The sequence below is a fragment of the Ascaphus truei genome, chromosome 5, assembly GCF_040206685.1.
Source record: "Ascaphus truei isolate aAscTru1 chromosome 5, aAscTru1.hap1, whole genome shotgun sequence".
In the NCBI taxonomy this organism is placed as follows: domain Eukaryota; kingdom Metazoa; phylum Chordata; class Amphibia; order Anura; family Ascaphidae; genus Ascaphus; species Ascaphus truei.
Window position 1 is genome coordinate 98,216,575 of NC_134487.1, and position 144,179 is coordinate 98,360,753.

At 42.6% G+C, this 144,179-nt stretch overlaps 1 protein-coding gene and 2 long non-coding RNA genes across 5 annotated transcripts in view; 1 reads left to right on the forward strand and 2 right to left on the reverse strand.

The window, feature by feature from the left end:
• Positions 1-12,557: 12,557 nt before the first annotated feature.
• Positions 12,558-27,297, forward strand: LOC142495172 (uncharacterized). Of its 2 annotated transcripts, XR_012801674.1 has the most exons (4): positions 12,558-12,948; positions 14,505-14,583; positions 24,072-24,227; positions 26,878-27,297. It is a non-coding gene; the product is annotated as an uncharacterized LOC142495172 (long non-coding RNA). The 2 variants fall into 2 exon arrangements; XR_012801673.1 differs by lacking the exon at positions 26,878-27,297 and having other exon boundaries at positions 24,072-24,432.
• CPM (carboxypeptidase M) lies at positions 14,759-110,305 on the reverse strand. 2 transcript variants are annotated; one of them, XM_075600284.1, is made up of 9 exons: positions 110,100-110,305; positions 107,997-108,156; positions 37,707-37,804; positions 30,244-30,413; positions 26,983-27,167; positions 23,332-23,487; positions 16,834-16,986; positions 15,931-16,079; positions 14,759-15,288 (listed from the first exon to the last, which is right to left on the reverse strand). In XM_075600284.1, exons 2-9 carry the CDS (start codon positions 108,127-108,129, stop codon positions 15,061-15,063), a joined length of 1,272 nt encoding a protein of 423 aa, XP_075456399.1. In that variant the 5' UTR covers positions 108,130-108,156; positions 110,100-110,305; the 3' UTR covers positions 14,759-15,060. The 2 variants fall into 2 exon arrangements, with proteins under 2 accessions (XP_075456399.1, XP_075456398.1); XM_075600283.1 differs by having other exon boundaries at positions 109,997-110,305.
• A 31,785-nt stretch (positions 110,306-142,090) lies between these two features.
• LOC142494410 (uncharacterized) overlaps positions 142,091-144,179 on the reverse strand; it is an 84,810-nt gene continuing 82,721 nt past the window's right edge. Inside the window, exon 3 of the long non-coding RNA XR_012801423.1 lies at positions 142,091-142,172. This is a non-coding gene — a long non-coding RNA (uncharacterized LOC142494410). The remainder of the gene's footprint in view (positions 142,173-144,179) is intronic.

Consider the following 144,179-nt stretch of genomic DNA (forward strand, 5'->3'; position numbering starts at 1 on the left):
AATTTAAATGCTTTTGGGAAGAGTGTGTGGCCATTGTAAATACCGACCCCACCCCCAGTTTGCATACTGTTTCATTTAGAACTGGAAGACCCCCAAAACAGACCACCAGAGACATTAATATGAAACTGGGCAAGCATAAACCAGCAAGGGATGGGTTAAAGTTTGAATGCTGAATAGGGTTAGTTTGAAGGTCAGCAAGATTATCTTAAGCTAAATACAAATACAACTGCAGGGAACTATGAATAATTGAATAAGGTCTATAGACCAGTGTCCTTCCCTGAAGATAAGATGTGCAACATGTTTACCATGACTAACCCAAGTCTGTTAAAACACATGAAAGACCCATCCCCTATACCAAGGGTCGGCAAACTGTGGCTCTTGTCCTACTTGCGGCTCTGCAGGTTGCCGGCCTCTAGCTGCTGCCTCCCTCACTGGCCTGCCAGTGGCTGCGGGCGGGGGGCAGGGGAAAGCTGGTCGGCCTCTAGTTGCTGACAGGCCCGATGTCTCCTAGACTGCTTGCCTGCCTACTGCCTTATAAGCCTGCAAGCCACGTAGAGGCATAACCTGGTTCAATTCCTGGTGTTGGCGCCTTGTGACCTTGGGCAAGTCACTTTATCTCCCTGTGCCCCAGGCACCAAAAACATAGATTGTAAGCTCCATGGGGCAGGGGCCTGTGTCTGAAAAAATGTCTCTGTAAAGCGCTACGTAAAACTAGCAGCACTATACAAGAACATGCTATTCATGAGATTACTAATTTTTATTTTAGCCTAATTGGTAGGAGCGCAAGAATCGTTCTTTTTGTGTATATGTAAGGCTTATATTTTTACCAGCAGCAAACTTCTATAGAGAGGAGCGCGTTAATACGTAGTCTCACAAATATTAGGCCAATCATTTTCCTTGCTGCATACTCCATGCGGAAATTTTAATATAGTATCACTGAATCGTCGTAGGGATAGGTTTATTGGCTCATCTGCTTTACATAGCAGTTACTGAGCTCCTACCAATTTTCCAATTAGTGCAGGTATAATACACCCCAGTGTCAGTCTGCACATCACCCTCCATTGAAGAGTAGGTGAATGTATAAGGCTGACAGAAACAAATATCTTTTGAGTACCAGTGATGTCGCAGTGCCCCTGCCCTTTGTGATCACTTTACCGTTCCTCGAACGTGATCGCAGCGTCGCTGGTGACGGAACGGAAAAGGAGTCCTCTAACTGTCTCTGATCACATTCAACGCGCCACAAGTGCAGAACATGGTTTCAACTAGAAAAACGAGCAAATAGAAGATGAAAGTAGCTATTACGTCATGGGCCCCTGCAGTGCCAAACCCAATGACGTATTGGCTATGTCAAGGGGTACCGAAAGGGTTAAATAAAAAATAGCATTGCTTACTACCTTAAACATCTATATCATATCATTTATATATACTTATAGATTAGCATAGGTCTGGATTGCAATACTAAAATATTGCAAGAAAGGAATCGTCTATGTAACCTGCTGTGTTATGCCTGACAACAATATTATGTAAAATGCAGCAAATTACTATGATCTCTGCCACTTGTGCAGGTGAGTACTGTAGCACACCTTAATTGACTTTGTAGCAGTCCAAATGTCTGTTTTGTAATAGATTGTGTGCCTCGTATTGATGTTCTGCTGACACGAGCAGCCATGGTTGGCTTCCATATACATGCCTTCCCTACATCAGCTAAAATTCGTACTGTTTGGGTGTGTTTTAATAATAATAATAGCATGTTCTTGTATAGCTCTTTAGAGACATTTTGCAGGCACAGGTCCCTGCCCCGTGGAGCTTACAATATGTTTTTGGTGCCTGAGGCACAGGGTGATAAAGTGACTTGCCCAAGGTCACAAGGAGCCGACACCGGGAATTTAACCAGGTTCCCCTGCTTCAAAGTCAGTGCCAGTCAGTGTCTTTACTCACTGAGCCACTCCTCCCTGTACCCAGCCTTCCACCTGACATGCCAGCCTAGAAATTACCAAAGATTTAATGATGGAGGCAGGACATGCAAGTCACGGTAGGACCCTGGGAACATTCAAAATGTGCATGTGTGCATCACAAACTATGTTGTACATTCAGGAAATGGTTGCTCTTTTGGTTCAGAAATAGTACCTCCTCTGTTCCACTATGTGGTGCTAGCGTAATATTTTTGCATTCTATTTCACCCATCACGTCAGGTAGCCTACTGATGGTCTAAAAACTACTTGAGATCATACTATTGTACATAACCTGCATCTTTGAATAACCTCCTCTTGGGGAGGCCTTAATTCATTAAAGCTGCAGTTCAAGCAATATCCTACATGTGTATTTTTTATTTTTTTTAATCGGTTCTGTACTATGAAAAAATACTTGTAGCATTTAAAATAAAAAAATTAAAATGCTAAAGACATTTTTAATGTATTCTAATGTAACAGGCATTTTTCCCCTATAGTACCATATTCAAAGTCACATCCCCTTCTGAAACAGCACCACCTTTTTGAGCCCTGCCCTCTCTAGCAGTAAACCAATTGAATATAGTGCCTGCCGGGTCACATGATCTTCCTCACAGAACTTTGGCTGTCAGTGCAGAAGAACAGGACCCAAGATGCATTTAGTGAACTCAGAGCCTAATCTTCAGCTATCGATTACAGGAGAACGAATCAATCAGCAACTTGGCTAATCACTTGTCAGTGTGTAGATTGTATTCATGCACATATTGAATGGGGGGAAAAAATAAAAAAACGCCAGCTTGAACTGCAGCTTTAAGACATGGCATGAAAAGCCAGGCTTTCTAATTATTCTCCTCGCATGTTACTGCCCATGTGCCGGGTCTCTCCGTCGGTGTACAGATGCGGCTCTATCTGTGTGTCTCCACTAGTGTTGCCTCAGCAGGTTCAGGTGCAAACACCTGCATATGTAATTAGCTGTGATTTCTTTAATTGCCTGCCCCTTTGCGATAACGCCAAATGTACCACAATTAGGTTATGCATACTCATTTGCAGAATTACATCGAATCCACACATTTATGTCTTTGATCAAATGGTTAATATTGCAGCGTTACATCTTCAGTGAATATGCCGTTACATTTAACATTTTCTTTCTGGGGGAGATGATCGCACAGAGATATTTATATTGACCTATAGGGAATCCAGCCCTTTGTTTTTTCTATTTATGACTTTATTTGATTTTTTTATATGTATCACTAATTCACGCTTTCTGTGGCACCGTTTTGAAGATAAGCATTTTATCATTAATATAAATATACAACACTTATTGCTACAGTTTGTCACTGTTGTTTCAGGGGAGTTTCTCTTAATGTACCATTTCCTCTTGGCAACGTATGTTGGGCCTGCACAAACAGTGAGTTGGGCAATAGTTTTGGCAAATGTAAGTATGTGTATCTTTATATAGCAGCATCCATGTACCTAGCGCTTTACAGCCGTAACACGTGTCAAAATAGGAATAAGTGCTTCATGCATAAAAGTAACATTAGAAAATGGGGCCCCTGCCCCGAAGAGCTTACAATCTATACAGAAATTATGGTCAGTGCATATGAGATGTATAGTATCAGCCAACAGAGCAAACCAAACGCTTAATTAAAGGTGTGTATTAAGATGGGTCTTAAAGGTGGAGAGATAGGGGCATTCCAGAGGTGTAGGCCAGAGAGGGCTTTAGATAGAAAAGGGTTATGTAGACTCACCCTCTCTAGAAGAAGCTCACGCGAAACGCGCGTCAGAGGGAGGAGCTACCACATTACACTCTGAGCGCCAGCTCTGCATCCACCGGACGGAGGTCCCTGCACTGCCAGACGGAGCCGCACTGACTCATAGCGCAGCCCATTGTGGATTCACCCCCACCCGCAGGGACAGGACAGATAAGTGCACAGGGCCCTCGTTCCCTCTGTCTGTCTCTACTTCCCTCCCCTTTCCCCCCTTTGTGCGTAGGGGTATGTTTTTGAGGGATAGGGGGTGCGGGTGTGGGTGTTCCTTATACTAGATAGTGTGCACCACTATTCACTTTAGCAGTACCAGCACAGGTTTTAGCACCAGGGACCTGTACTTTCTGTCCCCTCCCCTGTGTGTAGGTTTCGAAGGATTACACTGCTACATTCTAGTATATTTGCTCCTATGTGACTATCCTTCAGAGACCGTGTTTAGGGTAATTCACCCATCTGTTTATTTATAACAGGTCACGTATCTATCTCTGAAGACAATATGCATCTCAGCCAAGAGTATACTTTTGGGTATTAACCCACCAATGTCTATCACTGGTTATATACATAACTCTTGGACAAGAGCATATCTGCTATAGGCGGTCATTTTTGCTAATATTCATTAGCATTTTTAGATTTACTCACTCTGTTGTGGTCCAATCTATTTTAAAGCATATCAATAAATGGAAGCTTTAATTGAATCCATACACATTACATTTGGGACCTTTTACAGCCACTCTATGCCTACACCTACATATAGTGCCTCCCATACACAAACAGTCTGTGCGTGCAATATGGGCCTTATCTGTTGACAGTGCCTTGCTGTCACAGTATTCTCTTTTGCTTTTGTTATATAGAAGCCATCCTTGAGCAGAATGGAAGAGTGGGACAGGTGTGTAGCGAGAAATTAGGGCTGAGATGTTAGGAGGGGCAGAAGAGGAGAATTTTGAAAGTGATCCCATGATTATTGAGCCATTCTTCTTTATACGTTTTAGCCTTTTTCTGGCAATTTGCAATTTGTTTTGTCCCTGATTAATGGTCTTGCTATACGCTTGAAAAGAAAAAGACCTATATGGGAAATTTGAAACTAATAGAGGACTAAGACGGCTCTTTTGGGAGTTATCATTAACCACTTGGTATCTTAATATAATTGCCTGTGTGTATATGTAGGATCACAAGTGGGTTACTTATCTATTGCTAACAGCAAGGTTTGCTGCATTAAGGGAAGTGTATTTATAAATGACATGTCTGTGTATTATGGCCAATTCTGACCAAACAGCTGTATTCCTTTTTCCAGCTCCTTCCACCAGGGTCATGTATACCAAGTTTGGTATGAATATATGTTATTGTTATACAGATATTAGTGTGGGTGATACTTGATGCACCTATCAAATATCAAAGGATTTTTGGACGACCCTATTTACTATGTAAACACTATAACATCTGCTATTTAGACCTGAAGGTTATGTACATCAGTGCTACTTTATATGCCAAGGTGTAGCACATTGTATCTATACCAGTTCCTGTATTGATACAACTGACTCCAACAAGGTCATAGCACTACAGTTGCACAGCTAACCCAGTATACCTAATTATAGGTTCACTTCCTTTTTATAGCGAGGTACTGTCATAACAATATTAACCCATTGAGGGATATCCCTCATCCCTTTTGCATCAGCAATTGTGGGTATTGGGCTCCTTGGTCCAGCTCCTGCACCGCCATCTTGTTTCAGTTGACTTTTATATATATATATATATATATATATATATATATATATATATATACCCTCACATCCATTCACTTCCTATATTTGATGTAATAACGTTTAATTTTAAGAGTGTTGCCGAATGATTCAATATGAATGGTCTATGAGGGGTTAATAAGATCCCGGGTTATGCATTTCCCACTTTATTTGTATTTGTAGAGAGAAAGCACTGACTGGCACTGAGTTTGAAGCAGGTGAACCTGATTCAATTCCCGGTGTCGGCTCCTTGTGACCTTGGGCAAGTCACTTTATCTCCCTATGCCTCAGACACCAAAAATATAGATTGTAAGCTCCACAGGGCAGGGACTGTGTCTGCAAAAAACGCCTCTGTATGTGACGATGGGGAGGATTTGGCCCGGGATTAAAGGGGTTACACCCCAATTGGCCACCCTCTACCCTCACCTGGGAAGCAAGGGGTTAACTGGACTGAGGTCCAGTAATGTGTTTTTAACTCGTTTCAATATCCAAATGCTTATTCCCCTGTGTAACTGTATTGTGTTATCCTAGTGTCTGCACCACACACACACTGGGGCTTAAGGGGTTAATGAGCTACAGTTTAAGAAAATACAAATGTGGTGTGTCTTTTCACAAATATCTGGGCTTCAAAAGTCTTGATTGAAGTTTGGGTGTGAAAAGGTTCAGAGGGGGTTTGGTGTATGTTAACATATATTGCTGGGAGACAGCTAGGAAAGGAGGTCTGGGGCATTGGGTGTGAAATCTAACACCAGGTGACAAATGTCCACTACCCAGAGGTCCCTGCTTCAAAGGATGTATTGATGGGGGCCAGGGGTGCCGTTACGCAAGGAGATATCAGAATGAGTGACCGTATTAAATATAAGAATATTATGAGATGTCCTCGGCTGAACGTGCTAAGAGTTACATATGTGTATTCGTGGGACTGACTCGCACATAAGGAATACAAACACCTGATGTTTAGCCGGTCCTAACAGACAGATACTAATATCTCTCTTAATTTTAATATTACACTGTAATATTTAGTCTCGTTGGGAGCGTCATGCATGCCGGAATGTATTAATATGTCTCGAGTGCCGGTAGGTACTACTGAACTGAAGTTATGAAGTTATTTAGATAGGAAAAGCAGTTTGTAAACGTCCTTGGGTGGGAGGAGTTTTACTCTGAGGAAAACTGTCAACTTCACCGCTGATTTATGAGAGGGGCTGGGTTTAGGTTGTGTTCAATGGGAAATAATTGTATAAGAACCAGGCTCAGCCTATGACTATTGTCTTTTCATGTCTTTCGTGTCTTGATGATTATGAAGATTGCTGTATGAACTGCCAGTCCAGATGGGACTGTTTCATCATTCCATTTTAAGTAAGTGTCCATATTTTGCCTGTTATTTGTATATCTTGTGTGTTCACCTTTATCAAGGAATAAATTATATTTTATCATATCTAAGTCTCGTACCAGTTCAACCCAGTTATATATATTTGGTGTGTATTATTAATAGCCTGTCACAAAGCTCCCGTCACACTGTAAAGCATTATGTAAAAACTAGCAGCGCTATACAAGAACATGCTATTATTATTATTTATTATTATTATCCTCCATGAGTGCAAACTATAAGGGATTCTGTTTGACTAATATTTCTTTATCAGTCATATTTGTACAGATAAACTCTTCCCTTTATGCACCTGGCTGACATTGTTTGTTACATTTTGGATATTTGTGTCTGAGCGGCAGGTATATTTTTGTATATCCTGATTAGAGTGGGAGCAAGCAGTTTCAGAAGATGGGAGGGAATAGGGCAAGGCTGGTGGTAGTGTGAGGAGATCAGCACCAACACTTCCTGTGACAGAGGAAAAAGGGTCAAGAAAGGCAGGAGGAGGGGTAGGAAGAGGAGGGGTAGAATATGAGGAGGATACAGAGGCCTTGTGGAATGGAATCCACCTTTGTCTTGAAATAGTCGTCTAAGTACTGAGGTGAAATGGAGGAATAAAAACCATTAACAGATGGTGGTGTGAGAAAAGCGTCGGCATTGATTAGACTTGAGTGTTGATTAGGGAAGAAAAGTAGGTTTCTTTAGCCTGGGAGAGGGCAAAGTTGAAACAAGATACAATTGTAGTGAACGAAGTGTGTGTGAATGTATGTATATCTTTATTTAAATAGCGCCATTAATGTACATGGTGCTTCACAGCAGTAATACACGTGCTAATCATATAAATAACACATGCATAATGGGAAGAAGTGCTTTTGGACATGAAAGTGACATTTAGGAAAAGGAGTCCCTGCCCCGAAGAGCTTACAATAAAATTGGTAAGTAGGAAGAACGTACAGAGACAGTGGGTAGGTGTTCTGGTAAGTGCGTAAAAATATGGAACGCGTCTCAAATTTGTGTTCCTCCAGAAGTGTTCAGAGGCGCGAGTGCAGGAGCAGGCGTGTGGGGCAGGTTAGCCAGGGTGTGGGGTTGGAAGGGCAAGGGCACCAGTAAAGATTAAGAAAGGAAGATAGGGCAGAGCAGAGGGAGGAGCGCAAAATGGAGTTAAGAACCAGTAGATTAATGGAACGCAGGTCCCTGCAGAAATGAGGTGTAAATGGAAGTGGATTAGAGAAGAACTGAGAGAAAATGAGATGGGGGGGGGGGGGAGGATATACAACACTTGAAAAATGAGACAGAAAATAATCCCCTTGAAGTTGGAGCACTCCTTTTCAAACAATCGATGCTGCCGTTATTACTGGATCCACTAATTAAACAATATTTGGAGTTTACTCGTTATCAGCCAACCTCACGCAATATTGTTGTTCTGAGCAGATAGACCCTATCCCCAACCCTCAGCACCTCAGTCCTCCCACTAGATACAGGCATCTTGTTTGACTGATTTTTAGATTTAGTTTGTGTACAGTTTGTGTCTATTAAAAGTTTATTTTTAGGTTCAATACCACACACAATCACTCCGATTTCTTGCACGTGCTAGTTTATTTCTACCTCTGAGTGCATACAGTACCATCAATAGGTATCTTTGTGTTTGTGTGTTTCATAAATATGTATGGGACTCTTAAATGATGGAGAATAACTAATTGTGTGATAGAGCTAAGAAAGAAAATGGCGCTGCTGTTAAGCATTTACAGATATGCTAACAGCCTGATGCAATTACTGAGTCACAGAGGCTGTTGCAGTGACCAGATCCTATTAGAAGGCAAATGTGTCGCTCTAACATTGTAGGACAGTTGAAAATCACACATAACTGTCTATGAATCCCTGTATTGCAGAGAAGAGGATGCATTTCTAAATTGGCCAACCTGTGATCACCCAGAAACCGTCCTTTTCAATTACTGGCATGTAAATGTAAGATAAACAGAAAAGGTTAGATCCCAAATGGATCATTTTGTGCTGCTACGAGAGCAGTACAGTATATTTGTCGCTGAAAAGACCTACTCTTTTAAAGTAAATTAATCCGATGTTACACATTTTAGCTAGACGAAGAACAGCATAAAACTGTGGTTGTTATAAAGTGATGCAAATACTGAAGCTCTGTAACTAAATGCTGCAGTCTTGACACAATCTCGTTGGTGTGTTTGCCTGCTGCAGAGGGATGTTTGTGTGAGGCATCTTGAACAAATCCAATAGACTCTGCTGTGGTAAAACTCCGTCCTACACTTATTCTTTTGAGGCAAAAAAAATCTGTTGAAAAACTTTACTGCATGGACCAGCCGTGCTGGGGCGTGCGACGCTCCGCGCTGAGCCCCTGCATCCTCAATGAGGATGCCTTGAGAGGGGGCTCACGCGAGAGTCCGCAGGCGTGCTGACGAGATGGAGGTTTCAGCCAAGCGCCAAGCTGTTTTTCAGCGCGCTGTCGGCTGAAAACCTCCAATCACTGCACAGCAGCGTCAACGTCACGGCGCCGTGACATTGACGTCAGTGCGTCGCGGGCGATTGGCCCAGCGACGTCACTGCCCCGCCTCCAACCACCTCCCCCCGGCTCCCTTTGCGCACGCTGGCTTGCCTGCAAGTCCGTGCAATCGCGCTGACTGAAGCAGGCGAGCCTCAGCGTTAGCGCGCCTCCGCTCTCCCCACCCCTCTATGGCCCGGGCCTAAGGCTACGGCCCGCTGTCTGCGCTGCACATGCGACTGCCAGGCTGGCGGCGCATGCAGCCGAGTTCCCGGGCTGCAGGGGGAAAGACTGTGGAGTGACGGGAAGAGCGGCCATGACGTCACCCGGCAGGTTCACCCTTATTGGCTGTACCGCCGGGGGGCGTGGCCTAGCACTCCATCGCTAGTATTGATCACAATTTTCCTGTCTGCAGGAAAAATTGGCCACGCAGCACAGCGGCCACCCTTCGCAGTGGGGCCGGCCCCATTGTGGGGCGGCTCTTGTCCCCGCAGCGCCCGCCACAGCAGTTGCTGCAGCAGGCAGTGGGGACCCGGCCTTAGGCCACGTCCATAGTGTGAGCGACCGCGAACGGTGCGATTAACAGACTGCGCCTCTATGAGGCAGCGTTTTCAGCAGACAAAAGAATTTGTTTTTGTCGCGCGACGGTCGGGCGGTTCAGCCAATGAGGGCGAACCAGCTTCGTGACGTCACCGCCATGCCTCCCCGTCGCTGTGGAACTCAGTCCACAGATCACTCGGTCGACAGGCACACGCGACGCCATGCGCGCTCCCACTATATATGAGGCCTAACATTCACGTAAAAAATGAAGACATGCGTCTCATGTAACTTAAATGCACTGCACTATAGGCTCTAAGTAAGCTGTCTTATACCAGAAGAAGGGGCGGGCATATGTCATATCACAATGTCAGCACTTGTGACTTCATTGGACATCTTACTTTTCTTTATCTTGTGTCTCTTGCAGTTACTTGGTTATACATTTTGCAATATATTTGAGCAGATTAAGCAAAATAGAAAACTCAAGTGCTTAGTTACCTCATCTTTCTCTTAAGGCCGACAGTCAGTAAGTCAATCTCTCTTCTTCTTCTCTCTCTCCCCCCCCCCCCCCCACACCCCCTGTCTTCTGTTCTCTGTGTACTCTCTCTCTCTTCTTCCCCCTCTCTCTTCTTCTCTCTCTCTCTCTTCCCCCCACCCCCCACCCCCCCCACACCCCCTCTCTCTCTTTCTCCCTCCCTCTATCTCCCCCCCAAAGGGGGGTTAATAGATAAGACGAGGGGCCCAGCTAAAAAATGAAATTACATTTTCAGCATTAAGGAAAAGTTCGAAGGCAGAAACTTATTCTGCACACACAATTTCCTTTAACCCATAACGCAATGAAACACAGAGCATGACTCTTCATATAGCTACGGAAAACAAAAACCTGGTTATAGCTATACATGGAAATAATGTGAAAATATTCTTCTTCCATAACTCCAACACATCCCCTGCAGACAGAGCTAAGTTCAGAGTTTAAATAAACCACAGGAGTAAATAAAACTGGAGCGCTCTAACCAGATTAAATTGAATATATATTATTTGCAGATGGTGTCTGGCAGGAAAGTGAGAGCGCAGCGTCCTATGTGCCTTAGAATAGTGTGTCCTCTCTGTTGGACACAGCTCCAGAGACTGAATCACAGCCTAACCCAGTAATAACTACAGCATCTATGGTTTTAAAAGGAGTGCTCCAACTTTGAAGAGATGACTTTCTCTGTCTCTTATTGTTCAAGAGTTGTATATCATTATGTAGCACTCACATATAACTAACCAATTAATTGGGGGGGGGGGGGGCAGGTGAAGTTCTAGTCCTGGGCCCCGGGAAATCTGTTTGGCGGCCCTGCACAAGAGATCACTTGCAGAGTCTTATGACAGGGCCAGCCTTAGGGCAAGGTGAACGTCTTGGGCCCCGTGTCCTCGATGGGCCACGCGCTCCCTCCTCCTGTCGACACCGGGACACAATGTCCACCCAACAGGAGAGGGGGGAGCTGGGGAAGATCATGTGACCAGGTCGTCACTACATGCAATTGGTGCGCTGCTAGAGAGGGCAGGGCTTAAAAAGGGGTGTGCCAGAGTCTGTTTCAGAAGAGGAAGGGTATGTGACTTTGTAAATGGTTGCTATAGAAACACAAAATGCTAGTTACATTAAAAATGGCATTCAGTTGTTTTTTTTTTTTTATGCTACAAGTACAGAACTGATTAAAAAAATAAAATAAAAAAAAAAACACGTGTAGGATATTGCTTGGTGTTCGGCTTTAAATCAATCAGTTATAGTGTTTTATTTTCTTGCCCATGACAATATGAAGTAGTCTTAACATTTAGCATGCTCCACAAATTCTATAAATGCTTTATTTGTAGGTTTTGTTTCAACTTTACTGACAGTCCTCTTCGTTTTATAACCCTTTTACTGCTACAGGTGACTGCAAAACATTAGGCCTTGATTATACTGATTGCTCCGTCGTGACGTCACTAGGGTGATGTGCACGCCCGAAACCTGCACTGCAGGCAGGAGGCATCGGGAGGCGACAGGGAGGTGTGGCGGAGGCGCAGCGGTGAGCAGTTCACCCTCATTGGCTGAACCGCTCACGTGACGCGGCCGTCGCACAGGTAGAACAATTTTGGAAATATGTGCAAAAATCGCGCGCCTGGACGTGGCGTTCGCATGAGCACTGTGTGTGTGCGCGCCTTCATTACTCTCCATATGTTTGTTCCGGCATCGAGCACCACAATTATAAGCCATTCTAAGCACGGCCTTAAGCAATCTGTTGCAGACCCGGCAGCAAAACAGTAACATTGGAGGAATTACACATTATTAATGAAATAATAATAATAATATCTTTGTGTCTGAGCAACAAAATATGTTGAAATCTTGAATGTTCGGATGGGTTTCGCTCCATGCTGTTTGTGCTTTTCCCACTTCAAAGACCAGGGATTGTCTGTGTGGAAAACTATTTTAAAGACTAAATTATTTGCAACAAGCTGTGGTTAGAGAAGTGCTCATTCACAGATAAAAAGCCACTAGCTTAAAAACTATCCAAAAAGTAGCTGTTTCTATAAAATTGACTCAAAATGATTTGTCTCTGTCTCTCTGCACCTCTCTCTCCGGATTGGGGGGGGGGGGGGGGGGGGAAACATTCCCAAAAGAGCCCAGGCTCTGAAACAACTTCCCTTTTAACATCCGGAAGCTCCCACCTTCCAAGCTTGAAAGAATTCCTGTAGGACCCACCGGTTCTGTGACGCATTCAGAGCACTAGCCTCATGTGTTCACCATATTGGTCCGCACTGTGAACCCTTGGGTAGTGGTCGTGTGAAAAAAAAAAAGTGGATTGGATTCATAGTCCTGAAGGTTGTTCTCATTGCGTAAATGTAATAATGTAATCTAATAATTGCTGACATAAATCTGGCAATTGCCTGCTGGGCCTCTCAGATTTCCTAGTGCTGGGCCAGTTCTGTAGCTGCTGGAAGGAGAGGAGGAGCAGACCTGCTCTCACATGTCAGGCACAGCTGCTGCTGCTGCTGGAGCATTACAGTAGAATCCAGCACTTTGGAGGCACTTGTGAGCTCCCCTTGGTGGCCTCTGTTCTCTCTGCTTCAGGTCAGTAGGTATTTATGTTGGTCAGTATATGTGTGTGTTTGTGTGTGACTGTGTGACCAAATGCCCTAGGATAGGGGTCTGCAACGTCTCCAGGAAGAAGAGCCATTGTATAAACAATGTCTTTCTCCAAAATATTCCGAGAGCTGCAACAAATGCATGAATATTACAACCCCACAAACACATACTGTACACACACTAATAGGTATATACTGTATAAGCATTAACATAGGACAAAATATGGGCTAGAATAAAATGCATCTCACAATAATAAGTCCCTTTATTTATATATATATACACACACACCCCCCCCTCTCTCTCTCTCCCACTGTCCTGCTAGGGGGGGGGGGGGGCTCTGCAGGTTGCCGACTCCCAGCTTCTGCGCCTCTCCCTTACTATCCTGGCGGTGGCTGGGGCCTGTTCTGGCCTCTTGTTGCCATCGGACCCGTCTCCCCAGCTGCTGTCCTGCCTCTCTCCTGCACTGTCCCACACTGGGCTCTCATGCCTGTGCGTGCTAGAATATATATATTAGTGTAGGTAAGAGGGGGGGGAGGGTGAGCCAATAAAAGGGCACAATGTTTTTGGGTGGACCACTGTCCTACTGCCCTCCTCCCATACCCCCCCCCCTCCTCCCCACAGCAGCGGAGGGGACAGCAGCACCCTGTGAGGCACGGTCAGGGTAACCTACAGCTTTCCTGGTGCCCAAACTAGAGGTTTCACCTAGGGCCCCCCTGTGTTGGTGGCCCTGTGAGCCCCACCCTCTCTCTCCTCATCTATCACTCCCCTCCTCTCACGCTTTCCCATCTTGCTCTCCCCCTACCCTCTCTCACCCCTCCTTTCATTCACTTCCCTCCCTCCTCTCTCACTCAATTCCCCGACCTCCTGCTCACTCGCAATTTTCTCACTCACAATCCCCCCTTCTCGCAGTCCATTTTACCTTGGGAGTGAGGGGAGTCCTCCGTTCCCATTGTGCATGTATGTGGTGTGTGTATGCATGGTGCGTATATATGTGGTGCATGTATCTGGTGTTTTTTCATGGTGCATATATTTGTGTGTATGTATATGCTTTACGGGGGAGGGTTTTTTGTCACTTTTTTTACCCACCATAACTTAAATACTGTGTGTGTGTGTGTGTGTGTGTGTGTGTGTGTATGTATGTATGTATGTATGTATGTATGTATGTATGTATGTATGTATGTATGTACAGTATGTATATATATATATATATATATATATATATATATATAAATAAAATGTATCTAGGGTATGGTGCATGTATTTGCTTGATACTTGAATCTGATGTGTGTGTGTGTTTATGGTACATGTATCTAGTGTTTCTGAATGATGCATGTATGTATGGTGCATGTGTTTGTTGTGTGTTCATTATCTGCTACATTTCTTAAGTTGAAAAAGGTGCGTGATGTCTGGGCTACGGGGCCAAAAATGGACCAGCCAACCCCGATCTCTCTGTATGTGTCATTGCGGGAAACAGGGGATCTGCTCTGGCCTCTTGTGTGGTTGGTATTTACGAGACATGTTTTAATTGTTCGTTATTTTAGCAGCGGTGTCAGAAGGCATGTGAAACGTTGATCTCCGGCTGCCCCTGCGAGGGCCTCTCCTGGGTGACTTCTTCTTCAGGTAAACAGTTTAAGCAGCGTGGAATGTGCAGCTCGTACGTCGTTCGTAGTACTTCTACCATCAGCAACGACCAAAAAGGACATATGGATTTAAATCATTGGATTCTAGATGCATAATGCAAGAAGTATATTTTAGAAATAACCTAAACATCACGCGTATAAATATCAGACAGAAGATGGTCCCAAGGCATAGTTTTACTGACAACAATCCCTTATAATAAACAAAATTCATTCATATTAACAGTCTTGTTTAGAAAATAATTTCGTATAAACATTTGAGAGCTGAAAGATACCAACAATTTTATAACAATTCTATTAAAAAAATAAAAAAAAAACCCTATTTAAAAAAAACGTTGGTTATAAATGTTTAACATTTGCATTACAGGTTGAACTTGTTGGTTTGGTGGCAACATTGTCATCTTTCAATGCCACAAGCATTTGTTCTTTTGCAGTATCGGGTTTCACAGACGGTGCTGTTCTAGTGGAAAGTTAGTAATAATAATGCAGTACTTAGTAGGAACGGTAACATGAATGGCTTTAGCGCTTTGCCACTATTTTCAAAAAATTGCTTGGTGACGGGACTGCATGTTGACTCCGCTCTGCTGGTTAAGACTGTAAAGGAAAAGTCATATTTCATTGCAGAAAGGTTTGGATTTTCTGGGACGTAAAGAGACTTTATTATTGATGGAGCACCCGGCACAGTAACCTGAAAGGAGAGGTGGAAAAAAATAAGTAAATGTTAATGTTTCAGGTCGTTTCCTCTTAATAACAGTGACACTTTGTAACGTATTCATTTGGAAATATTGATATTCTTCTTAACCTTTTTTGTAACTTACAATCACTAAAGTATATCTTTACTTCGGTACTGTAATCCTACATTGTTCCACACTACTGCCTGAAAGAGGATGTGTGATCACATTGAGAGACCTGTTCCTAAAATCTGTTCAGCTTAGGCTGCGGATATAGTAGGCGCATGGCGTCACGTGCGTCTTAACGGCCGAGCTATCTGTGGCCTGTGATCCACAGCGACAGGGAGGCCTGGCCGTGATGTCACGTGAACGGCTCACCCTCATTGGCTGAACCGCCCACGTGACCCGGCAGTCTTGAGAAAAAACTGCCGTGCCGCCACGCTTCATCACACGCACGTTCACGGGCTCTATGCCTCATTAAGGTGTGGCCTTTTGTTCACCTTGCGCGCAGTATGGACGTGGCTTAAGACGTTTAGAGATGTGGGTATGCTTTACCTACCACAATAAATAAAAAAAAACAATGCATAACAAGAAGTACATGTTTTCTTTTAGATTGAAAGCCTGAATGGCTCACTTATGTGTGACGTGTTTATGCTTACATTAAAATGGTAGATTCCAGGCAGGAGGAGAAGATAATACTCTCCGTCTTTATTGGTCCTGTATGGACAGATGTGTGTCCTTCCTTGGACTTCCACTATTGCATTTGGGATGGGTGCTCCAAACATATCAAACACCTGACCTTTTATTCCTGTGGAGATATAAAAAATGATATAATACAGTTAAAAAGCGTAACTGCGTGTGAAACGTACCGCAAGAGATACCTCTGCGGAAATTGTCTGCAGTTAAGAAAACAACCCCCTGATTTTTAAAAAATGTATAATTTATTTATTTATTTTTAATCCTTGTCCGAACTAGGACTTCCCAAGGCACGACTTCCCCAGTCTTAATACTGGAAGTCTCACCCCCATTAGAACAATCCCAGTGTCACTATGATGCACGAAGGAGGTGGTCATGGTTTTAAGATTCTACCCCTGATTCAGTTACGTTCAAGATAGAAATAAAAAGACTTTAAGGGGAATCTTAAACCATATTTAAGATGAAAAAACAGAAATGGGAGATGCTTTCTACAAAATTAACCCCTCCTTTTTTTTTTTTTTTTTTTAGTTTAATAAAGAATATGCAATTGTAAGTGTGTAACTAACGTTCTACTGGTATTTCAATAAACCAATTGCACCGTCAGACTTCACTCTCTGGTTTCAACTTTGATTTCCCTGTTCATTAATTGGCTGCACTCCACAACTTCTATAGGCAATTTTCGGTTATGGAAGTGCAGAGCCAGACACTCATTTAAGAATACTAATCTGGTCCTTTTTCATTCACCATAACTCAATCTTCTTCTGTTTTCTAAAATACTTTTGTGCCAACTGTCAAACAGTCTTTCTAGTGCCTTAACATTGTCAAGTTGTGATGATCAGGAAAAGATTTAAGAAGAGTCCACATACCCAGGTGAACCTGCTTCATGTACTCAATCAGGGCAACTTTGTTATCGCTCCAAAACTGTGACAGTGTCTTCGCATCTGGATATTTACAGCATGAAATCTCAATAGTAGTTTCAAAACACTGGCCAAAGACATAATTATAATCTTGCATGCCACCTGAAATCACATGGGACATGTTAGTCATACTGTAACATCAAAACAGCACATTGTTAAAATGTTCGCTGGCAAAGGGTTGCAACACACACACACATCAAAACAGTTGCAGACATTTCAAGCACTTAAGTTCTTGAATTAAGTTGCTGAGCAACTAGAATTGCCTTTGCGAAGTACTGTACACATGCTGCTGTTCTGACTCAAGTAGCTAACAGATTCTGAAGACTGTGCCCAGAAACTTCAGGCTGTGGGACAAGCTAATTCATTTAGTAATTCTCCTTTTGGTCGGACTTCCAGTTAGTCGATGGCATTCAGCTGCCGTTTCCAGTTTCCTGGGGTTGTATTTATAGTGTCAGAATAGCAGTAATACTTATGTAGCATCATTGGGGGTATGACATGTTAATTAGACTCATGGTTCCTGCAGGGAGTTAACGGGTTAATCCTGGAAATCGGTCTTAGACAAATGTTGCAGTTAGTCTATGCATATTGAAACAAAATAAAAACAATACAAGTGCGCAACTATAATGGACCAACAATTGTGAAAAATAATATTAGTGAAATATCCACTAAATACCCAAGTGAGTAAAGATAACAATGTTACCAATTAAGTATAAGGAGCGTCTGCTGCTGTAATGAGGGTGGTCCAAGACCCTGAATCTAGACAAAACAAAACACAGCGCACAACGCTCATCGTGAAATATGAATAAATAATTCATATTTTAAAAATAATTCAAGGTTCTGCGTACATCAGAAAAAAGTAAATGGAGAATTTAACTGTAACAATGACAGTTGTTACCACTCAGACACCGGGACACACGGGAAAGCTGCAACGGATCGTCCGATTCCAGGATACTGTAGTCAGATAGCCTGCCGTGCTCTCATCTGCTGTGCAAATGCTCAATATCTTTATTCCCTGAAGTGGCCTTTATAGTGCTACGAAACGCGTTGGAATTATACCTTTATTGATCTGTTATAACCCGCAGTATATTATCAGTACTCTGGTTAAGTGTTAGCTCTTTCTGGCATTCTCCTGGCTGACGCTGTTATTGTGACGTCATCATTGCCCGCCGGCGTTCAGTGGGTTGCCGCGAGGGATAGAGCAGACACTGTCCTGTGAGATTGCTAATACATCAGCTACTCCTGATCAAAACGGAGCTCTGGACTCACTCACTTTGACGGTGTGGACGGCACTGAGGGACCCTCTGCCTATACAGCGCAGCAGATGAGAGCACGGCAGGCTATCTGACTACAGTATTCTGGAATCGGACGATCCGTTGCAGCTTTCCCGTGTGTCCCGGTGTCTGAGTGGTAACAACTATCATTGTTACAGTTAAATGCTCCATTTACTTTTTTCTGATGTACGCAGAACCTTGAATTATTTTTAAAATATAAATTGTTTATTCATATTTCACGATGAGCGTTGTGCGCTATTTTTTGTTTAGTCTATGCATATGTTGCAAAGTGAATAAGGCAGTTGTTTAGCCACTCTCACCTTCTAGAAGGTGCCTAGTATGTCAATACGTTGTAGAAAGTTAACCCTTCCCCTAGTAGTCATAGTGATTAGTGATGTCACTGTGGGATGTATAAACTGAGGATGGAAGATTCCAGATCAGATCTCAGTGGAACCAGAGTGAGGGGGTTTCTCATCAATGTAAGTCATGTCAGTCGGTAGCTATACATGTTCAGTGTTAGGATCACTTTGTTGTTTTCCTGCTAGGGAAGTACCACTCCAAAAGATAGGGCCCATCTATATGCCTCTGAGCGTGTTCCACCCACAAGAGGGAATAGACAGGTACTCCAAAGGAGGTTTCTTAAGTAAGGGCCTGGGAGTATCACTTTAGAATTATTAGGGCATTAGGTGGGATTAAGCCGGTTCGTGCAAACCTATTCGTAGGATTTCTGTGGTGGCGGAAGTTGGAGATGGTATGTGACAGCGGCGACAGATGGTATGTGGCGGCATGAGATGGTATGCGGCGGCGGGCTTAAAGTATTAGCTGTTAGTAGAATCACTTGAGTGAGAGGCGGAGCAGGACTGCAGGGGAAGTGCGCCATCTAGTAGTCTGAATCGGAATTTCCGGTGTCTGCTGCTATAGAGCACTCCTCACCTCGTGCTGCTCCTGCTCTGACTCAAGAGAATCTACTACTGGCTAATTCTGTTAGCCAGGGGAGTCCTTCCCATGCCTGTGTCCACCCAGGTAGGCATGGAGGGGGGGGGGAGGAACTGGAAGAGATGTGAGGAGGGCTGGGAGAGATGGGGTGGTGATGATGATGGGGGGGCTGGGAGAGATGTGTTGATGATGAGGGGGACTGGGGGAGATGTGATGATGATGATGGGGAAGACTGGGGGAGATCTGATGAGAGGTAGAAGCTGATGATGATGATGATAAGGGAGAGAGCTGATGATGGTGATTTTTCACTATGAAAGGGCGGTAAGGTAAGAGAGAATTGGTTGCTAAAATTTCTGAATCCCACCACTGGGTAAGAGACTCCTTTGTTCTGTCAGAGGTGATAGGGTACCCTCTGCCATGTAACCTTACACCGTATCTAGGGATTCCAGTGAGTTGAGAACAGCCACCATTCAAGTAATGTAGTGTAACTTTACTACACTACAAAGTGCAAGATGTGTACCTCTTTTGCGAAATGCTGTCTGAGCACCCCTAACGAAGAAGCGTTATATTTATATGTATTCCTGCAAATAAAGTAATAGTAATAATCAGTGGTTGACAAATCACCAAAAAATCTACTCGCCACACAAAAAAATCTACTCGCCACCTAGTACCAAACGTGTGCTGCTTGGGCCAATATTTACTCGCCCGGGGGTTAAATCCACTCGCCCGGGGCGAGCAAATGTATAGGTTTGTCGAACACTGGTAATAATAGCATGTTCTTGTACAGCGCAGCTAATTGTACGCAGCGCTTTACAGAGACATTTTGCAGGCACAAGTCCCTGCCCCGTGGAGCTCACAATCTATGTTTTTGGTGCCTGATCCACAGGGAGATAAAGTGACTTGCTCAAGGTCACAAGAAGCCGACACCAGGAATTGAACCAGGTTCCCCAGCTTCAAACTCTCAGTGCCAGTCAGTGTCTTTACTCACTGAGCCGCTCCTTCTCCCTAACAGAAAACCATAAACCATAAACCATAAACCATAAACCATAAACCATAAACCATAAACAAGCCCTGCATGGGTCATCAGCCCCCTGAGAATAAGGTAAAAGAACTGCTAAGCATCATCTACACCAGGGGTGTACAAACTGGGGGGTGCACCCCGTGTGATTTTTTTTTTGGGGGGGGCGTGCTGCTTACAAGGGCGTTGTGCTCTTCCTCAAAGCATTGAAATGAAATGCCTGGGGATCGCGCAAGGCCTTTGTAAGTTCCCTTCCCTCAGATGGCTTCGGGTGATGCGTCACCATGGCAACGCGGGGTCACATGATATCACATGAAACGCGGCATCATTTGATGCTTGAGTGAAGCTAAGAGGGGGCGCGAGCAGGGGGGAGAGCAGGCAGGGGGGTGCAGAGCAAAAAGTTTGCGCACCCCATATCTACACCACTATAGAGACACCAGGACGTTTTGGCGTGGCTCCTCTTCTATTAGCCGAGGGAAGAGGTGTTTCACTTGATTGGCAATTTCATTTAAATATGGAATAATTGACATTACAGCAGAATCCTTTTAGACTTCAGAATACATGGAACAACTCGATCAGTGAAATCCCATTTAAACCAATTAATCTAAAACCTCCCGCAATGTCTTCAGTGCTGCACGATGCGCTCTGTATCAGGAATATAACATTTCACGAATGCACCTTTCACTGAATTCTCATTGTATAGGTCAGCATATTCTGTTAACTAATGTGCGCTTTGGAGAGAATTCAAATGTGGTATATAGTGTAAGGATTGAGATATTATTTGATTCATTGAAAAGGATTCCATAAGCCTCTGCAGATAACTTGGACATCATAGACATTAACCAACACACAAATACCCAGTAAGCTCATAAAAGCCCCAAAAGTTACCACAATATATATATATGTATATCAATGTCAAAAAGGAGTGCTACTGGGCATGGCAATATATACTACAACCAAACACAAACAGAGCCCAGTGCTACATCCAATGGCAAACATACACAGTGAAATACCTATATATCTCTTGAATAAAAGGGTCATTTAGTTTAACACTGTGGCCAAAGCATTGTACGCCTGTGAGCCCCTCCAAGGCATGACCATAATTTATAGGTCCTAACACTGATTAAAATTCTTAATAACCTGTACAATACTAGGAAGAATACCCCTATATATGCACTCTAAACCAAACGTGTGTATGTTTCTATGGCCATAAGGTGAAACATCCCTATACCAGAAACTGAAAGCGAAAACGGCGCAAAAAAACAAAAAAGTTTTAATACAAATATATAAATATATAATTACACTCAAAAGATAAAATATGGGCGTGAACATAACCCCTTGGGGGAGCAATATAGAGTCAAGATGGGGATATGATTAGAATAGGATATCTCATGAGTAACTGGTATCAGAGATTAACCCCATCAGTTCCTGCGCTTAATTTAAACATGTGATGCCCATAATTGAAACACATTACCTATGTATATTCAGTGGCCTGCAGCAGGCAATAGAATAGTAGCAGTGTTTATAACATTATGGTACACAGTGTGATCAGCATTACATCAAATTCAGTATAGTGCTTGTCACACTGTGTTGAATACATAGGGTGTAGAGGGTCTATGCTAAAACAAAATATCAACTCTTACTAAAGGTATCCCTTTTAATAATGTAATCCCTTCCCTCATATAAATATGCATACACGAGCTGTAAACAATGTAGCAAGCCTGTGATTAAAGATTGCTGTGTAGTAGCAACATCCCAATGCCTCATTATTCCCAATGAAATTGGGAGTGGTGGGTTTGTCTCATTCACTCTCAGTTTTCAGGGAGCTCTGGTTATATTTGGCTGTGGACCTACTCACTTGTATATTGAATACACCTACCTATGCTCTGGGACTTATTACCTTTTCATGCAAGCTAGGTATTTGAGCATTTTGACAAACACTTTCTACCTTATGGCAGAAAGCTGGTCAGTAAACATGGCCTATAATGTCAGAACCAATGCAGTTATAATAATCTGCATGTGAACCTCCTCCATCCACAATTCTGTCCTCCCATCCGTTAGCTTTCTGTACCTCCCCTCTACACCTTCACTGCCTGTGTATCCAGGACAAATAAAACGATACTGACCATAACTTTCATGAAAGGACCTGTATTATTTTTTTTGTTCTGGATACATAGTAGGAAGTGAGGGTGCAGGGGACACCCTCTCACACTCTATCTTTATGATCGAGTACATTTGCCCCAGGAAATGCTGCTTGGAAAATTAAAAGTTGAACAAACAATGGTACGAACATGACTATATACAGTATTTAAGTTGTTTTGTATCCTATACAACTGTCCGTGTTTCTGCTCACCTAATTATGCAAGAAGAGAACATACGAGATTAACCCAATCAAGTGATGCACAAGGTCAAATCACTTATTTATTTTTTTTAGCATTTGAATGAGACAACATATTTGTAAAGAATATCCTGGTCTCATACCACGCGGGAAGTCACATAGCTTTCTGCTAGAAACATTTTCTTTGGTCTCTATAAAAAATGGACACCATTTTGATTTTCTAAAAATTGCTTAATAACTCAACAATTAGGAATTTTACTGCGTTTTTTCCGCACGCACAGCTTGTAACCAGTGCTTAACAAAAGCCATGTGTATTGTGTAATCTGGGATATGTCCCACTGAGCATTCCACTTAGTTTTTATGGCCTAAATTAGCAAAATTACTGAATTTCTCTCAAATGATGACAAAATATTAAACATGGTAGAGAATGTGTTTTAATGAAGGGCTTTTAATTGATTGCAATTTATGTATATGGCGCTATATGTCTGCCCTTTTGATAAAGGATTAAAAACTGTACATAACTTTTCAGTCCGAGCCCCCCTGCCTGCTCTCCCCCCCCCCCCCTGCTCGTGCCCCACTTCTTACCTTGTCTCCGGTGTCAAATGACGCAGTGGGGTCACGTTGCCATGGCGACGTGTTGCCCGTAGCTGCCGGAGGTAAGGGAAGTTACAGAGGCCTCGTGCGATCCCCTGCCAATTAATTTAAATGCCTTGGGGAAGAGAGCAGGGCCTCTGTAAGCACTGTGCACCCCCTGATCCCCCCCCCCCCACCTGTTTGCACACCCCTGGTCTACACCATAAATGTCTTACTGTGCACACCTATGCCTGTCTGTTTAAAAAAAAAATAATAATAGTGACGCTGGATTATCATTTCAAAATGCTTACCTTGCACTGGGTACCATTTATACCCATTGGTCATGCCAAGTGGAAAACTATTTGCATTATCACATGCAATGCCTTTGTACATGTTGGCGTGGTTCATAGAGTACGTCTTTGAAAGATAAATAAAAACATCTTCGTCTGGGGATTTTCCATCTGTAGCTGCATAAAAAAAAAAATCGTTACAATCTCAGGCGATTTGAAACAGATGACAGATTAAAGAAGAGGGTACAATATGTTTTCAGTGTGCTATGCCGGCGTCACACAGCGCTGGAGGAGCCTGCTACGCATGGAAAACATTGGGGTTCAGTCTCTGGGGAAATGTTACCAATTCTATACAAAATTAGGTTTTATATTTACTCCACATATATAGGAAAACAAGGATTGTCAAATATATATTTTTTAATTCCTATAGGTTATAATATTGTGTTTATCTGATATACTACTTCTCTACTTTATCTGAAGGGTAAGGTATTTCAGTACGTCAGAATCTGACCACAGATGGAATCATGTTATCTGCGATGCAGTGACATTCTGATTTTACTCATTTAGAACGCATTTTAGGCTGATAGCCCAATAGGTGAAATCCACATAGGGATTCTTATAGCCGTTCCTGTTAGACATTGGGTGGGAGCAGAACAGGGAAAACTTCCTAACGGAGGTCCCCGCACCTGGGAGAGTGTGTGTTTGTGTCAGACAGTTGTGGATAACATTTTCCAATAAATTATTTTTTATTAACTCTGCAGTTCTGTCTGGTGAATTGGTCCCTGGTGTGTTTGTCCTGGTCTCCCGTGACAGTTGGAAGTTACAGAGAACGGCTGAGCTCTGAGTGCCTACGTGGAAGGCTGATCAGAGGAGCAGGAGAACGGTGCCGACTACAAACATCGCGAGCATCGCGAGATGTAAGGGTCTACATGGGCAGGCCACACACCAGTCTGGTAGCGTTTGGCAGCAGCAAGGAATCGCATTCTGGCAGGGTGGTCTCAAACCCCTGAAACCGCCATGAGAGCTCACAGCCATTAAACATACCAATACTGTTGTAGCAGGAGTAACTCCTGGGTAACATCATGTTATTTGACTTTTTAGTGAATACAGTATTATGATTAAGTGATATTAGATTAATGTAACTTTGGGGGGCGGTGGGTGGGAGAGGGGGTAGGGGGGGCAGTAGGTGGGAGGGGGGAAGTGGGGCAGCATCACTCTCCCCCTGGCGCAGCATCACACTCTCCCCCTGGCGCAGCATCACACTCTCCCCCTGGTGCCCTGATCCCCAGGAGGCAGCATCACACTCTCCCTCTGGCGCCCTGATCCCCAGGAGGCAGCATCACACTCTCCCCCTGGCGCCCTGATCCCCAGGAGGCAGCATCACTCTCCCCCTGGCGCCTTGATCCCCACGTGGCAGCATCACACTCTCCCCCTGGTGCCCTGATCCCCAGGAGGCAGCATCACACTCTCCCCCTGGCGCCCTGATCCCCACGTGGCAGCATCACACTCTCCCCCTGGCGCCCTGATCCCCAGGAGGCAGCATCACACTCTCCCCCTGGCGCCCTGATCCCCAGGAGGCAGCATCACACTCTCCCCCTGGCGCCTTGATCCCCACGTGGCAGCATCACACTCTCCCCCTGGTGCCCTGATCCCCAGGAGGCAGCATCACACTCTCCCCCTGGCGCCCTGATCCCCACGTGGCAGCATCACACTCTCCCCCTGGCGCCCTGATCCCCAGGAGGCAGCATCACACTCTCCCCCTGGCGCCCTGATCCCGAGGAGGTGGAGCCACGCGGGAGACCCTCGCGGCCGCCTCCCGTGCCGCTTGCAGCCCTCGGTGTGGGTGGCGGGAGGCAGCGCCACGCGGGAGTGTGGTACCTGTCCTCCTGCGCTATGCACCCGCGCGGCCGGCTCCTGTGCCGCTATCTGCCTCCAGCTCGTAACCGATCACACTTTCTTTCCGGCGCCATGCCGCCATGTGGGGGGCGGAAGGTGGCGCCTCCTCATGCCCCGCTCCTCCAGCGTATACTCTCCCCCTGAAGCCCTACCCCCTGCGGGGTCTCCGGTCAAAGGAGGAAGGTGCGACATGGGCGGGGAGCAGGAGGAAAGTGCAGCAGGGGCTCCGGTCAAGGAGCAGGACGAAGGTGTAGCGGGGGCTCCGGTAACAGGAGCAGGAGGAAGCGGGAGCGGCGGTCAGAGGAGCATGAGGAAGGTGCAGCGGGGGCTCCGGTCAGAGGAGCAGGAGGAAGGTGCAGCGGGGGCTCCGGTCAGAGGAGCAGGAGGAAGGTGCAGCGGGGGCTACGGTCAGAGGAGCAGGAGGAAGGTGCAGCGGGGGCGGCGGTCAGAGGAGCAGGAGGAAGGTGCAGCGGGGGCGGCGGTCACAGGAGCAGGAGGAAGGTGCAGCGGGGGCGGCGATCAGAGGAGCAGGACTAAGGTGCAGCCGGGGTGGCGGTAAGCGGAGGGATGGCGCAACAGCACGGTTTAACTTACTTTGGTCTGTGTGGTGGTGAGCGTCTTCTGGGGTGTCAGCGTGTACAGGGGAAGGTAGGCTCAGGCAGTATGAGAAAGCACAGGGGTGTATGAGTGTGGTGTGTGAGTGTAACAGTGGATTAGAGCGCACCGGCCAATGAGAGCCGTGGGGGGGTGAGACACACCGGCCAATGAGAGCCGCGGGCGGACCGACGGACCAATGAAATTGTCTACAGACACTCACAACCAAAATTTTCAGTTATATATATATATATATATACACACACATCACCTTGAGAAAGGTCCCGTGTGTAGGACCGAAACGTTGGATATGATGTCTCACTAAATACAAATCTTTTTTGACTACCTCGTGGAGTGCTGCCTCTGATATTCGCTCATCCGGTATCGTATTGCCTATATATATATATATATATATATATACTGTCATTAAGGTTATGGTGGGTAAAAAAAGTGACAAAAACCCTCCACAGTAAAGCATAAAGCAACTGTAAATATTACTGTATGTTCATTTGCATGTCTTAGACAGGTCTGCAACCCTGTCTTTCCCCATTGTCAACGAAGCGCTGTATGCTGGGTGACAATGGGGAAAGACAGGGTTGCAGACCTGTCTAAGACATGCAAATGAACATACAGTAATATTTACAGTTGCTTTATATATATATATATATATATATATATATATATATATATATATATATATATAGATAGATGTTATATATTATATATTTACAATATATATATATATATATATATATATATATATATAGATAGATGTTATATATTATATATTTACAGACCAAAGCAGTATTAAAACAGCAGTTTGCGATACTCAGATTGTTCTTTGTGTATGTTCCTTGTTGTGCTCCTTGACCTGGCAAGGCTGGGAGGATTAGATGATTTCTGGCGAACCAATGGATAAGAAGAATGCTGCAGTGATATGTGATGTCCTTGAATTGGCTGATGAACTATTATACTGCATTGACACATACAGTCACTATCAGCTGAACCTCCGGTAATATTGTAGCCTTGTGCTCCATTTTGATGTTTTAACAGGAATTTTTATTTTTTATTTTGCAGGGAGAGGGACTGCACATTTAGAGTGGAAATAAACCCCAACCTGCATGTGGCTGCTGTTTGTACTAACTACAGTACATAGAGCAAATCCTGGTTTTAGAGTCTTACCTGGATCGCTGTTATCGTACGGGTAGCTGACAACTAGTGCTCCACCGTGAAAGTTGGCAGAGAGAACAAAAGTCTCGCTCTTAATCCACGTCATCACCGCCAGGGTCTCCGGCTGCATGTCTGCTGTGTTCGTTGTAAAAGCATCAGGGAAATTTCTATTCAGATCATAGTTATTTTTATTGAACCTTGGAAAATAAATGAATAAACAAATACACTTACTTGTGTGAACAAAAGCATTTTTTCTTTACACATGAAAAACAGGTATGGGGACATAGGCACACAATGTGCAAACTGCAGGCATCTTGTGGAAATAAATCCGACCACTTCCTAAATGGGAGGCAGCTATATTTTCAAGTATTTTAAACCTTAAAATAATGTCATTCTTGTACACGTGCCTGTCCATATGGTATATATCACCGCTTCTCAAGCTTTCCTTTATTGCTTATTGCTTCTCAAGCTTTCCTTTCACCAAAGGTTTAATAACTGTGTCAAACGCCATACAAATGTGTGTGTATTAATCACTTTATATTAACCACAATATATTAATCACTTGCAATGCATTGTTATGTTCGTTGCTTTGCAATGTGTTGCAGGCACCTCTGACAGCAAGTACACAATATATATATATATATACACACTGTATATAGCAACGTTAATACACCATAGTTCTTTTTCTATGGAGTAAAATAACTAGAAATTTGGAAGATGTATTTTCATTCGAAGAGGAGACTATCATTACATTGACAGCTCAGACGCGGTAGGGTCTAGTGCTGAAAAGACTGGGAGCGCTGAGCCGTATTTGAGGCAGAACTGTCAATCTTAGTTTCTATGCAATGTAACTTTTAGACTCGCTAGATCCTCCTTAGTCTGTCATGTCGATTGTTTTTTGGTGTTGATCCGCTTTGAGGTAGAGCTGTCAATTTGCCTTCAGCACAGATCTGCTGACTGCGATAGAAAGAGGCATAAGGGATAATTCATTCAAGTGCGATTAGTGCATTACTGCATGGCAACTCCCATTGGATTCAATAATAGTGGTAGTGCCCGACCAGCACTGTTGCACTTTAATGAATAACCCACACAAGCTTAAAAAAAAAAGAGGTGTCTGAAATTAATTTCACAATGAATCAAAGTAATCTGGAACCATTGGGGGTCCTGGGATCATAGTTAGAAAAACAGGGGTGTAGACAAAGGAAACAATTTTTTTTTTTTTTTTATATATTAAGTACACCCTCTTTGAATTCCATGGTTTTACATATCAGGACATAATAACAATCACCTGTTCCTTAGCAGGTCTAAAAATTAGGTAAATACAATCTCAGATGAACAACAACACGACATATTACACTGTGTCATGATTTATTTAACAAAAATAAAGCGAAAATGGACAAGCTATGTGTGAAAAACTAAGTACAGGCATACCCCGCATTAACGTGCGCAATGGGACCGGAGCATGTATGTAAAGCGAAAATGTACTTAAAGTGAAGCACTCCCTTTCCCCCACTTATTGATGCGTGTACTGTACTGCAATCGTAATATACGTGCATAACTGATGCGTTATTTACATTTGTAACAGGCTCTCTAGTCGCCCCGCTTGCGCACAGCTTCGGTACAGGTAGGGAGCCGGTATTGCTGTTCAGGACTTGCTGACAGGAGCATGCGTGAGCTGCCGTTTGCCTATTGGGCAATATGTCCTCACTCGCGAGTGTACTTATAGTGAGTGTCCTTAAACCGTGGTATGCCTGTACACCCTTAGTGCTTCCATAGGAATTAAGATGCTAAGTAGCAGACAGGTGCTGCTAATCAAAGGCCCTTGATTAATTGATCATCAGCAAGTGTGACCACCTCTATAAAAGCAGAAATGTTAGCAGTTTGCTGGTCTGGAGCATTCAGGTGTGTGTTAACACAATGCCAAGGAGGAAAGACATCAGCAATGATCTTAGAGAAGCAATTGTTACTGCCCATCAATTTGGGAAGGGTTATAAGGCCATTTCCAAACAATTTAAAGTCCATTCTACAGTGAGAAACATTATTCAAAAGTGGAAAACATTCAAGACAGTTGCCAATCTTCCCAGGAGTGGACATCCCAGCAAATTCACCCCAAGGTCAGACCATGCTCAGAGAAATTGCAAAATACCCAAGAGTTACATCTCAGACTCTACAGGCCTCAGTTAGCATGTTAAATGTTAAAGTTCATGACAGTACAATTAGTAAAAGACTGAACAAGTATGGTTTGTTTGGAAGGGTTGCCAGGAGAAAGCCTCTTCTCTCTAAAAAGAACATGGCAGCACGGCTTAGGTTTGCAAAGTTGCATCTGAACAAACCACAAGACTTCTGGAACAATGTCCTTTGGACAGACAAGACCAAAGTGGAGAAGTTTGGCCATAATGCAGAGCGCCACGTTTGGCGAGAACCAAACACAGCATATCAGCACAAACACCTCATACCAACTGTCAAGCACGGTGGTGGAGGGGTGATAATTTGGGCTTGTTTTTGCAGCCACAGGACCAGGGAACCTTGCCGTCATTGAGTCGACCGTGAACTCCTCTGTATACCAAGTATTCTAGAGTCAAATGTGAGGCCATCTGTCCGACAGCTAAAGCTTGGCTGAAATTGGGTCATGCAACAGGACAATGATCCCAAGCACACTAGAAAATCTACAACAGAATGGCTGAAAAATAAAAGAATACAGGTGTTGCATTGGCCCAGTCAAAGTCCAGACCTCAACCCGATTGAAATGCTGTGGCTGGACCTTAAGAGAGCTGTGCATAAACAAATGCCCACAAACCTCAATGAACTGAAGCAACGTTGTAAAGAAGACTGGGCCAAAATTCTTCCACAACGATGTGAGAGATTGATAACGTCATACAGAAAACGATTACTTCAAGTTATTGCTGCTAAAGGTTGTTCTACAAGCTATTGAATCATAAGGTGTACTTAGTTTTTCACACATGGCTTCTCCATTTTGGCTTTATTTTTGATAAATAAATCATGACACGGTGTAATATGTCATGTGTTGTTGTTCTTCTGAGGTTGTATTTACCTAATTTTAAGACCTGCTAAGGAACAGATGATTGTTATTATGTCCTGATATGTAAAACCATGGAATTCAAAGAGGGTGTACTTTCTTTTTCACATGACTGTATATAACACCTGTACCACTGTACTACCACTCAAAACACAGTATAGCGTAGTGCTTAGGAGTCGGTTAATAAATGTCCCTTGCTCTGGTAAGAAGTAGAAGGGAAAAGTTATGTTCCTTACCTTCCATTTGAGAAAGTACAGTGTGGAGTGCTAGATTCAAATCCATCTGGGTTCATGGTAGGCATGATATGAATCCTAGCGTTGTTTACCATTTGTGTAATCACTGGATCGGTGTTATAATTTATTACCAGGTGCTCTACCAGTTGAAGTAGCATTTCCCTACACACCACCTGTAATTAAACAATGTGAGTAAATATACATGTTTCTTTTCCTAGGTTGCCAAAACCTTAATGATCAGTTTGATTTGGGTAAATGTATTTGTTTTACATTGGGGCTTATTCAATAAGCCCCAAAAACTCCCATTGATTTGCCGATCACAGCTTTGAAGCTTGCTGGATAAACCCAGTGAAAAATTATTATTGTTTATTTATGTACTGCACATATAAAGATCAATGGAAGATGACAGTGACATCAGAATAATTTACAGAAAAATTACAAATGAAACATATAATAGGTGTGAAGGTCTTCATCTTACATATCAGAAGATGGAATAATTTGGTGTAGGACCGTAGTCAATGTATCAACGAGAAACGCACACACACCAGCGCTTGTGTTCATACCGTTTTGTTACATTTGACTCAGACTGTTAGGCAGGGAAGCTTTACACCACCTTGAACTAGGTACAGTATATTTTTTTTTTTACAAAAGGTGAAAAAGTGACTTCTTGTAATGCAGAATTTGATGTATCCATTGTAATATGTGCACTGTAAAACACCTCCCTAATTCACCCCATTAGCACTCTTCAAATCGCTAGCTGATATACCTGGGGTAAAAATTGGAGCAAGTAGACACAAAATTATGCGTTTTGAGTAAATTTTGTCTTGTTGCATCATGTCCACATAATCTTCTAAGGTATCAACTGCCCCAAATTTAATGGGACAGCTTGCAATATGCAGGGGCTACCACAATGTAAGCTGCTTTGAATTTTGACAAAACTTTATATAATTTTGACTGACTAGCCCTTACGTTGCCAGAGAGCCCAGCAATGCACTGCATAATATAGCAATGTGTTTCACCAAAAGGATAAACAACAGACCGATTTGAAGTAGAAATGCACTGAAGGAGTGATGGAACAGCTCAGAGACTGCATGGCGCTGAGTGCAGGAAGAATGCAGCAGGCTCTTATCCAGTGGTGGAAATACCATAACATCCATGGACCACTATCTGTAGGGGCCCGTCCTCCATGCACCGGAACACTGCATCTGCACTTATTTTTTACAGCAGGAACCATGTTCTACCTTTCTAAAGGCCTCCCTCTCTTCAAACCCTCTTCCCAGGCCCTACTTATGGTACGGGTCCTTACGTGGCGGAGGGAGCCCACCCAGGTGGTATAACACGAAAAAGTTAGGCTCAACCGGAACTTGGGCTCAACTTCAACAATCGCAGTCTGGGTGGGCTCCCTCCACTGCCACCGCGTAAGGACCAGCTTCATATACACTGTAGGGCCCTTGGGGAAAGAGGGTGGCCTTTTTTTACCACCCATGGGCCCGCGGGACCTTTAAACAGCCATATTATTGCATGTCTAGCAGGAGCTACTAGGTGCAGTCCCTTCAGAGGTAAGTATCTCAGGAAACAGGGGTCCGGGAGCTGAAATGAATGTGGTTCGGCTCTGGAAACCCCCTTTAATATAACTATATAACTAATATAACTACAAACATTATTGTTGAATACATTCCATTGTGCAGCTAAGTATTTTTGGTCAACCTATAGGCGTTAATCATAAATTACGGTTGGATTAAAGCTGTGCAGAGTATAACCTAGGCCTTTGTAAAGGATTTGCACTGCTTTGATTTGCCTCATATAGGGTGCACGTAGTGTGACTCCAATCTGATATGACTGTCTGGTTTTTAATTGGGGTCTCTGGATCTGCCAATCAGAGTAGCAGTGTGGAGGGGTTAAGGCCTGGGGTGCCTGAGGTATGTAACCAGGGCAGCTATACCTTCTCTTATCTGGCAAGTATTTCTAACTTTTTTTTGCATCATTAGGACATTTTTAAGATGAAAATCCTGGCCCCTTTCAGCCAAGGGCACAAGAGGCTTACATTGGGTTTTGAACTGGCTTCACCCATCTCAAAGGCAGTATTGCTACCCTTGTGAAGAAGCCTAAATGATGTGGATAGTTGCTAAACGTGGTTATATATTTTTTTTAGTAAGAAAAAGGGCTGAATCAGGTAAAGGGGTAGAATTTCTGAACTAATCATTTTCATTAAATAAATGCATTTGATAGTTATTTATTATGTTTATTTGAGCATCCTATCATCATCTCCATAGTGCTGAGCAACCAATAAATGGGAAATAGTTATTAATACTGTAATAATTATTATTATTCCAGGGCTGACATACCTCAAAGGGCTGTGTGTATGTATATATGTGTGTATGTATATGTAGAGGTATCAGTACCATGTCAGCCGAGCTTTAATAATCAAAAATGAATAGACGATACTATATATATATAAATCTCGAAAGCTCGCACAAATAAAAGCATTTCGTTAGCCACAGAACGGTATCATCTATTTATTTTTTGATTATTGAAGCTCGGCTAACACGGTACTGATACCTCTACATGTATATATATATATATATATATATATATATATATATATATATATATAAAATATATATATATATATATATATATATATATATATATATATATATATATATATATATATATATATATATAAAATATATATATATATATATATATATATATATATATATATATATATATATAAAATATATATATATATATATATATATATATATATATATATATATATAGAACACACAAAAGGAGAAGTTGCTCAACACATAATATATAAGGTTAACTCAAGCCCTTTAATAAAACTAACTATAAGGGTAAAATAAAATATATACCCCAATTAAAGTCAGTATATAAATTAAATAGGACCTGATGGTGCTAGGGGATAGTGAAAACTATATAAGACACACAGATGAAAAGAACATAGACAATCCCCTTAGTAGCACTCTAAATTACACCTAAACTAATCTATAAGATAAAGATGGTTAAAAAGAAACAGATGCTCCGCCAATTCAGAAAAAATGAACAAGATTTTATTGATTAAATAACAAGACACACTAACTTAAAAACATAAAAATACTAAAGACAGCCTATGAAAATATATATGTATCAAAAATATAAAGAGAGGACTACTAATCAAACACTTTCAGTATTACAAAGAGAAAAAAACAAAAAACTAAAATGTGTCTAAATAAAGTTTAAATAATGACAACAAAGTAGTTTAGTCTAACATAATAGGCTATACAAAATATATTCCCACTGACATATGCATGAAAGAATAATAAATCATTGTGTTGGAAAAAGTATATAGTCAATGACCCAGTATATAGCCAGGAAAAATTAGTATGTATACCAAAAACAGAGGGGAAAAAAAGAGATAAAGCAACCAGGGAAAAATAATATAACAATAATAATAGTTATACCCTGAACAGCATTTCCCCAAAATGAAATCAATGAGAACTGATGCAGCAAATAAAGAAAAATATGACTAATAAAGACATATTAGCAAACAGAGTCATACATATTGAAAACACCACAAAGTGCAGCACTGCAAGGACAGGTAATGCCCAAACAGTAAGGAGGGTAATACTCAGCTGCAGCTAGATTGTGTAGAGTTTGTGTCCATATTGATTGTACAGGATGTGTTTCCAAAGTCTGCTTATAACAGGAACAAAAAATAAAGTCCAAAATGCTGCATCAGATCCATCATAAGTCCCTCAGAATAGAAGATTACATAAAGGCTGTAGTAAAGTAAACACTCAGAGTGTTATGTTAATGACAAGTGTGTGTCATTGGTTTGAGTCTTGTGAGGGACCCCTCCCACCCTGTCGGGATCCCTCCCAGGTGGAGGCGTTGCACCACGAGATAGAGTTAAATATATGTACCCCAGGCTCCCCGAGCGGAGGCTTAGGCTCCTGAGGGCCATACAGGTGATATACAGTATCAGTAGCGTCTGTATTCACAGGGAATACCCGTTACATATATATATATATATATATATATATATATATATATATATATATATAAATAAACACACACACACACACACACATATATATATTTATAAATAAGAAGAGCAAATTTGCACCTCCTGTGTTTCATTCTTTGCTCCCATAAAGTAAATCACTTGTTGAACACGTTTTTTACATTTAATGGGAGCAGACATTGGTGATGTGTGACAAATCTAATCCCTACTTAGTCTACGTTTAATATCAGAAAGAAATGTTAGAGATGACGATCTGCGAATACAATATTTATTTCCCCAGACTGATAGTACTGGGGAAAAGTGAAGGAAGGGACGAGAAGAAGAACATTTTGACATGGTTAATTCAGAGTTATATACAAGATAGAAGAGAAATATATATGGGCAAATTCAAGGATAGAAGACCATAGCATCAATAATGTATCTTCTACTTCACCTATACGTACAACATTGAAACAAATGAGATGATTTTTGATTTCCTTCAAAGATATGAACTATGTATACAAGGCACTTGTCACGAACGCCACACCTGTGTGCATGTGGCTTGTGTACAGAATGTGAAAGGGCTCAATAACATCCAGCTATCTAGCTGACGCCCATCTCCCTGCAGGGGAATGAAGAATATCTCCCCCCAAACCATCACACTACACATTAATTACTGTATGCTGCTGCCACCACCAGGTCAGAATAGTTTAAGGTCTTACCCTTAGGAGTCCCGTTTACTGGAAATATATAATTAACACATAGTAGCAAAACGTATCCGAAGATTTGGTTAATCTCTTCTAAAGGTACTATGTTCAATCAGGGCCCAAAGACAGTAGTTATTACATTTTAGATTTAATATACGAAAAGGGTACAGGGCTTGCCGGACGAAAACCAGGACATTGGTATAGATTGCGGGACACCGGGACAGAGGACCAAAATCTGGTCACCCTAACAATAGGATGCTTATGAGATATGATGTTTTGAACTGCTGCATATTGATCAGGACTATCTTTGTAAAAAAAACAATCAAATACATCTACATCAGAGTGCCTTATACTGTACGGTATATCTGATGATTATGGACTATTTCTCTGCAGACCCTGATTTCACTTTTTTTTTCTTCTATTATATCACTCTGTGTTTATGTTGCACTACAGATGCACTTTTTTGGACGCTGCTTCACTGACCCACAACTTGGTTTTATTTTTCAGATATTTTTTCACCTGCACCTTATTGTTGATCCTCAGCTTTTGAGATAGCTTTTTTATATAGATTGTGGAGTTTTTAAGACTTATTTAGGGCAAGTAATAACCCTACAAATAAAAACTTGTTGAGTGCTCCATTCCACTGCTGCAAAAAATATAATATATTTGCACACCATTTCATAAAATAATAAAAACAGAATTCTTAATACGTTACCCCATATTAGACTCCTCAAGAAGTCGTGAGATTGAAATATGAGAACTCCCTGGTAATTGGTATAACACCCGTCTAAGATGAATTCTAATTTCTGTACTTAAAATCATTGTTTTTTTGCTCAAACCCTTGCCCCTGTGACAAGGACAGACCAACCTTTTTTTGGTGTATCTTATCTCCCTCTCATCAGTCTTTCATGATATTAATGGTTGGGAGAGAGAGAATGATTTTAAACCTAAATGAATCTGAGAATATAACATACCCCATAACTGTGTCCCTATAACCCCTAGAATAATGCTACCCTCAACATTGCATTCGTATGATTTTGCAGAAGGTGTATATATTATTTTTGCTAACACAAATTTTAGTTTTTAATGAGGAAAAAAAAGGTGTTATTAAAATGAGAGTTAGCACCGTGGTTGCTGAATTTGTTCACACATCATAACATATGTTTGTAGCGTGACAGTCCTCATCTCTCCTCATATTGTATTTAGACTTCAAAGGCTCACAAACCTACCATCCTGTCTGCAGGACACAAAGATCACACGCATCTCACATCTTTCCCATGGAGACATTTAGTGCTATTTATCAAAAACTCACACACAAAACTGGGGCACTATTGGTTTGAACAACAGCACGAGATCTACAGATCCCAGTAGTTTTTCTTTGATAAACTTCATACTTGATTTTTTTGTTTTGCAGCTGGAAGACTTGATAAATAACCCCACTAGAGGTTGGGAAGATCTCCCCCCCCTCCTCATGAACATAAGGAAGGCATACCTCTTTACTCACTGTCTCAGACATATCGCACACGCACCCAGACTTCCCATGGAAACACTGAACACAATAAACACCTCCTCCCCCAGGGGACATTACAGGCACATAACTGTCACTCTACACCTCAGAACACTTTGTCCCCTTGAAGTGTAATGAGAGGCACAGCTTCCAGCTCTTCATTACACAAGATGACCCATTTGACTGCAAATGTCTAGAACTGTGTCTCATCTATAGACTAATACTAATGCAGTATTTGTTCACAATGCAGGACACTTCATTTAATACACGTGTGAACAAATGCACAGCCCTAAAATATACTCCACAGCCCAGTTAGTGCTATGCACCTTTAGATAATTACCTGAGTGCCTATACACATTACCAGGAGGAGAATGCCATTTTATCCCCTTTAGTTAACTAGCACTAATGTTGTCAAACCAGTTTTTTTTTTACAGGGTTTTTCTCTCTCTAAGAAAATCTCTAATTAGAAAAATAAAAAGTAGATCTGACTAATTGGTCAGTTAAATAATTTAGAGCCTTATTGTCCTTAAGTTTCCCCCCATAAACATATTGGCATGTTTACTAATCGGTGCTATAGCACAATACATATCCTGGCCCCGGAAGAGACCTTGCAGTCTAGTAACTTGATTACCACAGCTTAGTACTGTAAATGTGCCCTACATTCAGTGGCATATATCCTTTAGAAAAAAAGGCAACATAAATAAGTGACATCATTTAAAGCAGCACACTTTTTTTTTTATACGTATATATTTTTTCAAATGACCTGGAAGGATTTCCGGGATATAACTTAGTTTCTCACAAAATGGCCTCCGGGGTCAGCCCAGCTCCAGCGGGCAATAGAAAGCCGTAACATCATTGGGAGTAGATGTCTCGACTTTCTTTTGGCCATATTTGTTCGAGGGGACGGGGATGGAGAGGATTTGGTGTCAAACACGACACAAAAAACTTCAATTATCTCGGAAATATGTGGTCTATGAAGATCCGAGGACTGAGTCTACTAAGCGACGGTTTTTGTGGAGTAGCTGCTTCTTCACAGCTTTAGTTCTCATTTGTTATTTTGGCTATCATCATCGGCCATAGAGAATACTGAAAGCCCCATGAAAACACAGCATTTCGGTGTGATGATTTACATGTAAGACTTGGTCAGACCGAGTTGGTTTGCCACATATTACAGAGTATTGTACAACCATGCACAGAAAGGACTTTAAAAACACCTGCAGACATTACAATAAATGGTACATACCTCATCGCCATGCATGTTGCCAATATACTTAAATTCTGGAATGCCAACCGTATGCTTTGTTGGAAATTTGCCCAGAACAATAACCCAAAGGTCTCTACCTTGAAGAAAAAAAGAGAAGAGATGAAAATGTTAAAAAAAAAAAAAAAAAAAATCCTTTATTTTTTGGTTTTGTTTTGCTTCTTTCTTCTGAAATTAACTAATCAATAGATGTGAATAAATTTTGGGGGAAAGTTTCCCCTGATCCGTAGCAGTTGACAGACCCGGATCCTGTCATTTACTTTTCCCTATAATAGACACCAATGAGATATTTATATATATATTTTTAACCCAGTCTTTCATTGGACTACAAAAATAACCAAGGTTCAAGAATTCAGATACTGTATTCCATATTATTAGTCCATGTTTTAATTGGTACGAGATGTTTTAAAAGATCAGTTTCCCCTAAATAAAAATAAAAAAATCTTACCCCTCCTTTTTTTGTTTTGTTAACATGTATAGGAAGCGGGGGTTCTCCAGAGCTGATCCTCTTTAATTTTGCCTTCACAAACTCCCTGCTTCATTGAATACTTATTGGGGAAAGTGCTGCCGATTCTTCCCCTCCAGGGGAAACAAAATGGAGGTGTAAATCTCCTGTGCTAATAGGAAGACGCAGCATCATTCGTCGTGGCCTCCTTCTGGTCCGCGTGACGCACGGGATTTAAACCTCCATAAAGTACCTGCTTCCCACCCATGCTGACAATAATGGGGACATTTCACTTGAAATTCTCTTTTAATATCAACATTGCGCTCTCCATCTCTATCCAACACTTACAATACAGATATACACTTTGTAACTGTCCATATAAAAACAGACTCAAGATTTACCTCTTTACCCATTAATGAGTCAACCCCAACTCATCCGACATCCAATACTTACAGTATCATTCCTTTCTATAATCTGTTCATCCTATATAGCTCAACCCTGTTATAACGCGATCCGTTACAACGTGTATCCGCTTATAACGCGATGCAAGCGTGGCTCCCAATTTTCACATTTATGAATACTTTACAACACGATTATTGGTGTCTTAAATACTTTATTGTACAATGCATACAATTGTACATTATTTCTAACGCGATCCGCTTATAACGCGATGTGATTCTTTGGACCCCAAGCACAGCGTTATAAGGGGGTTAAGCTGTATTTTAACTTTTGTTTTTTAATCTTGTGTTTGGTTTCTGTTATAGCTTTAAAAGTGTTTCTTTTAGTGTTTGTAACTGTTAGCTTTACAATGCGTGAAGTGTTTTGAGTCTCGTTGGGAGAAAAACACAATACAAGTTGTCATTGTTATACTAGATAAGAAGTCACCTACTGAGTTAAGCTGGCAACATGCTATGGAATTGCAATCTAAACAAGAGCTGCACAGCATTCTCATACAGGGGATCAGGTCAACTCTATGGCCCAGACTCACTAACCTCTGTAAGGTCATTTAACACACATCATGGGGTGTTTTAAATACCTTTAAGTATACATTAAAATAAAAAGATAATGACAAAAACTTGCATAGTCCACATCTTATAAAGCATGTCTGAGGGGGCTGTGCTTCTTCCGGGTTCTGTTCCAACCCGCTTCTTTAGCTAGGAATCCCACTCAGTCACGGTGCCTGAACCGGGGCTCCTCTTCTGCTCTGAACAGTGCGTACACACACACACACACACACACACACACACACACACACACACACACACACACACACACACGACCAGGGATGTATCTTTAAAAAGTCCATAAATGTCCCAAAGGTGGCAGTATAGCTTTTATAATTGGTTCCTCGCACCATCTAGTGAAATCCCAATATCTAGAATAATAATGTATGATTAACTGTTGGTTAAACTTTACTCACTATTTGGATTAGAACTGAAAAAGGAAGATACAGAGATGAAAGGCATCGGGAGAACGTCGGACTTCACAGAGGAAGATGAATCTTTGTAGTCACCAAATATTTAAAACGTGCAAAAAAGTGGCACGTTTCGCAATATAATATTGTTGATAAAATGAAATGTCAGTGCAATGGCAGGTTGAGCCAGGAGTCGTTTTAATACACTTAAATAATGCCTGAGAGATAAGTGGCCCCGTCTGTCCTCATACAAGAAAACAATAGTAGAAAGACAGAAGAACATATAATCTTCTGAAATCATGTCATTGTTACTTGATGGCATTACATCCTATTTAACCAGTTTTTGCCTGTAAGAGCATGAGCATTAAACAATGCCTCTCATTTGCAATACAAAAGAAGTAATCCCTTCCATTTGTACATAAACAAGCATTGGGTTGAATCAGTGAAGACTTATCACATGAGCTCAACATCCCTTCCTGAACAGCAAGTCCTGCCAATTGCCTTTTGAGGGAAATGAGTGATAACAAATTCATTAGTTCAAATCAGTGTGGGTGACATAGATCAGTCAGACTTTAATCACATAGGACAAAAAAGGAATTGACTTGCACTCCCAGCTGAGACAATTTAAGATGTTTTTCATTGGTAAGACCTAGGTTTGCCAGGTGCCCAGTATCGAACTGGACTGTCCTGTATTTGGACACACTGTCCAGTAAAAAAAAAAAATAGAGGTAATACTGGACATGTATGTGTCCGGTATTACCTCTCTGGGCATAGTGTCCTGACCGGCTTGGAGAGCCGCAGGATTTCCTCGAGCAGGGAGAGAGCAGGGCTGTTGCTAGTGGGCTTAGTAGCTTCCTCCATCCTGATTGGCTGCATTACCAGGCAGCAGCAAGGAGGATGTGTCAGGAGCCCTGGGGGTGGGGCCAAGGAGAGGAGGAAACACCATGGAGGGGAGAGAGGTGTGTGTTTCTCGAGCATGTGTGTGTGTGTGTGTGTGTGTGTTGAGCTAGTCACACATTTCACCATTGTGTCCAGTTTTTTTGGAGAAGCTATCTGGCAACCCTATGTAAGAGTGCAAGAGCAATACATATCTGATGTGTATCACACCATAATAAATATACCCTCATGCTCCTGTGGGTGTTACACAAACAAAAAACTTGTTAAAATCATTGATATTACTTATTTAACTGGAGCAGACAGTGTGTACATGTCTTGTCATTAGGGCTCCTAGTGGTTTTATGAGAACTAGATAATTTAGTAAGCAGTATTAAAGAAAAACAATACATCACAAACTATACATGATGTGAAAGTGCAGAGCAACAGAGTTTGTTTGACAACCACAAATCCTTTAACTAAAACATAACCATGAAATAAGAATGACTGCATGGATGGGGCATAAACAGGAACTAATCACGGCAATTTGTGGAATGTGGATTATCATAAAAGCCTTCACATGACCTAATTGTTTTAAATGTTATTATTGGCACTGCAGGATGACACATTGTGCACATACCATAAAAGCAGAGCGTGCCGGTGGTTAGCCAGAAGTTGGTATGTGGCATTTTAAAGCTCCCACATCTATCAATTGTCATAACAGTGATCTAAACAATAAAGCACTGTGCACACGTGATCTGCGGCACATCTAGTGAAAATCTAAAGCTGTAGGGATGGGTGGAAGTTACACACACACAGTATTTATGCACTTACATTTATTCTATTCTTTACATAAGCATGCCACTTAATAGTCGTTACTTTCTATCTCTGCCAGTGATTATAGTTACATAGTTTCATAGTAAATGAGGTTGAAAAAAGATATCTGTCCATCGAGACCAACTTACGTTACATTTAGACAACATAAATACTCATTCTATATTTGTACTTACAGTATCTTGATCCAGAGGAAGGCAAACAAAAAAGCCAAGTGACACATTATCCCAATGATATCTCATAAGAGGAAAAATAAATTCCTTCCTGACTCCAAATGATGGCAATCAGATTTCTCCCTGGATCAACACACACACAATATATATATATATATATATATATATATATATATATATATATATAACTGTATACCCTTTCTTTCTAAAAAGATGTCCAACCTTTTTTTGAAGATATATATTGTATCTGCCATAAGTCTCCATGGGTCATGAATTCCACATTTTAACTGCCCTTACTGTAAAGGCCCATTTTTTTTGCTACTGGTGACTTTTATTTTCCTCCAATCTCAAGGGATGACCCCGTGCCTTTTGTACTGTCCTATGGATGAATAGTTCTCTTGACCTTGAATAGGTGTAGCTAATTATCATATCCCCCTTAGACGACTCTTTTATAATGTAAACAAATCTAATTTAGCTAGTCTTTCCTCATATGTCAGACTTTTCATTCCCTTTATTAATTTGGGTGCTATTCTTTGCACATTTGACACATACATAATGTATTTTTTTATGGAGTGGTAACCAAAACTGTACTCCGGTCTCATTGGGAGTTGGAAACCGAGGCAGTGCCACACATCTTCACCTCTCTTCATGTTGTTCACTAACCTCTTGTATGGCACCGTATTAAATATCTTTACAAACTCATAGAATAACTCAACTGCATTGTGCTTGTCTAAATTCTTCCGTACCTCCTCAAAGAAACGATAAAAGTTAGTTTGGCACGACCTATCCCTAAAAGCTATGCTGTCAGGCCTACAGATCTGCTATTCCCTGGTTGTGATATAGCTCTTTTTGTAAATATAGGCACCACGTCTGCTTTCCATCAACCTTTTGGTACTGAGCCTGGGGAAATTGAGTATTTGAATATTAAATATAAGTCTGGCTATTCCTAACTGCACCCTTGGGTTTATGCCATTGATGCCAGGTGCTTTATTTACCTTCATTTTATCAAGCAGCCTTTGTACTTCTTCCTCTGATAACCAAATGTTAGTTAATATGGAGGTTGTGACTCCTCTGTATATACAGAAGCAAATAAATGGTTTAATACTTCTGCCTTCTCCTTATCCCCAGACATTTTGCTGTCCATTTCACACTGAAAAGGTCCTGTTATCTTCGCTAATCTTTTTTGTTATTTATGTATGTGAAGAAGGGTTCTTTAGGGATGACCTTACTTTCCATTGCAAGTTTTTTTTATTTTTCGTTTGTAATTTTTGCTAATTTGATTGCCCTTTTACAACTTTTGTTACATTCCTTATAATTCTGATATGATGCCTCTGTCCCTTCTGATTTTAAGAATCTAAATGCCTTCCTCTTCCATTTCTCCCTCTACCTCTGTATTTAGCCACATTGGTTTAAACTTTTTTCTTTTGTACATATTACCAAATAGTATACACTGATAATTAGAGATGAGTGAACGTTTTGCTAAAATTCGAACCCGCCTCAAATTTGCATATTCGTTTCAGTTGGAAAAACCCATGAACCAGTCTCAGAAATGTACATTCGAAGTAAAATCCGTGTCGTTGAAAAATTTGTTGACACAATCGAAGTTCCAAAAATTCTCCTTCACCTCCAAATTTGCAGTAGGAAGGTTATAAATAGGGTTGCGGCCTCAGATTAATCCATTGTATTGTTGGGTTTGGCTCACGCTGGTTCTGCGGTTGGTAATAGTACTTAGATTGGGTAATGATAATTGGACTAATGTTGTATTAGTGCAAAGAAGTGCTAAAGGTGCTGACAAGTGCTAAAGGTGCCTTCAATTGCTAAGAGGTCCATGTCAAAATGGAATTGAAGCATAAGGTGACACTGTGTGCTCATTTACATGTCATTTCCCAGAATCCCTTGCTGCAGTGGAAGCAATGTTAGGATATAATGGTGAAAAGCAGGGATTGCAGAGCTGTCTGAGACATGCAAATGTGCTCATGTGATATTTTCCTTTGCTAAATGTGCTAACTAATAATAATTATAATTAATAACAACAACAAGTGCAGTGGTAGTGCTGCTGCAGCTGACACGTGTTGCATTCGCAAATCTTTTATTAATTTTTTTATATTATAAATTCCTACATAAAGCAATAGCATAACATTGTGATTCTACAGTGACTAGTGTTGTACTGGGTCCATTTAAAAAAAACAAAACGGGTACCCGGGCAAAATGAACCATTTTTCCCGGGCGGCACTTACCTGCAGGGACGGAAGACTGGTGAGGAAGACCGCAGTGACATCTGGAACCAGCAGCAGATGTACGGTGGCGGTGGCAGCAGCTGAAGGTCTTGTTCATCCAGGGGGAGGGAAGGAACAGAGCACACAGCTGATGCCTGTGTGAGCCCGGGGAAGAATGTGACCGGAGCAGGAGCGATCCTATTGGACAGCCGAGGAGGAGCCGGCTGCTGCCACCGCCACGAGGACTTCTGCTGCTGGTCTCAGATGTCGCCGTTGTCTTCCTCACCGGTCTTCCGTCACCGGCTGCAGCTAAGCAAGTGTTTAACTATTTTCAGCTGCCCTGAAGTTACCCGGTGCCGGTCCCGGTCCCAGCCCCCTTCTGCCGGGTCCAGGTAATTTCCAGGTAGCTGAAAAAGCGCCGGGTAAGCCAGATACCGGGTATTTTTGGGGGTAAACAGACATCACTAGCAGGGAACCCTGTCTGTGTCCACTCCCCTCCCGGGCTCAGTAGGGGTCACTTCCTGGCATGGGCTTGCCTCTACTGTAAAGTTGCTCTTTCTCACTCTGTCGTGCCTGCGTGCATCCGTATACTGCCTACTAGAAGTGACTGAGAGAATAGATCTCCATAGAACATTTTTCTTCTGTGTATAATTTATTAATTATTACTAGTTAATATTAGTTATATATGATTAGAGTTATATAGTTAGTGATAATACTGTGAAGTAACGGTCAGTTACGGTTCAAAATAATAAATATACCACCCAATGTCCACACTAAAAATGCCACCACCCACTACATACCTGTAATTAATAATAATTCTCACAGTAGTGTAATATATAGGTATATACTACTAACTACTGTACCGCTAGCGCTAGTATAACTTATGTAGCCAGGTACCCTCTGGCCTCCCTGCGCTCCCGTTTCCCCCTTCCTTACCCTCAGTGTGTATGCAGGGTAAATGGAGTTGCCGGTGGTTCTCGCCCCAGGGCGCCACCATGTTAGGTGTGCGCGTGCACGAGCGTAGAGTCGGGCATGCGCAGAAGCGGTGAAGGCCGGGAAGAGCCCTGGAAGGTTGCACATGAGCGGGCAAGGTTGCGGCGGCCATTAGAGTCGCGCAGGCGCAGTGTCCTATGCGCAGGTGGTCACAATGTTAATCAGGCAGCTCAGACACTACAACTCCCGTGATGCTTATGGAGAAAGCTGCCTGGTGACTCACGAGAGCCAATGGGATGGCTGGATTGCTTCTGAAGGAAGGAAGGACTACTGCCTGCTGGGAGAGGAAGTCAGGAGTGAAGCCCAGGAGCCTGAAGCTGCAGGTTGGTCCACGGAGCAGTGCTCCAGGGACTAGGCCAGAGGTGAATCCCCCAGGGCTCAATTAGTCCCTGAGCCACCGTAGATGTGTTTTGAGTGCTTGCTATAGGGAAGGCCTTAATGCCTTTCATAAAGCATTAGAGAGAGATATGCTGCAGGACATTGCCTGAATGCCAGTGCAGCCTGAGTGCTGAAAGAGTATCTGACTCCATAGCAGAGACAGTTTGCCAAGGATCATCCGGCTGGGGATCCCTCCCCTGGGGAGTCAGACGGTGGATTCATACCTGCCAGGAGCAGCGCAGTGCGGCGTGGGATCACTGTGCGGTGTTGCTGATTACCAAGGATTATCCTGATCAGGATCCGTAATCAGACAGGTAGTATATTAAGTGCACCAACGAGCCCCTACAAAGGTATGCGCTGTCCCTCACATTCACAAAAACTTCATAGCTGGTGGACACTGAGAGGCTAAGCGCCCTGGCACATTGGTACACCAAGGACTAAGGTGATACCAGGACTGACACTAAAGTGATAAAATCTTTTACATATGTGGGGTGATGTGATGCTGCGCATGCAGAGGAATGCCATGCTGTTTAGGTATTAAGGGTTATGCAAAGGTTATTATTATTATGCTTAGTAAATACTGTTTTATCCAATTGCGTGTGGTTATTGTATATGTTGGTTCTGATAAGGGAACACTCCCACCACGTTGGGATCCCTCATCAGTGGAGACGCTGCACTGAGTGTAAGTGCACCCCAGGATCCCAGTGGAGGAGGCTCAGGCTTCAGGTTAGCCTCACAGGTGACAGCAGCATCAGTAGTTATAGTACCCCAGGGGTACAAGGGCTACACTTAGAATAAAAGTTATTGAATAACAAGTTGCTTTGACTTGAGTAACTTACGTAATTACTACTTTATTTTAAATTATTACTTTAAATGCATCGCCTGCGTTAGATATATTATTAGTGGCTTACATCACTTACATACTACATTGTTTTGCTTTATCTCTAATATATATATAGCACAGTGCCCAGTCACTCCGATCCTCAGTCCCCACTCACCAGTGGAGAGGGAACAGGAGAACAGTGTACTTGTCACTAGTGCCACGCTGTAGCAATAGCAGCAGATCATCTGTGTCAGTCTGAACAACCTAGGCTATCAAGCATTGCATATAACAGGTTAACAACATGTCCAGTACCAGTTTTACCGGTTTTAAGAAATATTTTTGTTGCGGCAAGAAGAGCTGGACGTAGTTTTTGTCATGGTCGTTGTGGTGTTTGTGGATGGGATCATAATAAAATGAAATCTGTGAAACTAATGTAGGTGTTGCAGCTAGTGCCCCTAAGGCTAACACTAGGGCCAAGTCAAAGCAAGAATCAGCTGGAGGACAATCACACCGTATCCCATTCCCTCCTCTGCTGAGACAATGAAGCTCCAGTTTCAAAGAGATTTCAAGTTGAAACAGGACATGCAAGTCAGTCTATGTCTAGGACTAGTAGTACTACTGAAACGTCATTTGATATTGTGGAGAAGCAGATTGAGACAGTGAATGAACCAGTCAGTTCTTGGGAAAAATCAGCCGTAGCACTACCCCCCACCACTGCCACCAGTGCCAGCTCTGTTACTGCTGCCACCAAGTCACCTGCAAAAGGCGCATCATTCTTTTCACGGTCAAAAACATTAATGAACGCCAACCAAGCTCTGTCATTGATAGCACAAGACTCGGAAGAGGTTTTAAAACAGTCAGATTAAGAAGAGGAAGAGTCACAGGGACTTGACTGAGGAGCAGGGGTGGACTTGAATGCTGACTCATCCATTCAAATATCACTTGTTGTGAATGAGGATGTTGCTGATGTTGTGACAGACTGTGATTTAAGTAGTGACACTGGTGGTGATGAATGTGATAATGCTTTCGTTGCAAGTGATGATACTGTGATTGTGTCAATGCAAGCACTAGCATGCCTATATATCACCAAACCCACCATCCTCTCCATCAACAGCAGTGGCACGTACATTGATGTTACCTTCTTCATCCTCCTCCTCTATTACAGTCTATGCCAGTTCCACAGGCATCATCACTGGTATTATTGAGCATGTATGGTTCATCTTGTGATGAGTTTTCTCACGATCCAGGGGGAGCATGGGGGATATAAACACACAGAAAAGAAACAATCTAAGTGCAGATGTACAAAATAAAAGGGAATAATCCCTGGTGAATCTTGGCTCCTATATACAGCCTACTCACAGGAAGGTAACGGTTTTCAAGCAGAAATGACAGTGGGTGGACTGTGGGCATCAGTATTGCAGAACAACTTCTTCACTTGGGGAATACGACCTCAGAAAGAAGAAAGAGTACGCACATAGCACAGATCAGATAATTCAAACAATTTATAAAACTCGTAAAAATGCACACTTACAGTGTTGCCAAATTAAAACAGCATGTAGGCTACAAATAGCTTTATTGTGACCACTGGGAGATAAATGCCGCCTCTCACCGCACCAACTCCGACGGGAATTCGGCTGGACCCCACGTGGGTACGTTGGAGACGCCGCTTCGTCGCCGGTCCCCGGATGTTGACCTCACTTCCGGCTCGGCTGTTGCGGTGTATGCAGGGGCTTCTTCCTCCACAGTCACGTCACAGATGGGCGGTATCACTCTACGCGTTTCGCCAATCAGTGATTCGGCTTCCTCAGGAGTGTACCTCCCCTTTCCCCATTCAATGCTTATATGCTACAATCAATTAACTAAAATATGTAATCAGTGCTAAGTGCTAAAATTACACCTGAACTTGGGTATAAAGGAAGAATGAATACCATAACATAAGATAATGTATGCTCATATAATTACTACACGAATGAAATGGAAAACCATCTAGGTCTCCTCACATATGGGATATCAATTTAGGATGCAGATAAAATACTTAGAGCTGGTGATCTAATAATATACTAACAATAAACACGTCATACTAAATAGCATACATCTGATTAAAATCTCTACTAAAACAGTGACTTATACAGGGGCCAAAAAAAGTGACTTATATAGGGACCAAAAAAATGACCAAAAAAATGACTTATAGAGGGACCATAAAAAATAACGAACTGATTTAAAAATAGCAGGCTACAAACTGGTTTAAACAGTGGATGTAAACAGTGACCATAAAAAAACGACTGGCTATGAACTGGTTTAAGGAAACATATTACCCCTCAGTATCATGTTGTGATGACCCAACAGCACCAGCCGAAATGCAACGTCTAAGAACACAATCACAACACTTCATGAGAGATCTCTGGTGTTGTATGGCAAGTTATCCAAAATACTTGCTATAGACTTGTTGCCTTTTAAATTTGTAAAATGTCAGGAGTTTAGAGAGCTTGTGCAATGTGCCGAGCCCCGTTGAACTATCCCAAGCAGATCACATTTCTCTATCAAGGTGCTTCCCAAAATCTACAGGAAGGTTATTGCATTGGTGGCTGAGGCTTTTGCACGCTGAGGGCAGTAGAGTGTTCCTCACTACTGACATGTGGAGTAGTGGTCATGGAGGCGATGACTACCTGACCATTACATCCCATTGGGTGTGTTTTACACAATGTAGTAACAACACTGGTAAACAGCAAAAGGGGTAAGAAAAAAGTCAGCGGCAGCAGCAGCAGCGGCGGGAGCAGCAGCAGCAGCATGTTTCAGTACCAGTGATCATGGCAGAGATGTTGTCAACTATCAAAAACTAGTACCAGTGGCCACAGTGTGGAAATATGGTACTCATATTATTATTATTTTGTTCTTTGACTATCTAGTGTGGGACCAAACTAGCCTGCAGTGCACTCAAACTGCAGTTTTATGTCATTCCAGTCTAGCTGTGCATTACAGTAGCAACACTTGGCTGCACTGCATGCTGGCCACCAGCCAGCCTCCAATTTTGTTACATCCTGTTTGGCATTTTCTTTTTAATAATATAAATGCATGTCCTAAAGTTGTTACTGGTCCATCTCCAAGTAGCACACAGGAGGAAGGGTCCAAGCACACAGAGACATTCTCCTTTGCTTCTTCATTTTGATCACAATAATTATTACCTGTTAAACCTCATCACTCTTGAGTGTAATTATTTCTGAGCAAGTCTGGAGAAAAGTGGATAAATAACTCACACGTCAGTGCATCAGAGCAAAACTTGAAGTGAAGTCCAATACATCTTCAAAAAGATAATTCATCAATCAGGATTTGAATAAAGAATATATAAATCCTATCCTTCCCTAAATTAAAGTGGTGAGTAATATAGAATTTCCAAATGCATATATATCATATATTATCAGAAATAGCAACATAAAGCCAATGAGCACAGCATGAAACTAAGTAGCACAGCATATTGAGGGAATAGGGACATTATTCCCCAAACGGTGAACGCCGGAATAAGACGTTCCCGAGATCAGGTAAGTCCCCTCCTCCTCAGATAAGGGGCAAATGCAGAGTCAGATGAGTGTGCAGGCAGAAGGCTTGTACGGTGAGGCAATGAGAGAAAGTACTCACAGATTGTAATGGTTGTCCTCGTCATAAACCGGGACCGGACCGCGGGGCTGAGGTGGGGATGTGAATACACCGAACTTAGACCACGAAGTTGGTTCAGGATTGCGCAGTCCGTAGTCAATCGTAGCAGGGTCAGGGTTGGAGAAGCCAGGGTAATCCATAGACACGCCAGGGTCAGGGTTGGAGACAGTAGGATAGTCGATGTCTAGGCTGGAGTTCGGCAACAGGAAATCAGGTGCACACCACTTCAGCGTAGCATCTGAAGCGCGGGAATGGCCTCTGCGCAAAGAGCGGGAGCGGCCCATGATAAGGTCTCCGCAAGGGGAGAATGCAGGTCTCAGGATCAAGGCAAGGCTGGCACTGGGGATACAGCGTTTCAGCACAGGAACCAGGCAGACCTCTGCCTGGGGTGAATGCAGCAGGTCTCAGAAACAAGGCAGGACTAGCCCTGGGGATCCAGCGCTTCAGTAAAGGAACTAGGAGCAGACCTCTGCCTGGGGTGAATGCATCAGGTCTCAGGAACAAGGCAAGACAAGGCAAGGCTAAGGCAAGGTAGCTTGTGGCAAACACAGTTACAGCCAAACTTAATTCGGTTTTATGCTCAGCAATGAGGAAGTATGAGAACCCAGTATAAGAAGGGCAGGGAGCCAATCCATAGACAGGGGTGTGTGGGAATTCCTCCAATAACTAAGCACAGAGGCAGAGCTGCAGTGATTGCACGCACAGGTGATAGTGCTTGCAATTCCAAGGGAAGGTCTGTCTGAGAGCTCACCAATTCTGCAAGAGTGAGCTCCAGATTAACCCAGGAGTGGATTGAAGTCCATGGGGAGCTGAAATGCGTGAATCCAGAGGTGAAGAGGTCAGGAACAAAAATTGGAGTGAGCGGAGCACAGCAGCAAGATAAAGCAGCCAGACTGGACAAAAAATAAGTTGCAAATATAACTTTATTCGGCCAGTCTGGCTGCTTTTTCTTGCAGCTGTGCTCCGCTCACTCCAATTTTTGTTTCTGATTTCTGAGCGAGTCAATGCATTGCCCAGTGCCCACTGCCACTAGTGTACAGCAATGGTTTAGTGACTGCTCAAAATGTTGACATTCAGTACTACTGTGTTACACTATTTTGTGTTATTTTTCCTTCATATATCTTGTGAGAGCTGCACTCCTGATTTGCTCCCAACTGTGTTCTTGTGACCATAAAAAGTTCGTTTTGGAGCAGCACCTCAAAGCAAAAACGGGATGTATTTATTATAATTTGTATTATACATCACCCTATATTCACAATAGCCCTGGTTTATTCACTTTACACTTTAAATAAGTTTGCGCTGAAACACTTCATCCGCACTGGAATTGACACCTGACAGACACTGCGGGCCAGTCCTCTTACACTCCCAAAGAGGGAAAAACCAAATCAAGTACCTAGTCATGAGTTTCATCCCACCATATTTCAGTAATGCCTAGCATATCACATTGCTCTTGTCTGGCTAATTTTTCAAGCTCTCCCATTGTATCTGCCAGGCATCTTGCATTAGCAGTTATACACTAAAGATTGTTACCAGTCTGTGCTACCGTTAGCTTATCTGCTCCTGCCTTTCTCCTCCCATTGATTTTAGTCTCTAAGTTTACTAGTATTATCTGTATTTAACACGGGTGCTTCCCTGCTTGCTAAACTATCTTTCCCCTCCCCCCTACTCTACTTCCATAACAGATATTTCCCCATTCCTATCTGTTCTGTCTGGTCCACTACCTCTTGCTTGTCCCAACACCCCCCTCCTGCTAGTTTAAAATCTAAATTTCCCCAGCACAGAAGATCTCTCTTTCTTGAGGTGCAATCCATCCCTACTATAAATATAGAACCTCTTAGAGAACTGTCTCCCTGGGGTAGCACACGGCACTGGTAGGATTTCTGATAATACTACCTTGGAGGTCCTTGCCTTACGCTTGTGGCTTAGATCTCTAACTCTGTCATTGGTGTCAATGTGTTCCAAGACTGCCGGCTCATTCCCAGCCCCTCCCAACAATCTGTCTACCCTGTCTATATCAAAACAGAAAAGAAAATGTTTGAGTAAAGGGCCAGGGGGCCGTGAAACATTGCTTTTTTTCACCAGTGTGTCTGTCTGCATACTTGTATATTCTAGTTTTATTTTCGTACATTAAAGTGACTATTTTTTGCTGAATTTGCTAGGGGCTTGTGAGTTGTTCTTATTTATCTATTCCCTGAGTGCTGAGCCTATGGTATAATATACCCTGTCTATATCATCATTACCTATTCTCCATTATGATTAGTGTAAAATATATAATGATGATCTTTTAATAAGCTGTGTTGACATGAAGCATCAAGAACTGTTTAAAGCTGTCATTGAAAAAAATAAAATAAAAACTATGACGAGACGTGTCATATAAGCTTATATCTGCATCTGTCACTTTGCCTTGTTCCAGGAGTCGGGATGCCTTGCTGTTAATAAACAGCAGTATGGAGAATTAAACCTGCAACATGATGCTTGGGATCCACCCACTTCTTCAGAAAACGCTGACTAAATATGAGCTCATTCTGTTGTATTAAAATTTGACCAAATCACCCTTTTTATTGTCACATTCTGAGTGCAGAAAAAGACAAGCGCAACTTAAATTTGATTGTGGAACAAATGCAATACTTATACATTTTAAAATAGTGAGTACTGTGTACAATACTGAAGGAAGGAGTCTGTTCACTAGAGTCTAGTGCTGTCTTCCACTCGTGTGCAAATGATTGTTGTGATGGCTGTGTGATAGTCCAAAACACCCTACGCGTTTCACAGAGCTACATCTGGCCCTATGCCAGAGTGAAATGCATAGGGTGTTTTGGACTATCCCACAGCCATCACAGCAATCATTTGCACACGAGTGGAAGACAGCACTATTCCCCGGTGTAACATGTGAGTGGGATACATCCTATTTTTTCCTTTTTTTCTGAGGTTTTTTAAACCATCTGCTCTACAGTATATTGTGTTTTTTTATTTATTTTTTTTACTTCTTCTGGGAGCTTTCCGCATTGTCTTCTACCATTATTGTCACATTATGTCTGAAACTGTTGACGTTTTTACTTTAAATTTTGAAAAGAAAGTCCTCTATCCAAGCTAAAAATAGGAAATCAGCTCACCTTTGGAGAAATAAGATTCCATATGTGACACAAAGTTGTTGAAAAGAGTGAATATAAACAATAGCATTATGTCCCCCAGAACTGCTCCGTGGCTGGAGTTTGAAATGATCTTTGAGTACAGACGTGTGCTTTGCTGGTCTAAAACTGCCATCTGTAAATGTAAGTTTGCAAATAAGAGGGATATATAAATGGAGCATTTAATAAACAATTTATTTGGCAAATCCCTGGTTTCCTTGTGAGCAGAGATATAGCACAGTTAAATAGTTCAAAAGACGTCACCTGTGGACACAATAATAAATTGTTCACGATCTCCCATTTTTTTGATGGACTGCACAAATTACCTTACACACATTGCTTCAGATTAGCCTCCACATGCTTTTTTTCCTGCCCTCTTTCAACAACTCCGCGTGTGGCCATAACATGCTGACAGGTAGAGCTGTCTTTTCTCTGTCTGCCAGAGCTTTACAGCACCATTGCCTTGGCGGGAAGCATCATATACTTCTGATGTAAGTATCTAGAGAAGCAGGCGGTCCCCAGAGCTGTAAATAATGCAGTTCAGCTCCAGAGACCCACTGCTTCCCAACGGGTAATGCCCCTTTAAGTTGCAATAACCGCAGGTCCCTCATTCCTTAGGTCTCTGACAGCAGTGTAAGATTGGAGAAGGTAGAGGAGCTGAACAGACACAACTCCCCCAAACCCATGTATGTGAAAGTCACAGGAGGAGAATCAGCACAGACGGAAAATGACTGGGTGCGGGGCATGAGGTTTAGACATTTACATGAACATGGCAGAGGAGGGAACATGGTGGATATGAAAGTGATAGAGCAGGGCACATGATGACCACGAGGATAACAGTTTGGGCCATGATGAATGTTAGGGTGACTGAGGTGGCGACATTTATTTTTAATTGTTTTCTAATGCACTTCTCACCAAGAAACGCAGTACTAGAGTGCGTATAGTATGTTTGCCAGTGTAAAAAGGACTTGGAAGGCCTGAGATGTTCCAAAAGTATAGAAATCCTTTGATAAACATCCTATGGCCTCACAGACACATGTTCTTGAAGTTTAATCTGTTAGTATTACATTATAATGCACTTGTTGCCTTGAGCAACAAAAACTCTGGCCATTGCATGTGGGAGTCTTTGAATAAACATGAAAAATAGAAGTCTATTGTCACAGAGATCATTTACCAAAGGCTCACTGGAGTGGGGGCATGGGGGTGACAGGGAGAGGGACCTGCTGGAGATAATAGGGCATATGTGCAAGAGGGAGGCATCAAGTTGAGGCATTGACACAGAGCTAGAAAGAGAAAGCTGGCTAAACAAATGTGTAAAATATCTAAAGCGCTCGCTGATCAGTCCATTTTCGGCCAGAATACTGAATACCCCATATTTTATCCGAGATCGGACGCTTCTGACAATATAGAATTATTCCGATAGCAAAGGGATGTGGAAAAACAAGCACAGGTGGGATAAAGTGCGGAAGACAGATGTAGGCTGTTTGGGGTGATTGCAAAATATGTCAATTAAGTTGTGTTAGTAATAATGTGAGATAATTATGTGTTATTAGAGAAATCCTAAAAACCTAGTCTGTCCATTACTTTTGAGGACTAAACTTGGGCAACGCTGCTGCAAGGCTTAAGCCTTTAATAATGTTTAAACATTGTGGTGTTCCCTTTAATGGTAGGAGCGGTCTGAAGCGTATTACAGGGTAATGTGCATGTGTAACATACACACCGATTTATTATTTTAATCTCTTAATTTAAAGGTGCTGTATGTGCAGCATATTTTATGAACACATTTCTGCTGAGATCTGCAAATTATTAGCATGGAATTTTGGGTAAATCTCTTGGGAATTATTTATATTCATACTGTGGTCTCTATATATCAAATGCTTTCATGCCTGTGTTTTGTAACCATTCCCTATAGTCTAATGCAGGGGTGAGCAGCTTTTTATGCCGAGCCCCCCTTTTCATCAATGAAATTTCTCGCCTCCCCCTGCCTGATGTAATCAAAATCACATGAAAAAAAAAAAAAACTTTATTAAATGGTATACAATGTAAATACAAATATGTCTAAATACTTACATATTTCAACAGCTCGCGCTTGCAAAATTAGGCTGCGTCCACGCTGCCGCTGAGAGCAGTGACATCACCAACCATCCCAGTTTGCGCACCGCTGCATTCAATCACAACTCACACAGGCACAGCACGCATACTCAATCACTGCGCGCGCACACTCTGCAGACACTGCTGCAGACACTTGCGCACTGCTGCAGACACTCACACTCTCGCACTGCTGCAGACACTCGCACTGCTGCAGACACTCACACCGCTGCAGACACTCACCCTGTTGCAGACATTCACCCTGCTGCAGACACACCCTGCTGCAGACACTCACACTCATGCACTGCTGCAGACACTCACACTCTCGCACTGCTGCAGGCACTCGCACTGCTGCAGACACTCACACCCTCACACTGCTGCAGACACTCACACTCTCGCACTGCTGCAGGCACTCACTCTCGCACTGCTGCAGACACTCACACTCTCGCACTGCTGCAGACACACACTCTCGCACTGCTGCAGACACTCACACTCTTGCACTGCTGCAGACACTCACACTCTCGCACTGCTGCAGACACTCACACTCTTGCACTGCTGCAGACACTCACACTCTCGCACTGCTGCACACACTCACACTCTCGCACTGCTGCACACACTCACTCTCGCACTGCTGCACACACTCTCGCACTGCTGCACACACTCCCACACTGCTGCACACACACACACACACACTGCTGCACACACTCACACACTGCTGCACACACTCACACACTGCTGCACACACACTTTTACCTGGAGGGGTAGTACTCCGCATGCTCCGGTCCCCGTGTGGGGGAAACAGACAGGAGGAGGAGGGTCTGTCTGTGTGCAGGGAAGGCCCCACAGGAGCAGAGAAGCAGCAACGCCCCCACAGGAGCAGAGAAGCAGCAAAACACCGCCCCCACAGCAGAGAGCAGAGACACCGCAAGGCCCCGCCCCCACAGCAAGGCCCCGCAACAAACAGAGAGCAGAGAAGCAACACAGAGCTTGTTCAACCGCCCGTGCACAGCGTCTGCCATCACGCTGCCTGCGCCCCCCCCCCCCTTAATAATCCGGGGGCGCACCCCCCGGTTTGCGCACCGCTGGGCTAATGTATGAACGCTAATTCCTTAAAGCACTGCTTCATAGATAGCGCTATATAACTTACAATGGCTTTTTTTAAACTGCCTTGACATGGTATAAAGAACCGTTTAACCCTTTGTGTGCCAGAGGGATTGTAGTCAGGGCCGCCAACAGAAAACTTGGTGCCCCGGACAAATGAAGGAGGTATGGGGGAGGAGAAGGGGCTATGGGAGGAAATAGGAGCTATCTGGGGGCGGGGGGAAGTAGGAGCTATGTGGAGGGGGAGGAGAAGAAGCTATGTTGGGGGGGAGGAGAAGCAGCTATATGGGGGGAGGAGAAGGAGCTATGTGGGTGGGAAGAGGTAATGGAAGGGGGGAGTAGGTATGGGCCGGGAGAGTAGGTATGTGCCTAGTAGGGGGAGAGTAGGTATGGGCCTAGTAGGAGAGGGGATGGATATGAGGTACGTACCGTATGAGTAGATATGAGCCTGAGGGTTTGGGATTGAGAGTAGGTATGGGCCTGGAAGGGGGTGGGAGAGAGTAGGTATGCACCTAGTAGGGGGAGAGTAGGTATGGGCCTAGTAGGAGAGGGGATGGGTATGAGGTAGGTATGAGTAACTATGAGCCTGAGGGTTTGGGAGTGAGAGTAGGTGTGGGCCTGGAAGGGGGTGGGGGAGAGTAGGTATGGGCCTATGAGTGGGGGGCGGGGGGAGAATAGGGAAGGGCCTGTGAGCTGGGAGAGAGTATGTGCCGGGGAGGGGGGCCTAGAGTAGATATGGGCTTGGTAAGGGGGGGAGAGTAGGTATGAGCTTGGGGGGAGAGTAGGTATAGGCCTGGGAGGGAAGGGAAAGAGTAGATATGGGCCTGTAAGGGGGGAGAGTATGCATGGGCTTGGAAGGGGGGTGGAAGCAGGTATGGACCTGGGACGAGGGGAGACTAGGTATGGGCCTGGGAGGCAGGAGGAAATAGGTATGGGCTAGAGGGGAGCCGGGAGTTGATATAAGCCTTGAGGGGGCATTACAGCATTGCCTAGTCATAGGAGATTATTTACTACATTCTCCCATCTGCAAAACTTGAACATAATTCAAAAAACTACAACAGGTTTATAAAAAATGGCAACTGCTTTGAAAGAAAGGGTCCTTTTCTTTGATAAATAGGGAGCTGTTTTTTTTACCCAGTTTTGTAGCCATGAGAGTTTAGGGAATAGCACATTTAGTAAAGATAAAGGCTGTGCTCTTAATGCTCACATTTTAAGTCAATAATAAGCAATTTAATGAACAGTGACCTGCAAAAAAAAAAAAAAAAAAAAAAAAACCCTGGGGACCATGCACATAAAACACTAGCCCAATCTGAATGAGTTGCACTAATGAACATGCTGCCTATCCTTCAGCAGATGTCTACGCATACTGTATACAAATATTGCCACCCAGTCTAATTTCCATTATTTGTAGAATAACATCTAATATGACATGGTATAAATCCCCATTTCAAAATCTACGGCATTCCAACATGTCCTACATTCTTTCCATCTTAATGTCTGCTCTCTACTGTCTAAAGAAAGCTTCTCCACTGTTAATGTTAAGCTCCCAGATCTGACATTCTCTGCTGGTACTTTAACTCTCCCCCCCAGCACTTTTTACACTATACTTGTCTATCTATGGCTGAGCTGTGCACTTTAAACACCCTTGGGCGAATGCCATCAGAGTCAGATGTTTCATTTTTATTGACTACTAGCTGAGAGACCCGGCGTTGCCCGTGAGTGAAATTTCCCGCTAGGAAAAGGTGGGGGGAGGGACAATGGACAGGAGATGGGGTGGGGGGAGGGACAGTGGACAGGAGGAGGGGAGGGACGGGGACAGTGGACAGGAGGGGACAGTGGACAGGAGAGGGTGACAGTGGACAGGAGGGGGGGCAGTGGACATGTGTGGGGGGGCGGGGGACAGTGGACAGGAGGGGGACAGTGGACAGGAGGGGGGGACAGTGGACAGGAGGGGGGGACAGTGGACAGGAGGGGGGGACAGTGGACAGGAGGGGGGGACAGTGGACAGGAGGGGGGGACAGTGGACAGGAGGGGGGGACAGTGGACAGGAGGGGGGGACAGTGGACAGGAGGGGGTATAGTGGACAGGGGGGGGGATAGTGGACAGGGGGGGTGACAGTGGACAGGAGGGGGGGAGAGTGGACAGGAGGGGGGAGAGTGGACAGGAGGGGGGGAGAGTGGACAGGAGGGGGGGTGAGAGTGGACAGGAGGGGGGGTGAGAGTGGACAGGACGGGACAGTGGACAGGAGGGGACGGGACAGTGGACAGGAGGGGGACGACGACAGTGGACAGGAGGGGGACGACGACAGTGGACAGGAGGGGGACGACGACAGTGGACAGGAGGGGGACGACGACAGTGGACAGGAGGGGGGGACGACAGTGGACAGGAGGGGGACGACGACAGTGGACAGGAGGGGGACGACGACAGTGGACAGGAGGGGGACGACGACAGTGGACAGGAGGGGGACGACGACAGTGGACAGGAGGGGGACGACGACAGTGGACAGGAGGGGGACGACGACAGTGGACAGGAGGGGGACGCGGAGGCAGGGAGGGGGGGAGTGAAAGGCAGGGGGAGTGAGCGCCGGGGAGGGGAGGTGAATGAGCGCCGGGGAGGGAGGTGAGTGTGATGGGGGGGGGGTGTGGAGGGAGGTGAGTGTGATGGGGGGGGGTGTGTGAAGAGAGGTGTGTGCGTGTGTGTATACCCGGCGTTGGCCGGAGGCAGGGGGGGCGTCAAAGGCTGGGGGGCCTCAAAGGCAGGGGGAGGGGGGGCGTCAAAGGCAAGGGGGGGGCGCCGTCAAAGGCATGGTGGGTGCGTCAAGGGCATGGATTCCGCTCCTCGGGCTGCCACTGGTTGTCTCCCCCCTCGTGGCCTCCGCCGACTCCCAGTGGCACAAAGGAGGTATTAACTCCCTGCCGCCCTCCTCCTGCTCCTCGGGATGTTGAGCCTTAGAGAGCGTGCTGGGGGAGGTGGGTGAAGTGGGGGGGGGGGGGGTGAGGTGGGTGAAGCGGGGGGGGTGAGGTGGGTGAAGTGGGGGAGCGACACACACGCGACACCTACCTCTACTTACGGGTGACGCCATCTTCTCAATTGGATGGCGCGAGGGAGGAAGGGGGTCATGCCGGTGAAGGGAGGTGAGTGTGATGGGGGGGAGGAGGAGAGGTGTGTGTGTATACCCGGCGTTGGCCGGAGGCAGGGGGGGGCCTCAAAGGCAGGGGGGGTGCCTCAAAGGCAGGGGGGGTGCGTCAAAGGCAGGGGGGGGGCGTCAAAGGCAGGGGGGGTGTCAAAGGCAGGGGAGGGGGCGTCAAAGGCAGGGGGGGGCGTCAAAGGCAGGGGGGGGCGTCAAAGGCAGGGGGGCGTCAAAGGCAGGGGGGGCGTCAAAGGCAGGGGGGGGGCGTCAAAGGCAGGGGGGGGGGCGTCAAAGGCAGGGGGGCGTGTCAAAGGCAAGGGGGGGGCGTCAAAGGCAAGGGGGGGGCGTCAAAGGCGGGGGGGGTGTCAAAGGCAGGGGGGGCGTCAAAGGCAGGGGGGGGCATCAAAGGCAGGGGGGGGGTTGCGTGAAAGGCAGGGAGGGGGGGTTGCGTGAAAGGCTGGGAGGGGGGGGTGTTGCGTGAAAGGCAGGGAGGGGGGGGTTGCGTGAAAGGCAGGGAGGGGGGGTTGCGTGAAAGTCAGGGAGGGGGGGGTTGCGTGAAAGTCAGGGAGGGGGGGTTGCGTGAAAGTCAGGGAGGGGGGGTTGCGTGAAAGGCAGGGAGGGGGGGTTGCGTGAAAGGCAGGGAGGGGGGGGGTTGCGTGAAAGGCAGGGAGGGGAGGGGGGTTGCGTGAAAGGCAGGGAGGGGGGGTTGCGTGAAAGGCAGGGAGGGGGGGGGTTGCGTGAAAGGCAGGGAGGGGAGGGGGGTTGCGTGAAAGGCAGGGAGGGGGGGTTGCGTGAAAGGCAGGGAGGGGGGGGGTTGCGTGAAAGGCAGGGAGGGGGGGGGGTTGCGTGAAAGGCAGGGAGGGGGGGGGGTTGCGTGAAAGGCAGGGAGGGGGGGGTTGCGTGAAAGGCAGGGAGGGGGGGGGGGTTGCGTGAAAGGCAGGGAGGGGAGGGGGGTTGCGTGAAGGGCAGGGAGGGGGGGGTTGCGTGAAAGGCACGGAGGGGGGGTTGCGTGAAAGGCAGGGGGGGTGCGTGAAAGGCAGGGGGGGGGGGTGCGTGAAAGGCAGGGGGGGGGTTGCGTGAAAGGCAGGGGGGGGGAGGTTGCGTGAAAGGCAGGGAGGGGGGGAGGTTGCATGAAAGGCAGGGAGGGGGGGAGGTTGCATGAAAGGCAGGGGGGGGAGGTTGCATGAAAGGCAGGGGGGGGGAGGTTGCATGAAAGGCAGGGGGGGGTTGCATGAAAGGCAGGGGGGAGGTTGCATGAAAGGCAGGGGGGGGAGGTTGCATGAAAGGCAGGGGGGGAGGTTGCATGAAAGGCAGGGGAGGGGAGGTTGCATGAACGGCAGGGGGGGGGAGGTTGCATGAAAGGCAGGGGGGGGGAGGTTGCATGAAAGGCAGGGGGGGGAGGTTGCATGAAAGGCAGGGGGGGGGAGGTTGCATGAAAGGCGGGGGGGGAGGTTGCATGAAAGGCAGGGGGGGGAGGTTGCATGAAAGGCAGGGGGGGGGAGGTTGCATGAAAGGCAGGGGGGGGAGGTTGCATGAAAGGCAGGGGGGGGGGGGAGGTTGCATGAAAGGCAGGGGGGGGAGGTTGCATGAAAGGCAGGGGGGGGAGGTTGCATGAAAGGCAGGGGGGGGGAGGTTGCATGAAAGGCAGGGGGGGGAGGTTGCATGAAAGGCAGGGGGGGAGGTTGCATGAAAGGCAGGGGGGGGGGAGGTTGCATGAAAGGCAGGGGGGGAGGTTGCATGAAAGGCAGGGGGGGGGTTGCATGAAAGGCAGGGGGGGGAGGTTGCATGAAAGGCAGGGGGGGGGAGGTTGCATGAAAGGCAGGGGGGGGGAGGTTGCATGAAAGGCAGGGGGGGGGAGGTTGCATGAAAGGCAGGGGGGGAGGTTGCATGAAAGGCAGGGGGGGAGGTTGCATGAAAGGCAGGGGGGGGAGGTTGCATGAAAGGCAGGGGGGGGAGGTTGCATGAAAGGCAGGGGGGGGAGGTTGCATGAAAGGCAGGGGGGGGAGGTTGCATGAAAGGCAGGGGGGGAGGTTGCATGAAAGGCAGGGGGGGGGAGGTTGCATGAAAGGCAGGGGGGGGGAGGTTGCATGAAAGGCAGGGGGGGGGAGGTTGCATGAAAGGCAGGGGGGGGGAGGTTGCATGAAAGGCAGGGGGGGGGGAGGTTGCATGAAAGGCAGGGGGGGGGGGTTGCATGAAAGGCAGGGGGGGGGGGGAGGTTGCATGAAAGGCAGGGGGGGGGGGGGAGGTTGCATGAAAGGCAGGGGGGGGGGAGGTTGCATGAAAGGCAGGGGGGGGGAGGTTGCATGAAAGGCAGGGGGGGGGGAGGTTGCATGAAATGCAGGGATCCCTCCCCCTGCGTTTCCTCACCTGGCAGCCTGGCGCGCTCCTCCTCGGGCTACCAGTCTGTCTCTCCCCACTCCTGGCCTCCTCCGTCTCCCGGTGGCATAGAGGAGGTAGTGCGCGGCACCACCTCCCTGACGCTCTCCTCCTCCACCTCGTGCTCCTCGGCGGTGTCCGTTGTCGGGGATGGTGAGGCGGGTAAGCGGCGTGTGTGAAGGGGGGTAGCAGCGTGTGTGTGGGGGTGATCCTGAGAGAGCGTGCTCTGGGGGTTGGGGGGAAGTGGGAGAGCGCCGGGGAGCGGGCTCGCGGCGGAGGCGCACGCATCTCCCCTCCCTGTGGCTGCAGGGAGAGGTGGAGAGAGCCGGAGGAGCGATCTCGGGGATGGGGAGCGTGCTTTGGCGGGGGGCCAAGAGCCCACCCCCCTCAGAGCCGTGTGGGGGCTGGAGCTGTCGGCAGTGAATGCGGCCGTTAAGTAACGGAGCGGCGGTGAAGGGCGGTAAGTAGCGGCCAGTAAGTAGCGGAGCAGTGTTGGGCAAGTAAGTGGTGGTGCTGGAGCGGTGGCGTGGCCGTGAAGTCGTCCATTGCGTAGCAGGCGGGAAGGAGCGGAGCGGGCGGGAAGGAGCGGAGCGGGAAGGAGCGGAGCGGGAAGGAGCGGAGCGGGCGGGAAGGAGCAGAGCGGGGGGAAAGTGTGATTTGGTGGTCGGGTAAGAGGGGGGAGGGGGGGGGGGGGCTGGAATAAAATAATGTAAATGAAATGTAGATGTTGTAAGTGTGTGTGGCGGCCATTTTTGAAATTAAATTAAGAGTGCGTAGGTGAAGGCTGCCGGTCATTTGTTAATGTTAAACACACATATTGTGAATGCGGACATTTAATAATGTAAATTAAATGTAGTATTGCGGCTATTTAATAAAGTTAAGTAATAAAATAATGTTATTAAGGGAAATAATGTAACATTGGCAAAGCGGGACATTGTATAATGTCAATGTAAGGTACATGTTGTAAGTTCGTGTGGCGGCCATTTTAGAAAGTAAATAAAGAGTGCGTAGGTGAAGGTACGGGCAGGCATTGTTGTAATAAAAATGTAAAGTGCGTAGTGATGCACGCCATTGTTTTGATACAGTATATATTTATATTTGAATATATGTGGTTTTAGTAAGGCAGTCTTGATGGTGCGTGGGAGTGTCGTCGTGTGTGTGCGGAGGCCATATGGGCGGCCATGTGCACAGGGACTGTCGGCCGGCGACTGCGGAGGGAGAATGGCGGTTGAATGTGCGCGGCTATAGGGAGTGCGGTTGTTCCGGCGGTTAGTCCGGGCATGTGCATATGAAGGAGGCCATATGGCCGGCCATGTGCACAGGGAGTGTCGCGGTTGAATGTGCGCGGCTATAGGGAGTGCGCTTCGTCCGTTGTGCCTACAGTTCTGGCTACAGGGGAGTAAGCATGAGTGTCAGCTACAGGGGAGTAAGCATGAGTGTCAGCTACAGGGGAGTAAGCATGAGTGTCAGCTATGGGATGACAGTGTGTACACAGGGGTGACAGCATGACTGAGATGTGGGATGACAGGTCAGTGTGAGTGAGTGTGTGTGTGTGTGTGTGTGTGTACATGAGTCGGAGGTACATAGGGGTGACAGCATGACTCAGAGGTGTGTGTGTGTGTGTGTGTGTGTGTGTGTGTGTGTGTGTGTGTGTGTGTGTGTGTGTGTGTGGTGTGACTGCAAGTGTGTGAGAGTGAAGGAGGTGATGTCACAGTGGGGCGTACCTCTTGGCCAATGAGAGTCACGGACCAATCAGATTCACCGCAGATAGCACTAACCTCACTAACCATTCGATTTTATATATTAAGATTTCAAGCAACTATGAAGCACTTCCTCTGTATGCCAAAGGTTAGTGACTGTTTCGATTAAAGCTGCAGTTCAAGCAATATCCTACATGTGTGTTTTTTTTACAATAAATCAGTTATATAGTATAAGAAAATACTTGTAGTATTTAAAAAAAATATACATTTTTAATGTATTCTAATGAAACAAGCTTTTTTGTTCCTATAGCAACCATTTACAAAGTCACATCCCCTTCCCGAAACAGCATCACCTTTTTGAGCCCTGCCCTCTCTCTTACAGTAAACCAATTAAATATAGTGCCTACCTGGTCACATGATCTTCCTCACAGAACTTTGGCTGTCAGTGTAGCGGAAGAGGACCCAAGATGCATTTAGTGAACCCCAAGCCGAATCTTTGCCCATCGATCGGCAACTTTGTCAGTGGGTAGATTGTATGGATGCACATATTAAAGACAGCTTGAACTGCGGCTTTAAGCAGGGCCGCCAACAGAAATTGTGGGGCCCAGGACGAACATTTTAAGCAGCCCCCCCCCGTGTCGACGGTATTGCGAGCCGTCCCCCCCCATTTCACACCTCATGAGCCCCCCACCCCCCACCCCCTCTTCTCATGTATTTCTCTCCCTTCCGTCTCAATCCCTCTCACTCTCCCGCCTCGCATGTATTTCTCTCCCCTGCGTCTCACTTTTACTCCCTCTTTTCCTCACTCACCCCCTCGCTCCTCTACCTCCGTCAATTACCCCACGCTCACTCATTCCCTCCCGCCTCACACAATTCCCCCCACAAGATATGTACCAAAAAACTTCCCACCCCCAATGCAAAAAACTTCCCACCCCCAAATACATACAACAAAAACCCCACCCCCCAAATATATACAACCTCCCCCACACCCATGCATACAAAAAACCGACTTACCCAATACTTATAAAAAAACAATACATATAACCTCCCCACACACACACATACGCACACACACACACACACACACACACACACACACACACACACAAAACCTCCCTCCCCAATACATATAAAAAATACCCCAACCCATATAAAAATACCCCAAGCCCCCAATACATATAAAATCTCCCCCAAGCCCCCAATACATATAACAATTCCACCAAGCCCCCAATACATATAACAATTCCACCAAGCCCCCAATACATCGAGAGAAAAAACCCCAAGCCCCCCAATACGTATAAAAATATCCCTAAGCCCCCAATACATATAAAAATACCCCCCAGCCCCCCAATACATATAAAAATACCCCCAATACATATAAAATACAGATTAGTGTCTGTGGGGGTCTGCTGGCTGGGGGGGGCCCGACCGGCTGGCGCTGCACATTTCCCCCGACCTCTGGCCGGGCCTCGACTCTCAGCTGCCTATAAGCTTCTTCCTTTCTCTGCCCCACGCCGCCGATCTTCCACTGCCGGCGCGCAACGGGGCTCTCTGTCATCAGCGCGCTGTAAGTAAGCTTGACCCAGCTTCCAGCGCTCCGTGCGCTGACGTCAGGGAGCCCCATCACGTGCCGGCAGTGGAAGCTCGGCGGCATGGGGCTGAGAAAGGAAGAGGCAGCTGAGAGTCCTTAAAGGAGCTATCCAAGCCGTTTTTGTTTTCATTAAAATTCTTAATACAGGTTTGAAGCCAGGGGTCTCTGGAGCTGAACTCCGTTAATTTCAGCCCTGGAGACCCCTTGCTTCTGGAGATACTTACCTCCAAAGCGGGTGTCGGTATCTCCTGCAGTTTAAAGTGTAATTTAAAGCTCCCGGTCACATGGACTGCACCGGATGACCTCATGGAAGCCGTACCGGATGACATCATGACTTCTTATTGGTTCGCAGGGCCTCGGGAGCTTTGAAAAGCATCCATAATGTGAAACCTGGAGGGGCTACCAGTGCCCACTATGGAGGTGCCTTCGGAAGCAGGGGGTCCCGGAGTTGAAATGAATGAGGTTCAGCTCTGGAAAACCCCATGCTTCAATCCTGTATTTAAAAAAAACGAAAGATGAGGGAGAAAACCCCATCTTGGATTGCCTCTTTAAGAACCCTTGGGTGCATGCCATCAGGGCCAGGTCCTTTATGTGAAGAAAGATACTGTCCTGCGCTCCGGTTGTTGGTCTCAACACCCGTAGGTGTCAGTGCAGTCACTGGTGGATGGAGAAGGAGCGTGCAATAAAGGACCTCTAGATAGATCAGAGCTGGGAGGGAAATCCCTTACCTATAGAAGCTCTCCGATCTGGGTCCTGCTCTCCTCTGCTCTCCGGTGTCCCGCGTGCATCCTTCTGAGAAGTGGAATGGGAAGAAAGAAGATCCGGCGCCACTGCAAGTAACAAGCACCCAGGCTACTTCCGGGTTAGTTGAAAAAACTTTATTGGCACATCACATACACAAGGCTACACCACGGAAGTAGCCTGGATGCTTGTTACTTGCAGTGGCGCTGGATCTTCTTTCTTCCCATTCCAGGTTCTTTATGTACCTTCATTTTATTAAGCCACTTCTGTATTTCTAACTCTGTTAACCAAATGTTAGTTTATATTGAGGTTTTGGCTTCCTCCTGTTGCAATATTTTTGCAACTGACAATTCACTGGTAAATACAGAAGCAAATAATGTATTTAATACCTCCGTCCACTTATTATTTCCAATAATATGCCCGCCATTCTCACACTGAAAATGTCCCTCTTTCTCTTTCTAATTGTAGCCCTGTTTCCCCTTAAACAAGATGGCTACTGGTGCTGCCCTTAAACCTGTTGGCTCGCAGGGGCCTAAGCCTCCGCCACGGGGAGCCTGGGGCGATATATTTATAACTTTGGTGCAGCGCCTCCACCTGAGAGGGATCCCAGCAGTGGGAGGAGACCCTCACAGGACACAACAATAAATGTACACACACACACACAGTAAAATAGAAAAGCCTTTACTGGCACACATTAACCTTATTCTCTATCAACTATAGGCACAACTACCCATGCACCTCGCAGGGCTGTATCCCTCCACCGTGTAACCCACACCGTGTACTGTGTCCTTGATGTCCCACAATGCCCACACCCAACCCACAGTGTGTGACCGTGCGGCCCACTAATTGAAGGTGTTAAAGTTGGTGCACTTGTTGTAATGGTACCTGCCGGGCGCTCCAGCACCTGGGCGCGTCGACAAGGACCAGAAGGGATCCGCGATCCAGCGATGTCCTCTGCTGTACTTTCTCCTCTGCGTGGGATGATATCCAGCCAGATGATCCCACCTCAAAGACCGTCTCTGCTTCTGTCCGTGATCTGGTCCCAGACCACAATGTCAGGATCACGCAGATGCACTGTGTCCCTGACTCACTAATAATACTAAGGCAGTGTCCCTATGCTCATGGGCCTGTCCCTGTAGTATCCACAAGCTGAGATGAGTCGGGGCCTAGCTGGGGCCTACTGGGGGTAATCTGGCCTAGTACAGGAGTCACAGACTTGGCATCCCAGCTCCGACTGACTCCTCCTCTACCAGCCTGCGAAGATCTATCTCCTGTCTCAGGAAACTAGCTGCTCTATTGGTTCCCTGGTGTCACATGGTCCTGCCACCCCTAAGCAATATGGGGCTTGTAGTCCCCGCGGAACATCTGTCTATAGGCCGCCGCGTGCGCGCTGTACACTGCGCGTGCGCAACCCTGTCATGGCTGCCATTACACTCCTGACCCTTCACAGTATACCACCGCACCTCCGTATGCACGAACATACCGCCGCTGCGCGTGACCATACCGCAGCTGCGTGCCCTTGAGAGGGACCCACCAAAGCCCCCGGCGATCCTGTCGCCATCCTCATTCTCCCGCAACCTCCTGTGAGTCAGCGGAGGTAAGGGAAGGACAACACAAACTCTGGGACCGGAGGAGACCTGGCTACATAATTTTTACTACTCTGCGCTTTTATAACTTTTATTACATTCCTTAGAATTCTGATACGATGTCTCCTTCCCTTCTGACTTTAATAATCTAAACACCTGCCTCTTCCTTTCCATTTCCTCCCCACCTGTTTATTTTGCCACATTGGTTTTGACTGGTTTCTTTTATATTTATTTCTATGAGTATACACTAGGTAATTTACAATGTTTTAAAAATTGTCAATTTTTCTTCTGTATTTTTTCCTGCAAGAACTTTATCCCAATCTCTTCCTTAGCTTAACAAAATCTGCCTTTCTAAAAAATAAGTCTTTGTTGATTACACATAATATGGGTTTTGATCATTTATTTCAAATGAGACCATGGTATGATTACTGTTTCCAAAATGTTCCTTCACTTAAATATTTATGACTTCTACATTGTTTGATATTGCTAGGTCCAGTATTGCCCCTTTCCTAGTTGATTCCTCAATAATTCAGGTCATGTAATTGTGTTTTAGTACATTCAAATGATTTCTGAATAATGAATTAATCCATCATGTGACTTATCCACTTGCTAGTGTGCAGTCATTTAACGCTTGCAGTCACAGTGTATATCGGTGATGCTTTATTGATTGATTTCATGAAATCAAAATCCTTGGTTTCTAACAAGAGGATGACCCTTGGAAACAATCCAAGAACATTTTGACTGTTTATATTTTAGAATTACCACAAAGGTTTTTGAATGCACTGATATGGGATCTGTTCCTTACTACTTTCTGAAAAAATACTACCTTAGAGGTCCTTGCTTTAAACTGGCTATACCATTTAGTTTATGTAAATGTTTTGCTTAGGTATTGAAAATACAGTTCAACTACGAAGAACCCCTGATTCCCACCTAGGTGAATATATACAGTGGTGTGAAAAAGAAAGTACACCCTCTTTGAATTAGATGGTTTTACATATCAGGACATAAGAACAATCATCTGTTCCTTAGCAGGTCTTAAAAATTAGGTAAATACAACCTCAGATGAACAACAACACATGACATATTTTATGATTTATTTAACAAAAATAAAGCCAAAACGGAGAAGTTATGTGTGAAAAAACTAAATATACCTTATGATTTAATAGCTTGTAGAACCACCTTTAGCAGCAATAACTTGAAGTAATCATTTTCTGTATGACTTTATCAGTCTCTCACATCGTTGTGGAGGAATTTTGGCCCACTCTTCTTTACAACGTTGCTTCAGTTCATTGAGGTTTGTGGGCATTTGTTTATGCACAGCTCTCTTAAGGTCCAGCCACAGCATTTCAATCGGGTTGAGGTCTGGACTTTGACTGGGTCATTGCAACACTTTGATTCTTTTCTTTTTCAGTCATTCTGTTGTAGATTTGCTGGTGTGCTTGTTATCGTTGTCCTGTTGCATGACCCAATTTCGGCCAAGCTTTAGCTCTCGGACAAATGGCCTCACATTTGACTCTAGAATACTTTGGTATACAGAGAAGTTCATGGTCGACTCAATGACTGCAAGGTTCCCAGGTCCTGTGGCTGCAAAATAAGCCCAAATCATCCCCCCTACACCACTGTGCTTGACAGTTGGTATGAGGTGTTTGTGATGATATTCTGTGTTTGGTTTTCGCCAAACGTGGCGCTGTGAATTATGGCCAAACATCTCCACTTTGGGCTCGTCTGTGCAAAGGACGTTGTTCCAAAAGTCTTATGGTTTGTTCAGATGCAACTTTGCAAACCTAAGCCGTTCTGCCATGTTCTTTTTAGAGAGAAGAGGCTTTCTCCTGGCAACCCTTCCAAACAAACCATACTAGTTCAGTCTTTAACATTTAACATGCTAACTGAGGCCTGTAGAGTCTGAGATGTAACTCTTGTTTTTTTTGCAATTTCTCTGAGCATTGCACGGTCTGACCTTGGGGTGAATTTGCTGGGACGTCCACTCCTGGGAAGATTGGCAACTGTCTGGAATGTTTTCCACTTTTGAATAATCTTTCTCACTGTAGAATGATGGACTTTAAATTGTTTGGAAATGGCTTTATAACCCTTCCCAGCTTGATTGGCAGCAACAATTGCTTCTCTAAGATCATTGCTGATGTCTTTACTCCTTGGCATTGTGTTAACACACACCTGAATGCTCCAGACCAGCAAACTGCTAAAACTTCGGCTTTTATAGAGGTGGTCACACTTGCCGATGATCAATTAATCAAGGGCATTTGCTTAGCAGCACCTGTCTGCTACTTAGCATCTTAATTCCTATGGAAGCAGTAAGGGTGTACTTGGTTTTTCACACATAGCATCTCCATTTTGGCTTTATTCTTGTTAAATAAATCATGACATGGTTTAATATGTCATGTGTTGTTGTTCATCTGAGGTGTATTTACCTAATTTTTAGACCTGCTAAGGAATAGATGATTGTTATTATGTCCTGATATGTAAAACCATAGAATTCAAAAAGGGTGTACTGTACTTTCTTTTTCACACAACTGTAGATGTCATGCTTTATATAGACATGGAGAGTAGGGTACAAACAGACCTATACAGAAAGGCCAATTCCAGAAAATTCTCTCCTCATGGCCACAAGTGATCATGTTAGATCCCTCAAACAAGGGATTCCAAAAGGCCAATTACTACGCCTCAGGAGAATTTGCTCAACGGAGGAAAATGTTGACATTCGGTTGAGGTAATTGATTAATAGATTTAAGATGAGGGGATACAACACACCCCAGCTTGAAGAAGCACTGTTGGAAGTAAAACAAATAGATAGTTACTTTAGTATCGAAATATAAAAACAAAAATAATATGAGATATAGAGATAAAAACATCAAACAAAAACAAGATACACCTTTATTTGTTACTCAACAGAGCAGACAAGCTGGGGCAATACGCTCTATCATTTCCAAACATTGGGACATCCTTAAACTAGACAAGGGATTTGTACCCTTGATACAAAAAGGGCCAACATTTGTTTTTAGAAAGGCCAGATCGCTGGCCACTTTTCTATCTCCCAGTCTCTTTACTTCTCGATCTAGCCCAGCTGGTATGAGAGGCATCCCTAGGGGGTTCCACAAGTGTGGATATTGTTCCATGGGTTGCAATGCTTATCCTACGAAGGTTATGGACTTGGTCCAACCTAAACAACGGAAGAGAATACGTACATTCATTAACTGTAATACCAGTTACGTGGTTTATGCCTTGAGATGTGGGTGCGGCAAATATTATATAGGTCGTACTATCAGACCATTAAAACAAAGGATCAGCGAACATGTTCGCTTGATCAAAAAAGGAGATATGCAGCACCCCGTCTCTGGGCATTTCACCAGTTGCAACGTGGGAGGTATCAATAACTTATAGTTCTCGGGTGTTGAGCATGTCCCTGCCCCCAAACGTGGGGGGAACAGACTGAACATGCTAAACAGACGAGAAATGGCATGGATTTACAATATGGGTACATTGTCCTCTATGGGTATAAATGTGGATTGGGAGCTTGCCCATTTTTTGATTAATTCAATCGCAGTTCCACGACCCTTTATATATGGTTCCCCTATTTTCCTTCCTCCGTTCTTCTCCTTCTTTACCCTCTTACCCCCTCCCCCCCTACTTTCTCATCCTTTCCAGTATATCTCTTACATGATTTCGTGTCAGTTTATTGCTCAGTATATTACAGTATATTACTTAATTATATTGTTATTATACAATGTTATTTAAGGATCATGGGCTAATGTGATCAATGATTTTCACGTTTCATTTATTGCGGGGCATTAGACCTCTTGGATATATTAACAAACGATTTGTTACACACAGATACTTGTATCTTTTTAGTCTTCTCCTATTGTTATGTGTTTGTGGTTGTTTGTATTGTTGCAAGTAAAATGTTCCCACTGTGAGTTAGCACTTGGGTGGTCCCTCGGGGTACACATTTCTCATATTGATGGTGTACAGCACTTTGGTGCAATGATATAGAATCTTTATGATTACATTTATATGTTGCCCGATGAGAGACCGCCCATGTATATATATATTTGGTTTATTTGTCTAACTGTGTACATGCATACGAGTTGACACACACCTCCTGTTTGGGTCCGCAGATTGGCTGCCGATTTCAGCTGCTATTGGACCTCATTCCTATTCCCTGCATCATCGGTGGTGACGTCAGAGGGGGAGGGGATGGAGTGGAGTACCAATGCAGTCAGTCGGCAGTCAGGGGCGGACCTATGTAGGTAGTGTGCGGGGGTCTGCGGATTGGCTGCTGATTTTTGTTTTTATATATATATATAATATATATATATATATATATATATATATATATATATATATATATATATATATATATATATATATATAGTTTTTTTTTGTTTTTAGGCAAAAATCTTCTATGTTTATGTCCTGGATCCCTGAAATTATTTTGTTGGAGCCTCCATCTTTTCTTAACTTTGTCATTGGTGCCAACATGTACCAAGACCGCCAGGTCATTTCCAGCCCCTACCAAAAATCTTTCTACCCTATCTACAATGTACCTGTCATGATTCCCTCCCACAGTACTTCTCGTCGACCTGAAGGGCCACACAGAGGAGTTAGGCTCTGACTCTGGATGGTTAGAACTAGAATAGTCAATGTGGCCAGCTGCTATCCTAGGTTGGCTATAAAACTCCACCCATCCAGTTTGGTCTTTGCTTGTCAAACATTCTGTTCACAGGTCAGGAGTCCGTTTATTCTTTGATCCCAAGCGCTGCGTCTTTCCCTGTTCCTCCTAGTTCTACAGATATTCAGGTACCTTCTTGTTTGTGTCTTGTATTCCCTTTGCACTATTTTGTCCCCGTTTATTATTTTGTCCCATGCTATTATTGCTGTTGCATGTAGCACTGTAGTTCCTTGCAGCTTTCCATGGTTTGTCCTATTATTTCTCTTAGCACTAAGTGTCCCATTTATTATTTAGCTACCATAGCTTTTAGGTGTAGCTCTGCCCATTTTGCAAACTCCAGTTTTTTTCCCTGTCTTATTTTTGTATTACCTTAAATTCTATCAGTTTTTATATATTCCGGACTCCTGTCTTTTGTGGGTTTCCATGCTGCCTCAGAGGGTTCCACACATCATCATATTATCGATCCCGGGAGACAACAAACTGTTTGGTTCATGTGGTAATGGCAATGGATTCCCCTAACACCACCACCACCACAACCTGCCTACGTCTCTGAGAATCTTGATTTTCCTCTGTGCTGGAGAGGCTATTCCCCTGGCTGTTAGAGGAATCAGTCTCCCCCAGCCTTACTATGCCTGCCCTGACTCCCCAATATCTTCCCTCAATCTAGCAAATTTATTGGGATAGGTCAACTCAGAACTGGCTTGCCTCTTCCTCCTCACCCTGCTTCCCCTTCTAACTGTTACTTATTCCCATGACCTGTTTATATTTTCTGTTATTTATTTGATTACCTCATGTATTACTACTGTGAAGCGCTATGTAAATTAATTGCGCTATATAAATAAAGACATACAATACAATACAGTTACCTAGCTACCTACCTCTTCCTGGTCCTAACTCTTAGCTCCACCCTCTGCACCACTAGTACCAACCAGAGCCTGCTTAGTGAGCACTAAACTCCTTTCAAGATTGCCGATGTCCCTCAATGTTGCAAGTTGCCTCTTCAGATCACCAACTTGAGACTCCAAATAGACCACCTGCTCACATTTCCCAGCTGTATGCTCCCTGGAATGGCTGCTCTAAGTGCACATACATGTGGCAATATGTGCATTGAGTTGCATTCCCAATCCTGCTCATTATTGTAACTATGGGCTATTAAATGCTAACAGATTAGTGAATTTAATTAACTAACTTGTTTCCAACTTTTTTTGACTTAACTCATTCTAGTTTTAAATTTGCACTTAATCCAGCTGCTCTTGTACCAAACTGTAACTCGGTCACACAGCTCCACTAATTGCTGTGGGACCCCACTGGTTTCACAATAATTAATAGAAATACTGGGTTAAACTGAAATGAAATACTCATTAATTACTACTGAATTTTACATTTACAAGTGAACTGACAATGAAACTTTTAAAGTTGTTGGCTGCTTTGGGGAAAAAGCAGTTCATATGCAGATCTCCTTAACAATACTGACCTTTTTAACTAGGAATAGAAATACAATGCGTATTGTGACAGCACACACTGCTATATTTATAAAGACCTTTGTTTGTTGATCCATTGAAAGGTGTATTAACCTACACGTGTTACACCTACACTACACTACACTGAATCTACACTTCTCCAGGACTAATCCAGCTGCTTGAACTTGGCACCACTTCACAAAGTGGGGCACCTATTAAATCTGCATATGTGGAAATGTCTTTGACCTTTTCTATATTATTCACAGACAAGACACAAATGAAGGGTGTAGCAGCTTTGATACTTTTTCCGTGACATCACAGAGGAATGCTTCTATTTATAGGGCTCCTGAACATTCAATGCATAGCATCCAACCTTTGAACAATAAGTGCAGAACAATTATATTACGATGCTCTTACTCAGGGGTGGCCAACTCCAATCCTCAAGGGCCAACAACAGGTCAGGTTTTCAGGATGTCCCCGCTTTAGCACAGGTGGTTCAATCCATGGCTTAGTCAATGACTAAGCCACTGATTGAGCCATCTGGGTTGAAGTGGGAAAATCCTGAAAACCTGTCCTGTTGGTGGCCCTTGAGGACTGGAGTTGGCCATCACTTGTGAAGTTAAACCCCTTTGCTTCTGGGACCGCAGTGCATTGTGTTAAGGAACTGAAGCAGCAATTCCTCAAATTCTGTTCTTTTTCCAAACAGCACGGGGAAGATAAAGGGACAGGCCGACATGGTGGGCATATCAATTTAAATGGATTCCTTGAAACATTAAATCACCACTTAGGTAAAATGCTCCCTTATTTTCTTCCTGTATAGGGGTCCATTTTGAAATTGACAATTGACACACTGTGAGTGCTCATTTGCATGTTATTACCCAGAACCCCTGGCTGCAGTGGAAGCATTGCATGCTAAGAGATACTGGTGAGAAGCAGGGCTGCAGACCTGTCTGAGACGTGAATGTGCTCACATGTGGTCTTCTTATTTGCCACTTACTGTATAAAAATGCACGAGGTTCTATTGTCTTGGGTCCCTTTTCATTCTGATCTTATCTGATAATTATTGTTCCCATCCGTTTAAACCATACAACAGGGGAAACAAAGTCAGGATCAGCGCTTTACCTGCACATGCCCTCGTTTACAAACACCCAGATCACAAAACAGATTAGGTAAAGATGGTAAACACATTCCAAATCATTTCATTGCAATGGACACATTTAAAGTTGACACATTTTGATAACAAAGTATACTGTGAAAAATCTGTGCTGTATAAAAAAAATGTGTACTTTGCAACCTAAAGCACATTTTTACTAATAATATAAACAGGCTTTGTAGAATTTATGCCAGGTTAAATTTGGTGAACGATTTTGACGCATGTTCAACTATTGTTTTAGGGCACGAATACAGGTGTTTTTAGTACATACCATTTACATCTGTGCATCATGCGCGGTTCATTTGTTTGAGCTGTGATATTTCTGTGAGATCCTCTACAATTCAATATGCCGCTTTGTTCTTCAATGCAACTACAACACACATCACTGCGAAATGCTCAAAGAACTAGATTGGTCATCACTCGAGTCTAGGTGCAAAGTTCACCTTTCCTGTCTTGCCTTCAAATACTTTCTGGGCAAGCTACCCGCCTAACAAAACACAGAACCCCAGCAAGCTCTTTTTGGAAACCCCTGAGCCCCCACAAAATATCTATATGTATATGTGTCAAAATGGAGTGCTATTGAGCGTGGCATATGTATACAACAGACGACAGAGAAGCCCAATGCTACATCCAACATGACAGAAATACACAGTAAAATACTTATATATTCTCTTGAAATAGGGTCATTTAGTTTAACCCTTTGGCCAAAGCGTTGTAAGCTACTCGCCTATCTGAACAAGTTCCTCACCCCTACCACTTGCAGCACTTATCACCTGAGATCAGACTCCAAAAGACTGTTCATGGTCCCAAGGCTCAACAAAGTATCCGGCCACTCCTCCTTCTCTTACCGTGCACCCCAAAACTGGAACAACCTACCGGAGACTCTCACAGCCGCCACCAGTCTAAGTTCTTTCAAAACTAAAGCTGTCTCACATTTTAATCTTGTCTGTAACTGTTTCATACGCCTATAATATATATTTTCTTTAGTAATGTCTTTTTTATAATGCATACCCTGTTCTCTTATGTAACTGTATTTGTAACCATGTATTATTTGTCTTAACTCTATGCCCAGGACATACTTGAAAACGAGAGGTAACTCTCAATGTATTACTTCCTGGTAAAATATTTTATAAATAATTTGACTAACAACATTTTTTGCCGTTTAAGCCGCACATTGTGAAAAAGCGTAACATAATTTGTGATTTCCCACAGTCATTGTGATATCTGACATTCTCAATGCATATATGGATTGCCTCTTTAACACCTTTGCTACCGATGGATGTCAGGCCTCTGTAAATGAATACTTTTGTATTTTTAGTTCAGCAAAACAAGTTAACTACATAACAGCATAGAACCACATTCTTCTGTAATACCTTACCACATATAAGGATATTTACTGCTGAAAGACGCACTGATTCCTACAGTTTCCAAAATGCACGAATGATTATAAATTACTCTTGACATATTTTTAAGATATAATCACACTCTATAATTTAAAACTAAAAGCTGAATTTAAATGAACAGCAGAGCTTTTCATTTTCCTGTATTTTTTTTTTTAAGTGAAACTTCTTTCGTAGCTGTCCATAGCTGTCTTAGGCCCCGGCCGTGCTTACTGCTTGCTGGCGGAAGCGTGCTGACGCGCGCTCCCGCTCAGCACTGAGCCCCTACAACCGCAATTAGAGCGGCTTTAGTAGGGGCTCACCTGCGCTTCCGCTCGCTTGCGGAAGCGCAGGTCTTGGGGGAATGTAAAATTCCCCCGCTTGCCGGCGAGACAGGCCGGTCACGTGAGCGGTTCGCCTAATGAGGGTGAACCAGCTCCGTGACGTCACTGGCCCACCCCCGGCCAGTGACGCGCCTGCCCCCGGACTGCCCCTGATGGCTGCTGAGAGCGCTTGCGGTAAGCAACCGCAAGGCCAGGGAAAGCACCCGCTTTCCCTGAGCCTCAGCGCGCCTCAGCACGCCAGCGGTAAGCGTGTCCGGGGCCTTAGCTGTCCATCCAGGTAGTAAGTGTTGAATCTGACTGTGTAGTTAGTCTCCAAAGAGGAGTAGGAGTTTATTTTATGATTTCGTTTTGATTTAAAGGGACAGTGGGTGTGTTAGTGTATTATTTATCCCTGTAAATAAACCCTATATAGAGAAATAATACGTTTCCTGCCTTAATCTGGGACTAAAAGATGCTACAACGTAGTATGGGCATCACATAACATTGAAGAATTTAACTATGTATTTTATCACATTGGATGTAGCACTGGGTATTTTTGTCTTTTATTTTTTAAACATGTATTTAATTATTTAAACCAAAAAAGTAGTGCAAGCACCAAAGCAGTGTTTCAGCATTTTTATCAAGTAACAAAGCTTATTTTTTCCCCCCATTCAAGCAGCTCAGAAGTGGGTTAAAGTACAAAGCTTACTTTGATACCTCAATCAAGGTGGTAGTACAGGTAAGATTAATATCTGCCATACTGAATGCGAACAAAGGGCTAGGATTTACTTCTCTCTGTGATTAAAGGGTAATTTATACTGCAGTGTGAAAGCGGAGCAGAGAATTCAGCTACTGTACACAGTACTGGTGTGTACTGAAGTTACCTTTGCAACCCCTAAAGTATCAAAACAAAGTATGAAGTCAGTAGAAGAGAATAATTTACTGTTATTATAACAAAATATACACGTCCTAAATTTGATGCACTGTGTCACTGATACTATTAGTCACGACTTACAAGATCACAACCCTGCAATATGTTTTATGTGGTGCCAGTTTAATAGGACAATGCTTGTTAAAAGCATAGGAATCTAGAAAGCTTGTAAAAGACAGTTTGGGCAGCACAGATCATGTGCAAACCATGCTACAGAGGAGGCAAATAGCAGGGCTGGAAACATAGGCGAGAGGGGATTGCTGTCGCAGGCCCCGCTGCATGGCACCTGCTTCAGCGTAATTCCGAAAGCTGTCCCTGGTGTACTGGAGTACCCAGGCAGGTACTTCACATGCACCAACGGTTCACAAAATGGGGGTGAGGAAGGGGTAGCGCTGCCCTCACACACAATTTGGGTGGGATCTGCTTTGTGGACATCGGGCTACAGGTGTCCAGGGCGCCCTCAGTACTTTGGGGGAACCACCATTATTATTGTTATGTATTGCAGTGTATTGTTAGGTTGGTGTCATTATATTATATATCATTTTGTTGCTGTAAGAATGTGAGAGATGAATATGTTATTTTGGGGGAATCTGTGGGATGTCCATGTTTTTAGAGTATTACAGGGGTCCTGAGGATTTTTTATTTTCAGGATGTCGTAGATGGGCTTATAGATTTGTGACCAGCATTTGTTTTAAAAACTGGACAGTCTCAAGAAAAACTGAGCGGGTACCAGCCCCGAAAGGAAACCCTCTGCTGGCATCCACCCAACAGTAGTATGATAATTGATATAAAAATGTACTTTTAATTCGGATATTAAAATAACGGAGACTTACAAGTGTGCTCACAATACTCTATTTACTAATAGAGTGAGTGTGCCAAGACAAATATATATGAACACAAAGGGTGACAGGGACCAACTACTTAAAGTGACAATATAGAGCGAAGATAAACAAATTACAATCCAAGCAGCCTCTTGTGACAATAGCTGCTACCTTCATTACCACGGTGTAGGCTTCCTTGGGCAATGCTCACAGGCAGAGCAGCCTTAATGTGTAACTTATTTACATAGTGGAATACCTTATTCTTAGGTCTCTGAACATCCACTACTGTTATTCACAGTCGGAACACTACCTCCCTACTTGATACATAGAGATGTATATCAAATATCAGTAGGACTGAAGACCTCAGCAACTTTTAAAGTTAGTTTTGTCATACCATTTGTATTTTGCCGTGATATGCGAAACATATATTTTAAATAAGTACTAATAAAGTATTTAGTATTAACTAATTTACTACTCACCAACTGCTATTACCATTGGGGGTATTAGAGTGCTGACTCATCTGGGAACGTTCTCTTCTTTTTTTGCTACAATGACATTTTATCCCCACACCTAAATATACAAAACTTGTCTATATAAGCTGAGCAAGGGTTCCCCTTCCCATCACAGTTACCACAACGTCACCTATCGGAGGCCCCGCGTCACCTAAATGGAGCGGGCGGTGAGGCAGGGAAAGCACAAGGGGCCAAGGCGACACAGCGCCTCACTCAATTAGGGACATGTCAATATCGGCTGCATGTAGTTTAAGACAAACACACAGAAATAGATGGAAGAGAAAAGGGAGTGAAGGCGCTCGGCAGAATCCCTGCACGGCTCATTGATGCACAGGGAGTTGAAAGGTATGAACGCTTAGGTGCGACTTTCAAGTAGTCACGGGGCTGTAATATAGTGCGCGCGTGTGCGCTACCATGCGTGCGCATCAATGATAATTGCAGGGTATGAGGCTGCAGTGGCTATACTTCAGACGCGCGCACGGCCATGAGCGTTGGCGCGGCAGATCTGGGAAAATACAATTAATTTGTATTTTCACGCTGCTGCCGCGCTGCGAGCCAATCACAGCGTCAGGGTCTGACGCTGTGATGTCAGGGTCACACCCCCTAGACGCAAGCGCCACCGCATGTGCTATATTAACGAAACACGCACGCCACGTGCTGCATCAGGCATGCGCATCAGCACGCACTATATAACAGCCCTTAGATTCCGGGCGCTGCCGGTTCCACTCAAGACGGATTCTTTGGGGCTTTGGTTGCAGAGCTCCAAGGTCACCTCTCACCGGCATGAGGTCCCCGGGCCGAGAAATCGGCACCCCTCCTCTACCATCTTCATACAGTAGTTGAGTGAGTTTCATTTTTTTGGATGACAAGACAAAATGGAAAGTCTCATTTGTAAAGGAATTTTATTTTCTCAGAGGATGGTAGTGATTCCCTTGAGTCCTCTTCTCTTGACCAGTGTCACTGGAGTCAGGGAATATCTGCAATTGCCTGTATCCCTCTGGGAGTTCAGGCCCCTGCCTCAGCAGTAGATGTTGGTCTGAGGTAAAGTAGAGGGGTTATATACACATACTATAAATGTGATGGAAACGTAAACCAAACATGGGCTACAGCGACTTACTGAATGTGTGAGTAACTAGACAAATGAAGGATGCGGCAAATAGAATGAATTGATATAAACAGTTTGGGGTCATATCCATTCACAAGATTTATTTTGTGCGCACATAGACAGACAATAAAGCGAGACGTTTACATTCTTGGATAACTTTGGCCTTTCCCTTTCCTCTTGTCATTAATGAAGTGCCGAGGATATGTCCGTTCTAAAAATATTCACAGATCGCTGGGGCTGCAGGAGTGCGGGAGGCTATGTGCGCGGTTGCGAGCGGGCGCGCAGGCTGTATAATCTCAGCCTAAGGTTAGAAGAGTGCCAGAGAAGGATGAGGTGCAGTGGGTGGTGGTTTCTGTTAATGACCAGACAACCAGACAAATGTCTGAATTGCTACAGACAGGGAGAGGTCCCAGCTGTGATTTGCCAAGAAAACTGGAGAATTAGGGCAGGAATCGGTTTTAAAAAAAAGTGGAGCACAATACCAAAAGGACACTCGTGAGGTGGGAAGAGTGCTGGGGAAGAGTGCTGGGGAAGAGGGCTGGGGAAGAGTGCTGGGGAAGAAGGCTGGGGAAGAAGGTTGGTTTCTAATAAGACCAGGCCACAGCAAAAACACAAAGAGATATTGTGTATTTAGAAAACACAGCTGAAGTCAATTACCATTGTCTGAAACAAAAGTTAGTGCTAGAAAAGCAGGATTTGATAGGCTACTCTGACACACAGAATCTTCATAAAATAAAGAACTGAGGGCAGAGAAAAACATACATAATCACTACATTACAGCTCCTTTAAACACAACACTATCGTTTTAGTTTAAATCTCCCACTCTCCTAGGCATGTAATGGTACTGGAATGACATTTATGTCAATCATACACTTGCATGCATACCAGTCTGGCACCAGAAACAGAAATAGCTCTACATGATGTATACATGGTGTATTTGGTTTGGCAACACTTTTTAATAATATCAGCAGTAGATTTAAGGGGATCTGCAAAGCTTGCATTTACACAGAATAAACTGGTACCAGTGCCAACCCTGTACTAAACCAAAGCTTGGGCAGTCTGGCATCACAAATTGCGGTGTTTCCTTTACACACTGTCAGAAATCTACCCTATACAGTAGCTATCTCACAGGCGTACCCCTAGAAACCAAAAAGATTGCAAACAATGAAAAGTTTCCACTCCACATAATAAGAAACTATGCAGGAGATATAAAAAGAAGCGATGGTTTGGTGCTTGCACCCTTTTGGCAGTAGAGTTCTAGTTTAATCCTGACAGTGTTGGAATGCATTGTACTGTAGCACGCTGCAACATTGAGGAAACACTGCAGTACAGTACAAATCTTTTCTGGGGTCCTTATCTGAAATATATTCACTCGGGATGTATGGAGTATCTTACACAATTAATGGTTTTGAATGTATTTGTATTGTTGAGTGGAGAAATATTTGTATATTCATATTGTTTGCTATATCTTGGTTGCTCTTCTCATTACGTCTTATTCTTTTGTTACGTGTATTACTGCTGTGAAGCACTGTGTACACGGCTGGCGCTACACAAAGATATATTCTAGGCACAAAGTTCACCTTTCCTGTCTTGCCTTCAAATACTGTCTGGGCAAGCTACCCATCTATCTGCACAAGCTCTTCACCCCTACCACATGCAGCACTTATCTTCTGAGATCTGAATCCAAAAGACTGTTCATAGTCCCAAGGCTCAACAAAGTATCCGGCCGCTCCTCCTTCTCCTTCCGTGCACCCCAAAACTGGAACAATCTACCAGAGACTCTCACATCCGCCACCAGTTTAAGTTCTTTCAAATCTAAGGCTCACATTTTAATCTGGTCTGTAACTGTTACATACGCCCATAATATATATTTTCTTTAACTGTGCATGCTATGTCTTGTATATAATGTATACCCTGATCACTTAATATATCTGTGTATTTGTAACCATGTATTATTTGTCATTTTAACTCTACTTCCAAGGACATACTTGAAAACGAGAGGTAACTCTCAATGTATTACTTCCTGGTAAAACATTTTTATAAATAAATAAAATAAATAAATATCTTGGTTGTTATACATTGACATATATTTTTCACAGTATAACTACTATTATGAGAAAAGTGAAAATGCAATAACGTTAAACAGAAAATGCTTTTTTTTATACATTTACATGTATTCTTTGCAAAACAAGTGTTAACCCATTATTAGCAGGTTTGTCCTGCCTGAATGCACATTAATTAAGCACTAGTGCAGGAGTGCTCAACTCCACTCCTCATGAACCCCACAACATGTCAGGATTTCAGGATATGCCTGCCTCGGCACAGGTGATGCAGTCTTCGACTGAGGCACTGATTGAGCCACCTGTGCTGAAGCAGAGATATCCTGGAAACCTGACATGTTGGGGAGTTTTGAGGACTGTAGTTGAGCCCCCCTGCACTAGTGCAGAGGTTTTACACACCTGTACTGTTCTGCACCACTATCGTAAAAGAACTAAACTTCCTCTCCTATACACACACACTCACACATGTCTACGAACATTTGGTAACTATATCCTGTAGTCAGAATGCAATTCAGCGATACTATTAATTTTAATTCTGCTAAAAAAAAACCTGAAATCATGTTATGCAAAAAAATCTGGATGGGAATTTTGGGCCAAAATAAAATGAATCACAAAGTCTGTGGCCCTCGCCAGTTAGGGCTGCAACAGTAGCGTTGTAAAAATGAAATATTTCCTATCCCTGAGGTTCAAATCCATCTCAGGATTTTTTTGCTTCTCTTCAACGCTACTACAGGTTCTTCTGCAGGATTCCCATAGCACGGCGGCTGTCACTGTTTTGTGCAGCTGTGGCCAATATCTGCTTCCCCCCCCCCCATGATTGTACAATCCAATGAGGACTGATCATGCATTTGTCTATATTGTTGAAGTCAAATATTAAAATGCAACTCTAAAAAATATCTTTTAGTGTTAATAATGTGCTAACTTTCTCTTTTGCTTCTGTCCCCACACAGCAACTGGAAGCTTGTCAGCGACAGGTGTGTGGAGAATCACTTTGTAGGACCTTCTACACCAGGGTGGGCAACTCCACTCCTCAAGGGCCACCAATAGGTCATGTTTTCAAGATATCCGTGCTTCAACACAGTTAGGTCAGTTGAAGAGTGAGCCACTAATTGAGCCACCTGTGCTGAAGCAGGGATACGCTGAAACCCTGTTGGTGGCCCTTGAAGACTGGAGTTGCCCACCCCTGTTCTATACCATGAGTGTTTCTTGTAAAATAGCAGAGAACTCTAGCACATCTACAACCCAACTGGTCACTGAAGGAGTTAGAACACGGTCAATCAAATGAACAGTGCAGGGAAGCAGACAGGGACGTTTCAGAATATTAATGGTGCAACCGAGCACTGAACAGAATAAGGAAGTGAACAGACACAGGGAAAGGTTTGTGTCAAATGACTTAAGGCACATAACGCAACTCACTTCTATTGTTGTAACATGTAAATAATTAATCCTCTGGAGAGGTTGTGTTTCTAGTAAACGTATTCAGCTTTGTTGATTATTTTCATCATAACTGCACTATTTTGGGAGTAAGATAGCATTCACGAGAATTCTTAGTCAATTATTTATTCATTATGTACTTTCCGGGGACAACAAATAGACACGTGGATTATTTTCTAAATTCAATACAACAATCAGAATATAGTGCAGTGGAGTGTTAGCTCTTTGGGCGAGGAACTCTCTTCCACCGTTAACATTTCTGTCTGGTGCCCTATCTCTTTAAAATAATATCAGTGTTATCCTAAATATTGCTTTTCCTGTATGCTTACATTACACAGGACGGCACACATGACTTGACTGAGGGTACGATTACACCAGATGCCGCCGAGCGGCAGCGCGATCCGGTGAGGTCATCCTCACGCGGCCGCCGAGCGGCATCTTGATCAAGGAGAGGAGACAAGGTGGCGGGGGCGTGGCCGTGAGCGGTTCGCCCTCATTGGCTGAACCGCTCACGTGACGCGGAGGTCGCCTGCCAGAAACAATTTTGAAAATCTCTTCAGGAGTCGGCCGCCCTGCAGCTCCAAGCGGCGCGCACGTCACTACAGGTATGTGTACATTATGTTTTTTTGTATCTTGTTTTTGAGCTGCGCAACGCGACGCCACTGGCGTTTTTATGTATAATCACGGCCTTCTGAATTCAACATTACTAACATAGTTTTTACTGTGACTGCACACGATGAAGGAAGATTTTTTTTTTTTTTTTCATGTACGGGGAAAACAAAATCTATTTTTAAATTTAAAAAATGTGCTTTGACGTCTTAAATTGAGTTTTAGCAACTTAAGGCACAGATCGCAAATATGTGACTTAGGACACACCTAATAAGAAATTATCCATATTAACAACGTGCCAATGTATATGGCTTCCTTAAAAACATATATTCAAACTTAAATTATAAAAGATAACTTCCTCTTTTCTGTGAAAATAAATACATATTTCTTTTGAACTGAAATACTATTATTCTCTATTTTACCAGCCACTCATTGGGGCAGATTAATTAAACTTTCGGGTGAAAACTCCTCCCTTTCCCCCCTCCTGCCCCTCATTCTCACTTTCCACTATCTTTCTCCACCCCCTCTAATCTTCTCTCCCCCTTCTCTGTTCCCCTGTTCTCATGTCTCTGCCTTCCCCACCCAATCCTTCTCTCCCCCCTCTTCCCCACCAGCAAAACGTTTTATTGTTCCTACCTGAGGGGCGGTGAGATTTGTGACTGACAGTTTTTTGCCCAGGATTGCAGCGAATTTTTATCGCAGCCAACTGCATGCCATTTTCCGGGCTTTTGGCAGAGTTAAGTGAATAAGCCTCCACCCTGAACTGCTGGGATAATGATGGCATCATGATTATTTCTCAAGAAGGAAAAAGGAAATACATTGGAAGGTGATATTTTTGCCATGAAACACAGTTATCATGGACAAGGTAAGACAGTACCCTTCATAAAATCTGGTTACCAGCTACACTTAAAAAAAAAAAAAAAAAAAAAAGGTGTTAGCCTTCGGGGTTTGACACATTAAAGAAATCACTGACATTCACTCTCTTTAGTCTTAACTTGGGCAACAACTTTACATACTTTCAGTCTGTCAGAAATGGCGTAAAAGAATCTGAGAACAAATGTGAGCCACAAATGTGAGCCACAACTTATTTACTTTAAATCAGCAAAATGTGAAAAATCCTATGTTTTCTTTTAAATAAATATGTTCTGTAGTATTACATAGTACTGTTTGCATTTGGTTTTTTTAACTCCTAATGCCATTTTAACTGATTTTTTTTTTAATGTACTGATCATCCTGTGGTTACTGCAGCAACCATTTAGAAAGTCATATCCACTTCTTCTATTGAAACAGACTCACACGCACCATTTTGTAGCTCGGCCCTTTGGCGACAAGGTATCACAAATAGATTTGTTGCTGTGTTCCAAACAGCAGACTGCCTATTACTCTAAAAGCTGTAACAATAATGTGTTACACTTAGTGATATAATGTTACATATCCGCTGCAACATATCACAGACTGCAGCATAGAGTCAGAAGGTAGTTATTCAGGGTTTTGACAGATTGATAATAATAAATAATAATTTATAACAAGATCACCCAACGATTGCCAGCTTAGGTAAGAATGTAGAATGTTATATTGTCACATACTTTACATATACTGTACAAGTGGGGGGGGGGGAGTAGTATTGCGGCTTTAAATGCCTTTTTCGAAAGCTAGGCAATGCACACAAGAAACACATACATTTGGTAGCCGATAAGAACCACTCGGCCCATTCAGTTTGCTCATTTTCCTATCTGCTGTAAAGCCCCATTTGATCCTTCGCTTTCTTTCATATTTAGGCTGGCTTTAGATCTATCCCAAGCATGTTTGAATTCTCTTGCTGAAGCAGCCCGTACCACTACGTCCGAGAGTCTTCTCCAGAAATCAACCAGCCTTCCCGTGAAACGTACTTTCTCACAGGAGGGGAATAAATGTGGTTCAGTACAGATGTCAAACAAGTTCAATGTTGTGGTGAAGTTTCCATGCACATTTAATCCCTGTGCTGGCAGCAGATCCATTTGCTACGGTAAGGTGTAGCTCTCCTCAACGAAAAGAAGAGGGTTCAAGTTGCACTAAAAACATTTGATGGAACGCTGAACAGAATACCAAATACCTGTCAGGTTACATGACATTGCTAAATTGTTTATTTGTCCTGTTTATCTCTTTCTTCACCTCAGACGTGGAACTTAGGGGGGAAGGTGGTTGGGAGAGCGGGGCAGCTGCCCTGGGCGCAGATTGGGTAGGCGGAAGATTGCAGTGGAGGATGGAAGAGGATGGACCGGCAGAGGAGGCGGGCGGGGGGACTGTCACAGCTGTCCGACCTCAAAGTCAGTCACAACTTCCGGTGTCCGCCGACAGGACAGAACCCCTCCGCCTACACCACAGGTAGGGACTTTTAACTGAGGGGGAAGGGGAGGGGAGGGAAGAATGGGGAGTGAGAGGGGTGGAGGTGAGACAGAATGGGGGGAGATAGAGAATAGGAAAGGTAGGGGGGAAAGAATAGGGGAGGGAGAAAAGGGAGACAATGGTGGAGGGTGGGAGAGAATGAGGGGTGAAAGAATTGGGAGGGGTAGAGGTGGAGAGGTAGAGGAAATGGGGAGAGAGGGAGAGAGAATGGGAGGGAGAAAAAAGAAAGAGATAATGGGGAAAGGGGGCAGAGAAAAAATGGGGGAAGGGAGGGGGAGAGAGAATGGCGGTAGGGGGTGGGAGAGCATAGGAATGGGAAGGTGGAAGAGAGAGAATGGTGGAAGGGAGGCAGGGAGAGAGAGAAACAGAGAGGGGGGAGAGGAGGCAAGAGAGGTAGAGTGAGGAACAAAGGTGGAAGATAGAGAGAGACAGACCATGGTTCTATAAAATGGGGAAAGGGCACAGTTGGTGGAACTTACCCAGGGCGCAAAAATACCTTGTTCCTCCTCTGCTTCACCTAGTCCTAATCTTTCCATCACTTTGCTTTGAAGACAGTGCATATAAGTTCTGTTCTTCTATGAAGTGATGCAGGGAGGGTAGCTGTCTGCTTAGTTGCACAGCTGCTGATGATGTTAAACAGGGACGTTCCTTAGCAGCAGTGCTAGATCCTATTAACTCAGCTCACATACAATGTCCAAACACTGAGACAAGGTAGGCCGGGGGGAAACAGCGAGCGGAAGAAATGCCATCTTAAGGTGTGTGCTAACTGGGCTATAGCCCAGGACCCCACAACTTTCAGAGCCTCCACAGATACTCTGGCGTAAAATTGTATTTTTGTAGTTCTAACAAAGTGCAGCAAATGATATCTGAGTCAGCAATTCAAGCTGTACATATCAAAGGAAGAAGAGCCATCGTTATCCAGTATTTATGCAACATTAAAGCATGATAAGCTGGAGTCAACATTTCCCAACATTGAAATTGCTTTACAAATTTTCCTACCACCGACGGCCACAAACTGCAAAGGCCGGAAACGTATTAAGAATGAGCTCCACACTTGCTGCTTCAATCAAGATTGAACACTCTTTCTTTGATGACAATCGAATCAGATATACTTAATAAAATTTAATTCTCAAACTTGAAATAGTTGGTGGTGCGTATTAATAGTACCAACTGCAACACAAATTCAGTAGGACGTCCAGTGTAGTGAAATAATACAGATAAGCCCTCTTTAACCGCCTGGACACTTTCTATATGCGGGATCACTGTGTATAGACTTGTGACGTCCATGTGGTCAAAATCGTATGTGGTGAAATAGTTCCTAAATTCTGTGATTTTATTTTTCCAATTGTTTATTTAGCAGTATGAAATGGGAACAGGGGGACCAAATACTGAAAATATTCCAATACATAGCATGTCAGGTGCTTACTTACATTTTTTGGACAAGTACCGTTAGGACAATGAAAAGATAGAACAAACATAAAACAGTACAATATCGAAACAATAAAAATAATGAATTAATTTTTTTAAAGTTTACATTTGTGAAGGGAAAGGGAAGAGAGAGGGGAGGGGGGAGAGGGTGGGAGAAAGGGGGGAGAGGAGGAAAGAGAGGGAGGGAGAGGGAGGCCCTGACTTCACACCTACAGCTCCACAGGAAATGAGCCAATGGGTCGGGGTCAGCTGTTATAATGTCTCATCCGTGTTCCCTACATTAGGTCCATATTGGTGCTGATGTCTGGCCTACCCTCCTTGCTTATGCAGAGTTACCATATGTGTGAGAATTGGCGGGTTTTGTCCCTCTGATAGGATGTCATCTTTTCCGTAGAGAACGCACACCCTACTTTACGTTTAATACCCTTAATGTCCGGGAGCGCTTGTTTTCTCCAGACAGAAGCAATCCAGCATCTGGCTGCCAGGAGGATGTGTGTCGCCAATTAGCTGTAAAGTTTGGGTAGGTTCAGTGAACTCTTCCGAGTAGGGCTACCCACGGATCTGGGGCTAGGGTCTCATCCAGCAGAGAACTAATCCGGGTGAATACTTGTCTCCAGAGTGTGGCAAGCAGTAGACAGTGCCACCAGAGGGAGGCTCTGAGGGGGACTGTATTGTGCGCATGCACAGAACAAAGTGTTTGACCTGTAAAAAATGGAATATTTCAGACGCAGCAAGTTTAGATTTTTGTTTAAGTCAAAGAGATTTTTAATATTGGACCTTGATAGCTTGTCCTTTACCCTGGTACATGCTCCAGGATTCTAGGTCCTTCTTAAGGCCTTTAATTAGTCTCGGATAGTTAAATCTGTACAGGGTTTCAAAAGTCCTGGTCAAGTTAATTTACAAGTAGCGGAAAAAGTCCTCATGCCAGGACAAATTAAAGTTCACCTGCAGTAGTTTAATTACATCTTTAGAGAGATTTAGACTTAGTGCCATGGATTTAGTTTGATTAATTTTGAAACCTGAGGCTGGTCTAGTACTTAGAACAGGTTGGGGAGTGAGGTCAAAGGCCTGGAGAGGCTCAGGAGCACGTCATCCACAAATAGAAAAATGTTGTGCCCTATCGTGATATCTGAAATGTCAGGATTCGGTCTGATTGAAATGTCAGGATTGGTCTCATGCCTTTCACTATCCAGATTGGTTTCGAAAGGAGCCCAGACCCTTGTACTCTAGCTGTTGGAGAGTTATACATGCCTTGCACCCCTTGGAGAAAGCTACCCGAGAAGCCCATGTGTCTTAGGCCCGAAAAAAAATAGTTTCTTGCCATTAAAAAGGGTCTAATAGAAGCTTTGGAATTGCGCCATGTTCTCCTTAGGATCATGTGACAAGAAGCCATTGGGGAGCCTTATAGCATGGACCTTATGTTGTCAGACTGTGTCAGGTAGTTTCCTGGCTTGCATAGTATGAGCCATGTTTCCTTGCTCATAGAATTTTTGTGATGTCCAGTGAATGGCCTACTCTGTCTCACACAGTACAATAAGTTTAGCTGCCCGTACTCTGGTAATGTTTTAAAGGTGGGGATCTGTATGCTTGGAATTGTGTTCCTGCGTCAGCTTGGCTGATAGCTCCTCAATTTTTCTTGTCTGCATTTTTTACAATTTGAGGCTAATTTGATAAATGTGACCCTAATTTAAGCTTTCTGTGCTTCCCAGATTGTTGGGAATGGAATGTCTTCGGAATAATTAGACTGCAATTTTTTGTTGATGTCGTCTGACACCTGGGTTTGAATCTCTGGCACACACATTGAGATGCCATTGGCACATCTGATTTGGAAGAGACAGACATGGGATTAGTAGATCAACCATGGCATAGTCTGACCAGGTAATGCTGTGAATGGTGGCCTGCGAGATTTATGTGCATCAACTAAAAATAAATAAATTCGAGAGTAAGATTTGTGGGGTTGTGAAAAGATGGTGTCATTCCTGACGCGGGGTTCAGTGTCCTCCAGGGGTCAACCAGCTGGAGCTATTTATGGACTTAGTCTGAATCTTTGATTCAGGTGAACAGGGCCCCAGAAGGAGACTTGTTTGGCGAGGTACCTATCAAGTTGGCTGTATAGAACCGTATTGTAATCTTCTGCTACCAGCAGGTGGTCCTTCCTGATATCATGGCGAAGGGCAAAGAAACCCTCAAAGTAGAGGCTCCTGGTGTCGTTAGGGGCGTATAAATTAGCCAACGTGATCTGTGACCCCCCAAGCATGAGAACCAGGATGATGTATCTTTGCTCTTTGTCCCTCTTGACTAGATCGGCTTAAAAGGAACATTGTTATTGATAAAAATAGCAACACCCCATCTTGCCCGGGGCCGAGGAGTGAAAGACTTGTGAGAACTTCGTATGGAAAAAAGTGGGAACGCAATGTTTTGTCAAATGTTTCTCTTGTAAAAAAAATTGACCTGCTGCCTCTTTTTTTATATTATATAGTTTTAGATGGCAAGTCTGCATTTGTGAGGACTATTAAAGACTTTCACATTGTGTGAGATTAAGTGAGGTCATTGTGTGAGAGTAAAATGAAAGTACTTACATCTGTAGCATAGCCTCCCGGCCGGTACTTCTTTTCCTGGGCCCTACCAGTATAAGCCCTGTTAGGTGCAGGCAGTGGATGGGTTAATTCCTTCAGAAAGGCCTTGTGTGCCTTTGCAGCCTTAATAAAAAGACATATAATCAAATATCATAAACATAACTTGTCTCATTCATTTTTATGTTTATGATATTTGATTATATGTCTTTTTATTAAATGTTTTATAATATTCAGTTCACCTGTTGACATATCAGCTATTTGTTTTCAGTGTCTGTCTATATGTTATATTTGTTTTATCACACAGTATTATGCTATGCACTCTGTTTGTTTTTATTTTAAGCACGAATACTCACCTGTTGGAGCACATCTCTGGATTTGAAACTACCATCAATCCTGGTTGTACATATCCTTTTATTTGGCATATATTCATGTGTAAGGCGCCATAGATATCAATTCAGTCAAGTCAGTGACTGACTGGCACTAAGTTTGACGCAGGGGACCTGGTTCAATTCCTGGTGTCGGCTCCTTGTGACCTTGGGCAAGTCACTATCTCCCTGTGCTTCAGGCACCAAAAACATAGATTGTAAGCTCCACGGGGCAGGGACCTCTGCCTGCAAAATGTCTCTGTAAAACTAGCAGCGCTATACAAGAACAAACAATAATAATAATAAATGAACAGGGGACTGTTGTGTCAAGAAAGATGAAGTGTCAATAATATCATTAGTTTATTTCTTAAAATGAAGGGTCACTTATCAATTCTTTACATGCATAAGAATCTGCTAATTGTATTAGAATTTCTTCACAATAATTCACCACTAATTCACCACCCTTACCAGCAGGACATATAAGAATGACCTTATTTATGCAGAAACTTTTAATCGCCTGTCTTTCTTCTCTATTAACCCTACAGGGTATGTCACTATTTCAACTCTGTTCACCATGGTAATAATTGGGGGTTGTAACAGGGGACTTATCCCTGTTCACAAATGTGCCTCTAATCCAGCAGTGTGGTGGTTAACGGCTGGTAGCAAATTAACTAACACCACCTGCCTGATTAGAGGTGGTAGAAAAAGCCTGCCTTTGAGACAGGAAGTGACTCCTTAGCTCTGAATGAGAGCTGACCTTTGGAGAGAACACACATCTCTGGAGCTGACCGGTCTTGAGCTCTGCCAGCATTTCTGATTGCAAGACACCAAATAAGACTTCTAAACCTGGATGCTGATTTTCTGGGTGCGGTTCCAGGAGAGCAGAGAAGCTTACTCTACAGCAGCTAACAGATAAGACTTTCATTCTAAAGAGACTTCTTATATCTGCTTATGTCATGCTATGTGTTTGGGGCTGGAAGGCCTGCTTAACTAGGAGTTGTGAATTGCATGGGATTTCACTAGAAATACTCCCAAGGGAATTAAGCTTTGTTTCCCCTCCCCCCCCCCCGCCCCCCCTGTGTTTGGATGATTTCCTGATGAAAAGGAAAAGGCACAATAAAGCCTTATTATAATTTCACCTTATAAAAGCCTCCAATTGTGTACCTCTGTGAACGTCCGTCTACATTTGGTGTCCGAGGTGGGACAAGAGGTGTCTTTGAAGTTAAAAAGGACCGGAGATTTTTATGTGAAATTTTTTGTTATGCTTTTTGGCCTACAAACAGTCTGAAAAAAAAAAAACCCTCATGCAGCAGAGATCAGAGTTAAAGGGATACACACTGCACTGAAACTTACAAAAACCCAGAAGAGACTGCTGAAGTAGCTAGACCTTATTTTGCCTATCACAAAGTGTAATATGGTCATTGAAATAGGGTTTTTGCCTTCCAGCCATAGTCAGGGTTCAAGAAGTGAGTCAGCCCTTAAAAAGGGATAGGTGTTTGTTGTTTTCAAAAGTTTCGCTGAAGCAGTGAATACAGATGGTGACCCACGAGTGGTACTGATTTTGCAAATAAAGGTTGCCACACCGCATAGGGCTACCAGCTGTGAATGGAGTATATGCAGAAAAGTGTGAAAATTGGTACAAGACTGTGCTGAAGCAGGGGAATTTTTAGCAAATAAATGCTGAGTGTTGAGTCACCCTGCCGGGAATGAAAGAATGTTTTTTTTTCTGCAAGTAAAAAAAGTCTGCCTATATATATCTTGGGAGCAAAAACAGACACCCAAAGTGTGAAGTGTGAATGCCATAATACCCAAAGATGAGACTGAAAATTACTGAACTCAGGCAGAAAACCAAATTCTGTTGCTGAAGCGGAGAGATTGCACCTAGCAAGTAAATGGTGTAGAGCAAATAGACTTTTTTTTACCTAGCAACTGCACATCTTGTATACCTGATAAGAGAAAATGCATGCACAGTACTGCTGATATTGAAAAAAAAAAACAAACTCCCAAGAAAGAAAAGTCTACAGAGATGCCTGTGAGAGCTACGACCTCTACAAGCAAAATATGCCCACCTGTAGGACTACCACAATTGGGGGTTCTAGCAAATACAGTGGCAACAGCTGCAATAGTGCCTCCTGAGGTCAGGAAGAAAATTACACCTGATAGCCTAAAAATGGAGGACAAGATGCAGCGTTCCTGTAATGAACCCTACCCCACGGAAGAGTGGCCCTTCCAGTCCAATAAAGAGGAAGACATCTCTTACGGGAAACCCGAACCGAGTCACACCCACAAAACACCCCAAGAATGGTGGGCGTGCCTGAACTCGGCACGAACAGAAAAGACCGCTCCCTTTGATGACGAATATGATCAGCAGGAGACAGAGCGGGAGCATCAGATCACCCAATATTTCTGTCAGCTAAAGCAACTGCAAGAAAAGCCTGGCGTATATATTGAAGCTGCTAAAGTATCAAATAAAGAAGGAGACCCCAGTATTCCGGATGGGACGGAGTCATCCAAAACAAAGAAGCGGAAAAAGAAAAGCGGTTCTTCACTTACCGTGGAAGGAACAGACACGTCCGCAGATCCTGTGGAGAAAAAGGGGGACCGAGTTGCCCTGCAGTCTAGAGAAAATGGAGAATTCATCCCGCGGGTAACCGAATATCCAGAGGGCCCAAGGCAGAAGTCGTGTACCCCAAAGAAGTGTCTGTCCGGTGCCAACAGTGAGGAACCCTCAACCAACCATCCCAGGGAAGTGGAGCCGGAACCGGTGAGTGACGATCCCTTGACCAGCCCTGAAGATGCCCTGAAAAATGCCAGGCAGGACTGTGATCTGCTCTGTGAAGAATTGGAAAGGGAGAGAGAAAATAATGCTGAGCTACAGAAGACTGTGCTCGCAATTTACTCTGCGGCCAAGACCGAATTGGAGGATCTCAAGACTGAGCTAGATACTGCAAAGGCTACTATTTCCACCATGGATGAAAAGCAGAGCCAATCTGATAAAATGGTGGCTACGCTAAAGCGGAAGTATGAGGAGGCACTGAAGCAAAAATTACAGAGCTTCAGAATATTAAGGAGACTCTGATACAGACTCAGAGGAAGCAAAGTGCGCAGATAGATTCCCTGAGAAGAGACTTGCAAGACGCACTCAAACAGGTTGAGACTCTGCAGGCCACTAACTTACAGATTCCTCCAATACGGAAAAAGGTATTGGCTCTGCCCAAGCACCAGTATCCCACAGTAACTAAGGCCCGTGAGGACAAGGGTACAATGAGAGTTGGGGACTCCACGCAACTTCAAAACAAAATTACAAAGTTTGAGCCACCTAAGAAAGCACTAGCCAAACCTACAGCTGCCCAACAGGCAACAAACAGAAGTAGGAGTGCAGAATCAAAGCCAGAAGAATCCTTAGCTGAGGAAGCTGAAAAAATAGGACATTCTCTGGAAAAGGAGGTGGAGGTGCAACTCAGTCCCAAAGAAGCTGAACTGGCGACTCTGTGGTGTGGAGAAACTGCAGAAAGACCGCATCAAGAGCAGAAAACTCTAAGGGCTAGTCCTAACTGCTCAACAACTTTTGCCATACACTTTGTCTACATAAAGAGGAGTGCACGCTGCAACAGAAATCTCATGACCGCGCACGTGATAAAAAGACTTTATGTGGAAAAAGTCCTCCTCGAGTGACGGAGGAGTGCTGATCTCAAGCACCTTCGGGAGGAGACAAAAATAAACTGGAGAAAGGGCTCCAATCCCAGTGGGACAGAGGGTTCTCTTCCTCCATCCACTCTCATTCAAGTCACAGAAAGATCTCGAATGAGAGTGGAAGGATGGGCTTTGGCTGTGGTAAGCCCGAGCTTCCCACAAACAGGGGAGGTATGTAACAGGGGACTTATCCCTGTTCACAAATGTGCCTCTAATCCAGCAGTGTGGTGGTTAACGGCTCGTAGCAAATTAACTAACACCACCTGCCTGATTAGAGGTGGTAGAAAAAGCCTGCCTTTGAGACAGGAAGTGACTCCTTAGCTCTGAATGAGAGCTGACCTTTGGAGAGAACACACATCTCTGGAGCTGACCGGTCTTGAGCTCTGCCAGCATTTCTGATTGCAAGACACCAAATAAGACTTCTAAACCTGGATGCTGATTTTCTGTGCACGCACGGTGCGGTTCCAGGAGAGCAGAGAAGCTTACTCTACAGCAACTAACAGATAAGACTTTCATTCTAAAGAGACTTCTTATATCTGCTTATGTCATGCTATGTGTTTGGGGCTGGGAGGCCTGCTTAACTAGGAGTTGTGAATTGCATGGGATTTCACTAGAAATACTCCCAAGGGAATTAAGCTTTGTTTCCCCTCCCCCCCGCCCCCCCCCTGTGTTTGGATGATTTCCTGATGAAAAGGAAAAGGCACAATAAAGCCTTATTATAATTTCACCTTATAAAAGCCTCCAATTGTGTACCTCTGTGAACGACCGTCTACAGGGGTATTAACCCTTTAACTGATAGATCAAATACACAGTTCTGTTAGTCAATATACAGCCACTCCAGGAGACTTAACATAACCCTGTTTCTTCCTGGTTTAGCCACATTAATCACTTGTTTTTGCACATTTATACACTGTATCGATTTATACTGCCATTGTATTTTTATTTCAATTATTAAAAATGAAGTTATAAGTTTTGGTGCGCACCTACGACACAACTCTTTGGGGCGACCTGTGAATTTATTTCTCACAGACCTCCCTTCTAGTACTGCCAATTACTTACCTTGCACAGGTAGCACCCATACTACATATTGCAGTATAATTTAGGCAATACCCTTATACTGTTGAGCAGTGCAACCACATTTTCTTGTCTATTAATATTAGGGTGTAGCCGTCGTGGCATAGATATCAGAAGAGACGAGTCTCATTAAAATCTTAATAAACAGATTTGTCAAAACTAGGTTAAAAGGTACAGGGTGCTTGAATTGGACAATATAATTTCGGTTTCAATTTACGTTGAAACTTAAATAAATCAATGTCAATACTAAATGGATCAGGTACTGTACTTGGAATAATCACACTGGTTTCAGCTACTATATCAGTGTCATCTTAGAAATGTTACAGATGTATGTATTTTGGGATGTGGGGGTTGTGTACCAACGGTGTGTCCCCCTGCACAATGAGTACAGTGCTCAGGGGCTGTGAAGCTCCCAGGGGCCTACGAAAATGTTTTAGGTCCCAAAAATCTCAGATGTCTCAGAAATGAGAAAAGAAAACTGCAAAATTAAACGTAATCATTTGCTTTCATTGAATTACTTTACAAAACCTTTTTATTTTAATATTACATCTACAATTGTTGAAGTATATACACACATGCATGTAACGTATCATAGTCATATATTATATAGATCTATGATTATATTACCTATACTGTATACATATATGACCTATACATTGTATACAATGCAAATATTTATCTATAGATCTATCTTGGGGGGCCTACGATTATGAGAGTGCCCACGGTGTACAAAGACTTTAATCCTGCCCTGCCTTTGACCCAGTTTTGACAAATCCATCATTAAGACTTTCATAAGACTTGTCTCTTCTGATATTTGTGCTGCCCTTAAATTACCACATCGGCTAAACCCTAATAATAATAGAGATGAATGACAGGCGACTAAGACTCTCTGTACAAATAAGGACATTATTATATGTCCTGCTAATAAGGGTGGTGTATTAGTGGTTCAGAACAACATGGATTATCATGAAGAAACTCTAAGCCTTTGGCAGATTCTTGTGCCTATAAAGAATTGACTAGTGACTCTACCATATATTTTAAGAAAAGAACTGATGGGATTATTGACATAGTGAAATGTTATGTTTGGATTAGTTAAAAGACATCATCTTTTTTGACACACCAGTCCCCTCTTTATCTGATACCATCCCTAAAATACACAAAACTCCCATTAATCCTCCACAACAGTCAATTATATCTGAAAGGGGATCATTGTGTCAACCCATTGCCCAATTTCTGGACTTCTCGCTCCAACCATGTGTGCATAAATGACCAGGTTACCTTAAGTATACCACCATGTTCCTTAAAACATTAAAACATGTAGGAACTATTTCACCAAATACAGTTTTTACCATTATGGATGTCACAAGTCTATACATGGTGATCCTGCATATAGAAGATGTTTAGGTGGTTATAGGGGGCTTATCTGAAATATTTGACTACACTGAATGCCCTACTGAATGTGTTGCAGTTGCTATTACTAATAACCACCCCCAACAATTTCAAGTTTGAAAACAAGTATTATTTACAACTAAGTGGGACAGTGATGGGGTCCAATGTGGCCCCATCATTTGCAAATTTGTATTTGGGGAAATATGTATACATATATTCTTGTTTTTGTTCCCCCTGTTCCCATTTTTCTTTCTGTACCCCATTTCTGTTACTGCTAAATAAACAGTTGAAAACCCCACACAACATTTAGGAGCTATTTCACCCGATGCAATTTTGACCACAATGGATGTCACAAGTCTATATATAGTGATCCCGCATACCTGAACACAGATTTAGGAAGTATATAACATTTTACACAAGATACATTGGTGATTTGTTTTTCTTGCGGAGTGGTACCAGTGTACCAGTGTAGAGCTTTGTGAGTTTGTAAAGGAGTTAACCAATACTGGTAGTCCCATCAGGTATACTTTGAAGTATTACCACCTGAATGTTTTAATAACCAAGACTGAAGTCTCCCTGACCACTGGGATTTAGTCTAAACTCACAGACTATAACAAGCTGCTTCATGCAACAGCCTTCCACCCTGTTCCCCTCGAGGGGGTTCTCATATACCCAATTCTGAAAGGTTATTAGATTGGTCAGTGAATACCAGCAATACACTCACAGTTGTTACAACATATTCTACAGCCACTGATGTGATGAATAAATTGTGCAAGAAGCACTGGCATATACTGTTCATGAAACTGATAACAAATTGGAAGGACATACTTAGGATAAGCCAAAGTCTGCATTATGCAGAAACAGGACTTTGAGGGATATTCTGGTTAAATCAGACCCCTGCGAAAAATAAGATAAATTTGTGCCAACAACAATCCCTGAACCACTAAAGGCTGGGTGCTAAAAAATGCCATGGGTATATAATTTGTAGGATTAGATTAATCCAGGGATCATCATTTAGACACCCCCATTCAGGAACGGTTTTCACTATCAAGCACCGTCTGAAATGCTCTTCCACATCTGTGATGTATATTATTATTTTCCAGTGCAGCCTTTATTATGTGGGCAAGACAAACCGCCCCTTTAAAATAAGGCTGAATGAACATCAATTGAACATCAGAATTGCACTCATGAACGGGGAATCTACAAAACCAATGGCCAAACTCTTTCTTCAACTATGACACCAGGATCTAACTTGAGATGTAGGATTATAGCCTTAGTGTAACGGCTGGTAAAAGGCGGGAATCTACATAAACTGGAATTGATGCGGGAGACACAATGGATACATTGTTTATTTATAAAATGTTTTACCAGGATGTAATACATTGAGAGTTACCTCTCGTTTTCATGTATGTCCTGTGCATAGAGTTACGATGGCAAATACATGGTTACAAATACATAGTTACATTAAGTGAACAGGGTTATATACAAGACATAGCATGCACAGTTAAAGTTAATACATGTTATAGGCATAGGTAATAGTTACAGACCTGGTTAAAATTTGAGACATCTTTAGTTTTGAAAGAACTTAGACTGGTGGCGGCTGTGAGAGTCTCCGGTAGATTGTTCCAGTTGTGGGGTGCACGGTAAGAGAAGGAGGAGCGGCCGGATACTTTGTTGAACCTTTGGACCATGAACAGTCAGATCTTAGGTGATAAGTGATGCATGTGGTAGGGGTGAGCAGGGCTGTTTTAAGACCTTCGTAGGCCTTAGGCATTTTTATTTCTAGAAGCCTATGTGTCCGATATTTTTACTCATTTTTATGCTAATTTCATCGTTTGCTTGTTTCTTTCGATACTAGCGATATTTGGCATCGATACTTTTGTTTCGATATTTAAAGGTATTGATACTTCGAAGGAATTTTAAATTAAAATTTGCTGTTTTCTCTTATTTTGTGATTTTTTTTGTTTAGGTATTTTTTCAAGTGAAATATTGTAGGCCCTAAAAGGTTTGTAGGCCATAGGCACTGTGCCCAGTCGGCCTAATGTATAAAGCGGCCCTAGGGGTGAGGAGTTTCTTCAGATAGGCGGGTAGCTTGCCCAGAAAGTATTTGAATGCAAGACAGGAAAGGTGAACTTTGCGCCTAGACTCAAGTGATGACCAATCTAGTTCTTTGAGCATTTCGCAGAGATGTGTGCTGTAGTTGCATTGGAGAACAACACGGCATATTGAATTGTAGAGGGTATCAAGTTTGTTAAGGTGAGTTTGGGGTGCAGTGCCATATACTAGGTCCCCATGGTCGATAATTGGCATTAGCATCCACTGTGCGATACGCTTTCTGACCAGCAGACTTAGGGAGGAATTGTCCCTATAAAGTACACCTAGTTTGGCATAGGTTTTGGATGTCAGGGTATCAATGTGCATCCCAAATGTGACATTTTAAAGTTTAGAGACTGTTGCCCCAAAAGGCCTAAATGAGGAATTGTTCTTTACATGTTTTTTGTGATCCACAAAAGTCAGAATCTGCATTAATGTGTTGATATTGCTGCTGTACATGATGTCGTGTGCCCAGGATTAGGTGATGATGCCCGGAACGAGATAATGTACACAATTGAAGAGGTTTTAGGTGGTAAGTGCATGAGCTTTGAATACTGTCCAGGTGAGCCAATTAAGGAGTCGACAAGGATGGATCCTTTGAAGCTGGCAGCATGTATCCCCATTTGACCACGGCCCTGTGGCTTAAAGCAGCAATACTACATCCCACCTTTTTTCCCTTATTTTTATATGTTACGCATGTGACGATTTATAATTCTACATTCTTACCTAAGATGGCAATCGTTTGGTGCTCCTGTTATAAATCTGTAAAAAATCCTGTTTGTCTGCCTAATATAATGGCCGCCTCTCAGTTTAAATCAATCCTTCAGTCAGTGTAACTCAGCAGCTACAATGTATTCTGATATTACTATTTTAACATTGACAATTGTTACAGTTTACAGCTCAAACTGCTGGGAATATTGGCAACAAATGATCACAAACAGGAAAGTGTTGCAAAGATTTTGCACTGCTGGGAAGGTGGGCTAAATCCTGCTATAGAAATCAAAGGATGCTCAATATATTAAACCCATTAAATATGGCATTAATAGTTGAATTAAAAAAAGAAACACAGTCACTATTATCTTATACTACAGAACTGATTTATTTAAAAAAGTATATATAAGATTTCACATGTTTTGTTAAGGGACATATGTGGGTTACAATATATGATGCTCCACATCTCCTATTTAATTGATTCTTTGTAAATACTTGGAATAATATAAAGGTGTCCTTTACTGTGACACATAAATTATATGTACTAATCACTTGCCCCAGCGATCATTAAGTGCTGAGATGGAGCGACTAACTGAATAACTCCTTTGGTACTGTCCAAACGTCAAAACTTCGCTCGACCCTGTGACTTAAGGTACCGCAGTTATTTCCTTATGAGTGAGGCACCCAAGGTGAACTGAGTGCTTAAACCCTCAATGAGGAACTAACTGACAACATGAGAAGGGTGTTGCATTGAGTTCTTATCAACTTGAATCAGAATTCTCTGTGAATTGCATTTGTAATGTTCGGTTTAAACTACAATTCTACAATTAAGGACGTTGGAAAAATGTAATATGCCAAAATATGGTTCCTGAACAGATGGCTGATTTCTAATGTTATTCTGTATTTGTATATTTTGGGGATTAAGATTTATAATACTGTATATGTGTTTTGTTTTTCTATGTAAGGGCTTATATTGTTTTCGCAAAGTATGAAAACAGATATACATACATGGCAAATGGAAGTCTCTACGTTTATTTGAGTCCCCCATAATAGGTACAAAAGCTTTAACCCTTCAATGGGTCTGTCCTCCAACATGATGGTTTTCTGCTGTAGGTATATGGGTTTGTTCTAATAGATAGTTAATGTCCACTTTATTTAGACTATAGATCAGGGGTGGGAAATTATTTTCTCTGGAGGGCTACTTGACAAGTTTTGGTAAGCTTTACGGGACACATCCTTAATGCAGAATCTACATGAAGTCTGTGGCCCGAAAAACTAACCAAAGCTCCCCTCCTCACCAGCTTCTCCCCATCTCCCCTACCCTTTCTCTCTTACCCCCTCACTCTCTGACTTCCTTTCTCACTCACTCTCCCTTCTCTCTCACCTCTTCTTCTCTTTTAATTCTCCCCCCCTTTCTCTCCCCCCTCTCTTCTCCCCCCTCCTTTCTCTTCTCCCCCCTCATCGCATTCTCTCCCCCTTCTCCTTCTCCCTTCTCTCTCACTCTCCTTCTCCCTTAAGCTTTGCTTAACTTTTGCATGTAAACATATCATGTGAGTTCTCAGTCTAAAAGTTTCAACTAGTGAATTACATTTACACACATGCCTACTGTATATATATGGCAGTATGTGATATATTTCATACATTGTTACCATTCCCACTGCTTTTTAGACATTTGTTTGTTTTTATTACTACTTATATTTATAACACAATTTGTGGAGTATTAATAGGGGCCACATACCTTTTTTTGTTAGTTTTTGTTTGTTGTGTATATTTTCCATTTACATGGATGTTTTTATACTATGTCACTTATGTTATGATAGTTGCTTAGCAACGAGGGGTGCTAATTTGTTTGGCACCAATTTTTTGTTGCCGCCCATGTCTTCACCTCCCTTCCCTATTCGTCATAAGTGTATAAGTGCTGTAGCTGCATGGCACTACTGCTGTTTATCTAGGTAAAGGTCTGGAAGTGGGACCGAAACGTTGATATAGTCTGTTTAATAAATGTGCTATTCCTCTGCTATAAGTCCAGCGGAGTGCCGTCTGAACTTATTCACGGTGTTTGCGGCATATCTCCATAACGCTGGGGCTAGGCGCACCCGCGGCACGATACAAACTGGTTTTGTGACTGCTTCTACATTTTTTTAATATGATTCTTTAGCAATATCAACAATTCTCTAGACACCTTTGACCACTTCAGCGTTAAAAGGACCCACGGCAAACTGTCCTGCAATACACGGCTAACCCCTTGAGTACAAACATGTTCAGATTTCAAATTACTGTAGGTACAAACCTTATCGTGAAGCATATCCAACTTTGACTAATTATTGAATGCTCTTCCAATAAATCGCTTTGTTCATTTTGCTTGTGTTTAGAAATCAAGGCCCCTATTCATTATATGCAGTAAAGACATCTCCCCATTGCGGAAGATTTTCGTCTCATTGATTTGAATGGTGCTGAATCTTTTCCAGCCAGGGGAAGACAGTTGCACAACATACTGACTTGTGCAGTGGTTCTCAAATGGAGGCCCTGGACAGCCCCTGCTGGTTACAGAATGCTTTAGAAACAAATTGATAAAAGGTGATTCCCACAACTGTCTCTGAGAGGCTACAAGAGGAGAAAATGAGTTTGAATTTATATTTGAAGACTACATAAAAGGTGCATCATACTCAAAAGGTAATCTTTCAATGTGAGCGTCTGAGCGTCTGAGCGTCTGAGCGTCTGAGCGTCTGAGCGTCCAACCAATCAGGAATTAAATAAACAATAAATGTAAATGTAAACATAGCGTTTGTGTTTAATATTCGATGTGAATACACAATAGGACAAAATGCTCCTGAACAAAGTGCATACATTCATGCTGATAAAGTGCATACATATATGCTGATAAAGTGCATACATACATGCTGATAAAGTGCATACATTCATGCTAATAAAGTGCATACAGACATGCTGATAAAGTGCATACATTCATGCTGATAAAGTGCATACAGACATGCTGATAAAGTGCATACATTCATGCTGATAAAGTGCATACAGACATGCTGATAAAGTGCATACATTCATGCTGATAAAGTGCATACATACATGCTGATAAAGTGCATACATTCATGCTGATAAAGTGCATACATACATGCTGATAAAGTGCATACATACATGCTGATAAAGTGCATACATTCATGCTGATAAAGTGCATACATACATGCTGATAAAGTGCATACATACATGCTGATAAAGTGCATACATACATGCTGATAAAGTGCATACATTCATGCTGATAAAGTGCATACAGACATGCTGATAAAGTGCATACATTCATGCTGATAAAGTGCATACATTCATGCTGATAAAGTGCATACATCCATGCTGATAAAGTGCATACATTCATGCTGATAAAGTGCAAACAGACATGCTGATAAAGTGCATACATTCATGCTGATAAAGTGCATACATTCATGCTGATAAAGTGCATACATACATGCTGATAAAGTGCATACATCCATGCTGATAAAGTGCATACATTCATGCTGATAAAGTGAATACATTCATGCTGATAAAGTGCATACATACATGCTGATAAAGTGCACACATTCATGCTGATAAAGTGCATACATACATTCTGATAAAGTGCATACATACATGCTGATAAAGTGCATACATTAATGCTGATAAAGTGCATACATACATGCTGATAAAGTGCATACATTCATGCGGATAAAGTGCATACATCCATGCTGATAAAGTGCATACATCCATGCTGATAAAGTGCATACATACATGCTGATAAAGTGCATACATTCATGCTGATAAAGTGCATACATTCATACTGATAAAGTGCATACATTCATACTGATAAAGTGCATACATACATGCTGATAAAGTGCATACATTCATGCTGATAAAGTGCATACATTCATGCTGATAAAGTGCATACATACATGCTGATAAAGTGCATACATTCATGCTGATAAAGTGCATACAGACATGCTGATAAAGTGCATACATCCATGCTGATAAAGTGCAATCAGACATAACAATTATAATGCTCTTGTTTTCCCATGTACAATACTTTTGTCCTGATCTTACTTTTTAATTTAATAAAAGAAGGGTGCTTTATTTATTTATGTGAAAAACAGTTATTGTTTTCTCTCACCGCAAAATAATCATTTTGTTGGCTACCGTTGAATATGTCTCATACGTGTTATATGCAGAAATAACAAATGACTGCGGTTTAAAAAACTTTTTTTTTGGGGGGGGGGGGGTGAGGGGGGTCTAAGCAGTGGGGTTCCCTCCAGCACTGAAAGGGTTGAGATTCTCCTCTCTTCCGGCCTATAAATGGGCGTTATTCTGTCAATCTGAGCGATTTACGTTTCCCTGAAATTGAGACGCCCTTGCTGTTGGCAGGTTTCTAAGTGTGACCATCTTGGAGAATGTGTCTTTTTAACAACAACACATTTTAATGAGCAGCAGCTTCCGAAACACAACAATTACATGATTCAATGGCGTGCCACAACAATTCACCTTACACCCCCTCGGTCGCCCCAAATTGCTCTGCCTCATAGTGGCAAACCAGGAAAGGGCTGAGTGGAGGAAGTCAGTGACTCACCAGAAGTTATTTCCCAACTATGGATTAACTTGGAAGCAGCAGTTCCCTCACAGACTGTATTTACAGTAGGGATAGGTTCATAGTGTGATGAGGTCAGTATGCCCTAAGCATACGCCTTTTTGCAAACTTTCTTAAAGATAAGCAATTAGCGGAATCATGAAGAGTTGACTTATAATAATAACATCTTTTATGTCATATAGTGCTTTCCCCCCAATGGGACTCAAAGTGCATCACAATTACAGCATAGTGCACAGTAAACAGCATTGTACATAGGATTTTTACACTGTCCCTGCCCAGATGAGCTTACAATCTATGTTTTTGGTGCCTAGGCAAAGGGAGATAACGTGATTTACCCAAGGAGCTGACACGAGGATCTGACCCAGGCTTCACCTGCCTCAGACTGAGTGTCAGAGTCAGTGCCTTTACTCACTGAGCCACTTTTTTTAAAAACTGGTAATAACAGAGAGAGCAACCCGCAGAAAAACATCAGCAAGTAATACAGGTAACAGTGTGTGCGCATCCCTCAATGCTGCCTCAGCAGGAAACTAAATCCCAATATATTAGTGGAAAGTAGCATTGTAATATAGATAACGGTGTACTTTTTAATCACAAACTAACATTTAAGTCCGACCTGGGTGGAATGACCCACATTACTACAACTATTGTGTTATATTAATTAGCTTTTATTTCTTCACCATTTTTTAACTGTCTAGGTTTTTTCTTCTCTTTTTTGTGTGCTCTCCAGATCATGTTTATTCTGCAGAAACCAGCGCTTCATAAATAATATATATGGTATTTACAGTATGTAATTCAGCACATGCTTTGCTTTGTCATTGCTAATTAGACACACTGTATACAGTATTTATCAGACAGTGAGGACACATGCCAGCAGGTATTCAGTGTTATAGTGTGCAGCAAATTTATTTGGGATTAATTTTTTACTTTTGTATATAAATTAAAAAAAATTATAATTAAGTGCTTCAATTGACGAATCTTGTCATATCCTCCTCTTGTGGGGATCTTGGGTACTGGTTTTGCAATTAGTCCCTGGAAGCACATCGGTTGATATGGACCATTACACGGAAAACCTGGTGGGAATGCAGGATCATTCTTCGTGTTGTCCAAAACACAGTAGTGGTTTCATAATCTCCTTTAAACATGACCATCGATTATCTTTAAGAATGTGTGCAAAGAGCTTTATGCTAAGAGTACAAGGCCTACAGCCTAATATGAAATTGTGTGCTTTTCTTCTGCCAAAACAGCAGCAGTGGATCTGCTACCTATTAATCACTTTTAGCACTTATTAGATATGTATTTAAGTGTTACTTAACTCAGTGAGGCCAGTAGTTTATAAAGCAGTGGTTTCCCAAAAACAAAATTGGGTATGGAACCCTAAAATTATATTGTGATATTTTGCGGAACCCCAACCCTCTCTAATAGTGTCTGAGATCAGGTGCATTGTAAGGAACCCCAACCCTCTCTAATATCGCGTCTGAGATCAGATGCATTGTAAGGAACCCCAACCCTCTCTAATATCGTGTCTGAGATCAGATGCATTGTAAGGAACCCCAACCCTCTCTAATAGCGTTTCTGAGATCAGATGCATTGTAAGGAACCCCAACCCTCTCTAATATCGCGTCTGAGATCAGATGCATTGTAAGGAACCCCAACCCTCTCTAATATCGTGTCTGAGATCAGATGCATTGTAAGGAACCCCAACCCTCTCTAATAGCGTGTCTGAGATCAGATGCATTGCAAAGAACCCCAACCCTCTCTAATTGCGCATCTGAGATAATATTCAGAGAGATAATATTCAGAGGACCCTTTGTGAAATTTAACACGCAGCAATATGTAGTGATGATAAGTTATTCCAGGGGAGTGCAAACGTTTACGGCTGCGCCCCCTTTTCTGCCTGCTCCGGAGCTCGCTACCCCCCGTCCTACCTTGATCACAGTGTCAAATGACGCTCCGTGGTCACATCACTTGACCTATGGCATCATTTGACACCTGTGACGTCACATGACCGCGTGGCGTCATTTGACGCCGCGTTGCAATGGAGACGCGTCACCGCTTCTGAATCCAGGTAAATTTTTAAATGCCTGGGGGAAGAGCGCAGGACCTCTGCAACATCCCGCGTCCCCCCCAGACAATCGCCCGCCCCCCTGTGGGGCGTGCCCCCCCAATTTGCGCATCGCTGAGTTTTTCTATACATTTTTGACCACACATCAGTGATGAACACAACACTGTAAAAAATGATCCCATATAAATCCCAATTTTGACAGCACTCCTTAATAAGCATCATAAGGTTACTAGAGAAATATGTAAGAAATAGGTGCATGGTAGTCCACTGGATCCTCAAACATGGTTATTGACCTGACTTATTTCTCTGCAAACAATACTTTATAGTAATTTACAAGATGGCACCCGCACTCAAAAAGATGAACAGATACATTTTTCTCTTTTTTTTGGAAAATTGTTATTATAAAATAGATGTTAATATATAATACAAATCTCCCAGACAGAACATCAACGCATTTAGTAGAGCATACTCATCTGTTTTCACAGCACTTTGAATCAAATAAATCTCTGTATGATTGAGCTGAGTATAGTGGAGTTTATCTGAAGTGTGACAGGCAGGCAGTATTCAGGCATAGGCCTACTAGGCCTGGGGTGGCAAATTTTAGGGGGGGCGGCAATTCTTATGGGGGGGTCGGTGCGCCAGTTACAGAGGCCCCGCTCTTTTCCCCACAACAATTAAACTTGTTGCCGGTAGAGAGTGTGGGGCTTCTGTAAAGTTCTCTTACCTCCTGCTTGACGACACATTGCCATGACAAGGTGACATCACATGGCATCCCGTTTTCACGGAAACGAGTTGCCACGTGATGTCGCAAAGCTGCAGAAGGAGGAGCGCGACGCTGCAGGAGGAGAGCGGCAAAAAGGTAAGTGGCGGCCTATGGGCAGAAACATTCTAAAACCGGCCCTGGTGACAAGACATGCTGGTTTTTCTCAAGTATCATTGTATATAGCACAAATAAAGGAAGAGAACTTCTTATCTTCAAACATCTGAAAATGTGAGTAGGTAGCACAACGGAAATTCACCAGAATCACACCACCTTTGCCATCTGCCTCTATGTCTGTTTACATAAAAAATATCCTCAAAAACCTAATGGCTGGCAGCACAATAATGCTTCCTAATCAGACACTCAGCACTGCATACCACTAATAGAAAGTAGAAAAAGCACAAGCGCACAACGCTCAGTGTAGTAAGTACAAAAATACTGTATATATTGCTGTATAAATAGTAAGTATCACACGTACAAGAAAACAGATCATTCAGATTTATCGTGTACCACTTGGACCCTGTATCAAGGGCCCACATGCATCTGGTCTCCACAGTCAGCGTCGGTCTCTTTCACAGACAACCACCGATCAGTGGGACCCTGGCAGCAGCATCAGTGGATAAGTATTATGACCTTCAATCCTCAAGTCTCTGCGTCTCCGGTGTTGGAAGAGAAGTAGGAACGCAGCACTACGGCTCTTGCGCTCACCGTTGCACTCAGAGTGATCTCCAGAGGCGGTTACTGATGATGTCACTGAAAGGGCCGGATGACGCATCGGCAAAAGTTCCAAAAAGTCTATAGTGAATAGACCGCAGTGGTCTATAATTCAGAACAAGTCCACAAATGTTCAGTTCAATGTACAGTAGGCTCCAGGAACTGGACATTTGTGGACTTGTTCTGCATGCGTTTAGTGCAGTGGTAACCCTTGATACAGTCTCCAAGTGAAACACGATAAATCTGAATGATCTGTTTTCTTGTACGTGTGATACCTACCTTTTATACAGCAATACAGTATATAAGTTTGTACTTACTACACTATGAGCGTTGTGCGCTTGTCCTTTTCCATTTTCTGTAGCCACGTAGATGCTGAACCATCTGTACGGATAGCTGCAGAGACTCTCTTGTAGTCCTGGATGGACAGGGTTTTGTACTGTCCTTTGTGCCTTATTCCACCGATACCTCACCTATGATGGCCATTTTTATCGCCACAATCATTATTTATTTATTGGCACTATTGCACACTTGCTCCATGTAGGAGCTATACCTATACCACTTTTATGCATATATTTCACTCACTTAGTCACTTATACAAGTGACTTTGATTTTACTACACAATTGGTACCCTGCAACGTTTGCTTTTTCACTTCTCCAACACTAATAGAAAGGCATGTGTCACTGCCCCTACCTTCCACTGACTTCCCGATGCTGTGGAGATGGGTTATATCTGGGTACTTGGCATTGATGCTCATCAGGAAGCTTTCCAATTCTTTAGAGTTATGGTAGGTAAAATTCAGACTCTGCACCAAGGCAGGGAGCATTCCCAGCCACAAACAGGACACCACCGCCTGTGGAAGGAAATATTAAGGAAATATCAGTGGTCCAAGTCGCTTTAACAAAGAGCAGCTGAACTGTTATTCTAAAAATGATACATTTATTAAACAGTGGGGTTACTTTTTCTCTTTTTTAAAAACCATGTTTTAAAAAGATGTTTGCAATTGATATGCTTTAAAAACAGAAGTGGCCGAAATTTTTGCCAAAATAAATCTTTTTTTTTTCAATCTGAAAGTGGAACGGTAAATTAAAAAAAAAAAAAAGAGCAGCTGCTGTACTCTGCTTCTGTAAATAGGTCGTAACACTCCCGTTCCTGCTGGTACCACTGGGAAACACAAGCAACGCACATCACACACAGAAATGCGTGTTAGAAAAATTAATTGAGAAAATATGGCAAAGGAACGTCGGCTGAATTAAACCATGATAAAATGTGGAAATTCCCATTCCAAAGACATTATGCTTTATCATGAAGCCAGTACTAATATATTAGAAATGTCAAGGGGACAACGAACCAAAACTCTGCATCTCATGTCTAGCTTTGGGAATACATATACTCCTCCTCCTTGATAATGCACTTGAGAGCGCGGAACATGTAGGAGGTTCTGAGTGCCTCCGTTATTAACTATAGATTAAGAAAATACTTTTTTTATACTGTATGCTGATGTTCACCTCTCTGTTTGTTGCTCAGTAGTGCCCTGCATCTTAGCTAACTTCTCTCTACCTGTAAATAAATGTATACCATTTGGATGAAAATCCAAGGTGGTTGCTCACAAGAGTGGAGAGGAGAGCTAATGTAACCCTGCAGAACAGGTCAAATATCTCAATAGTGATGAGACAAAAAAAAGCAGTGAGTGACATTACCACTACAATAAATCAGGGTCTGTAAATCTGTACCTGTGGTTTTTTTTTGTTGTAATGGTTCATCAGTTTCTGATGCTATTTAGGAGCAAAAATGTCCAAAAAATAAAAAAGGTGTGCTTTTTTATGACTCTTCAAATCTGAGAGAACTTAGAAAAAAAACATGTTTCAAAAATACCAATACAGATTTATTACACATACTGTATGTAGTTTGCAAAGTTTTTTTGTGACCGGTTAATTATGAATTTGTTACTTTAACAAATTGAAATATTTGGTCATTTTAAACTGCAACGATGACATAGTTTTGGAATAGCTGTGCAACGTATTTGATTATATTTCTCAGTGAGTGACAGTATAGTAGCCTATTATTTTATTTCAATTAAAGTATTTTAGCTATAAGGCTTTCTCTTCATTTTAACACGTTACAACTCTTAACTATCTAAACAAGATCTAGAAGGTACGCGTGTGTGTGTGTGTGTGTGTGTGTGTGTGTGTGTGTGTGTGTGTGTGTGTGTGTGTGTGTGTGTGTATATATTGGTCAAAGTAGCTTATTAAAAGTAGTGATCCGTTGTCTGGTTTAAAATAAATCTACATTTATTAAACATTATAATATTTTGGGAATTAAAAAAAAACAATTATTGGCACTTTGGGTATGAAAATAAAAAAAAAGTAGTAGTGCTCCTTACACCTTAGTACCATTACACTAACCACTGTATATAAATACATTAAAAAAAATTATATATATGTGTGTGTGTGTGTGTGTGTACATATATAATTATGCATTGTATGCATATATAATGATATACATATATATATATATCATTTTTAAAATTATGTATTTAAAAAACATGCAGTGGAGATGTATATGTATTCTGTATTTGTATGTGTGATTAAATAATTCTCCATCATTATTTAAAACATATGTAACAGTTGTATGTAGATGTAGATATTTCCTAGAAAGTTACAGTTTGCTGATGTTTGATGGCTTATCATTACCCAGTGCATCCTCATGAGTGTCCTGCTCCTCTGTAAAGTTTCCTGCTTCAGTCTCACTGATCAACAGCTGCACATGTCTCTGATGCCTCTGATCTCCAAATACCTTTACTACTGCTGCTCCCACGGGCTGTTCTCTCCCTGCCACTCACACCAGCTCCCGGACAGCCCCTGTCCTGCCTCCCACACACAGCCTGGGGCAGCTCGCCTCCCGCTCCTGTGCCTTCATACACCGGGCGCACACAGGCTCTCGGAACCGCCTAGTGGCCACCCGGCTCCTCCGCTGCAGCAGTGTGTCAAGTTTGAGCTCATCTGCTTTCAATGGGTTCTATCCAGTTTGTTAAATGATAGAGGGACAGAGTAGGCAGAGACACTTGTGCAACCAACCATCAACTTCACTGTAATTACTGTTTACCAACATTTCCAAGGTGAACTACTTAACCTCTTAGGTGACAGCTGTACAGGAAAGCATTGCTAGCCGCATTGGCACTCAATGGGGTTAAATATTATTTTATTGTAATATATTACTATTATTTTAGTATATATATATATATATATATATATATATATATATATATATATATATATATATATATATATATATATATATATATATATATATATATATATATATATATATATATATATATATATATATATATATATATATATATATATATATATATACTAAAATAATAGTAATATATTACAATAAAATAATATTTTATATATATATATATATGTATTATTTTAGTATATATATATATATATATATATGTGTATATATAAAATATGTATATATATGTGTGTGTGTGTGTGTGTGTGTGTGTGTATATATATATACAGGCATACCCGGTTTAAGGACACTCATTTTAAGTACACTTGCGAGTAAGGACATATCACCCAATAGGCAAACGGGAGCTCACACATGCGTCTGTCAGCACGTCCTGAACAGCAATACCGGCTCCCTAACTGTATCGAAGCTGTGCGCAAGCGGGGAGACTATAGAGCCTGTTAGAAATGCGTTATTTACATCAGTTATGCACGTATATGACGATTGCAGTACAGTACATGCATCGATAAGTGGGAAAAAGGTAATGCTTCACTTTAAGTGCATTTTCGCTTTACATACATGCTCCGGTCCCATTGCGTACGTTAATGCGGGGTATGCCGGTATATATATATATATATATATATATATATATATATATATATATATATATATATATATATATATATATGTCTAAATTTAGCAAAGGTTGAACTTGATGGACGGAAGTCTTTTTTCAACCTCATTTACTATGTAACTATGTAATATATATATATATATATATATATATATATATATATATATATATATATATATATATATATATATATATATATATTGAAAGGGGGGGGGTGTTATCTAATAGCGCTTATATCTAAACACATTAATTAGTGAAATACAATGTGAAGTGACTTAAATTAAGTCTATGTGAATACACATTGAATGTGTGAAAAAATAAGGAAAGTGGATACAAACATGTAGGTCAAAATGCAGCTGAACCCAAGGTAGGATTACTTTCTTTAATCCAGGGGAAGTCGAAGTCCAAGGCAATCAGGGTGCACAAAGAACATGAAAAATAAAAAACATATCCAACATAGTGCAATATGTCTAATGCTAATGTTGAAACATCCGGACTATAAACATCCAATGATTTATATACTCACAGAGTAATCTGTGTTTAAGTGTGTGTAAAGGTATCTTTAGGTTGCGATGAACTCCCAAATGGAAACTGCCTCTGCATGAGTCTTAAGATGTCATCACCGCTTGAATAAGATTAAAAAAGAAGAACAGGCATAGTGTAGACTGTACCCATAAAAGTTTATATGCAGTAGAATGATAAGAATGATAAGAAATACACTCACTATATATATATATATATATATATATATATATATATATATACATATATATATATATATATATATATGTGTGTGTGTGCTGTCCCTTGATGTCATGTTGCAACCGGTATCGTATGGTCTGTTATTGCTTTATGGGATAAGCACCAAAACTTATTTACTTGCATATGGTGTGCTGGCTGTGCATGGGATTCTATATTATAGACATCAAGGGACAGCACGCAGGTAAGTAAATCATAAATTTTCTATATTTGATAGAAGACACAAAAACCGACGTTTCTGTCCCCCAGTGGGACCTTTCTCTAGGTGGTGCAATTGAATGCAGTGCACAATACATATATATACCCCAAACCCCAGTGCAATTCAACAAAACCAATCACAGTTAATAAGCCTCACCTGCCTATGTGACATGCATCCACAGTATCAGCAGGTAAAGAGCGTCCATTTTGAATATATTAACTCTATATTTGTTTACCTGATATGTGTTTGGGCATGCGCAAAAGGCTCAGGGATTGCATAATGTTGCTGCTGAGAGACTACATAAGTCTGCCAGACCCAGCGATATCTTGGATAACTGGAGAGAGTGCGCATGGGCTAAACTGATCGGAGCTGATACCTGGATAGATTAACTATTGCAGGGACGTGCAAAATACACATTGTAACTGCAAGTGAAGCGAAACGTGTGAAACACCTGATGTGCTCACCGTAAATGTGCAAAAAAATGTATTCTAGAGTCAAATGTGAGGCCATCTGTCCGACAGCTAAAGTTTGGCCGAAATTGGGTCATGCAACAGGACACCAGCAAATCTACAACAGAATGGCTGAAAAAGAAATTAATCAAGGTGTTGACCCAGGCAAAGTTCAGACCTCATCCCGTTTGAAATGCTGTGGCTGGACCTTAAGAGAGCTGTGCGTAAACAAATGCCCATAAACCTCAATGAACTTAAGCAACGTTGGAAAGAAGAGTGGGCCATTCTTCCGATGCGGCAAAGTGTATAGCATAGCAACGCCTCATAAATATGGACCAGAATCTTTAGGTGGGAGTGCCTTGGCTAGTCCTGGGTGTTACAGAGTTACAGTATTACATGATTTCTCTCTCTGTTCACACAATCCTGTATATAATGAGTTCTTGTTATTAGGTTGCAATGTTTTTGCATATGTAATTCTCATTGAAAGGGGCAAAGCAACGCTTAATTTTATCGCACCTAATCCTTCCCTAGTATAGCATGAATTTGCCATTATCCTATCTCTTTTTAATGAACAGGCCGCAGTGTAATATGTATGTATATCTTTATTTATATAGCGCCATTAATGTACATAGCGCTTCACAGCAGTAATACATATCAATAACAAATAATATAATGTGAAGAAGCGCTTAAGACATAAAAGTAACATTAAGAAAAAAGGAGTCCCTGCCCCGAAGAGCTTACAATCTAATAATGTACTTTGTGTCTCTTTTGCTCACCCTGTGGATTGCCCTCATTTAAATTAAGAACAAGAAATATCTCCATCGGAAGGTTTGTTTGTGATTATTTCTTCCAGCATCCAGACCAGAATGAGGAATTATTACAAAATAATTATACCAGTGCTATATTTGTTCACTCAACGATGGCAGGCAACTTGGGGGAAAAAAAAGTTTTTACATCAAAATACCTCCAATAAAATTATTCCTGCATAAGATTAGCCTGACAAACAGAAATTGGGAAAATACTTTTGAGCTGTACTGTCTCCACTGAATGTGCCTTATCTTAATCTAGGAGCAAAGCGGGCAAACAAGGTTATCCAGTGTGCATTCTGCAGGACAAATATAGCTTGCTAAACAATGGTAAAATACACAGGCATAGCATGTGTTTTCTGTGCATTCTGGGTGTATTTCTATATCTTGACAGCTCTTGTGCAACTACTCCGGCAGGTACACCTACAACAAAGTATGAAGATTAAAGCTTACTTCATAAGATAACCCTAACCAAGTAACAGCTTGTGTATTAGAATATGAAACAATGATAGATATCCGTAAGTTAATTGAGGCTTGACCTGAATTTAAAGATATTACATTTTTTTGCTGTGCAATTATGTTTGCAGTTGTAGTGTATTATAAAACCATTTTTATTAGTCTATGCCAATGGTTTTCAACTTTTTTTTTGTTAATTTGGGGTAACCCCCATCCCCCGTCTTTCTCTCTCTTCCGCCCATCTCTTTTCCCCACTTACACTCCCTCTTCTCTATGTTCCCCACTTATACTCCCTCCCTCTCTGTTCCCTCCCTCACACTCCTCCCCCTCTTCCCCCTCTCTCTTCTCTCACAGTCCCTTACCCTCTATTCCCCCTCACACTCCTCCCCCTTTTCTCTCCCTCTCTCTCTTCTAGCCTTACACTCCCCCCTCTTTCCTCCCATTATACTCTCCCTCTCTCTCTCTCTTCTCCCCTTTCACTCTCCCCCCTACTTTTTAAACATATTTATGTTTGCGTTACTGAATATAGCAGAATACATATACATCCTTTTTTCCAGAGAAGATGGCCAAGTGAATATTGAGGTCCAGTCTTTTTTTTTCTTTCTTTTTTTCCTTCAACAAAGCAGTCCACAACCATTATACTTTCTGAATCCTGAGTGGATTACATCACTTTCTCCCTCATTTACTCTCTGTATACCCCTTGTTCTTCCCAAAGTGTTGAGCAGGAGCACTGTCCTCCTATATCGTCAATAGCCCACAAGGAATGATATTTTTCATTATAAGGCCCTTAATAGCCAAAATGGCGATCTAGAATATTAGAGTAGGGACTGTATTAAAGCTGCAGTTCAGGCAGTATCCTGCATGTGTGTTTTTTTTTAATAAATCAGTTCTGTAGTAAGAAAAAATACTTTTAGCATTTTCTGTTTAAAAAAAACAACTTTGAAAGACCAATTTTCTTGTATTCTATTTTAACAACCATTTACTAAGGCACTGCCCCTTCATGTCCAGTCAGAAGCCCTGGCACACCCCTTTGTGAGCCCTGCCCTCCCTCTTGCACATGTCAGTGCAGGAGTGCTCATGAATATTCATAAGCTTCCACTGAGTGACAGAAACAGAGGAAATACATTCCCCATATTTAAAGATGTCGCCAAACTTTGCCGATCAATAGACGGAGAACGAATTGACCAGCAGCTATGCAGTTCTTTAGGTAAGTAGAGATTGCCCACATGAAACTATTGAAGTAAAAAAAACCCTATATTTAAAAAAATAAATAAAAAAGCCTGAACTGCCGCTTTAACCCCTTCAGTGATCAACTGCCCATGGGTTTACCATACCTAGCTGGCCACTAGGCCTACTAACGGGTTAAAACGATAACAGTTAATAAAATGTTTATGTAATATACAGTAGTTGTAATCACCTATGCATATTGTTATTTTGCCTATGTATATATTGGCCATTATAAACATAGACAAAATAGATCAATGCCAGCCTGGGGCAGGTGATACAAATTGAAAGTATTTTTTGTCAGTAGCTTGATATCACAGTGTATTATAATTTTGTGAATGGCATAATAATAACTAATTTGGAGATAATTTGCATGCGCCGCGTAAAAGCCATAACCAACCTTTCACTATAGTAAAAAGTCCTATCTCTGCCTCACCGCTGGAAATATGGCTTAAGAGAATAGGTTGCTAACATTTCCAGATATTGACACATTTTTCAATTATCAACCTTAAATGAACCTCCCCTATGTCCTCTGTGTAATGCAAATTAGCAATGTCAGTGCTTCCTCAATATAAATGAAGATGTTCATATGCAAGTGTACTTCCTGCTGAACATCCTGAACAACTGGTCAAACATGATATGATAGGAATTCTCCAGCCTACAGAACATACAGAAAGAGGAAACTGGTGACAAGGCATAATGGGTCATTTAAGTAGAAGGAGTGGCTCAGTGACACCGAGTGTAATTCAGGCGCGACCTGGTTCAATTCCTGGCGCCAGCTCCTTGTGACCTTGGGTAAGTCACTTTATTCCCTGTTCCTCAGGCACCAAAAACATAGATTGTAAGCTCATCTAGGCATGGGCAGTGCCTGTAAAAGTTCCCATGTGAGGCGTACAGCACACGGTACTGTAATTGGGCAGCGCTTTGAGTCCTATTGGGAGAAAAGTGCTATATGAAATAAAGTTGTTAATTATCTAAGTTTCCCAGTTGCAGAACTTGGGCAAAAATACTGCACTAGATTTATTAACAGAACTTCAGTGGTGATACTTTTTCTTGATAAATGATGTGAGGCTGGGAGACTTTGATAAATCCCCCTCTACTACAGTCTAGCATAGATGTAACCACAGCTGCAACGTTGGAGGGGATATTATTGATGTTTTTGCATTATGCACACTATAGTCTATATTCGAAGTTGTACCTTAATTTCCCACCCTCCTGTAAACTACAGATTGTTAAAGGTGCATTTCATCCCTTACCCCTCCCTTTTTTGTCCAGGTCCCTGGAACTGAACTGCATTAATTTTGGCACCATGAACCTCATTGTTCCTGGGGTACTTAGCCCCGCATATTTAAATCCCCCTTCAATTGGCTCGCGCAACATGGGAAATGTAAATTGCAAACGTGTTTCCCCTGGAGGGGACGGTACCAGCGATACCATTACAAGTATGTATTTAGGGCAGCGATGCGCAAAGTGGGGGTGGTAGATTATTCGGGGGGGGGGAGCATGGGCCGATTCAGGGGCCCATCGCTCTTCCCCGAGGTATCAAAATTAAATGCTGGGGGATCGCGTGAGGCCTCTGCAACGCTATTACTTACCTTGACTCTGCCGGCGTCACTCGTGTCCATGGCAAAGCGGGGTCAAATGACGCCGCGGGGTCATGTGACGTGACGTCACACGTGTCAAATGATGCTGCGGGTCACGTGACATCACATGACCCGTGGCGTCATTTGACATAGCATCAAGGTAAGGGAGGGGGCGCGAGCACCAGTGGAGGGAAGGCAAGGGGCGCAGCTGCAAAACTTTGCGCTCCCCTGTTCTAGACAGAACACCGAAACACTTTTTATATTGTCCACTGTTTGTGACCTTTCCCTGGGATTTGCAATAAGTTTGTTTTATTCGTTTTATCTTGTAAGTGCATTACTGACTCTTCTGCATAATATAATACACTAACTACACCATGCAAGGTTGTGCACTTTTCTTTTTGTTTCTGAATTTTCGGTGTGTCTCCCTGACTTTGAGTCAATCTCACTGTTTTTTAAGATCAGCCGGCATACAGTATGACTCAGGCGTCAATGCAATCTCACTTGATAAAAAAAATCTATGTTTTTCTATAAAAAATAGTATCTCTCTAAACTAACAGCTAAAATAAAAGTTAATGGATCATTGTCTACTGTGTAATTGTCTAATGTCCTCCCAATACGGCATTGTACAAGGCAAGGATGCCCTTCATTGCCACTGATATTTGCTCTAATGGTGGAACCCTTTGCTGAACATGTGCAATCTAATACTGATATCACAGGGATACTGATCTGTAATTATGCACATAAAATAGCTTTATATGCAGACATCGCCCTTTTGATTACAACTAACCCAAATATAGCTATGCCCAAAATAATGAAATAAATGAAAGTATTTAGCTCATTTTCAGATTTCAAAGTAAATCTGTATAAATCTGAAACTTCAAATGTTTCACTTCCTTATCTCACAATGAAACAGGTAGAATCAAACTTTCCCTTTAAGATGAGCTCAATATCAGTGAAATATTTAGGAGTGTATATCACAGCTTAAATTGAGAATATAACTATCTACCACTGCTACAAAACATAAAAAAAGATTTAGAGCAATGGAATAAGCTCACGGTACTGTGGATAGGCAGAATAAATAGTATAAAAATGAATACTCTCCCTAGAATATTGTACATCATGCAAACAATTCCAATAAGGATACCAGAGGGAAATATAAAATTACGTAAATGTATCAGGCAAAATGCCACATTGGTTAAATAGAAACCGGTGGGCAGATTGAGGCTACCACATTTATGTAATTACTCTAGCATCACTTCTTCTGACCCTTTCCCTTAGATCAATTCGATCTAGGTACTTCCCTTACCCCTGTAACAAACAAATGCTCTCAAACATTACGGGCCAGAAGAAGTGGCTAGGAGCCCCAAAACATTGCCCCCTTATTCCCCTGTTTTATCCCCCTCCCTCACCTTTCCCATTGTCTCCCCTTACCCTGTCTCCCTTTTTCTAGTGCATTTTTTCTACATTATATGTCTATATACTTTGTGACATAGTATTTTATATTTCTGTAATATTACTTAGCCTACTTCGGTAACTTGGATATATGTAGATGTTTGCTCCATGTAATGTTTAATATATAAGTAAAGACTATATTTTTTGAAAAAACCTTTCGGACAATTTATTACAATCGTATTCTCGTTGTGTGCTGGGAACATACTCCATGTTCTACAGTTTGAAACTATATTTTATTACTTAAACGGAACAGGTAACAATCTCTCATGTATATGTACAATTTGTAATGATCTGAAATTGAGTGAAAAGCCAAAGTTCGCAGTTTCATGAGAAAGGGAATTATGGGAAGAGAATTGCTTGGAAGAATGGACAAAAATATGGATTAAAACAGGTTTATCCTCAGTCGCAACCAAAACCATAGAAAATGAATATACCATTTTATTTGCATTATTCTCCAGTCTGACTACATAGTAGAATGCCGAATTGATCGGATTAATGCTAGAGAGGGTGTGGTCATAGAGGTTCTATGAAACATATATGATGGGCGTGCCTGGTGATAGACATTATTTAAAAAAATCCCATTGGACCAGTGGATTATTTGACTAAATTAGAATGGAATTAAAATGACACCCTAAAGAAAACGCTTATTTTATACTTAAAGCGGAAATCCAAGCGGTCTTTTTTTCTTCTTAACCTAGGATTGAAGCAGCGGGTCTCCAGAGCTGAACCCCATTCATTTCAGCTTTGGGGACCCACTGCTACTGGAGATACATATCTCCAGAGGGGGTTCCAGTAGCCACTCTGGCTTGCTTGAGTAAATGTCATATTGTCTTTAATGTCATTGAGTGATTTCAATCTCTTCTTTATTTCCTGGAAAATAGTCTTCCTTGGCGCTGGTCCCAGCGGTCAATGCAACGTGCAATATGTGAAAGAAGAATATATAAAAAGAACAGTGTATAGTATCAAACAGTAGATATATTACACTTCAATATCCGTACAGTGTTAACCAATTGGTATCAAGAGAATCTAGAATTATAGTCACCGTAAATACAGAGGTTTAGTACCAGCAGTGGTTAGAATATTAACACCCTAACCCCTGTCACTAGTTTTAAATACCTGGGCATATGGTTTGACTCCCACTTAACATTCGGGACATTGATACCCTGACAACCAATGATAACATTGATACCCTGACAACCAAGACCTATGCCAAACTAGGGGTACTTTACAGGAACAAATGCTCCCTACGTCTCCTGGTCGGAAAGCGAATCGCACAGCAGATGCAAATGCCAATTATTGACTATGGAGACATAGTATATGGCTTGGCACCTCAAACCCACCTTAGCAAACTTGACACCCTCTACAATTCAATTTGTCGTTTTGTTCTCCAATGCAACTACAACACACATCACTGCGAAATACTCAAAGAACTAGATTGGTCATCACTCGAGTCTAGGCACAAAGTTCACCTTTCCTGTCTTGCCTTCAAATTCTTTATGGGCAAGCTACCCAGCTATCTGAACAAGCTCCTCACCCCTACCACATGCAGCACTTATCATCGGAGATCAGACTCCAAAAGACTGTTCATGGTCCCAAGGCTCAACAAAGTATCCGGCCGTTCCTCCTTCTCTTACCGTGCACCCAAAACTGGAACAACCTACCAGAGACTCTCACATCCACCACCAGTTTAAGTTCTTTCAAATCTAAGGCTGTCTCACATTTTAATCTGGTCTGTAACTGTTTCATACACCCATAATAAATATTTTCTTTAACTGTGCATGCAATGTCTTGTATATAATGTATACCCTGTTCATTTATGTAACTATTTGTAACCATGTATTATTTGTCTTAACACTGTGCCCAGGACATACTTGAAAACGAGAGGTAACTCTCAATGTATTACTTCCTGGTAAAATATTTAATAAATAAATAAAGTAATTAATTGATTCTATAGCACCCTTGATGTGGGCTGTTCAGTGTATCTATTACGTATCCCCTATTGTGCATGCAGAGCATAAATATATATCACAGTGCTCTTAAATTGTATTAGGAGCTCACAATAATAATTTGTCTTGATATGAGTTCAAACTCTTTGATAGACAATGGAATGCAGGATTGCATGAGGTAGTTTTATCAGTTGTATGTAGTGAGAGAAGAAAGTAACATACTGTAGCACAGATCTGTATATAAAATGTAATAAAAAACTTATAAAACACAGACCTTGAAACAAATAGCAATCCCGCACTCAAAAATACTTAAGTCATAAATACTTCAAAATAGTACATTTTACACATAAATATGAGAATAAAAGTGAAATACTGTACAATGTAAACATACAGATAACAGAGCAATGAAACATAGTGTGAACAGGCAGGACATACGAATAAGGAAAAATAAGGGGGAAAAAGGAATAATAAGAATAAATAACACAATAATATTCACTAAAGTGTCAAGGGGGGAAACGTTAATGTTTCAGGGTAATAAACCCTTTCTTCTAGCCCATTCCTACATGCATAACATTTAGTACGTCCCTTGATCAGATCATACAAGCCAGACGTGTGGGGAACACCGGAGCACCATCATTTGTGATGCCTTCTGCCTGAAGCACTAGAAATAAGCCTAAGTATCAGTACTTTCTCTTTTTAAATTCCGGATTGGACTTTGTTTGATCCTTTTTGCTAGATCATTTTTTGATCTGATAGATCTAAAATGTCTCCCTCCTATTGATCTGCAGTATCCTGCTGGCTCCCCTCCAATTGGGCCTTGGGTATTCGATTCCTATACATTTCAGACCTTTGGGGTCTTGGTTGTGTACCAGTCTGAAATGATTTGATACTGTACACTATGTGTCTGTAGACCTCTCTTAATGTTGTATATGTGTTCCACCAGTCTTCTTTTGATCTGTCTGTATAGTAGTATACTCCAGTGTTCTTTAATGATCTGTCTGATTTCCGGGGCCATTAGGTTGTAATCGGTAATTAATGGAATCCTTGAATTTTGTTCTTCGTTGAAACATAATTTTTAGGAAGTAGTCAATATATTGTGAGAGATTGGAAGTCAGTGATTTCATTCCCAAAACATAGGTCTACCGGGTGGATTAGTGATGTTTTTATACATTTTTGGTATGAAGTAGAATGCTGGAATTCTGGGTTCTTTCAAATCCAAAAATTCATATAGGGAAAGATGTCGTTCACTGCAACCCCCAATTTGGATGAGATACTTACCTTTTTTAGGAGATGGAGAGGGGAAAGACAGCCGATGGGGCAAAATATTAGATCCATTCAGAGAAATAGAAAGGGGGAGTGTTACAATAGGAATAAGACAAAGAGAAGACCTTGAGGAAAAAGAGGGGGGAAAAGAATAGAAAAAAGAATTCCTATACAATCATCATTAAGAACTAATAATTACATCTTTACTATTAGTAAATATGCTCTATCAGAAGTGGAGAAAGGGATATTAAGTAAGGGGCTGTCATTTGCCCCAACAATGGGACCAAATGCCGTCAACTTATACATCGATGTCCACAAAGTTGTGAGAAAGCTCAGCTTAAAAAGAATGCCCCTGTAGACTTCAATATGTGGGCAGGACCAGCAGACAGATCAAAAGAAGACTGGTGGAACACATATACAACATTAAGAGAGGTCTACAGACACATAGAGATTCAAATAATTTCAGACTGTACACAACCAAGACCCCAAAGGTCTGAAATGTGTAGGAATCGAATACACAAAGCCCAATTGGAGGGGAGGCAGCAGAATACTACAGATCTCTAGGAGGGAGACATTTTAGATCTACCAGTTGAAAAACTTGTCTCCCCAGGGTCTGAACCTAGATTTCAATCTTGGTTAATTCCTAAGGGAATAAATGAAATCATTATGCCATACCTGTATTGAGCTATATTATTCTAAAATAGTGTGATTGAACATCTATTGATGTTTACAGCTCTAAATTTACTATTATGAGTAGATTTTATAACTTAACACTAACCATTGTCCACATCCCCCATGAGATTATATAGTTCTATTGATAGATGTCCAAAGTAACAGTATCAATGTACAGTATATGTACCTTTGAAATAGCAGGGAAGTATTATATTCCCTAAGCCTGGATTTCTGAGAATTATGATATGTATTGTACATCAGTGATTGTGAGGCTCCATATACGCCTACTACAAATTAAAGAATGACTAGATAGAATAATTATGTTATAATTGAAAGTATTTAACATCTATTAAATATAATGTACTTACAGTATAACAAAGGCAAAGAAATTATTGCCATCAATGGCTTCTAGTAAATCAGATAATGTGGAATTTAATTATTACGCTCTTCTACATCAAAGCCTAAACATTAGTTTGCTATTAATAATATTTTTTTAGTATACATATATATTCTCTGAAGTAATTGGAGCAGCACAGTCAAAGATGTATAACTTTAACACTTAACGGTATCCCAGAGGTTAATATTTTCCATTTGTCTGCAATTATAATTTTAATTGAGGATACTACATAACTGACAAACCCCCCTTGTGGAGAGAATACCCCTGAGGAATCAAATCATTTTTCGCGAAATGCGTAGGGTGACCGGTTCTACAGTTACCTTTGTGGATAATCAGCTGTTGGAGACTAGGAAGAGTAATGGGAAAGCTTGAAGGGTCGACTGCAGAGGTGCATGAGGGAGCGCAGAGAGGACCCGGACAGGCAGCTGGATAGCAGAGCATGACAGCACATGATGTCATCACGCTAGGCAGAGTTAGAGCAAGAACCAGGAAGTGGTGAATACACTACACCAGCCCCCAGAGACACGTGGACCCCGAAAGCGCTCAGACAGCAGAGGATTTAAGCTACAGAGTGCCGTGGAGCAACAGCTTAATTATACCCTGTACAAAGTATTATACCCTGTACAAAGCGCAATAGGATGGAAAATTTGTGAGTGGCACTCCAAGTGTCTGTGTTTTATATGTTTTTTATTACATTTTATATACAGATCGGTATCTCACTATATACAACTGATGAAACTACCTCATGCAATCCTGCATTCCACTGTCTTTCAACTAGTTTGAACTCATATCAAGACGAATTCTTATTGTGAGTTCCTAGTACAATTTAAGAGCACCGTGATATATATATATGCTCTGCATGCACAATAGGGGATAAGTAATAGATACATTGAATCCCCCACATCAAGGGTGATATAGAATTAATATTCTAACCACTGCTGGTACTAAACTTCTGTATTTACGGTGATATAATACTAGATTCTCTTGATACAGGCGGTCCTCGTTTTACGACGCTTCGTTTTACGACGAATGGCTTATCCGACGCTTGTCAATGCATCCCTATGGCCCGTTTTACGACGCCCGAACGGCTTATCCGACGCTCTTACGACGCTTTAAAAAATTGCTACAAATGAACAACCAGACGGCTGCAGGCTAGGGAGATCATTCTGAACAGTCTGTGTGAAGGTTTGGTGGTGTATTTTAGGCCCTAAACCATGGCTGATCAAAGCAAAAATCAAAGTGCTGTTACTCCAAAAAGGAATAGAAAATCTATAACTTTGGAGACCAAGCACAACATCATAAAGCGCTCTGAGAAAGGAGAGACGAACACAGAAATTGGACGTTCCTTGGAGATACCTCGCACAACTATTGTGACTATAATCAAAGACAAGGCAAGAATCCTGGAACAGATCAAAGGCTCAGCACCTATGCAAGGTACGACAATAAGGCAACATGCTTGTCATATTGCTGAGGTGGAAAAACTCCTCATCATATGGCTGGAAGATCAATCCCAGCGTCATGTGCCCATTAGTTTAGCCTTAATTCAGGCCAAGGCTTTGAGTCTGTATGAGGACATTAAGCAACAGCATGGAGAAGGGGCCACTGAGGAAACGTTCACTGCAAGTAAGGGCTGGTTTATGTGGTTTAAAGAGAGGGCAAACTTGCATAACATTAAAGTGACCGGTGAAGCTGCTAGAGCTGATGAGGAGGCAGCTAAAACCTTCCCTGTTACATTGGCCAAAATTATAGAGGACGGTGGCTATTGCGCACGTCAAGTGTTCAATGTTGATGAGACTGGGCTCTACTGGAAGAAAATGCCCAGTAGAAGCTACATTGCAAGAGAGGAAAAATCTATGCCCGGGTTTAAAGTTGCAAAGGACAGGCTGACTTTTCTGCTTGGTTCAAATGCTGTAGGTGATTTCAAGCTAAAACCTTTGCTTGTTTATCATGCAGAAAACCCTAGGGCATTCAAGGGTTATGCAAAGAGCACACTTCCAGTGATTTGGAAGTCCAACCGTAAGGCATGGGTAACAGGGAGCCTTTTTGAGGACTGGTTCCAGCATCAATTTGTTCCGGCTGTGCAATTATATTGCATGAACCAGAACCTCGATTTCAAAGCATTGCTGCTCCTGGACAATGCTCCTGGCCATCCCGTGTACCTGGATGACCATCATCCAAACGTCATGGTGATGTTCATGCCCCCCAACACCACCTCACTGATACAGCCGATGGACCAGGGGGTTATCGCTTCCTTCAAGGCCTACTATCTTAGGCGAACATTTGCTCAGGCCATCAGAGCAACCGATGTGGAAGGTGGTCCAACCTTAAAAGAATTTTGGAAGGGTTACAACATTCTTCATGCAGTGAGAAACATCGGAGAGGCATGGAATGAGGTGAAACAATCCAATCTAAATGGAGTTTGGCATAATTTGTGCCCGGATTTTGTGTCTGATGTCCAAGGCCTTACAGAGACTATTGCAGAAGTTACAGAAACTGTTGTGCAAATGGCCAGAGATCTCAACTTGGAGGTGGAAACCGAGGATATTGAGGAGTTACTCGCCTCACATTCTAACGAGTTGAGCAATGAAGACCTCATGCAATTAGAGGAGCAAAAAATTGTTGAAGAGGAGGCCCACCAATCTGCTGATGTGGCACAGCCACAGCCACGTAAATCTTTGTCAAGCAAAATGTTGGCTGCGGCATTCAAGCACATTGATAGCGCACTGGCCATATTTGAGGACAATGACCCTAACATTGAACGGAGTTCAACAGTCAGTCGTGGGGTGTCTAACCAAATCAGCTGCTATAGAGAGATCTAAACGCAGAAAAGGAAAGGATCTGTCCAGACTTCAATGAAGAGGTTCTTCAAGAGGCCGAAACCTTCAACTGCACCTACATCACCTCCAAAAAGTCCGTTGTCTATTGAAGATTCCCCCCCCCCCCCATCATCTTCCTCCAATAATTGATGTGTTTTTTTTTTGCTCATGTACATTTCTGTACAGAATACAGCATAGTTTTATTTTACAGTTCTGGAATCAATAAATATAATGTTTCCATCATAATCTATGTGCGTGCTGCATATCTTATTGCTTGAGTAACATTTTCTGTGTATTTTAGCATTAAAAATGCCTTCAGGAACGAAACGTTTAATTTAAACAGTGTTCCTATGGGAAAACGGGTTTCGCTTTACGACGCTTCGCTATCCGACACCATTTTGAGTAACGCATTGCGTCGGATAACCGAGGACCGCCTGTACCAATTGGTTAACACTGTATGGATATTGAAGTGTAATATATCTACTGTTTGATACTATACACTGTTCTTTTTATATATTCTTCTTTCACATATTGCACGTTGCACTGACCGCTGGGGACCAGCGCCAAGGAGGACTATATTCCAACTATCTTCCTGGCTGCAGGACCTCTGAAATAGAGGTGGCTTATGAACACCTGTGACTATATCTTCTGTATACACGTTTATTTGTGTTTTCTACATATTACAGGGAATTCCCTGTTATGGACTACATTTGTTAGTATAATATCACTTTATCACTGTGGGTATAGCGCTGGGGTTGTGTGATATCCTGCTATTCTTTATTTCCATTAAATGCTGGATACCATTGTGTACATATTGTGTATACTTTTAGGGATAGGGGTTCCCTATGGTCTCTGTAACACCAAAACTTATTTGGTCAACTTTTTCTCCTTCTTGAGTACGATTTTTTGTGGTGCTGTTTTACTCATGTGTGAACTGAATATGGTATAGCTATATCGTTTTATTTTACATTATGTTATTTTATATAAAACAGAATTAGAATGCGCTAACACAAATTGTGATCTAAACCAAATAAACAAAATATACAAAATAGTGCTGCATGAAAAAGAACTGTTCCCAGTTCAAAATGATATCTGCTACCGTTGATATGAGATTTTAATTTAGGTACATAATTTTGCAAGAAAAAGTCCACATACTGTGATAGGTTGGAGCCGATAGCATTGATTCCAGAAATTATTGGACGTCCCGGTGGGTTGATTGGATCCTTATGCACTTTTGGTAGGAAATACATTGTTGCTACATTAGGATTTTCTATGACTGGTAGCAAGAAATTAAATTCCTCATTGGAAATAATTCCCTTACTTTTTCCCTCCATCAGTAGATTTCTCAGCTCTATTTGAAATTTCTCTGTGGGATTGTATTTTAGAATTTTATACGTTTTTAATCACCCAGAATTCGAAGTGATTCTGCAGCATATCTTACTTGATCCATCAGTACAATTCCCCCTCCTTTATCAGAACTTTTAATTACTAATTTTGTATTTTTTGTTAAATTCTCTAATGTGTCTTTTTCCTCTTTTGTTAAATTTTGTTTAGTTTTATATTCCTTCCTCTGTAGCTCCTCAATGTCCCTATTTACAAGTTGGTAGAACGTCTCCACAAAGTTACCTTTGCTTTGACTTAAATGTGAATTAATTTTTAAGTTGTATGTTTAAAAACATTATCCTCCATTACATTTTCTGTTTTGTATATGTAACGGGTATTTCCCCCCCCCCCCAATCGCAGATCTGATGTGGGTGCAAGGAACATACGGTGTTACCATAGGTGTGGTGCATTACCTGTTGGCTCGCAGGAGGGCTGAGCTTCCGCCACGGGGAACCTGGGGCAATTATACAAGGGGTAACCACTTACTCAATTCAGCGCCTCCACCTGCGATGGCTCCCACCAGAGGGGGAGTGGTTCCTCGCAGGACAATACAATAATCACAGCAATCTAATACTGATATCACAGGGATACTGATCTGTAATTATGCACATAAAATAGCTTTATATGCAGACATCGCCCTTTTGATTACAACTAACCCAAATATAGTTATGCCCAAAATAATGAAATAAATGAAAGTATTTAGCTCATTTTCAGATTTCAAAGTAAATCTGTATAAATCTGAAACTTCAAATGTTTCACTTCCTTATCTCACAATGAAACAGGTAGAATCAAACTTTCCCTTTAAGATGAGCTCAATATCAGTGAAATATTTAGGAGTGTATATCACAGCTTAAATTGAGAATATAACTATCTACCACTGCTACAAAACATAAAAAAAGATTTAGAGCAATGGAATAAGCTCACGGTACTGTGGATAGGCAGAATAAATAGTATAAAAATGAATACTCTCCCTAGAATATTGTACATCATGCAAACAATTCCAATAAGGATACCAGAGGGAAATATAAAATTACGTAAATGTATCAGGCAAAATGCCACATTGGTTAAATAGAAACCGGTGGGCAGATTGAGGCTACCACATTTATGTAATTACTCTAGCATCACTTCTTCTGACCCTTTCCCTTAGATCAATTCGATCTAGGTACTTCCCTTACCCCTGTAACAAACAAATGCTCTCAAACATTACGGGCCAGAAGAAGTGGCTAGGAGCCCCAAAACATTGCCCCCTTATTCCCCTGTTTTATCCCCCTCCCTCACCTTTCCCATTGTCTCCCCTTACCCTGTCTCCCTTTTTCTAGTGCATTTTTTCTACATTATATGTCTATATACTTTGTGACATAGTATTTTATATTTCTGTAATATTACTTAGCCTACTTCGGTAACTTGGATATATGTAGATGTTTGCTCCATGTAATGTTTAATATATAAGTAAAGACTATATTTTTTGAAAAAACCTTTCGGACAATTTATTACAATCGTATTCTCGTTGTGTGCTGGGAACATACTCCATGTTCTACAGTTTGAAACTATATTTTATTACTTAAACGGAACAGGTAACAATCTCTCATGTATATGTACAATTTGTAATGATCTGAAATTGAGTGAAAAGCCAAAGTTCGCAGTTTCATGAGAAAGGGAATTATGGGAAGAGAATTGCTTGGAAGAATGGACAAAAATATGGATTAAAACAGGTTTATCCTCAGTCGCAACCAAAACCATAGAAAATGAATATACCATTTTATTTGCATTATTCTCCAGTCTGACTACATAGTAGAATGCCGAATTGATCGGATTAATGCTAGAGAGGGTGTGGTCATAGAGGTTCTATGAAACATATATGATGGGCGTGCCTGGTGATAGACATTATTTAAAAAAATCCCATTGGACCAGTGGATTATTTGACTAAATTAGAATGGAATTAAAATGACACCCTAAAGAAAACGCTTATTTTATACTTAAAGCGGAAATCCAAGCGGTCTATTTTTCTTCTTAACCGAGGATTGAAGCAGCGGGTCTCCAGAGCTGAACCCCATTCATTTCAGCTTTGGGGACCCACTGCTACTGGAGATACATATCTCCAGAGGGGGTGCCAGTAGCCACTCTGGCTTGCTTGAGTAAATGTCATATTCTCTTTAATGTCATTGAGTGATTTCAATCTCTTCTTTATTTCCTGGAAAATAGTCTTCCTTGGCGCTGGTCCCAGCGGTCAATGCAACGTGCAATATGTGAAAGAAGAATATATAAAAAGAACAGTGTATAGTATCAAACAGTAGATATATTACACTTCAATATCCGTACAGTGTTAACCAATTGGTATCAAGAGAATCTAGAATTATAGTCACCGTAAATACAGAGGTTTAGTACCAGCAGTGGTTAGAATATTAACACCCTAACCCCTGTCACTAGTTTTAAATACCTGGGCATATGGTTTGACTCCCACTTAACATTCGGGACATTGATACCCTGACAACCAATGATAACATTGATACCCTGACAACCAAGACCTATGCCAAACTAGGGGTACTTTACAGGAACAAATGCTCCCTACGTCTCCTGGTCGGAAAGCGAATCGCACAGCAGATGCAAATACCAATTATTGACTATGGAGACATAGTATATGGCTTGGCACCTCAAACCCACCTTAGCAAACTTGACACCCTCTACAATTCAATTTGTCGTTTTGTTCTCCAATGCAACTACAACACACATCACTGCGAAATACTCAAAGAACTAGATTGGTCATCACTCGAGTCTAGGCACAAAGTTCACCTTTCCTGTCTTGCCTTCAAATTCTTTATGGGCAAGCTACCCAGCTATCTGAACAAGCTCCTCACCCCTACCACATGCAGCACTTATCATCGGAGATCAGACTCCAAAAGACTGTTCATGGTCCCAAGGCTCAACAGAGTATCCGGCCGTTCCTCCTTCTCTTACCGTGCACCCAAAACTGGAACAACCTACCAGAGACTCTCACATCCACCACCAGTTTAAGTTCTTTCAAATCTAAGGCTGTCTCACATTTTAATCTGGTCTGTAACTGTTTCATACACCCATAATAAATATTTTCTTTAACTGTGCATGCAATGTCTTGTATATAATGTATACCCTGTTCATTTATGTAACTATTTGTAACCATGTATTATTTGTCTTAACACTGTGCCCAGGACATACTTGAAAACGAGAGGTAACTCTCAATGTATTACTTCCTGGTAAAATATTTAATAAATAAATAAAGTAATTAATTGATTCTATAGCACCCTTGATGTGGGCTGTTCAATGTATCTATTACGTATCCCCTATTGTGCATGCAGAGCATAAATATATATCACAGTGCTCTTAAATTGTATTAGGAGCTCACAATAATAATTTGTCTTGATATGAGTTCAAACTCTTTGATAGACAATGGAATGCAGGATTGCATGAGGTAGTTTTATCAGTTGTATGTAGTGAGAGAAGAAAGTAACATACTGTAGCACAGATCTGTATATAAAATGTAATAAAAAACTTATAAAACACAGACCTTGAAACAAATAGCAATCCCGCACTCAAAAATACTTAAGTCATAAATACTTCAAAATAGTACATTTTACACATAAATATGAGAATAAAAGTGAAATACTGTACAATGTAAACATACAGATAACAGAGCAATGAAACATAGTGTGAACAGGCAGGACATACGAATAAGGAAAAATAAGGGGGAAAAAGGAATAATAAGAATAAATAACACAATAATATTCACTAAAGTGTCAAGGGGGGAAACGTTAATGTTTCAGGGTAATAAACCCTTTCTTCTAGCCCATTCCTACATGCATAACATGTAGTACGTCCCTTGATCAGATCATACAAGCCAGACGTGTGGGGAACACCGGAGCACCATCATTTGTGATGCCTTCTGCCTGAAGCACTAGAAATAAGCCTAAGTATCAGTACTTTCTCTTTTTAAATTCCGGATTGGACTTTGTTTGATCCTTTTTGCTAGATCATTTTTTGATCTGATAGATCTAAAATGTCTCCCTCCTATTGATCTGCAGTATCCTGCTGGCTCCCCTCCAATTGGGCCTTGGGTATTCGATTCCTATACATTTCAGACCTTTGGGGTCTTGGTTGTGTACCAGTCTGAAATGATTTGATACTGTACACTATGTGTCTGTAGACCTCTCTTAATGTTGTATATGTGTTCCACCAGTCTTCTTTTGATCTGTCTGTATAGTAGTATACTCCAGTGTTCTTTAATGATCTGTCTGATTTCCAGGGCCATTAGGTTGTAATCGGTAATTAATGGAATCCTTGAATTTTGTTCTTCGTTGAAACATAATTTTTAGGAAGTAGTCAATATATTGTGAGAGATTGGAAGTCAGTGATTTCATTCCCAAAACATAGGTCTACCGGGTGGATTAGTGATGTTTTTATACATTTTTGGTATGAAGTAGAATGCTGGAATTCTGGGTTCTTTCAAATCCAAAAATTCATATAGGGAAAGATGTCGTTCACTGCAACCCCCAATTTGGATGAGATACTTACCTTTTTTAGGAGATGGAGAGGGGAAAGACAGCCGATGGGGCAAAATATTAGATCCATTCAGAGAAATAGAAAGGGGGAGTGTTACAATAGGAATAAGACAAAGAGAAGACCTTGAGGAAAAAGAGGGGGGAAAAGAATAGAAAAAAGAATTCCTATACAATCATCATTAAGAACTAATAATTACATCTTTACTATTAGTAAATATGCTCTATCAGAAGTGGAGAAAGGGATATTAAGTAAGGGGCTGTCATTTGCCCCAACAATGGGACCAAATGCCTTCAACTTATACATCGATGTCCACAAAGTTGTGAGAAAGCTCAGCTTAAAAAGAATGCCCCTGTAGACTTCAATATGTGGGCAGGACCAGCAGACAGATCAAAAGAAGACTGGTGGAACACATATACAACATTAAGAGAGGTCTACAGACACATAGAGATTCAAATAATTTCAGACTGTACACAACCAAGACCCCAAAGGTCTGAAATGTGTAGGAATCGAATACACAAAGCCCAATTGGAGGGGAGGCAGCAGAATACTACAGATCTCTAGGAGGGAGACATTTTAGATCTACCAGTTGAAAAACTTGTCTCCCCAGGGTCTGAACCTAGATTTCAATCTTGGTTAATTCCTAAGGGAATAAATGAAATCATTATGCCATACCTGTATTGAGCTATATTATTCTAAAATAGTGTGATTGAACATCTATTGATGTTTACAGCTCTAAATTTACTATTATGAGTAGATTTTATAACTTAACACTAACCATTGTCCACATCCCCCATGAGATTATATAGTTCTATTGATAGATGTCCAAAGTAACAGTATCAATGTACAGTATATGTGCCTTTGAAATAGCAGGGAAGTATTATATTCCCTAAGCCTGGATTTCTGAGAATTATGATATGTATTGTACATCAGTGATTGTGAGGCTCCATATACGCCTACTACAAATTAAAGAATGACTAGATAGAATAATTATGTTATAATTGAAAGTATTTAACATCTATTAAATATAATGTACTTACAGTATAACAAAGGCAAAGAAATTATTGCCATCAATGGCTTCTAGTAAATCAGATAATGTGGAATTTAATTATTACGCTCTTCTACATCAAAGCCTAAACATTAGTTTGCTATTAATAATATTTTTTTAGTATACATATATATTCTCTGAAGTAATTGGAGCAGCACAGTCAAAGATGTATAACTTTAACACTTAACGGTATCCCAGAGGTTAATATTTTCCATTTGTCTGCAATTATAATTTTAATTGAGGATACTACATAACTGACAAACCCCCCTTGTGGAGAGAATACCCCTGAGGAATCAAATCATTTTTCGCGAAATGCGTAGGGTGACCGGTTCCACAGTTACCTTTGTGGATAATCAGCTGTTGGAGACTAGGAAGAGTAATGGGAAAGCTTGAAGGGTCGACTGCAGAGGTGCATGAGGGAGCGCAGAGAGGACCCGGACAGGCAGCTGGATAGCAGAGCATGACAGCACATGATGTCATCACGCTAGGCAGAGTTAGAGCAAGAACCAGGAAGTGGTGAATACACTACACCAGCCCCCAGAGACACGTGGACCCCGAAAGCGCTCAGACAGCAGAGGATTTAAGCTACAGAGTGCCGTGGAGCAACAGCTTAATTATACCCTGTACAAAGTATTATACCCTGTACAAAGCGCAATAGGATGGAAAATTTGTGAGTGGCACTCCAAGTGTCTGTGTTTTATATGTTTTTTATTACATTTTATATACAGATCGGTATCTCACTATATACAACTGATGAAACTACCTCATGCAATCCTGCATTCCACTGTCTTTCAACTAGTTTGAACTCATATCAAGACGAATTCTTATTGTGAGTTCCTAGTACAATTTAAGAGCACCGTGATATATATATATGCTCTGCATGCACAATAGGGGATAAGTAATAGATACATTGAATCCCCCACATCAAGGGTGATATAGAATTAATATTCTAACCACTGCTGGTACTAAACTTCTGTATTTACGGTGATATAATACTAGATTCTCTTGATACAGGCGGTCCTCGTTTTACGACGCTTCGTTTTACGACGAACGGCTTATCCGACGCTTGTCAATGCATCCCTATGGCCCGTTTTACGACGCCCGAACGGCTTATCCGACGCTCTTACGACGCTTTAAAAAATTGCTACAAATGAACAACCAGACGGCTGCAGGCTAGGGAGATCATTCTGAACAGTCTGTGTGAAGGTTTGGTGGTGTATTTTAGGCCCTAAACCATGGCTGATCAAAGCAAAAAGCAAAGTGCTGTTACTCCAAAAAGGAATAGAAAATCTATAACTTTGGAGACCAAGCACAACATCATAAAGCGCTCTGAGAAAGGAGAGACGAACACAGAAATTGGACGTTCCTTGGAGATACCTCGCACAACTATTGTGACTATAATCAAAGACAAGGCAAGAATCCTGGAACAGATCAAAGGCTCAGCACCTATGCAAGGTACGACAATAAGGCAACGTGCTTGTCATATTGCTGAGGTGGAAAAACTCCTCATCATATGGCTGGAAGATCAATCCCAGCGTCATGTGCCCATTAGTTTAGCCTTAATTCAGGCCAAGGCTTTGAGTCTGTATGAGGACATTAAGCAACAGCATGGAGAAGGGGCCACTGAGGAAACGTTCACTGCAAGTAAGGGCTGGTTTATGCGGTTTAAAGAGAGGGCAAACTTGCATAACATTAAAGTGACCGGTGAAGCTGCTAGAGCTGATGAGGAGGCAGCTAAAACCTTCCCTGTTACATTGGCCAAAATTATAGAGGACGGTGGCTATTGCGCACGTCAAGTGTTCAATGTTGATGAGACTGGGCTCTACTGGAAGAAAATGCCCAGTAGAAGCTACATTGCAAGAGAGGAAAAATCTATGCCCGGGTTTAAAGTTGCAAAGGACAGGCTGACTTTTCTGCTTGGTTCAAATGCTGTAGGTGATTTCAAGCTAAAACCTTTGCTTGTTTATCATGCAGAAAACCCTAGGGCATTCAAGGGTTATGCAAAGAGCACACTTCCAGTGATTTGGAAGTCCAACCGTAAGGCATGGGTAACAGGGAGCCTTTTTGAGGACTGGTTCCAGCATCAATTTGTTCCGGCTGTGCAATTATATTGCATGAACCAGAACCTCGATTTCAAAGCATTGCTGCTCCTGGACAATGCTCCTGGCCATCCCGTGTACCTGGATGACCATCATCCAAACGTCATGGTGATGTTCATGCCCCCCAACACCACGTCACTGATACAGCCGATGGACCAGGGGGTTATCGCTTCCTTCAAGGCCTACTATCTTAGGCGAACATTTGCCCAGGCCATCAGAGCAACCGATGTGGAAGGTGGTCCAACCTTAAAAGAATTTTGGAAGGGTTACAACATTCTTCATGCAGTGAGAAACATCGGAGAGGCATGGAATGAGGTGAAACAATCCAATCTAAATGGAGTTTGGCATAATTTGTGCCCGGATTTTGTGTCTGATGTCCAAGGCCTTACAGAGACTATTGCAGAAGTTACAGAAACTGTTGTGCAAATGGCCAGAGATCTCAACTTGGAGGTGGAAACCGAGGATATTGAGGAGTTACTCGCCTCACATTCTAACGAGTTGAGCAATGAAGACCTCATGCAATTAGAGGAGCAAAAAATTGTTGAAGAGGAGGCCCACCAATCTGCTGATGTGGCACAGCCACAGCCACGTAAATCTTTGTCAAGCAAAATGTTGGCTGCGGCATTCAAGCACATTGATAGCGCACTGGCTATATTTGAGGACAATGACCCTAACATTGAACGGAGTTCAACAGTCAGTCGTGGGGAGTCTAACCAAATCAGCTGCTATAGAGAGATCTAAACGCAGAAAAGGAAAGGATCTGTCCAGACTTCAATGAAGAGGTTCTTCAAGAGGCCGAAACCTTCAACTGCACCTACATCACCTCCAAAAAGTCCGTTGTCTATTGAAGATTCCCCCACCCCCATCATCTTCCTCCAATAATTGATGTGTTTTTTTTTTGCTCATGTACATTTCTGTACAGAATACAGCATAGTTTTATTTTTATAGTTTTATTTTACAGTTCTGGAATCAATAAATATAATGTTTCCATCATAATCTATGTGCGTGCTGCATATCTTATTGCTTGAGTAACATTTTCTGTGTATTTTAGCATTAAAAATGCCTTCAGGAACGGAACGTTTAATTTAAACAGTGTTCCTATGGGAAAACGGGTTTCGCTTTACGACGCTTCGCTATCCGACGCCATTTTGAGTAACGCATTGCGTCGGATAACCGAGGACCGCCTGTACCAATTGGTTAACACTGTATGGATATTGAAGTGTAATATATCTACTGTTTGATACTATACACTGTTCTTTTTATATATTCTTCTTTCACATATTGCACGTTGCACTGACCGCTGGGGACCAGCGCCAAGGAGGACTATATTCCAACTATCTTCCTGGCTGCAGGACCTCTGAAATAGAGGTGGCTTATGAACACCTGTGACTATATCTTCTGTATACACGTTTATTTGTGTTTTCTACATATTACAGGGAATTCCCTGTTATGGACTACATTTGTTAGTATAATATCACTTTATCACTGTGGGTATAGCGCTGGGGTTGTGTGATATCCTGCTATTCTTTATTTCCATTAAATGCTGGATACCATTGTGTACATATTGTGTATACTTTTAGGGATAGGGGTTCCCTATGGTCTCTGTAACACCAAAACTTATTTGGTCAACTTTTTCTCCTTCTTGAGTACGATTTTTTGTGGTGCTGTTTTACTCATGTGTGAACTGAATATGGTATAGCTATATCGTTTTATTTTACATTATGTTATTTTATATAAAACAGAATTAGAATGCGCTAACACAAATTGTGATCTAAACCAAATAAACAAAATATACAAAATAGTGCTGCATGAAAAAGAACTGTTCCCAGTTCAAAATGATATCTGCTATCGTTGATATGAGATTTTAATTTAGGTACATAATTTTGCAAGAAAAAGTCCACATACTGTGATAGGTTGGAGCCGATAGCATTGATTCCAGAAATTATTGGACGTCCCGGTGGGTTGATTGGATCCTTATGCACTTTTGGTAGGAAATACATTGTTGCTACATTAGGATTTTCTATGACTGGTAGCAAGAAATTAAATTCCTCATTGGAAATAATTCCCTTACTTTTTCCCTCCATCAGTAGATTTCTCAGCTCTATTTGAAATTTCTCTGTGGGATTGTATTTTAGAATTTTATACGTTTTTAATCACCCAGAATTCGAAGTGATTCTGCAGCATATCTTACTTGATCCATCAGTACAATTCCCCCTCCTTTATCAGAACTTTTAATTACTAATTTTGTATTTTTTGTTAAATTCTCTAATGTGTCTTTTTCCTCTTTTGTTAAATTTTGTTTAGTTTTATATTCCTTCCTCTGTAGCTCCTCAATGTCCCTATTTACAAGTTGGTAGAACGTCTCCACAAAGTTACCTTTGCTTTGACTTAAATGTGAATTAATTTTTAAGTTGTATGTTTAAAAACATTATCCTCCATTACATTTTCTGTTTTGTATATGTAACGGGTATTTCCCCCCCCCCCCCAATCGCAGATCTGATGTGGGTGCAAGGAACATACGGTGTTACCATAGGTGTGGTGCATTACCTGTTGGCTCGCAGGAGGGCTGAGCTTCCGCCACGGGGAACCTGGGGCAATTATACAAGGGGTAACCACTTACTCAATTCAGCGCCTCCACCTGCGATGGCTCCCACCAGAGGGGGAGTGGTTCCTCGCAGGACAATACAATAATCACATACACGGGAATATATATATTAACGAGTGACTTTACTAACAAGCAATATAACATATCACGCAATACCTTTATATAACCTGTGTCCCTCTCTAGAGGAGACACCTACGGCGTCGCGCAGGACGCTTCCCCAACACCAGGTGATCCCACCCAGTGTCCCGAGAATCCCACCCAATGTCCCGCACTCTTGGAGAGAACGTGGGTGACTGCGCAGTCACAGTTACACTAAGGGGCCCGTTGGTGCACTTATGACTGTATGGTACCTGCCGAGCACTCCGGTACTCGGATCAGCAACTGGCTTCGCAAAGGGTCAGACGTGTGATGAATCCGTCTGATCCTCCAACCGAACTCCTTTGTACGCAGACCGCCAGGGCAGTCTCCCTCTGGAATAGTCTCTGCGGACCCCAACGTGGGTCCGAACCGCTTTACAGGAACCGCAGCGTCCGCTGAGTCCCTAACTAACACTTGGTACTAACGTGACAGGAACCCTAACCTAGGGCCTGTCCCTGTGGTACCGCAACCTAAAGTGGCTTTGGGGAAAACTCCTAGAGGCCTACTGGGGTTACTAACCTGCCCCACTCCCCTAACTCTTCCCAGCCTTGACTATGCTTAATAACACTTAACGAGTCCTAGTGCCTACAGCAGCAAGCTGTAGCTCACTGGATGCTGCAGCCAACGTGCTGAGCAACAAGGTGCCTGCCTGTCAGACCTCACAGCACTGACAGCCGTGACTCTGACAAGGCAGCACTCTATGCTAAGGGCAGCGTCCCTATCTTGGGCCTCCCTAAGCACTTACCCACTAAGCTAGTGGGGAGTTGGGGCCTACCTGGGGTGTGGGTACCTATGTGGGGCAGGAGCTGCACTCGCTCCCTTCCTTCCCTCACAGCTCCCTGACTCCAACTCTCTGTAACCTTCCTTTCCCAGCTCCCACTAATGTAAGTGGCAGGGTCCCTAACCTGAGGGCTGCCCCTGGCAACACTCACCTTACTGGGGAGCTGAGCTATCTCGGGCCCTGGGGTTGCTGGCCTAGTACAGGGAGTCCCCGACTCCTGTACCCTACCTCCTTCCCTGGGCTGCTCCGGGCTCTGACTGACAGAGTTGCAACTCTGCAGCATGAGAATCTGCCAGCTCTATTGGCTTCAATGCTGCCTGTGACAAAGGTGAAAGTGCAGTCCCCTGAGGCTGCTGGGAATTGTAGTCCTTGGCAAAGCTCTTTTCTATGGGGACCGTGTGTGCGATCTTTACTGCGCATTGGCGAAGCTCGTGCCAAAACCAAGATGGCGGTGCCCACCGGGAGAAGTCACCGTCCCCTTCCCCCACTGCCACAGGGGTAAGGCAGGGGGCAAAGGAAAATCAGGGGAACCGGGGGTGACCCCCTTACATATATTTTTTTCCTTCTTTTTCCATTGAATTCGTAACTTCAAATACATTTCTCGAAAAATGTCTCTTTAGAGCTAGTTTCCTAATATACTTATTTAGGTCTATGGAAAAAGAGAAAATTTGCGCCAAAAAAAGTTTTTTGCCTACTATTCAAGGTGTGGCTTCAGTCCTTTCCACAGAATGGTTCCGCTGCCTGAGTCTTTCAGAGGTTATTCACCAACCTCTGTATAAGTATGGGTAGAAAAAGGGGGAAATGTCCTCGGGCGCGTCACTCTGCTCCCAGCTCCACGATGTGTGTTACGTGCAAAGAAGAAGAGAGAGGGGAGGGCGACAGTAAAAAACAACTCAAAGTTATACACACTTCTTTCTTTAGAGTGGGAGGGGAGGGGTGGGAGGGGAAAACAAGGGAAGAATGATATTAAAACACACTGTTTGGGTAGAGACACACTCACATGGAATTTCTAATATCTTGAGCTGATGTTCTCTTCCCAACACGTGATTACATAGGTTGTAGGTGAGGAAGTGCCCTCTGGTATCTTCCTTGACAAAAATAAAAGGGAAAACAAAATAGTGCAATACAATTTAATTAGACAGTGGGTGAATGAGATTTAAAACTTACAAGCGACCGATATTTTTAGGCATAGAAAGGAGATGTCGCCAGACTCCACAGCATATCCCTTTCCGGGTTGCAGTGTTGCTTCTCGGCTGATCCCTGCTGGCAAAAGGTCTTTCTGTCTGTATGTGGGGATAATTCTGGCTGCAGTGTGGATACTCAAGGCCCGTGCACAGGCTATGTTCTCCTCCGGCCGCCTATCCCCTCTACAGATGCAGTCTTCAGCTTCCTTACTCCGTTGCGCGTGCGCATGCGCAGACGTCAAGACGCTGGGCCAAGATACAGGGGAAAGAAACTCCTCGCTACGGTGGCTTGGAATAACCAAAAAACGTCAGATGCGTTTCGCCAATGCTTCCTCAGTGACGTAGGAAGAGTTAGGGTAGCAGCAGTCTTTTATATCTTGGGAGTTCTTCGGTTTAACCTTAGGTGTGCTGGTTATTCTCTAATCACATAAGATGTTCTATGTAGCCACCCCTCCCCTCCCACTCTAAAGAAAGAAGTGTGTATAACTTTGAGTTGTTTTTTACTGTGGCCCTCCCCTCTCTCTTCTTCTTTGCACGTAACACACGTCGTGGAGCTGGGAGCAGAGTGACGCGCCCGAGGACATTTCCCCCTTTTTCTACCCATACTTATTTAGGTCTATATAAAGATTACATGGACTGGGTTTACACATTGGAGCGAAGGTTAATCCTTTTTGTAGAATCTATTTCTCCTGTTGAGTTAATTCATATGAACTCAAATAGAAGACCCCTTTCTCTTCTATTGGGCTCTTCTTTTGTGGTCTTTCTCCCTCCCCTTCTTCCTCGTCTGTAACAGAATCCCATTTCATTCTCAGGGGGGATGCTACCTGTTTTGACTGCCCCATTAACGAATCTCTCAATTCCTCCCTCCATTTTGTATTCTTGTCTCTATAAAAAAAGTACTATTAATGCTCTTAATTATATTTTCCGACCCTTTTGTATATCTATATGTTTTGTCTCTTTCATGTTCCTAAAATCTTCTTTTATTGTAACCATGATCATATCCACCCTTGGTGGTTTTGTGGTATTCTTCTCTATGTCTCTGTTCTCTATAATTATCACTAGTGATCTCTATAGTGACCATTAGAATTTTCATTATTTTTATAAAACGCCCTTTTTATCTGGCACCTTTTGCCAATCCTGTTCTCTTCCTACAGATCTGTGTGTATTAACACCATCCCTAGGTTCCTCTCTTCTATGGTTTGGGTTTTTTCTTTCATTAAAGGGTTTATCCTGCCATTTTTTTCTTCTTAGATTTAGATGGGTCCCTGTTTATATTCTCTGATTTTTTTTAAATTCTACAATTCCTTGTTTCATAATCTTGTTTGTCTCTTTAAAATTTATTTTGTTTTATTTGAACCACTTCTTTTTCAATTTTGTCACATTTTTCTTGTAAATTAATCTCCAGCTCCTGTACCTCATTGGAATATTCCATTTTTTCTAATCTGTTTTTTTTTTTATTTTATTTCAGATATCTCAATGTCTACCCTATTAAGAGATTGCCTGCTATGTGAGACAAGAAGATTCATAATTTGAAATGAGCAATTGTCTAAAAATGCGATTCCATTCGTTAATGAAAACATCATTGTCTAAATCAAATGTGGGAGATTTAAATATGCGCAGTCCTCTTGGTATAAGTTTACTGCACATATATTGTTCCAGTTTGGTCATATCCCACCACTGTTTTACTTCTGATATCATAATTTTCTCAAGATATCTGAATTATTCATGAATAGTTTTAGTTTTAGAAAATTTGAATTTTTTATTAATTTCTTCCTCTGTGCAAAAAAATTAATCTAAGTTTAAATCTCTATTTTTAAAGAAAGAAAAATTACTAATATCCATTTTGGATGTAGATCCACCCGTGTGACAATCTTGCTATGTAATACATGTAGCCCTTGTACCCCCCGACCCCCCCAAGTGAGATTGGGGTGGGTCTGCATCTCTAACTACTTCATTAGGTGATGTGCTGTACCTGTTTGGCAACAGGAGGGCTGAGTGCTCTGCGGTGTTCTGGGGAGAACAGGACAGGTTTACAGGTTACCTTAGTTCGTTGGTGCAGCGCCTCCAGTCAGCATGGATCCTCTGGATAGCAGCAGGATGGCCCATACTGACACCTTGTTCTCTCAGCAGCAAGACAGTGAATCACATTGATGATGGTACAACTGGATCTTTATTGCATGCAGGTTAGATACACAGAGCAGATGCATTCAGGCTTGAGGCCCAGATCAGGCCTGCTGGATTCCTCCTCACATCTCCTACTGAGATGGAGGGCAGATGGTGCTCACTCCACAGGGGGAGGACAGAGAGAGAGACCCAGATTTTAGGAAAGTGCCAGTACATATAGCCTTTGGGTTGCCCCTTAACAGAACAGTGTGATCCAATCAGTACTCACCCTTCAGGCTGACACTTTCTGGTTGTTGCTAAGGCCCGCCCTTGGATACATCTAATCTATCCAAGGCTGCAAAAGCACACAGAGCCATTCAGAAGGAATTAGCCCAACCACTGCCTGCACCCACTGGTAGGGCCCAGGAAAAGGCATAGCGGCCGGGAGGCTATGCAACATGCTCCCCCTGGTGAAAATTCCAACGTCCCCGTTTGGACTACAGCAGGTATAACATCACCTACTGTGCAACAACCTGTAATCACATAAACACAAAATGAAATAAATATTTGCAGTTACATTGCAATATAACAGTACCATTCAATAACATGGGTAGAGCTACCTCAGTAGTAGTGGGCCGGGTCAGGCTCCTTTACCATGTTGCCCTGACCATCAGGTACTCTTACTGAATAGCACCTCCTCTTTCCAGAGATATATTCTATCTTATCTAGGTGTATGTTGCGACCCACTACCAATATTCTAAGTAGATGTCTTGCCCTATCCAAGTCACGATACCTGGAGTCTTTAGCAGTGTGATCTAGGTGTGCTATAATAGCCTCCTCCACCCTCTCCATCCTGTGCTTTTCAGCTCTCCGCATGAGGTCCTCTGGGAGATAGGGATACTCATATCCCATTTTACGGAATCTATGCACTAGCACTCTCTCTGCTCTGCTGAACTTCATTAAACTTTTATCAGTGGCTGTGCCAGGTAGCACCCAAAATATAGGCCTGTCCCATAGGGCATCTGGGGTAGGGCCCGCCGGCACTCCCTGAGGAAATTCTCCCAGCAGCCCCAGCGCTTCGTAGTATCGCTCCGCAGCCCTGGAAAAAAACCATTGTGACTGGTTGCAGTAAAAAGGCGCTTTGGAAAAGTTGTTTTACCAAGGAGAACCAAGCCCGTGGATCCAGCCGGAAGCTGGACAAAGAGAAGATTGGAGGGAAGGTGGAAAAAGTCTTCAATTGGAAGTCAAGGAAGAAGAAGAAAAGGAGTCCAAACGACTCCCCCATGAGGCCGAGCTGTTTCCCGAGAAGGGGGGGACGGTTAAATGGCCGAGTGTGCGCGGGGCTACACTCTGAGGGGGGAGGTATGTAAGGAGTGAAGAGGTTAACTCCCTTCCTAGACTGCATGGGTGTCGGATTGCACACCTGAACAGGAGGTGTGCACAATCAACTCCTGAGGGATCAGGGATAAAAGACAGGAAGCTGTCAGAGACAGAGAGACTGCGTCCCTCCAAAGTGAGAGAGGAAGTAAAAGTTCTCCCAGCCGGGGACAGTCTGACTGTTATGGACCCTAGGACTGGAAGAAGTAGGCCTGCGGGGGTGTAGCTGGGAATCACACCCAGGATAAAGACAAGAGTGACAGATAAGCAAAAACCCTTTATTGTTCTGTGCAGAGACTGTGTTACTTTGTTCCATATACCAGGGCATGTTTTGGGCTGGGAACCAGGTTAGTTGGCCTCTTTTTTTCTTTTTTCTTCCCTTTATATTGAGGCGCGTGATTTTCCTGGAAACATTATTTTTATAGTAAACTAATTCAAATGTTTGTTATAATTTAGAAAGCACTAATCATGATGCCACTATGATTTATGATAACACTGATGGTGTTATTTACCTGTATGTGTCTAATATATTATGATATTATGATAATATCACTAAGGAGGATATTACTCTGACAAACCCCACTGACATTGCAAATGCGTTCAATGATTACTTTGTGGGGTGTGCTACCAACCTATTAGCGAAACGCAACCCAAACCACATACATGAACATCATTCTGAGAGTACCCCTATAGCCCCACCCTGTCCCAATACTGCTCACAATTTTCAATTTGTTCCAGAATCTGAAGAGGAGATTACACAGGCGCTCCTCAAATATAAAACAAAGCAGCCAATGTAGACCTGACTTACTGCAATCCAAGTTCCTAAAACTTGGTGCCCCAGCCATTGCCAAACCAATTGCTTCCATAGTCAACTCTATTCTGTCTGTAGGCCATATCCCTAAAACCAGGAAAACTGCCAAAGTTGTCCCAATCTTCAAACGTGGTGACAAAAACACTGTCTCAAGCTACAGGCCAATCGCTCCTCTCCCAATACTATCCAAAGTCATGGAAAAATGTGTACACTCCCAATTAAGGGATTACTATACAAAGACAAATTTCCCTAGCCAATTCCAATCTGGCTTTTGCCCCAAACACTCTATGGTAACTACCCTGCTAAAAGTTTGAAATGAAATCCAGTGTGGAATGAAACTGGGACAACTCACTGGTGCAATATTCCTAGATTTTGCAAAGGCTTTTGATACTGTTGATCATGTTATCTTGCTAAACAAACTCCAGTGCTCTGGAATAGGGAAGCATGCTTTAAACTGGTTTCATTCCTACCTATCAGGTAGATCCCAACATGTGTCCATCTCAGGCTCTAACTGCAACCCCTTGGATATCACCTGTGGTGTCCCGCAAGGCTCTGTTTTGGGGCCCCTACTATTCTCACTGTTCATCAATGATCTTCCTACATATTGTAAGGGAGCATCAATACACATGTATGCAGATGACACAATCTTATATGCACACAGCCCTAGCCTCTCTGACCTTGAACACATACTTCAATCTGACTTTTTGAGACTTAAAAATTGGATTTCCCAAAACAAACTGTTTTTAAACACTGACAAGACTGTAACAATTGTATTTGGGACCAAGGCTATATTTCTAAAGCGTCCAGTGACTGAGCTCCAGATCAGAACCAACGCTAAAACCACCCTAACTCCTGTTACTAGTTTTAAATACATGGGCATATGGTTTGACTCCCATTAAACATCCAGAATGCCCATTG

Excerpts from the sequence above, each read along its gene's own strand:
- CPM (XM_075600283.1), bottom strand. Across the intron at positions 37,805-107,996 it reads CATCGGGAAGTCAGTGGAAG|GTAGAGACCTTTGGGTTATT; the intron begins GTAGGGGCAGTG and ends TTTTTCTTCAAG. Across the intron at positions 16,987-23,331 it reads TAAATGGTACCCAGTGCAAG|GTGGCATGCAAGATTATAAT; the intron begins GTAAGCATTTTG and ends ATGTGATTTCAG.